General features: G+C 38.9%; 6 protein-coding genes, 1 long non-coding RNA gene and 1 pseudogene across 7 annotated transcripts; 6 read left to right on the top strand and 2 right to left on the bottom strand.

The window, feature by feature from the left end:
* The first annotated feature begins 25,507 nt into the window (after window positions 1-25,507).
* Window positions 25,508-26,901, top strand: LOC122662663 (transcription factor bHLH18-like). The gene is made up of 4 exons (XM_043858365.1): window positions 25,508-25,543; window positions 25,648-26,157; window positions 26,286-26,654; window positions 26,764-26,901. Exons 1-4 carry the CDS (start codon window positions 25,508-25,510, stop codon window positions 26,842-26,844), a joined length of 996 nt encoding a protein of 331 aa, XP_043714300.1. The 3' UTR covers window positions 26,845-26,901.
* A 16,246-nt stretch (window positions 26,902-43,147) lies between these two features.
* LOC122662632 lies at window positions 43,148-44,903 on the top strand. Its single transcript, XM_043858319.1, has 3 exons — window positions 43,148-43,261; window positions 43,351-43,707; window positions 43,802-44,903. The coding sequence occupies exons 1-3, from the start codon at window positions 43,148-43,150 to the stop codon at window positions 44,624-44,626; spliced, it is 1,296 nt and encodes a 431-aa protein (XP_043714254.1). The 3' UTR covers window positions 44,627-44,903.
* A 9,835-nt stretch (window positions 44,904-54,738) lies between these two features.
* On the top strand, window positions 54,739-58,397 carry LOC122661718 (leucine-rich repeat receptor-like serine/threonine-protein kinase BAM1). The gene is made up of 2 exons (XM_043857213.1): window positions 54,739-57,362; window positions 57,732-58,397. The coding sequence occupies exons 1-2, from the start codon at window positions 54,776-54,778 to the stop codon at window positions 58,205-58,207; spliced, it is 3,063 nt and encodes a 1,020-aa protein (XP_043713148.1). The 5' UTR covers window positions 54,739-54,775; the 3' UTR covers window positions 58,208-58,397.
* Window positions 58,398-69,986: 11,589 nt separating this feature from the next.
* On the bottom strand, window positions 69,987-77,559 carry LOC122662027 (malate dehydrogenase, glyoxysomal-like). The gene is made up of 9 exons (XM_043857573.1): window positions 77,260-77,559; window positions 76,721-76,936; window positions 76,126-76,440; window positions 75,510-75,599; window positions 75,296-75,379; window positions 70,720-70,755; window positions 70,492-70,581; window positions 70,302-70,396; window positions 69,987-70,200 (listed from the first exon to the last, which is right to left on the bottom strand). The coding sequence occupies exons 1-9, from the start codon at window positions 77,332-77,334 to the stop codon at window positions 70,128-70,130; spliced, it is 1,074 nt and encodes a 357-aa protein (XP_043713508.1). The 5' UTR covers window positions 77,335-77,559; the 3' UTR covers window positions 69,987-70,127.
* Window positions 72,980-91,325, top strand: LOC122662028. The gene is made up of 3 exons (XR_006332962.1): window positions 72,980-73,408; window positions 86,220-86,225; window positions 91,314-91,325. It is a non-coding gene; the product is annotated as an uncharacterized LOC122662028 (long non-coding RNA).
* Window positions 91,326-96,804: 5,479 nt separating this feature from the next.
* LOC122662821 lies at window positions 96,805-97,717 on the bottom strand (annotated as a pseudogene).
* A 482-nt stretch (window positions 97,718-98,199) lies between these two features.
* LOC122662038 (receptor-like protein kinase 7) lies at window positions 98,200-101,429 on the top strand. The gene is made up of 2 exons (XM_043857590.1): window positions 98,200-100,893; window positions 100,978-101,429. Exons 1-2 carry the CDS (start codon window positions 98,286-98,288, stop codon window positions 101,376-101,378), a joined length of 3,009 nt encoding a protein of 1,002 aa, XP_043713525.1. The 5' UTR covers window positions 98,200-98,285; the 3' UTR covers window positions 101,379-101,429.
* Window positions 101,430-112,022: 10,593 nt separating this feature from the next.
* Window positions 112,023-115,549, top strand: LOC122662668 (receptor protein-tyrosine kinase CEPR1-like). Its single transcript, XM_043858369.1, has 2 exons — window positions 112,023-114,545; window positions 114,833-115,549. The coding sequence occupies exons 1-2, from the start codon at window positions 112,061-112,063 to the stop codon at window positions 115,225-115,227; spliced, it is 2,880 nt and encodes a 959-aa protein (XP_043714304.1). The 5' UTR covers window positions 112,023-112,060; the 3' UTR covers window positions 115,228-115,549.
* The last annotated feature ends 23,473 nt before the right edge of the window (window positions 115,550-139,022 follow it).

Genomic DNA, 139,022 nt, shown 5'->3' on the forward strand with positions numbered 1-139,022 from the left:
ATTTGTCAAAAATAGAATGAAATTTGTATATATTAAAGAAGAAAGAAAGAACATTGATGATTAAAGGGACAACTCAATTCAATTATGATTTAAAGCAATGCTCCTCAACTACCTCCAAGAGGATCATTTGAGTACAACTAAGCCAATTGACCGGGTTTTTTTTGTTTCGGTGGGGGGGGGGGGGGAGGAGAGGGGAGGGGATTAGGTATACACAAGTCCGTCATTGAGATAAACAAATCATGGCTAATCTATTGTTCTTATTCAGGATCAGGTTTTAGATTTTAGGTCTGATATTCCACAAAAATTCATGTTAAAAAACAGTCCAACTGCCCTATGAAGCTGGTTAGTTGTTGATATGTTCAAAGCCAAATCATCATGAATTGCAAATTTTTGTTTATAAATACATCCTCTTCACTCATATGGCAAAAAAGAAATACAAGACAATTCCAACGTGGAGCATTTCTTGGATATTTGCTCGCGCGTTGGGATCGCAGATAAAAGTATGCTTTTTATTTTATTCAACTGAAAACATATCTAGGAATGTATCATGTTAGTTTAGCAGATATTATTAGATTCTATGCATTTTCTATGAGATTTAAGTTTTGGGAATCCATTCTCATCTACAACATGAGAAGAAACAGAGAATCCAGAGCTATTTAAAAAGGAGAGAGAGAGAGAGAGAGAGAGAGAGATTTTGGCACCTAAAAAATACATCTTTAAGCCAAATTGAACAGTGCAAAAGAGGATCAAAGTAATTATAAGTTTTTTACTTTCAAGCCTTAAAAGTTCCTATTGTTTATTAGAGGTGCCAGGTTGATTTAGAGACATGTTAGTGCCTCGTTCATGGGGGGAATTAATAAGCAAATAAATCCCTCCAAGAAGCTTGGATTGTGATTAGTGCTAATCTTAGAAATAAATGTGACCCATCAATTGATTACATCTTTTAGTTAAGATGATAGATACTACATTGCTTGGTAAATGAAAATTTTGATATATTTCGTCGCTTGGGCATGTGAATCTATCATTATTAACTACTGAACTAAACTAAACTAAACTGCATTTTAATGAGATAATTCATTCATAGATTGGTAGATAGTTATTAATCTTCATAAAAAGTTTTATTAGTACTAAATTGGATTATTCCACACCATACCCACTTCGTGATTTCCACCTGCAATGTAGTGTTCACATGAACGAAGAGTAGTGGTAGTTACAGGTCAGTGTGACTCGATATTCTTCTCTGGTTGGGAGATGAAAAGACTCTTTAGTCCTTGACCAGCTTGGACTTCATAGATCGATCGAATTCTACACAAGGAAGGAAAATTCAGAAAAAAAAGGCGAAGAGATCCTTCTAGTGGAAATAGTCGGTGCTAATTAATAAATTCATAATCTATAATCTCTTCTTAAATCTTCGAGAATTAAAATAAATAATAAAAATACCGAAGATCAAGGTGGATCTTAGTTCTTGGTCAAGGTAAGAACATGACAAAGACTTGTCAATAAAACATTGGGGAAACCCAAAACCACTACATCATTAGGCATTTTAACAGTTTTGATTCTTCAATAATAGTGATCATTTAAAGGGTTTAAAAGTAACTTTGTTTATAACGAAAGAATCCATAAGTTAAACCATGGTTTATATATAACATGAAACATGTGTTTTTGGTTTGTTTGGAGGGATGTTAGTAATAATTTGAGCTTGTAGTTCAATGGGCGCTGTCAGCTATGGTCTGATGATTTGGTGTTAGACTCTCCGTCGTCTTTCCCACCTGACAAATTTTTTTTGGACTGAAACTTGACACATGCTATTTTTTCCTCATCTAATTTACCACATGACATAAACTTGGGTCATCCTGACTAACTTATTAGGACAACCCAACTTAAGTAACTTTCCCTTTTATATACTTATATAATAAAAGGATGTATATGCAGCGACGTGTATCCGTGTACATCACACACTTTCTCTCTTTCTTGACCATTTAGGCTCCTTGTATATAAATCGTGAGACACCCCATCCTATACACCCATTGGCTTAGCTTGGAAGATACCATTACATACCAAATGGTATATAGATAATAAATCCCCTTCCTACTTCATAATCTATTGATAGCACAATCTTGGCTTAGCTTGGAAGATCCCATTACAAGCCAATGGTATATAGATATTAGATTCCGTGCCTTATATATATACCAACTTTATAATCTATTGATAGCACAATCTCTTAAAGATCTCTATTAAACAATAATAACCAATGTACTTCCCAAACCTCATTGACTAATAATCTGAGTAACTTAGCCTTATTTATATAAATACTTCATAATCTATTGATAGTACAATCTCTTATGTTGTCTGTTAAACAACAATAACCAATGTACTTCTCTAACCTCATTGACTAATTATATATGTGCCCCCATGTGAAGGGACAGGCAAAGGACACCATAGGAACAAAATATTGAGCAAAAAAAAAAAAACTTCTCTCTCTCTCTCAATTACCCATTTGTGTTTACCAAATTGGTCTCTATAGTAGGATGCAAGCATTGAGAAGGTGGGTTCTGATCTGATTTTTGGTTTTATTTAATCAAACCAAATGAAACATGCACACGTGTTTAGATCTCCATTTAGAATGGAGGGAAGATCTTTCCATTACCATTCACAGCACATTAATGCTAGCAGTGCGTGCAAGTATTAATTTCCTCTGATGGAGAATCTTGATCTTGAACTCATAATTAAATTTTTTTTTTATTTTTTTTTGTATGGGTAGATTGCGTGTTCATTCACGGTAAATTATAACCCCTTAATTCTCTGCACACCTCACAACCCAGGTTGTCCTTTGGGCAATGTGAGAATCTGTTTCCATCTTGTAACGATCCAGCTCTTCTCTTGGCTGTAGAATCTAAATAGGGGTTTTAACATAATCCCTAATGGTGTCCCATTCAAGAACTCGAATACGATTCAAAACAATTAACGGTGAATGGAAGCGTACCTTGCACCGTGGTATATTGAAGAAGATTCGATGCAATTGCCAACGGATTTCTGCTCCCTGATCCTGGATCTTCCACAGCACTTCAAGCCTCTTTGTTTGCTCTCTAACTTTAGTGGTAAGTGGAGAAGAACGAATGAGTGCAGTGGGGACCCAGAATTAAGTATATATAATAATACTGTCCTGACCCTAAACCCTAAACCACCATGGGTTGGGCCAGCATATCCCTAAACTTGAGAGTGAACCGAACCGGTCTGTGTAACTTAATTCCCACCAACTGATCAACCCAAATAATTAATTTAGCCCATATCTTACAATCTCCCACTTGGGCTACATTAATTATGAGGATGTCTTTCAATTGGTGTGGCCATGGAACCTCATTACTAAAACCACTCTTACTTTGATCCTGTTGAAAAACCCACTCATGTCGAACAACAGCAGAAAATACGCCTCAATATACGGCATACAACTTTCTGTCATTACAAACATAAATGAATTTATCAACGTGAATCCTGTGAGATATTAACATGGAAATAGTGACATGCACTGTATTTTGACAAATGTCATTCCATGCAGGTCCTTAACTTTGATATTAACCTATACTTTGGCAACCGCCTATAATCTGGGGTTAATATCTAACTGTGACAAAATCGTCTATAAACTGTGGCAAATACTGCCTATGAACTGTGGCAAATACTGCCTATAAACTGTGGCAAATTAAACCATAAGCACCAACAAACAAATATATGATGGAATTACTTTGCATAAAATAAATGCAGATGTCAAATAATGAATACAACCAACATCCATCAAACAATGCTCAAATAAACGAGCTAACATATCAACCATAAAAGAATATCCAACAAGAAGTAAAACTCCCACTAACCAAGTATATCGAATGACTCAAGAATACCCATGTTCGAGACATGGCCTTTGAACACTCCCACGGCAAGGCCTTAGTAAGAGGATCGCCAACATGCCGATCTTCAAGTGCTCAATCGAAATTTGTTTTTCACTAATTTTCTCCCTCACCAGAAGATACTTGATCTCAATATGCTTGGAACTCGCTAGACTTCTTGTTATTCTTTGAGTAGAAAGGCAGCTGTTATCACAATATATCATCAAAGGTCTTGATATGGAATCCATAATCTTCAACTCGGAGATGAAACTCCTCAACCACACGCTTGTTTGGTAGCCTCATAAAGCGCTACAAACTCCGCCGCATAGTGGATGAAGCCAAAATAGTTTGCTTTGCGCTCCTCCAAGAAATGGCACCCCCGCCAACATAAAAATGTAACTCGAAGTAGACTTTAGATCATCAAGACACCCACCGTAGTCCGAATCAATACCCCACTACCTCAAGCGATCACACTGTGGTATACAAGCATAGAGTCTTTGGTCCTTTGCAAATACCGCATGACCTTCTTTGTTATACCCGCACCCCGGGAGTATAATTAATTATTAATTCTTCCCCGTGACGTGTAGTTATCACGCCACGTGTCTTGGTGAGTTGTTCTCACCGTGGTCAAACCCACTATATTGACCATAGTACGAGGTTGCCTGTGGAAACTAGTCGGGACCACGGAGGTTGCACCTTGACGTGTCGAGGGTAAGTAGTTGACCAAATTTTGTTGTGTGCTTCCGCCCTCTCAAAGCCCTCGAAGTGTGGTCCAAAGGCCCCGACCTCTTATGGTGGGAACCACCTTCCTACTCGCATCGGAGGCAAGGTTCGGTCGCCTCCGACCGCATCCAATGCCGCTAACAAGGACCCTTGTGGGTGAGACCCGTGGCTAAGGTGCTATTGGTGCCCCGCCATGTTTGACCCTACCCAAATAGACCCTAGGTTACACTTATGAGGCCTTATCCAAATAGGCAAATAAATGTGAAGTCTATATGAGAGAGAGGGGTAAGACTATTCCTTAGTCTTTCTTTTTCTTTCTCTTTCCTAACCAAATCGTGAAAGGAGAGGAGAGCTTTGAAGAGAGGAGGAGAAGGAGGAGAAGGAAGGAAGAAGAAGAAGGAAACGCTTGGGTTTGGAGCTTTAAAGAGGGCACCTCGTGTGTACCTCAAACCAGGTAAGCCAAGTGCGCTTTTCCCCATTTTTCTCTCTTCCCCTTGCTCGCTTGAGCTTGGGTGGTTCGTTGGTTGCAGCCCCAAGATGGGGATTTCTTTTGGAAACCCAAAGGGTTAGCTCGAGCCATGTGTAGTTTCCCCTTGTAGGATGCTATCCCATTTTCATTACAATCTTATAAAGACCTCTATTTTGACCTCTTCTTGAATCTATTTGATTCTAAAGCTTCAACCACCAAAGAAAACCCCAAATCTGGATTTTTGAGCTTTTGATCCTTTAAACCCCCTTAAATCTTTGAATGTTGGGTGTTTCTAAGACCCAAATAGACTCCAAGACACCCCTCCCTAGTCCTTGAGGCTTAGAGAACCAAATGGGACAACCCGGGCTTTTAAAGACCTTGAAATCACACTTGGGTTGCATCGGAGGCAAGACTGCGTGAGTCCGATGTTTGCCTCCGATGTGTCCCGAGCCTCGCAGGGAAGGTCGGAGGCAAGGTCGGAGGCAGCCTGCCGAGTCCGACGTTGCCTCCGATGCGCTTTTAAGGCTTATAACTTATGTAAACGGTGGGGTTTCTCTATGAGGCCTCCCTACACTCTCTCACACTCTTATTCACTTCCATGGCGCCAACATATGTGCAATGGGGTGATTTTGAGCGGAATCGTTGCGCTTATACAAACTCCATTTGAAGTAATTGGTGAGTGGGTTTGGGTGACTGTTTGAGCTTGTTTACTATTGCTTATTCATGCATTTATGAATTATATTGTGACATTATCATTCAAGCATGATTGCATATTTGCATTTATTCTTATTCGATGATGATGATTTGGATGATATGGATTTGTGTTGGGTTACGGTCTTGGAATACGCACCGAACCCCGAATTACGTGGAATTGTATATTGCATCTCATTCTTGTCTGTACGCGCCGTGTTGTCTTGGTACCGGTGTTAGATGGAATGGGACGTTGACACACCGGATGTACCTCTCAACACGATAGGATTCATGTAGTATATCCGTGGTTAGGCTCGAGCCCTATGCTACGACCCTTACCAACAGGGGTTTAGGTGTTGGGTAGCCGAGCACTGTCCGCTGTGGAGAGTTAGAGAGGCCAGCCGGGGTAGTAATGGTTATCGGGTCCGCTCCGGGTGGTGATGACTACGACCGGCGCGGGCTCCATAGTAATAATTGAGGTTGCATTGTGGTGAGAATGGAAGGATCCACAATGTCTTCCCGAGTTATTGCAGTAGCATATACCCATTGACTTAGCATTGTGTGTTAGGTGGTAAATGAATTAATAATAGCATGCACCATGGACTATTTGTGATTGTGTGATTGTGCATCCCCTTTTCTCTCTCACTAGCTCGGTGGAGCTAACCCCGTGTACACATTCTTTTTAGATTTTGATGCGGATGATTCTTGTGGAGCCAGAGATCGTGGATCGAGGATCATGGCGATGGTTGCCCATGATGATTGTGCCTACGGGCGTATTGATACTTGGGACTTATTCCCTTCTTTTGTTTTTTTTGGGGCCACGTGCCTTATATAAATATTTATTGTTATATTTGTTTTGGGATAGTTATGCTATGGTCATTCGGGATGTCCATCCAAACTATTTACGTATCACTTAGCCGTATGAACATGAGGTAACTCATCAGAACGCTTCCGCTTATTTTATGATCGTTGGAAATGTAATATACCTTTGTCTTTCGCACTCGATATTATTGTATTATAATATTGGTTTATGACGTGAGTTGGCCATCGCATCGAGATCCTGGCGGTGAGGTGGGATGACGCGTGTCACCCCAATCATACCCTGATATTGTATTTTATCCCTTGTCGGGATAGGGGTGTGACATTCTTAGCAGCCGTCCAATGAGCCAAGCCGGCATTGGATTGGAATCTACCCAACACACCTACAGCAAATGCTATATCGGGACGAGTACAAACCTGTGCATACATCAAACTCCCTACTGCTGAAGCATAGGGTATGTTTGTCATGGAACCTTTTTCAACTTCATTTTTGGGACATTGCTCCTTGTTCAATTTGTCACCTTTGCTAATAGGCACATCTCCAGCTGAACACTTGGACATATTGAACCTGTTGAGAACTCGATCAACATATGCTCTCTGAGATAATCCCAAAAGTCCTCGCTTTCTGTCACGAACAATATCAATGCCAAGGACAAATTTACTTTCACCCATGTCCTTCATCTCAAATTTCTCAGACAGAAAACACTTCGTTTCGAGAAGCAAAGCCATGTCACTGCTGGCTAGAAGAATATCATCAACATAGAGCACCAGAAATATGAATCTACTCCCACTAACCTTCTGATAGATACAGTGATCCATGGCATTCTCAGCAAAGCCCAAGGATGTAACAACATCATCGAACTTTAAGTACCACTGCCTTGAAGCCTGCTTCAAACCATATATCGACTTCTTGAGCTTGCAAACCATGCTCTCTTTCCCCTTACATTCAAAACCTTCTGGTTGAAGCATATAGACATCCTCATCCAAATTTCCATTTAGGAAAGCTGTTTTAACGTCCATCTGATGTAGCTCCAAGTTATAATATGCCACAAGTGCCATGATAATCCTAAAGGAATCTTTTGATGACACCGGTGAGAAGGTCTCCTTGAAGTCAACTCCTTCCTTTTGTGTAAACCCTTTTGCCACCAGTCTTGCCTTGTAGCGATCAACATTGCCCTTGGAATCTTTCTTGGTTTTGTAAACCCATTTGCAGCCTATGGCTTTATAGCCCTTTGGTATTTCAACCAACTCCCAGACACCATTGTTATTCATGGATAACAATTCATCCTCCATTGCTTCTATCCACTTAGAAGAATTCTTGCTGCTAATGGCTTGCTCAAAACTAACTGGATCTTCTTCTTCTCCTATGTCAAAATCACATTCATTCAAATAAACAATATAGTCTGAAGAAATGGCTGGCCTTCGAGCCCTGACCGGTCTTGTAGGTCTTTCTGGTGGTAATGCTGGCTCAACCTCAACTGCAGGTACATCTGGCAAAACTGTGTCAACAATCACATCATCACCATTTGCCTCAACAACAGGCTTTGGTAAATTATCTCTAGTCATCAAGGGTAGCTCAATAGAACGAACTGTCTCAACTGGAATCTCAATCCTCTCTTCCTCAAACACAAGATTGCGTGCCTCAGAAATTTCAACATCATCTTCAATGAATTTAGCAACATTAGTCTCAACTAGTCTGGTGCCTGAGTGAGGACAATAAAATCGAAGCCTTTTGACCTCTCGGGTATCCCACAAAATAACAAGCGACGAGTTTTGGGATCAAACACCTTTTCGTTTGGGTTGTACAATTTTGCTTCCGCCCTACAACCCCAAACATGTAAGTGTCTAAGGTCGGGCTTCCCGCACCCAAAGCTCATAAGGGGTTTTGGAAACCGATTTGCTTGGTACCGGTTAAGAATATAAGTGGCGATCTTAAGTGCCTCACCCCATAAAGATTCGATAGACCACTATTATCGATCATACTCCGCACCATGTCTTTCAAGGTACGATTTCTCCTTTCTGCAACACCATTTTGTTGTGGTGTCCCAGGCATAGAATATTGACGAGATATTCCATGCTCCTGTAGATATTTGGCAAATGGTCCTAGGTATTGATCTGTATCACCATGCTTCCCATAGTACTCACCACCTCTATCAGACCTGACAACTTTGATTTTCTTAGAAAGAAAATTCTCCACTTCAGCTTTAAAGATTATGAAAACATCTAGGGCATTAGATTTTTTAGAAATAATATACACATAACCATAACGAGAAAAGTCATCAATAAAGGTAATAAAGTATCGATGACCTCCAAGGATAGGTGTAGGGAAAGGCCCACAAATGTCTGTGTGAATGAGCTCCAACAATTTCTTACTTCGAACTGCCTTCTTTTTCCTAGACATAACCATTTTCCCCTTTATGCAATCCACACATACACGCATGTCATGTGAATCAAGTTCAGTCAAGATGCCATCCTTCACAAGTCTATCTATCCTCTCCTTGGAGATATGCCCCAACCGTTTGTGCCACAAGGTGTAAGATTTTTCATTAATAATAGGGCGTTTGGTGCCGACATTCATCACCCACGAAGACTCATGATTCAATTTATAAAGCCCATCAACTAAGCATCCATTACCAATAATACTAGAGCCATGAGATAATGTAAAGCCATCTTTATTGAAATTAAAAGAATAACCATCTCTAGTAAGAGTAGAAACCGAAATCAAATTTCTCCTCATGGAGGGAACATAAACAGTATTGTTCAAATCAATAAAAAGGGCTGAACTCAAATAAATCCTAACTACTCCAATGGCTTCAACTTCTACTCGCTCTCCATTGCCAACGAACACGTGCACCTCATCCTTGCTTGGCACCCTCTTGCTTATTAGCCCCTGCAAGGAATGAGTGACATGTATTGAGGATGCAGAATCAATCCACCAAGAATTCATAGGAGCATCAATAGCAAAAGATTCAAAACAAACAAGTGACAGATCAATACCCGAATTCTTCTTCTTCTGTAACCATCCCTTGTAAATGAAACAGTCCTTCTTGTAATGTCCCTTCTTGTGGCACCAAAAACACTCTATATTGCCTGTGTCCTTTTTATCTGTGGAACCCTGAGCATTCTGAGATGCCTTGGACTGTTGAGTACCCCTTGTCTTGCCATAAGGATTGAATCTCCCTCTCTTGGTAAACTTCTTGTCCCTCCTAATTGGTCCACCACTAGATCCCCTATGAAAAGTTGCATTTGCACTCTCAACTTTGTTCTGTTTTAACTTTCTCTCCTCTTGGGTGCAAATGGAGATAAGCTCATCCAAGCTCCACTTATCCCTCAGTGCAGTATAAGTAGATTGGAGAACCTTGTATGGACCAGGAAGGGTATGCAATGCAATATGCACAACAAGATCATCACTTATTTTGATGTCAAGATCCCCCAGCTTGGCAGCAATAGTAGCTAAGCCCAAGATGTATTCCCTAACACTGCCTCCATCATAATGAGGATTCATAAGTTTACTCATCAAGTCACTTGATTCAGCTTTTGTGTTAAGTTCAAACCTAGCCTTTATAGCATTCAGGAACTCTACAGCAGTATCTTTGACTTCTACATTCCCACGTATAGTCTCAGGAACTGCCTTTTTCACAACTAAAATGCACTTTCTGTTTGCATTATCCCATTTCTCAAACTTGGCCTTTTCCTCAGTGGTACTACTATCAGTGAGAGGGCTAGGTTTAGGCTCCCTTAGTGCCAAGTCTAAGTCTAGAAGACCCAAATGCAGTTCCAAATCTTCCACCCATTTATGATAGTTATCCCCAGTGAGAATTGGGATAGAGGACAAATAACTGGAAGGAATAGCCATCCTACAAGGACAATAATCAACACAGTGCATGCTAGTTTAAAACATGAATCAAAATTCAAAACAAGCAACAACAGCAATGTGTTTTTTTTTTTTTTTTTTTTTAATTGACTGTGAAGATAACACCAACTTTTGGAAATTCAATTACCTTTGGGCAAAAGAACCCCTAAGTCATGTCCCTTCTTTTACAGGTCTTAAACACTACAAATTTGATGACATCACCTTTGAAAAAATGCCATCTTTACTGTGAAAAGAACACTAACTTTTGAAAATTCAATCACCTTTGGGCAAAAGAATCCCTAAGCCAGTGTCTCTTCTTATACATGTGCATATGCCTATACTTGATGACATTACCTTTGGGAAAATGCCATCTTTACTGTTAGGGAAAGACACAATTGAATTAAATGTACCACTTTGGTGGATTCCACTCAATCCTATCATGTTGTTCCCTATTAGAGATTTGTGTATACATGTACATGTATGAGAACATACAATCCAATGGGTTTCTTAGATATTAGAAACCAAATGCGGCATAATATGCACATTTACAAGATTAGAACATTTAACAATTTTTCCGGAATAGGTCGGAGCAAAAACAGAAACAAAAAACCATACTAGAATAGTCTCAAAACAATTCTGGAACATATATTCTGTTCTAAAACAGAAATCTGTCTCGAAACAGGAAAAACAGGAACAGTAATATGTTTCATTAGAGAAACAGAACCAGAGACAGAAACAGAAACAGAAATATGTTTCAAAACAGAAACAGTTCTAAAAGTTTCATAACAGAAACAGAAATAGCAGAATCTGAAATAATAAATAAATCAAACCAAACCAAATCCCTCTTTGGGTTTTTTTTTTTTTTTTTTTTTTTTAAAACAACGGTCAATACCGGAGTTCCTCCCGCCGGAAACAAGATTCCGGCGGATCTCCGACCGGGTAACCGATGACCCGATGTGTCGCTTTTCCGGATCAGTTAGCGGGTTCTCGGGTCGAACCGAGTACCGAACCGGGTCGGGTATGGTTTGAACCGGTTTGGCCACCCGTTTTGGTTTCCTTTGGGTTTGGTTTGACCCGATTCAAACTAAACCCTTTATATAACCGTTTGACCCATTTTAATGTATTTACTTTAAGCATTTACATTTTACCTTTTTTTTTTTTTTTTTTTTTAAAGATGTTAGTGGATTAGGGAATATGAGGGAATATTCCTCATCTTCCCAAAACCACGCAAAGCATTTCCCCAATTCACGCAAACACAACAGAACCGTTGTCTTGAAATTCAAAATCTTCTAGGTTTTGTCTGGAAGAAGAATGCCTGAATCGGCCATAGTAACGTGATGGCGGCCGAAAATCCCACCAAGAGAGGTGATTCACGGCGACCAACCACAAGGTTGAGTCCGGATAAAATCCGGCAAAACCCTTGCAAGAACCATCTCTGGTTTTGGGTTTTTATTTTTATTTTTTTATTAAAACAACATACAGCAGAGGCAACGGCAGCGGCAATGGTGCCTGGACAGCAAGCACCAACACAGCGGAAAGCTTCACGTGGGTGTGCACTTGCACCCGATTGCCCAGAATTATTATTATTATTTTTTTAATAATAAAAAAAAAACAAATCAATTTAATAAACATATTTTAATCGATTCTAGCCCTGAATGGGTTGCTCTGATACCAAATGTAGAATCTAAATAGGGGTTTTAACATAATCCCTAATGGTGTCCCATTCAAGAACTCGAATACGATTCAAAACAATTAACGGTGAATGGAAGCGTACCTTGCACCGTGGTATATTGAAGAAGATTCGATGCAATTGCCAACGGATTTCTGCTCCCTGATCCTGGATCTTCCACAGCACTTCAAGCCTCTTTGTTTGCTCTCTAACTTTAGTGGTAAGTGGAGAAGAACGAATGAGTGCAGTGGGGACCCAGAATTAAGTATATATAATAATACTGTCCTGACCCTAAACCCTAAACCACCATGGGTTGGGCCAGCATATCCCTAAACTTGAGAGTGAACCGAACCGGTCTGTGTAACTTAATTCCCACCAACTGATCAACCCAAATAATTAATTTAGCCCATATCTTACAATGGCATGATATTGTCTGCTTTGATCCAATGAACTTTATTGTTTTAAAATGTGTCGTAACAAGTTAGAGGAGACTACTCTTTATCAATAGGCCAGGAACTCCTTCTATAGTCAATGTAGGACTAAGTTTACATTTCTTCACCGATCTTCCAAACCTCCTGGTACTAAATTGTCTCTTTATGAGAACTCTTCAATAATCTCCCTAACAGGCTGATATTATGCCGTCTTCTTGGATGTCACATTAAAGAATTATCAGTTGATGATTTTGAAAATTTTATATCTTGATCACATGGGAGAATGAGATTGGATTTAAATTAAGCAACATGTCCACAAAATTAAAGGCAGAATATACTTGGGGCTTCAAGAGTTCCATAAATAAATAGAAGTTCTATCATTTCAAGGAAGCTTAATTCGGATTCATTAATACTGGTTGTCATGAATCATGAGCTTTCTACCATGTGGAGAGCTAGCTGATGTGGAGGATCGAGATGGTCCATATTAATTAAGAAGAAAGCTTTTCTCTCTCTCCCTATCTTCAGGGTTTCTTTGTTCATGCAGAGTAGAAAGCTCACTTGAGCTGTATACATTTGCTATAACATGACAAATTTGATGGATTGGAGTATTTTTAGGTAGATAGATCTCAAGGTCTTCTACTCACGTGTCAAATTTCACATCTTAAAATTTAGGAATACAGAAAATGCACATGGACTACTGAGATAGTGCTTGAACAACGTGAGAGTGTATGTGATTGAATTTGAGACTAAAATTTGATATGTAGCCAATCTAGATCATTTTCTAGATATCCAATTGTTAAAAGTATCATATCGATCATCCTTCTACATGACACAATTAAGTGCATAGAAAATAAAATTTTGATTCTAGTAATATTGTTATACAATACAAAGCATCTCAATATGAAAGAAAAAGGGAGCATATATCATGTAAGACACAAGAGAAAGTGGGAAGGCATATATTATGCAAGGTGAAGGCCAGACTACATCAAAGTATTGGCAACAATAGGTCAAAGAATTTATCAAATACCCAATTAACTAGCACCTTCATTCATTCTTAGGTTTTGTTTGTTAGTTTTCTTGGAAGAATCACATGGAGGAAAACAATATTTTACCTAAAAGTTCCTTTGCAAGCACATGGTTTATACCTCGAAACTGTTAACGGATAATATCAAATCTGCTTCGTATATATAGTTGGTGTTATATTATCCATTAACACCCCCCCTCAAATTGGTGCTGAGAGGGTCATACAGCATCAATTTGCCCACAAGAAAGTCATGACATGCTTGGGTCATGGCTTTGGTAAAAAAATTTGCTAAGACGAAATGTGCGGAAGACTAATGGTGCCACGTTGAACTTCGTTGTGAATGGCATGACAAGCAACCTCGATGTGCTTTGTACGTTCATGAAATATCGGGTTGGTCGCAATCAGAACGGCACTCGTATTGTTGGGATATAATACAACAGGAGTTGTGGGAGCAAAGCCAAGTTCCGAAAGTAAACCACGTAACCACTAGATTTCAGAACAAGCAGAAGATATGGCATGATACTCTTCGCCTTAGTAGAAGACTTGGCGACACGATCTTGTTTCTTACATCGCCAGGAAATCAGAGAGGGACCAAAAAACACACATCAGCCTGTGGTTGAGCGACGAGTATTGGGGCAACCAGCCCAATCCGCATCCATGTACGCCCGGAGGTCGAGTGAAGAATTTGCAGGATAAAAAAGACCACGATCAGCAGTACCCTGGAGATATCGGAGAATCCTGAAAACGGCGGTCAAATGTGGCTGTCGAGGGTCGGTCATGAATTGACTAACAATATTGACGACGGGCCATCGTGAGGTAAATTAGGCTGCCCCACAAGGCGCCGATATAGAGTTGGATCAGAAACATGATCCCCATCATCTTTCCGATACTTAACATTCACCTCAAGAGGAGTGGAGACGGTCTGGGCAGAATCCAAACGACCAAGAACAATCAGATTGCGGGCATATTTTTGTTGGTATAAGAATAGCCCCTGTGACGACTTATGAACCTCAAGACCAAGAAAGTAAGTCATTTCCCCCAAATCCTTCATATGAAAAGCATTGTGCAGGGTCTGTTGGAGGGCAGAAATGCCCGTTGTATCATCACCTGATATGAGAATATCATCAACATATACAAGGAGGAAAGTTAGCCCAGCAGGAGATTGCCGAATAAAAAGAGAGTGATCATACTGACTCTGAGAATACCCAGTCTGAAGAAGAGTATGGCGAAACTTTTCAAACTATGCTCGTGGTGCTTGCTTGAGACCATAGAGCGAGTGATTAAGACGACAAACCGAAGCTGGGTCACCATTAAAGCCTTAGGGAGGACGCATGTACACCGTTTCTTTAAGATCCCCGTGTAAGAAAGCATTTTTTACATCCATTTGAAATATCTTCCACTGACGAGAAGACGACAAAGCCAATAAGGTACGAACAGTAGTCATCTTAGCAACCGGGGCAAACGTCTCGTCATAATCGATGCCGTATTCCTGACGATTGCCCAAAGCCACGAGGCGTGCTTTATATCGCTCTAGAGAACCATCAGAATTCAACTTAACCGAAAAAACCCACTTACACCCAATGGGTTTAATACTCGGAGGACAGGGGACCATAGTCTAGGTGTTGTTCTCAGTTAAAGCCTGAAGTTCATCATCCATAGCCTTCCGTCAATACTCATGCTTAATGGCCTGTGAAAAAGAGTTAGGCACAGTAACAATATCCAAGGTGGTAGAAAAAAAAATTAAACGAAAATGGCAACTTGCCTGTCACTACTCACTATTTGAGAAATGACCTGATAGACCAATCATCTGTCAAGAAATTATATATAATTCATCGTTTGGGGTGCCTCAACTCGTGTTCAAGAGTCATTTCCCTAACAGTGACAGTTTAAGCAAAATTCAAAATTAAATTGATATTTTATATAAAAAATTGGTAGGAGAAAACTTTCTGCACCCAAAGAGGAGTTTCAATCACCATCCTAGGCCCTAAATGTCTCCCCCTATTTACGAATGGTCGATACTACTCCTTGTTGCGTGATACTCTCTTATGTGTATCTTAGTCACTTGGTCAAGGAAATCCTTTGACCGTCGGTATAGAAAAACTCCGTCCAAAAATAAATTTATATGAGGAATGATCCCCCCAACAGTACAACTTTTATCGGCGGATCGTATCATTCGGACTTGAAAGCGATTCTATTTGACTCTACGTGGCCCTGAAATATCATTAGTCAAACATAAATTCTTGGCCTCGTGGATCCATCAGGGTTTAAAAGGAGTCCTCCCTACTTTTATTTTTATTTGATTACATTTTAATTTTATTTGTTCTTCGCCTGAGTTGTTGACTATAAATTGTGGCTCTCTTTGTAAAGATATGCATTTTGCTAACAGAGAATAAATTAAAATCCCACCAAATTTTTTTTTTAAAATACAAAAGAGGAAGAAATTAAATTAGGTTAGATTTGATTTTTTTTTTTCCTTTTTTGGGATAATCCTATATATATCTATTGAAATGGTCTAAAGGAAAAGGGTGAGGAGAAGAGAAAAATCTCCTAGGTTTAGCTCTAGTGAAATGTTGGGTTGGTAGGAATTAAGATTTAGGAATCAGATCTGATCTGCATATATATATAATCTATGAAAAATTAAAGAGTGAATTAAAAATTTGGCTCTCCTTCAGCTGTGGTGGAAGCTAGAGGGTCGAACCTAACAAAACAAAGGGAATTTTGGTCATTTCACAAGGGGGGCAGATCCATAAATTAAAGGGTAGGAAGAATGATCTTATTTGGATCTTAATTAATGTACTTTGAAAGGATTGGAAGAGCTGGCCAATCTTCCATGCATCAAGAATAATGTAAATAATGTGAAGAAAGTGCACGTGAAGAGAATGAAAAAAATAAATAAATTATCAGTGATAGCTATCGATCAAGTTACGTACCAGTTTTGTGTTTTTTAATCTTAATTTAATTTTTAAAACCTTTCTTCAATACTTCGATCTTTCCTCCTCCATTAATGAATCCAAACAATTTCTCCTCTTCCATTAATTTCAGTTTTCTATTGAGATTCTTCTCCCCTATTTTATTTCGTTTCTTGTATAAATTAATAATTTATTTTTCTTGTCATTGAAGAAAGACCATTTCATAGGAGGATAAGGATTTGTGAAGAATTCATGGGTAAGCCGTTAAAAAAGGTATCCTTCATGCAAGAATTCACAACAGAGATACTCTCTCTCTCTCTCTACAACTATAGTTCCATACACAATTTTTCTATCACCCTAAAAAATGCATGAGGCATGAAGCAAAGCAGCTTAAGCTTCAATCTTGTTTTGGCCATTTTGAAAATGAGGTCAATGGGTGAAAGATTTGTCATTGTTTTGGAATAATTCTATATTGAAAAAATTTTGGGATCTTCGATTCCTTCATATACCAATAGACATTCTTCACCTGATAGCTTAAGCTTTTGGATTGAAAATTTTAACACAGTAAGAACAACTTAAATGGTCATTTTTCAATAATTTTTATTTATGTTGCTAAGAAAAAAGAGTAAAACAAAAGGGAGGTGGACATTTTTGTATTAATTAGTGCTTCGATGAAACAGGTTTAAAGTTATATTATTGATTTGAGAAATAGCAGAATATGTTTGGCAATGATCCTCTTCAACAATGAAAGCTAAGGCTTTTAACAAAAAAAAAAAGATGTCACTTTTTTTTAAGCAATCCTAGTAGGGCTACATTTGATTGCCCTTTTTCTATGAAATGAAGAATAAGAAATGATTGAAAAAAAAAAGATTGAAATATCACCAGTCAAGCTGACTAAACAAAACAAAAATATTTGGATGTAGACATTTCCTATGAGAATCGACATCCTCTACTTGTGTAGGGCGCACACAGAAGTAGGGGCAGACGGAAGTAGAGGATCTGGACTCTTCTTATGAACCATACAAAACTGTTCATCAACGCTATAAGGAGTGACTGAAGTGGGCATTTTTTAACAATGTTCACTTATGTTGCTAAATGAAAAAAATAAGAAGAAAGATGGGCATTTTTGTATTAATTTTGTGCAAACAATTTAAAGTTGTATTGATTTGAGAAATGACAAATATGTTTGGCAATGAGTAATTGTCCTCTATTCTGCTTGCTCTTAGCCTTTTTTTAATCTTCTTCAATAATGAAGCTAAGGGTTTTAACAAATCCAAAAAAGAGAAGAAAAAAAAAAGAGAATAAGAATAAGAAAAGATTACAATTTTTTTCCGTCAATCCCAATAAGGCTACATTTGGTTGCCCTACTTCTATAAAATGAAGAATTAAATTTAATTAAAACAAATACTGAAATATTATCAGTCAATCTAACCAAACAAAACCAAAACATGGAAGTATCAGTTTCCTTAGAACTATACAAAACCTTCCATCACCATAAAAATAAGCCGGGCACCTCACAAACAACTCAAAAGGAAAAGGGGAGGAACCACTGAATTATAGTGAAGTAGACATTTTCCAATTATATTCCCTTATGTTGCTTAAAAAAAAAAAAACGAAAGGTGGGCATTTTTGTATTAATTTTGTGCTTCAATGAAACACTTTTAAGTCACATTGTCTAGAAAAATGGAAAAATATATCAAGTATTAATTTTGTGCTTCAATGAAACAATTTTAAGTCACATTGACTCGAGAAATGGAAAAATATGTTCGATAATAAGTCCTTGTCATTGGTAATGTTATGGTCCTTGACCTCTTTTCTACTCTTCTCGGCCTCTTTTTATCCCTTTAACAATGAAGCTAAGACTTTATAAAATGTAAAAACGAAAAAAGGAAAATATTATCAAAATTTTTTTGTATCAATCCTAGTACAACTACATTTCGTTGTCTTTTCTATAAAATGAAGAATTAAATTTCATTAAGTCTATGTTTAGATGCTAAGAAAAGGCCAAAAAAAATCATAATGAGACAAGAATTAAATCATGATGCTGCAATGCTTGATTTATTTGTCTCTCTCCTTAAATTCAAATTTTTTTTTTAATTTTTTTTTTCTTTTCTTGGCACCCAAACATAGCTTAAAGGAAAATATGAAAATATCATTAGTCAAGCTAATCAAACAAAATCAAAACATAACCAAGTTTGTATACATTTCCTTAGAACTATACAAAGCTGTCCATCACTGCAAAAATAGTCTGATAGCTCATGACTGGTCCAAAAAGAAAAGGGGACAGAGGGGGAGGCTACCATCTGGCTGCATTTACAAAATTTGCTAGCATATCCAAGTTTGTATAGTTAATTATTAATACCAAAAAAAAAAGTCATTTGTTAGAACATAATTTTTTTTTTTGGAAAGATTTGTTAGAAACGTAATGAGAAAAACAACTATTTAAGGGTGCAACTTATTATCACCAAAGTGGTGAAGTAAGAAGTTATAACATTCTTTTGAATGCCCTTAGATTCCCAAAAATTATTTATGCAGTATTTAATGAAAGGGTAAAAAAGAATTTTAAAAAAGTTGAAAGTAATTTAATATGATATTCAATGCACTAGTATTTAAGTGAAATGACAGGTTTACCCTCATTGAAATAAAATTGTGTTGTTTTCAAACGGCCAAAAAAAAAAAAAAAAAAGGGAAAACTACTTGATTAGTTACTATTAGGTTTATGTTGTAAACTAACCACTCATTGTTTTAGTTAATAAAATTACACAGTTTTAGTTTTAAGTTTGGGTTTACAAAACTAACCAAAAGAGTGATTTTCCCTCAAGCATGTATTCTTTTTTACCATTTTACCCTTAATTCTTTCAACCACCCACCACCACCACCACTACCGCCACCACCACTCCCTCTCCCGCTCCCTCTCCCCCTCCCCAAACCCCGGCCTCGCCCTCGCCCTTGCCCTACCATGTTGAATGCTTGCACTGCACCGCACCTCACCACCCCACCTCCTCCGCCTGACTTCCGGAACTGCAAACCTTCTCTGCAACCTGAGACCCCACCTAAGCCCTTCCTCCTCCTGACCGTCTTCCTCACTAAAAACTACCCCAGCTGCACCCCTTGTGAACCCTCCTACGAGCATCATCCCCTGCCAGTGGTCACTTCTCTTGCAACCACTGGAAAATGCCTTGAAAACATCAAAAATCCGTTGCCACTTTCACTAGTGGAGTTATAAAATCTGAAATTATTTTCACTCTATCTTCGTTCCTCTTTTCTTCTTTGTCCACCACCGTCTCAGAGAGAGAGAGAGAGATATGATCAACGTATATTGGAGGTGACCGATTTCTTGGATACATCATCTCTGCACCTCCCCCAAACCCTCCCTTTCTTTTTCTGTTTTTGTTGAAGAAGATTATATTAAATCAAATGTTTTTTCTTTTGTGGTTTTCCTTTGCCGCCCTTCTGTTGGGTTGCTATAGACGTGCAGAGAGAGGTGCTTGATACGAGGGAATTTTTTCTGCTTTGAGACGAACCTTGTGGGATAATGGGCCCGGCTCTCTGCAAATCCGCATCGAGTGTCAAATTCAACAAGAAATACCTCCCAAAAAAATCCCCCTTAAATAGAAATTGTATGACGGATGCTGGAGTACTGGACACAGGCTGTTTCTACATATCTAGAATTTAGAATCGGATTCAACAAGAAATCTCAAGAAAAAAAAAAAAAACAAAATCAGTTGAAAGAGAATTGGGTTTGGAGAAGCTGTAAAGTAATTTTGGGAATGATTTGCATCCTAACACCTCGCCCAACACTCCCCCCCTGCGCATAAGATTTGCAACAGTTGGTAACGATTTGCAAGATGGATTTTGAGTAATCTGGAAAAGGGAAAATCATTAGGAGGAGCCACGAGGCAATTGCAAGACTGGTGGCTGAAGGGTTTCAGATGGAGTTTCAAGGAAGGGTAGGGCTGTGCGCGTAATGGGGAGGGTCGGTTGGGCGGGGTTGTAGGGGTAGGGACGATTGGAACAGAGAGGGTACCGGGGCTGGGGTCGCTCACAGGGGTGGGGGTTGGGGGTTGCAGGGATTGCAGGGATTGCAGGGATTGTGGACATGGATGATCGGACGTGGTGATCGGAAAAGGTCGGGTGGATAAAGTAAGGGGTAAAATGGTCAAACAATATGCATTGTTGAAGGATAATCACTATTTTAGCCATTTTTGTAAACTCAAACCCAAAAATTGTGTGTTTTTGTTAACGGAAATATAGAGTGGTTAGTTTTGTAAATGAAAACTCAAAAGGGTTGAATCTTATAATTTCCCTCATAAAAAAAAAACCTATAAATTTTTTGATAAATAAAATAAAATTACAATTTCTTAATTCACCACTTTGGTTACAATATATAAGATTTTCTCACTATTAAATGTAATTTCTCTATTGCATTTTGACATCATTAACAATATTGATGATCCGTGCTTTAGGGTTTGTTCTCAGGTGTTTTGCTAGTAGGATAAGAGCACTGAACTTTAAACCAATCAAAAGGCGGAGATCCAGCCTTCACCATTATTTTTTTTGGAAGAAAGAGAATTTATATTAAAATAAAAGAACATAGGTATTTATTCTATAGAATTTTTTCTCTTTGGTATACTCCCGTATCATATCGGTGAGGGCCTCGGGGAGACTGTCTCTACAAAAATGAACCTCTTGACACGAATGTAGATCCAACCTTCACCATTATTTTTGTACCATAATTAACTTAACAGTATTAATTAATTAAAGAAATGTTAGCCAATTAACATTAAAGTAACTTAAGATCTAAAATATTGTAAATTCAAATTTCATTTTACTTTCTAAACATAGTTGGTAAACCAAGTTTTCTGATTCCACTCGTCTTTCAAATAAACCTGGTGACTCGGCCTTGTCAAACCCGGTCAAGGCGAGTCATGCTTTTTAATTTTTACTACAATAAATTAGTAAGAAATAGAACAATACAGAAAAATATGAAAAAATCAGATAAAATAAGGAATCATATATCAATACATTTTGAGTTTGTACCATTTAACACGAGAAGGGAATCAAATAGTTGAGGGTTTTTTACTATTTAAAAATATAGATTTAGTATTTTACTCAACTCAGTTTCTAAGTGAATTGGTTTTATGGTTTTTTTTTTTTTTTAATGATAAAACTCGTCGAATTTGTCATGATTCACGTAAAAATACCGAGTCTCATTTGACTCGGATAATTTATGACCCAGTCTCATCATTTTTTATCCTAACCTAGTCTACACGACTCTTGACCAGGTTTTTCAAAATTTGGACTCGACTCGGATGACTCGCCCCAGTCAAAACCCACTTTTCCAACTATGCTTCTAAGTTCTTACCCACCAACTTGCAAATGCCAAAAAAATAAAAATAAAAATAAAATAAAGAATTATCATTAATCAATTTCGAGATTCATCAAAGAGTACTAAATAAGCGACCCTCAAGTCTACATGTCTCCATCTAACATAAGCCATTATTGATAGTATAATAGTGATATCTAGTAGGGTTGCAACAGGGTCGGGTTGAGCCGGGCTTTATAGAACCCTAGACAAACCCTGAGTCCCCTTAGCTGGGCCCAGGCCCGGCCCGACCAGACCCTGACTCAGGGTTTGAAAAATCCAACGATGTCCCGTCCTCAGGGTCGAACCAGGTTGACCCTGATTAGCCCTGATCATGGGGAGGGGGAAGGAAATGCATGGGCTGGAATGGGTCGGGGAAAAAATTTATCAATTTTACGTAAAATAACACTATAATAAAATGTATTATGTCACTTATTATCTTCATATATAATATATTATATAACAAAATGCAGATGACATTTAAAGTTTATAATATATATATATATTTTTTTGGTCGAATATAATATATATATATTATATCAATATATATTTTATAGTATAACTTAAAACAGGGTCGGGTCGGGCTAGGCCAGGCTTAGCGCGAGGCCTCAATCCTAGCCAGACCCGATCCTGACTTAGAGCTAGAAATTTTCAACCTTGACCCGCCCTTAGGGCCAAATATCTCAGCCCAGACCCTGTTCCGACTTAGGGCGGGTTCGGGCCGACAGAGCCAAATTTGCACCCCTAAGTGATAGTGTGACTGATCGATCATTGGCAATTGTTTCCTTAAATTAGTTTCCATGATGAGGCAAAAAAATTTAAAACTCCATACTTGCCTACCCAAAAATTAAAAAATAAAAATAAAAATAAAAAAGGTAAATTATAGATCACCCATTGATTTTAAAAAAAACTCAGATCACCCCCTGGTTTAGACTCCAAAATAACAAATTAGTCCTTAACGTTAGTTATATGCTGTTAAGTGATGATATCACCCAGTTAAATAAATTTAAATCCCTAAACTACCCTTAACTAGTGTAGAATTACTTTTTTACCCTTGGATTTAAAAACCTCACATGAAAGGGGAAAGGGCCGGCCTGGCCCCCCCCCCCCAAACCCCCCCCCACCCCAAAAACCCACAACCCCCCACCCCCCCCCCCCCCCCCCCCCAAAACCCACAAACCCCACCCCAAACCACCCCCCCCCCCCCCCCCCCCCCCCACCCCGGCCTCCACATACACCCCCACCCCCCCCCCCCCCCCCCCCCCCCCCCCCACCACCCCACCCCCAAAAAAAAAACCAAAAAAAAAAAAAAAAAAAAAAAAAAAAAAAAAAAAAAAAACCCCCAAAACCCCCCCCCCCCCCCCCCCACAACCAAAAACCCCCCAACCCCACAACACCCCAAAACCACCACAAAAAAAAACAACACCCAAAACCAAAATAATCCAAACCAAAAAAAAAAAAAAAAACACCCCCCCCCCCCAAACACAAAAAACACACAAACAAAACCACAAAACCCCCCCACTCTTTAAAAAAAAAAAAAAAAAAAAAAAAAAAAAAAAAAAAAAAAAAAAAAAAAAAAAAAAAAAAAAAAAAAACACAAAACCACAACCCCACCCCCCCCCCCCCCCCCCCCCCCCCCCCCCCCACCCCCCCCACCCCCCCCCCCCCCCCCCCCCCCCCCAAAAACCCACCCCCCCCCCCCCCACCTGCAACTCTATCTCCACCAGTCCAGTCCATCCATGCATTGGAGAAGATCCTAGAATTGACGATACTCTGTTCTTCTGGGCAGAATTGAGATCCCTTTGTCAAAACGCTTCAAGTTCTAGGGACCAAAGAGGGGGATTTAGGGTATATATTTTCGACCATAAAATGAAATAAAAAAAAAAAAAAAAACGATGGAATGAAGCTGCAGCAACGGAATTTCCCCAGCAACTTGTCGATCTCAAGGCTGGAAATATGAAGACCAGTAGTAGGGAATACAAACCCCACAAACGTTCAATGATATAGAGAGAACTGATATAAACCACAGCCCAAAAACTGCAAATCTGAAGTAAATAAACCTAGAATTTGGTGATTTTGCAATAAAATAAGATCTGGGGTTTAGATGGACACCAAACTAGGATCGAGTGGCCTTCAAGAAAGGGGTAATAATCCCCTAAAAACTGAGATAGATCTTCTGGTCAGATCATAAATGATAGAGGATATCAATCTGGGAAAAAAAACCTTGAAAACAGAGTATTGCAAACCTTGTTTGGAGATTTCTAATAGTACATAATCAGGTGCTCAGACTAGCTTCAAATCTTGATCGAGTAGCCTTACCAAGTAGATGAATAAGTCCCTGAAAGATAGAAAGAGATCTGCTGGCTGGATTGAAATTAATTTAAAAAATCGATGATGCTAGAATACAGTTTCAGAACTTCATAACACTAGCCATAAAACTTGATTCCTGTAGATAAAATCTCCATAGAAGGCACAATAGATGTAAGAGCATAGGGTGTAGATGGAAGTTAGGCAGCGGTGCTACAACACTCGAGCAAGAACTTCGTAGACTTTCAAAATCAATGTTCATCAAAGCAGCAAGAGCTGTAAAAGGGCCAAACCAAAGAACAAATCAAAACCCATCAAGGTTGTGTACATCTCAAACCCTATAAAGGTAAAGACCACTCCCTCTGAGTTCAGGGCTAAAGTGTAAGAGCTCACCGGCAGAGATTCTTGTGGGCGGCGGCGGCGGCGGCGGCAATACTAGAAGGTTCTCGGTCGACGGTGGTCTTTGAAGGGTTTGGGTATCTAAAATGTATTTTCTACAAACATTGGGTACCTCAATTGTTATTGTTTATTTTATTTTGATTGAGGGTAAAATTGTCTTTTCAGTTTTTGAATTGTTTTAAGTTAACACCACTACTGTAGAGGTACTGTAGAGGGGGACATTTGAGTTTTTTCAAAAAATGAAGGGATGATCTGAGTTTCGAATGAAAATCAAGAGGTGATCTGTAATTTACCTAAATAAAAATACTTCCAGATTAAGACTGATTTCAAAACGATTTTATTTGTTTTTTTCTAATGACCATACATGCCGCAAAAAGCCTTCCAGCTCGTCAGCATTACGTGTTAGTTTGTTTCAGATACTCTGTGAGACAGAGAGAGAGAGAGAGAGAGAGAGAGTTCACACGTGCTTTCCATCTCCAATCTATGAGGCTATGAGTTACTACTATAAAAGGGTGATGAAGGTCTCTTGTTGGAGACAGAGAAACAAAAAAACAGAAATCTCCTGCCTCCAAGCCTTTCTTGAACTCTGCAACTCTCTAAAGGTGGGCTTTCTTCTTCTCCTCCTCCTTCTACTTCTTGGTGAAGTGGGCTTCTGGGTCTCTTTTCTTCTCCTCCCCCACCCCTCTCTTTTTCTTTCTTGATTCATCCTCTCTTTTTTTTTCCTTTTTATAGTAAAACTGATACTTCATAGGAAAGTTTCTTTGATGCAATAATAATGAATTTCATCTTTATCTAAAATCCAAACAAAGTAATTAAAGGGTTCCTGGGTAACTTCACCTCTAAGATTAATAAGATTCTCTTTCTATCAATTCCATTGACCAGCTGAACACCTCTCATTAAATCTTGTGGATACATGTTCTTTCAGGATCATTCACTAGTCTTCTTGATCAAGAAACAAAGAAACTGAATTAATGGAGATGTCATCTTTCACATGGGTATCTGAGCTGGTAATTAGAATTGTGGGTTTCTGTAATTATTACATTTATTTGATTATATATTTGTTCTTTAAAGAAACCATTAAGTTATCTTGTTATCTAAATTACTTAAACAGGGAATGGATGATCCAGCCTTCATTTATCAATGCCAAATGAACTCCTTTGATGAATTCACCTCTCAAAACCCACCAACCTTGAACCAAACAAGTAGCACAACTACCTTCAGTGGATCATCCATGGAGGCGGCTCGGACCAGCGGCATAGGGAGATCAGTAGATAGACCCACGAAGTTGCTCAAGACCAACAGCTGGAACTCTTGCACCACAACCTCCAACCCGGAACCCTCTTCTTCTCCTCCTAATAAAATTCTCTCTTTTGGTGGTTCGACTTCACTAATGGATCAATCTCAGCAGTTGTACTCTTCTCCTGATGTCTTGATTTCTCAAGGTTCTTATTATATGAACCAAAATCATGGATCCAAAGCTTGCCAAGGGATTAAGAGGTCACTCCCTACGAGCAGACCAACTTCTCATACACATGAACATGTTATCGCTGAAAGGAAGCGAAGAGAGAAGCTCAGCCAGCGTTTCATAGCCCTCTCAGCCATTGTTCCAGGTCTCAAGAAGGTATTTATTTTACTTTTCATTCTGATACCACTTGTTAAGGACTTGGATAGAACTTTTTCTTAAAAACTAGCCGAAAAAAGATGATAAAGACTATTGAACTTTTTTACTTTTTATGACGTTTGTCACAGATGGACAAGGTTTCTGTTTTAGGAGATTCTGTCAGATACTTGAAACATATGCAAGAGCGAGTAAAGGTATTGGAGGAACAGGCCAAGAAGAAAACTATGGAATCAGTGGTGGTAGTCAAGAGAACTCAGATTTCAGCAGACTACGATAGCTCTTCTTCCTCCGGAGAGAACTTCAGCTCCGACGAACCTCTCCCCGAAATCGAGGCAAGGGTTTCGGACAAGAATGTCTTGATAAGAATCCACTGTGAGAAAAGGAAAGGAGTGTTAATGAAAACCCTAGCGGAGATAGAGAAGCTCCACCTCTGTGTTGTCAATAGTAGCACTATTCCTTTTGGAGAAACAGCACTCGATATCACCATAGTGGCTCAGGTAAAAATCTCAATTCCTTTATAATGAAAGGAGTGTTAATGAAAACCCTAGCTTGTTTTTTTGTTGAGAAAGTCACTGAACTAAAAGAACCCATTTCGTTTCTTGGCAGATGGAAGAGGATTTCTCCATGAAAGTGAAGGATCTAGTGAGGCATTTAAGCTCAGCATTTCGACAGTTCATGTTACAATAATAATAATAAGAAGAAAGAGAGAATTCAGTTCCTTTAGTTGTTTGTGCATAGAAGATGAAGAGAGAGAGAGAGAGAGAGAGAATTCAGTTACATACGTTTGTTCAGTTATTTTGGGATCCAGTCCTCTACGGTGTGCTGCCCGTAGCGGTATGAGCGATGCAGATTGAGTCATGCACGCAAAGACCATCTTACTCCTGTTCAAACGTCTTGCCCAAGCAAAAATAAGGCAGTCAATGCGCATGCGGTTCAGTCTACACCACACAGGCTGCTATGGGCAACTGTGCCATAGACAATTGATTGTTTTGTGCATAGAAGATAAAGAGTTTTTTTTTTTTTTTGTTGTCGTTTTTTGCTACTATAAGGTGCATGGAAGCTTTAGAAGGACTAGGAACTGTTTGGTGGATGGAATTGATCAGCTTTTTAAGTCCTTCTTTGTTGGAAAGAAAGAAAGGAAGAGATTATGGGGAAAAAAAGGCCTTCCTTCTAACTTCTCCTAAGTTTTTTGCCAATGTTTTTTTACTTATTTTGTATAACAATATATTGATGTATTCGATAGGGTTGACAAATGCAATACAAACATAAAGCTTGTTGTTTAATTGGTCTACATAATGAATGTATAATAATAACTTGGATGGGGAACACTTTCCTATACATATTTTACATGGAATCCAAATTTTTCTATGGAATATTTTATTTAAATTCTTCGGGAAAAAAAAAACTTTCACTTCTCTTTCTCACCTCGATTGTTAAAATGTATAAATTATTATGAACGTCTCATTTTCACTACTTTTACTTTAGGTCTGAATCTACCTCGTAAGAACCCAAGATTCACTAGATATGTAGCCTACCCTTTTTTTATTTTCATTTTTGAAAATATCACCTTTTCAATGGATTAGGTTAATTAACTCTTGATACATATATACTACAAGGAAAGTGGTCTTCAAATGATAGACAAGCATGGAAAAATTCTTAGGGTGAAGTTTGATTTCACCTTCCCTCCCCTATTGCCTCTTTTGATGTTGGAGATAAGTTCGATGGCTCCTGAAGTTGGGTGGATCAAACTTAATACTGACGGATGTGCGTTAGGTAATCCTGGATTGGCAGGTGCAGGAAGAATTCTTCATAATTTTAAAGGGGTGACTATGGGATGTTACTCTCAGTTTTTAGGTAAGGATTCTAATTTTTTTGCAAAATTTTCTGCTCTATTTCATGGCATATTTATGGCTCAAGAGTTTCGAAATTGGACAATTGTGGATTGAGTGTGATTCGATGGCTATTGTACAGTGCGTGTGACATCAATAAATTCCTATGGTTTTTTATTGCAGCAATGCATTCATTGCAGAGCTTCCTTTCATCTATCTCTTGGATTATTTCCCATTGCTTTGGGAAGTAAACCAACTTGCGGATTTTCCTGCAAAAAAAAAAAAACTACTACTATGAGATCGAATGATTCTTGGAATAATTGCTCTGATAATTTCATCATTCAAAGAGAATGTTCTTAGGACGGATAGGGTAGTCCTAGATTTAAATTTGTCTACTATTGATTGATTTTTTCCCTTGCTGATGGCAATGCTGAAGATGAGATAAAAAATCAATTGTGGAGTGGAAGTCCTCCATTGATGGTTGAATTGTCGTAAGTAGAGCCTCTTTTGAGTGTCTTCCTTGTGTTGTAGTAGGGTAAAAGAGGTATATTTTGGAAATGAGATTTTCTTATTGACACCCCTCAATGTGTTAAATAATTTGGGACAGATGTTTTCGTCGCAAAATGTAGATCATAAAAATTTGTACTCTAGTAGACTATGTGCGATACATATTATAAAAATGTACCATTGAAAAGTTCACAAAAAAAATTAGGTAAAACAATACAAATTTAATACTTACATCATCCAAAATGGGCAAAATATTATGGTCGACATATCCAAAATTTTATCTAAATCCCACAATTAAAGATCTAAAAGAACCATAATTAATAATCTTCTAGAAGAAGACAAAAATATGAGGGGGACAAAAAAAGTCTTCCATGAGTTAAATATACTTAACATATACTTAATGCTTGACTTAGTGAATGATGACTTAAAAAAATTATTATTATATTGCCATTTACCTCGAGCTTTGGAGCAACATGATCACACGATATGTGATGACTGATCCTCACTTTTTCCATACTCCTATATTTGCACTTAAACCTATACTAAAAAAACAAGAAAATTTGTAGTAAACTTTGAGATATATCATGTTTAGACAAATAGTGTATTTTTTAAGAATTTTATTTTTAATCTTGAAAGAAACAATTTTCAAGATCTGTTCAATAGTATGTGAACAGGATGTCAATCTTCTTTTGTTTCTTTTTCATCAGATATGATAGATTACTGCATTGAAAGTTAATATACTTACCAATAATTTCATAGGGAGTTTTACCATTAAATTTATCTGAGATCCACTAGAACGAAGAATAAAAATGGTCAACACTTTCAGTAGAGTTCCAACAGATACAACAATTTGATATTGACAAATTTCTTTGGAAAAAGAATTCTTGAGACGTGGGAAGAGAATTAATCATAGCTCTATTCCAAATAGTGAAGTAACTAATTAAAGACCGTACATGGGTTTGGGTTAATATCGATCAAATCACTAAAAAAAATGCATGTGTGGTTAGAATAACTATAATTTGCTTAAGTTAAACATAGCTTAATTTTCACTTCATTAATTTCTTGCCAGTGATCGAGCCGCAGATACCTGTCCTCTTCCTCTTCTTGTTAATGACAGATCTATTGACATATATAAATTACTATTTCTGTGTTACATTTCAGAGGCTAACATGTAGTATTGAATGCTAATATTGAAAATTAAACACACCAAAAGGGTTTAGTGTTAGAAGCTTGGAGTGATTGTTACAACATTAATACAGGTGATATGGAGGACCTATATATCAAAGTAGTTAATTAGCTTTATAAAGTTGATTAATTTAAGTTTTAATTAAGGTGACTTGTTAGTTAGGGATGATCAGATAGGCATGCAGGACCCAGATCCTCTACTGCCGAGCTACTCGGTAGGACCGTGCTGCTCAGACACGGTGCTGCGTGCAAAGACCGCCTTACCCCCACTCGGACAAGGCGTTTGGGCAGAGGTAAGGAAGACATTGCGCACAGCACCGTGTCTGGGCAGCACGGTCCTGCCAGGCAGCTCGGCAGTAGAGGATCCAAATTGTGATCGGAATCATTATCCCCTTCAATTAGCTGCCCACTCCAATTCTTGAGAACGAAAATGGCCACCTTACCAAAGAATTTTATGATTAATTGTCATTTCCCATCTCTCGTAGTTTTACTTTGTCTTGTTTGTCGCCGATTACATTGTCGCCTGATTAGTAATACAAGTCTTTGGATTTGTTTCTTAAATAATTAACCCAAGCTATATATGATTAATCTACTAATTAAGCTGGCCAACTCCCAACACATGCTTGCATCTCTGTCCGATATTAATGACTCTCTCTCTCTGATAATGTAGAAAAACGTGACCTTAAAACGAAGTAGAAAAGAATGAAAATCGTAAAGAAATAATCACACAATACACACTTGGATTTACTTGGTTCGACAAAACTACCTACGTCCATGATGAGATAAGATCTGCTTCATTATCAATGGAGAATAAGATTACAACTGCTCGTCCTCACATCTCTCTCAAATTGATTACTGTTAACTTAGGAATCAAGCTTGCCTCTCCATAGAGAGAGAGCCTTTGCATATATAGAATCAATGAGTGCTACAAGAGATTATTCTATAGTGTTGGAAATCCTAGAATTACACACACAAGGTAACCGAATATGAAAATGAGGTTGTACAAGGTAATAGTATAATACACATTGTCATGCAATATTCCTTGTGCTGAGAAAGGAATGTGAGATCGTTTGCGGATAGGTGAGATTGTTTACGGCGGATATTCTGTCGATAGTTACAGAGAAATAACCCTCGCTACAAATTTATGTGAAACCTTAATCAGATAGTTTAACGAAATAACCAATCCGTGCCTTGAGGTATCGGGACTTTCGGCCCCCATGGCTTATTAATGGTCCTTTGGAATCAGCCCACTAATGCAAGCGACAAAATACTAAGCATCGTACCCCCCCAATAGAGATGGTAGCAAAATTGAAGAGAGAAAGTGAGATGCAAAATTAATAAAAAGGAGATCCATGAGTTGCTGCTTGAAGATTGTGAAAGACTGAGTTTTTTAAACGGAGAATGACCGTCGCTATTGATTTGATCTGAGGTTTAGTTATTGTTGTTGATTTGGTGCAAAATAGAGAGTAAGAGAAAAGAAAGAATTCCTGGTTTAACAAGATGAAATAGTAAGCCAGATTCGATTTCAAGTCTAGGTCTAATATTTTATGTAAAATTGAATGGGGTTCTCTGATTTATAGTTGTTTCTTAAGTTATTTGAGTTCTACTACTGCTCTGTAAATTAAAGATAAAGCACTCTCTTTGAGTGTTGATATTGTTGTTGTCATATTGTTTTGGGAACTGTCACACCTTGTTTGAGAAAATAGTGATAGATTGAAGAACTCTAATTAAATACATAGTTATTGTCATTGTGAACATTTTTTTGACTGGGATGATTGCATTGATGGACATTGATTACTTGGTTGACCCCATATTCACCGAAAAAAAAAAAAAAACTTAACCCCATTGTGGGTCTTGCAACAAAAAACATAAAAAAGGAGAGAGAATGTTACTAGCTAGGTTGTGTAGTATACATTAGCCCCTCGTGTGTCTCTCTCTCATGGGTGTAGGTACATCAAGCACATTGGAGGATGTACACGGAAACACTATATCATATAGTGAATAGGGTTTTCTATGGAATTTTTTAATTAATAATGACATATTTATCATTTTGTTAAAAAAAATATGGGAGAAAGAACACCACCCGGTCGTGCCAAACACGCCGCCCATGTGCCCTGACATAGGGGCGTGTGAAATGATCGTTGCATCCTTGGTCATTTCTGAGATTCCAGGGGGTGCAGCGGTCATTTTTCACGTCCTATGTTAGGGTGCAGGGGCAGCGTGCACTGCGCGACCAGTGGCGCTCTCTTTCCCAAAAAAAATTATATATATAAAAAAAACTTAATTTTTATTCACAACCGTGTATGTACATGATCGTACCTTCAACTGTTGGATGAGAGTAGAGGGACAGGTGTGTAATAATACTTGTGCCCCTACTCTCATTAATTGTTGAAGACACGGTGTATGCACACCACAGTGCACAAAACCTCTTAACAAAAGAAAATAAGGAAAAAGAACTCTATACGAGAGTGTGGCCTATGCTAGCACTCTCATGAGTCTATCTCTCTCCTCCCCAAATGAAAAGACACCTCTACCTGCTTGTTTTGAGGAGGAAAGAGATAGACACATAGGAGTGCTGGTGTAGGCCACACTCCTAGAGAGAAAACTAACTCTCAAGAAAATATCACCATTGGAATAAAGATTTTTTTTGTACAGATCGACCATTGGAATGGAGATTACCTCTTCCCCAACGGGTGAAGGAAAACTTAATCCAAATTTTTTTTTTTTTTGAAAACAATGAATGACTGAAAAATACAAGGAGAAATAACCAACATAAAGTGTGTGCAAAATTAAATTTGATTTGAAATGCTGGCACATGGTCAATCCAGATCATTCGTAAGATGTCCAATGGTTAAAATTACTACATCACCCTTCCATATGGCACTAGTTGATAGTATTGTCTATAGATTCAATAAGAAACTAGACAAATGCATGCACCAGGTGGTTAGGGCAAATTCTACTGGAGTTGAAAGGGCTGAACCAGCCCATTAGATCAAGGACCTATCAGTAACCGCAACCCATACAATAATGGGGCTAAGGGACCAAACCCTGGTCTGGTTTGGGCATCCTACATGGGTTGGCAGGAGAATCACCTTCCCTCCCTAAGAGCAGTGACCACAACTTGAGGTCCAATTTAGGCTAGGCTAGGCTGGGCTGGGCTGGGCTGGGCTGGGACTTTGAAAACTCAGTCCCAGCTTCTGGTCACTATACCCACTCATTAGCATGACCCAGCCCATCCTCAGGCTGGAAAATCCAAATCTTAACCCTAGCCCATCTGGCCTCAGCCCTGCCTAAGCCTGGCTCAAAAATCCAACTTTAAATCCTAATATAAATGGATATAATGTAATTCCTAATGTCTTAACTGTTATCTTAATTTGAGGAAAATGGTATTTAGGATAATTTATTGATGATCTTAGTGATCTAAGAGATGGAAATGCTTCATTTATGTTTGATCAGACCAGTCCAAACAGGGTTTAAAATTTTGGAATCGAAATCAGATCATTCGAATCGCTAAGTTCGATCTCTATTCCTGCCGATCCAGATCGGCCATCCGAGAAGGGTTTCTTGGACTCAAAGTTAATTCCGGCCGATACTGACCAATTTTCAACTGAAACGAATCCCCTGTTCTTGAACCTTAAGTCCATATCAATAATTAGGATTTGTGTTTTTTTTGGGGGTAGTAATCAATAATTAGGAATGGAAAAGCTTAAAGCTAGGGGGTGCAAGGGGCCCAGGCCCATCGGAGAATGACAAATTTGAACCAAATTACGTACGAGCCTGGCCCAACCCATCTCATTTTGATTCAAAGTCGAGCTGATGGGCTCGCTACAAAAATAAGTGTGCCTCCCCCGCCCCCCCTTAGGCCCTAAGGATCAAGGGTGTCAATTTGGATTCAAAACTAAACCCGACAGTTTAAAAGTGTATCGAATCGAACCGAAGAAAGATCGGTACAGTTTTGGTATCTAGAAAAGGAATCTTTCTTGATACAATATGGTACGATTTTTGTATCTAAGGTAAAATCATTTGGTATGAATCGAATCAGACCAAATTACCTATTCTCGAGCAAAACTAAGAATACACGTGTAATAATTATATATTATATATCTTGGTATACATTATATATCTATCTTAGTAACTAGATTCGGATGGTTAATTTAATAAGCAATAGTGGGAGACAATTGCGTTAGTAATGGTTAACTTGATAAAAATATAAATGTGTAATAATTATATATGATGTATCTCGTATGTTATATATGTATCTCAGTATCTGAATTTTCAAAACGAATAGAAACCATACCGTCTACTGCTTATTAAAACCGAATAAGGAACTGTCTATCAAACCTAATAAAAATCGTATTGAAACCAAACCGACTTGGTACGGTTTTTGTATTGAAATGCATTCATGCTCTTGGTATGGCAAAGTTTTGGTTTCTCTATCCTGTCTCCTGCACTGAGACAAATAACCAAAACTGTGTCGATTGACACCCTTATTGGGCCCCATATTGGTCTTGCCTGGCCTTGATGTGGGCCTTGCAATGAAAAAAAAAGGGGTAGAGAGAATGTTACTAGGTTGTGTAGTGTACATTAGAGCTTCCTGCGTCTTTGTCTCTGTCTCTGTCTCAAAACAAGGTGCAGTTTCATAGGAGGGGAGGAGAGAGATAGACACAGGGAGATATTCCACCTCTTTTTCATTCACAAGATATAAGATATAATTGCCTAAATTTTTTTTTAATAGAAAACACATCAAGTACATGGAAAAACTATATCATATGGTGGATAGGGTTTTCTATGGAAATTTTTAATTAATAATGACATATTTATGTATCGTTTTTATAAATTAAAAAAAAAAAAAAAAAAAGGTATGAGAGAAAGATTGCCACTCGGTCATGCCAAACACCCCGCTCCTATGCCCTGACACAAGGGTGTGAGAAATGACTATTGCATCCTTGATCATTTTCAGGTTTTCGGGGGGTGCACCGGTCATTTTGCGTACCCCTATGTCAGGGCGTAGGAGCTACGTATGCTGCACAATTGGGTTGCGTTCTTTTTCCCCAAAAATATTTATATATATTTGGAAAAACTTAATTTTTATTCACAACCATGAATGTACATGATCGTACCTAGCTTCAACTGTTGGATGAGAGTGGACTAGTGGAGGGACAAACGTGTAATAATACCTGTGCCCCTACCGTCATTCAACTGTTGAAGACATGACGGTGTATGTACACCACACTGCACAAAACCTTAGGATGAAGAAAGAGGGTTTTCCAACTTCTTTTTTTTTTAACCCTAACATCTCTGGGACCCGGGCCGGCCCCGATGAATTTTATTAATTAGAACAAAATAACCACGAATACAAGAGGTGGGGACATGCCCGCCTTACCCCTGACCCTTACAGAGAAAACACTCTTTAACACTCTTGCTCACACCCACCCAGGTTTACAAGGCCTTTCCTGAAATCTATCTCATGCCCTAATCATCAGGAGCCCCACCGAGTCTTCACGAACTATCTTTCGCAGAGCGTGAGGTAATTGAGATTCTCCGTGGAAAACTTCATCTATTTTCCTCTCACAAGCAAAGTTTGCATGGTAGTCCGCAGCCCTGTTCCCTTCGCGAAAGGTAAAGGAGATTTTCGGTTTAAGATTTTTTAACAAACCCAAAACTTCCTTGAACCAATACCATCCCCTCCAATTTCCATGGCTTTCTTTCTCAACACAACAGATTGTAGTTATTGAATCTGAATTAGCATAGAACTCCCTGAATCCAAGGCTCTCACATAGCCTTAGGCCATCTCTCAACGCCCTTAGTTCCGCAATGGTATTGGTGCTGTCTCCATAAAAATTGGAAAAGGCAGCAATTACTGCTCCTTCTCCGTTTCTAATTACTCCTCCACCCCCGCCTAGCCCCGGGTTGCCTTTGCACGCCCCGTCCACATTTAGTTTGACCGAGGAGATTGGAGGGTTCCAGTACACCATAGTAGGCGCTTTAAACCCTTTAGGCTGGTGAAAAATTCCAAAAAATTGAAGCGTTAATTTTTCTTTGAAGGAGGGCGTGCTTCCTATCGACAGCGTAACTCAACAACCCACCTCCTTATTACCTGTATTATATTGTTGGCCGGGCGTTCCTTCTCCCCATGCTTTCTATTATTTCTTTCTTTCCATAATTCCCATTTTATAAAAGATGGGAGCATACCAATGATTTGGCCATGTAGGCTAGAGGGCTACGCATTGTTGTGCCAGAGAGAAATTCGTCCACGCACCTCTTGTAATAGGATGAGCTCCATCTCACACAACCTCGAAAAAAAATTCCACACTTTCCAAGCTGTTCCTCCTGCTACCAACACATGCGTAGCAGTCTCCACTCTTGAATTACTGCAGCAAGAGCATTTAGATGCTAATGGAACCCCCATTTTCTGGATTGCATCATCGGTGGGTATCCTCCCTCTTAGTACCTGCCATGTGAAGAAGCCCACCTTGGGTGGCATGGCCTTGTTCCAACACCATTTTGCAAAAGCTTTTTCAGATTCAGCTTGCCTTAATTCGTTCCATAGTGAAGTCATGGTGAGTCTACCATCACTTGTTGGCTTCCAAATTAAACAATCTTCACTATCAGAGAGCATAAAATGACCATTCAAGATGCTGTTACGTACCTGGGTTGAGTCGATTCTATTCAATATATCCATGTTCCATGACCCTTCATTGGTAATCACTTCATTAACTCTAACCGCCAAATCCAGATTTAACGCACCATCCACAAAATCCATGAGTGCACCCCACCCCAACCAGTTATCCAACCAAAACCGAATTTCACCCTTACCTAGAAGCCATTGCGAGTTTCTGAGAAGAAATTCTTTGTACTGCAGCGCCCTCCTCCACGACACCGTCCCTGTCTTTTTCACAACTGCTAGTGCCATGTGCTCGTTCTTAAGATACTTCCCTTGAAATAAAGAGCACCAAAGAGACTCACTGGACATAATTCTCCACAGCCCTTTCAACCTCAGTGCCTTTCCCACCTCACAAAAATTACGGACCGCTAGGCCGCCCTCTGAGAGAGGCTTACACACCCTATCCCAACTGACCCAGTGGTGTTGTTTCCCCATTCCGAAGAACCCCATAAAAAATCAGCACATATTCCATTCACTTTTCTCACCATCGATTTTGGCAGTTCCAAGGTGGACATGATGTGTATCGGCATGGACGCCAATACGTGTCTTAGTAACACCACCCTTCCCCCTGAAGAGAGAATCTTACCTTGCCAACCAGCCACTCTAGATCGCAGTTTGGCCAAAAAACCATCGAAGTAACTCACCCGCATAGAGGGGTGCTCCCAGGTAGGTGATAGGCAGCCTTTTCCTAGGAAATCCTGTAACCATCTCCACCACTCGACTTCTGTGTGCCGAAACTTTCTCACTCAACACAAAGCAGCTTTTAGCTTTATTCACAAGTTGTCCTGAAACCCCTTCATACCTGTTTATGAAACCACATATTTGCTTCAGGGACGATTTCAGGGCTTTTGAAAAAATAATTGTGTCATCATCAAAAAGGCTGTGTGAGACACCTGGGCAACCCCTAGGCAGCCGATAGAACTCAGCTCTCCCTTCCAAGAACAAAGCCCTTAAGCCACGACTCAGCACCTTCTCCACCAGAATAAACAGCGCTGGCGATAGTGGATCCCCCTGTCGCACCCCCCTTGAGGATTTGAAGAAACCCGTGGGAGCCCCCCCCCATCACAATAGAAACCAGCAATTCTCCACCAGTTTCTTGACCAGTCGGACCCACTCTGCTGCAAAGCCAAACTTAGACAACACTTTGAATAAAAAGTCCCACTCAAGCCTATCATACGCCTTTGCCATGTCCAACTTTAGAATCACATTCCCTCCATGGGTCCTCTTGTTAATATCTAAGGCAACCTCTTGCACTAATGCTATGTTGTCATGAATGTTTCGGCCTTGAACAAATGCTCCTTACTCCTCCGAAATGATGCCTGGGAGGATGCCAACCAGCCTGGACATGATGACCTTAGCAATTATCTTGTATGAGAAGTTGCATAAACTGATGGGCCGGAAATCTGCCATAGTCTCAGGGCTTTCTTTTTTTGGGATCATCACCAAGTTAGCTGAGGTGTAATACCGTGGTAACACGGCCTCTGCAAAAAATTCCTTAACAGCAGCCCACACATCATTCTCAATGATATCCCAGCATGCCATGAAAAAATAACCTGTGAAGCCATCTGGACCTGGGGCACTATCCGCAGACAATTCAAACACCGCCGCTTTAACCTCCTCCAATAGCGGTGGAACCCAAAGAAGGGTGTTCTCCGCTTCCGACACAAGAGAGGGAATGTTCTGAAAAAGTTCCTCATCCAAAAGGCAGCCCTAAGTGGAAAAAGCCTTTGTAAAAAACCTTACCACCTCCACTGTGATGTCCTCCTCTTCAGTTACCCACTCTCCATTCCCAGCCTATAATTTTGTTCACTCCAACCCTTAATCTGCGCATCCTAGCTGTGGTATGAAAGAACTTTGTGTTCCTATCCCTTCTTTCAACCAACGAACTCTAGATTTCTGATGCCAGAATATTTCCTCCTGTAACAAAACACCATTGAGCGCTTTGGAAGCCTCCTCCAATTCTTCTCTAGTTCTTGCCGAAGGATTCTGCTCAAAATCAATCTCAACCCTACAAATCCTGTCCTCCGCTCTTCTGACATTCTGATGAATATCGCCAAAAACCATTTTATTCCAAACCTGAAGGTGCCCCCGCAGTGCTTTCAGCTTTAAGAACAAGATTTGAAGGGGCGAGCCATGAACTGGGGCTTCCCAACTCTCCCTGACACACTCCACAAATCCTGGATGAGAGATCCACATTTGTTGAAATTTGAAAGACCTGATATGATGTGTCACCTGCGTTGCACACTGTAGGAGCAGTGGCGAATGGTCCAAGCATACCCTACTCATGTGTAAAACCTTGCAGCTAGAAAAAAGATTTGCCCACTGCCCATTAAACAGGAACCGATCAAGACGAGTCACCACTTTACCCCCACCAGATTGGTTGTTCGACCAAGTAAAGGAGTTATCGTGGAAGCCCCCATCAACTAGCCTTGCCCCGTTCACAAAATTGCCAAAATCCTCAATAGAAATAGAACAAGCTTCTCTTCCCCTGCCTTTTCAAGAGGGTCCAACACCGCATTAAAATCCCCTCCCACTGCCCAGGGGAGACTAAACTCGTGCACACTGTCCAAGAGATCGTCCCAGAGAAGTCGCCGATCCGCACATAACCTATGCACAAAAGTCAATAAGAACCTATTGGAGCCCCAATCCGTGCATTCCAGAGAAACAAACTGCACGTGCTCCGTTACCACTTTGACTTGAAGAAGATGCTTCCAAAAAACCTAGATTCTCTCTCTTATTCACTCCATTAGAGCAAACTGCTTCCATCCCTAATCTCCTCATTATTCGAGCCGCCTTCGCAAATTGGATTTTAGGTTCTGCGAGAGCCACCATATCTACCTTTTCAGTCGTAACCAGGGCCTTCAAGAGCCGCAAAGTCGGCTTATTCCCCACCCCCCTAACGTTCCAGAACAACACGTTCATTATACACATGACGTGGGGGAGGGTTCGGTCTCATGGACCGCGTCAGCATTCTTTGACTCGTACTAGGACCCTGACAAGTCCTATTCTCTTCCTTGGTTGTCGCCTCCACATCAGGCTGAGAACCCCTCTCTTCTTGTAATCGCACCAAAAAAGCCCTGTAAGAATCATCAATCCTTTTCCGGCATTCGCGAAGGTCCTCCAGTGATGCAAACCCATTTTGATGCTTTGTACTGTCAACTATTCTTGAATCATCCTTCGTGAAACGACCCTTCATTCTAGCTAACCACTCTGCTCTATGCCCTTCAAAACTGCTAGGGCATTGCCGTACACTGACCCTAGCCGTCATATCCAAAATCTCCTCCGTAGCCTTCTCACCCCCACCCACCTTGTCAACATCTGTAAGGGCATCATGTGGCGATAAACTTGCATCACTGCTACATACCTCTCGGCCTACTCCCCAAGGCACCAACTACATACGAGTTGTATCACGGACCTCTTCACCCCCCTCCTTCTGCAGATCACCCAACGCATTAAAGCCTCCCTCTACCATATCTCCCCCTTCCTCAGTATCTATCCCAGCCTCACAAGCAGGGACGTTAACCATCTGCACCAAGCTATCCGCAACCCCAACCTCCTTCGAACCATGCCCAGCAACAAGCACCTCTCCCGTATTCTCACAAACAGGGCCGATAACCAACTGCACCAAGTTATCCGCATCCACTACCTCATTCGAACCATGGCCAGCATCATTCACCTCTCCTGGACGCTGCGCAGCAGCCATCCTTCCCCCTGGCAGAGACTCCCTTGCACATTTACGACAAAACTCCATCGCATGCCCCAATTTTCCACACTCCATGTAGTAAGACAGCAAGTGCTCAAACTTCACTCTTTGGAAGATACCTGAAGCCCCACACCCAATCCAAATGTGCTCTAACAGCTTGGCATGAAGGTCTATCTCCACGCACGCCCTTGCCTCAACCATTCTCGTGCACCCCGACGTAGCCCCATCCACCTTCAACACCTTCCCCACAGCCCCTGCCACCGAAAGAAAGAAATTCCCATGATATAGATTGACAGGCAAGTTTGGGAACGAAACCCACACCGGCACCACCGGAGACTCCAACCCAGCCTTGAACGAACGTGTCCACTTGAAAAACCGAATTGGGAACCCTTTGATCACCATCAAGTCTTTTAGCCATACCCTCACATAATCCGCATGACCTACAAACCGTAGTAGAACATGCCTTGCATCAAGAGATGAAACCACCACATCCACCAACAGATGCAAACCTGATTGAATTGAGCGGTTCAAGTTGAACAACAACGGCCTGCCGTATGAGCACTTCGCCACCAAAGCTAAGGCGAATGGCTCCTCAGATCTTGCAATGTCTTCTTCAGAAAAAAATACAGCCAGAGTTCCCTTGTGCATGGATGGCTTGCGAACTGCAATAGATGGAGGATTAGACAAACCACTACACACCACTGAAGCAAAAGACCTTGCCTGAGATACCTTCGGCACCGCGCCGTCCGAAGGGTGAGCCCCCCAGGCAGTGGGAGGCTCAGCCATGAAACCATAGCCAAGATGGTGCTAACGTGCTCCTGCAGAGCGATCGAAAATCTTACGTGCTAACGTGCACCGTAACTGACAATGATGTGATTTTAACTTAAAAACCATTTATTGAATTGGGTTTTCCAACTTTTTTTCCAACTTTTCCTATGCTGTAATCGTGAGAAGGAATTTGCATGCTACCACTAATTATTAGTCTAAAAAAGTATCAATTTATGTGGGTTTCATATTTTTAAAATATATTCTACCAAAAAATATATCTTTAAAATAGATAATAAAAAAAAACGTTGATTGGTCGTAGGGGTCCCATACGAATCGTTATCCCCTCCAATTCCTCCAATTCCTCACATGGGGGGTGAAAATGACCACCCTACCCCCTGCCCGAAAACACTACCCAAGGTGGGGTCCACTCCCCCCTATTAGAGGAATTGGAGGGGATAATTATTTGGTCCCATACATTGCCTCCTAAAAATGATTGCCTCATTCCTTACAAAATGAAAAATCCTCTTGGTCGATGTTCTTACTATTTTTATTTAGGGAAAAAGATCTCTGTCCGGGAGTGCTGGCATAGGGAGTGTGGCGTATGCCAGCATTCCCATGAGTCTATCTCTCTCTTCCCCATGTGAAAAGACACCTCTACCCCCTTGTTTTAAGGAGGAGAGAGACAGACACATGGGAGTGCTGGCGTAGGCCACACTCCCGTACAGAAAACTGCTTCCCTTTTATTTATTAAAATAAGATAAATGTTTTCTTTCACCCGTAGGGGAGGAAGAATTCCTTCATCCTCTTTTTTAGGATTAAATCAGATTCATTAAATCTATCGAAAAACTTATCTAAATATACATACAAAAATAATATAGATATGATTTATTTTTATCATACCTTTATCTAAACATACAGTACAACTCAATTATACAAATTCAAATCTAAATACCAATCGTATTTGAGCAGGATTATATTGAAATACATGGAAACTTGAAATGAGATTGAGCTTGTTGTGAGAGGGATGATTTGTTTCCGGAAAAGAAATCAAAATTGTAGTCAAAGAGGGAGGTTGTTGTTGGAGGGGAATATTGTCGGAGTAGGTGTTGTTCTTCTTCTTCTCTCTCTTACATATCGTTCATTCTGTCTGTTTTTCTTCTTCTCTGCAAGTCTCATCATCTCTCTCTCTCTCTCTCTCTCTCTCTCTCTTGCTGGAGAGGTAGAGATCATTGTTGGGAAGGATATTGAAGAAGTTGTTATTACCCTCTCTCTCCCCCCACCCTCTCCATCTTTGCAACTTTAGATCTTAACTTTTGTTACCAACATCCACATAATCTACCCATTAGATTTGGATTAGATATGCTTCTACTTAATACCACCAAACAGATCCCTGTTTTGTTTCCATGTTCTCCCTAATCTATCGAGTTGCCCATCATATATATACCAGAAAAAAGAGAAATTCTATTTATTTATTGCTGCCAAAATTTTCTTAAATTAGAGCCTTAATTATTCTTTGATCTCTTAAATGTTTGCAATCCAAGTGCTATGAATGCATCTATATTCTATGGTGTAGGTGTGTCTCTTGGATCAATGGATTAGATTAAAAGATTTCAATCCAAGTGTTATGAATGAGCCTATATTAAATGGATATGTCTCTTTGAAGATACATGTCCCTTGAATATGTCTCTTTGAAGATACACGTTCCTTAACCAAAAAATTAAGTTAACATTGAACCAAAGAATGATCCAAAACCACCAAAAAATCAGGCCAACATTGAACCAAAGAATGATGCAAAACCGTCCACACAATTATTGAAAAAATTCCAACACAAACTGCAAGATGAAGGAATTAAAGAGCATTTTAATCCTAACCTCTTGCTTTTTGTGGCAGGGTTGGCATAGGAAATAGGAATGAAAATAAATCTCAAACCGTAAAACCGAACGTGACATTCAATCTGGCACGAGGAATGTCCCAGAAGAAGTAAAGATCACGACAACCACGTCAGCGGAAGACACAACCGAACGAACAACGAAGGACATCCAATGACGTCGAAGCTTCGTATCACTACCTCGCTTCCCATTGGTTAGTATTCGTCAATTGTCCATGTCAGCATGCCTTATTGGTTAGTTTTCGTCAATTGTCCATGTCAGCATGCCTTATTGGTTAGTTTTCGTCAATTGTCCATGTCAGCATGCCTTTTTATATAGCTTGTTTCCCATCATTCCTACCGACCCACGTTCTCATCTTCAACCCTAAAAACAATTCATTTGTGGGTTCTCCTTTCTTCCTTTGATTATTTCTTCGAATTCGATTCAACAATCCATCCAGTCTTTCATGGCTATTCGATCCCCATTTTTAGCAGAAACCGCAATTCTCATCGTACTACTCTCAACACTCGGATCAACCGATGCTCTCAGAAGTTTCGCAGGAAGTCCGAAGGCGATTTCTGTAAGAAATTTCACACCATATCTTCTTATCTTGACCATAAGATCAATTTCTTCTTCTTGTTGTAAAAATATCGATTTTTGTGTGTGCAGGATCTACGGGATGCGACCGTTAAGGCATTAGGACTTCAAGCCAACGACTTGAAGATTTCTGGTTTCGATCTCAGCGATGCGTTGGTTGGGCATTCTGTAGCTTACGAGTTTGATATTGAGATAGACAAGAAGGTTCTTCCTTTTAAGCTTCTCGAGGACGTCAATCGATGGGAGTACGTGGATTTGCCCATCTTTCGTACCGAAGAAGGATCTACGGTATCTGGTGACCGTAGCAGCTTGGTCGAGAGTCGGCGGAAATCGGACGATCCTGTGTCGCCGGTTCTCGCTCCCTTTCAGCTTTCCGGACCCATGGAAATCTGGATTCAGGACGCCAAAGATATGAGGCTTTCCTTGCCGGTTTGTTCTCAATCTCTTCTTGCCCTGAATTTCAAATCCTTTGACGTTCTCGTTCTTGATTTCTAATTTTCGTCTTTTTCCTTTTTTCCTGCAGCATGATGTCGATGCCGGCGTGTTGAAGAAGGTGGTCTTAGCAGATGGCGCAGTGGTGTCAGTTAAGGGCGCCAGGTCCGTAAGCTTGCGCCACCCTCTCGACCTCCCACTTCCACTGAACCAATCTCAGGGGAATTTCGCGTCTGGTCTGCTAACCCTTGCCGATCATCTCCGCCACACCTCGCGCACGCAGGAGGCACAGCCTCTGTCACTCCGCATAGTGGGGCCGACATCCCTCACCTCATCGCCCTTTTCTTCTGATAGCAAGCTGAAGCTCAAGCGTCTGGCCCCGGGCCTGGTGGAGCTGTCCTCACCGTCGAGAACCAAAGGGATCGAAGCCATCTCCACCGTCGACGGAGGAGAAGCAGGCGAGCCAACAACACTCCTCACACCCGATCGATTCACCACAATGTGGCCTCTGGCGTCCATCAATGGGTCGAATCCCAACCTGCAAGGATTTGAGGCGCTGCTTCTCTCTGTACTGGGTGAGAAAGCTAACGAGAAAGGATCGTTCAGGTTGTTGAAGGCGGAGGTTTCTGCCCAGACTTTTGTAAAGTTTGGCTTTGGGGTAGAGAAGGGTCTGAAGGAAGGCGGAGAAGAAGTTAACTGGGAAGCTTTCCCTGAATGGCGAACGAGGCCAGAGTCAGTGAAGATGCACTTTGAGGTGTTGGCTAAGGTGGATGGGGAGAAGGTTGTGCCTGAGAGGGTGGTGCCAGTTAAACCCGTTGAATTCGAAGATTCCATTGCTACTCACGTGCTTGGAGGGAACGTCACCATGTCCAGGGTTCCTGTCGCTCATCTTCCTCCTGATCCCTTCACATTATGAATGCGTATCTATTGAGGTTCAGAGAAGTGTAAAGATAAGTCAAACATTCTTCCTTAAATCTTTTGGTGGTTGGTGCAATTGCCAACTTCTAATCGCTAATTTATGGATGTATAGCAAGACAGAAAGAAGTTCTATCCAATACAATTGTAGAATAGAAAGGTCACTGAGTTGTAATGTGGGAAATTTATTGAAATCCTACCCTAATTTCACTTGCAAGTTGCAATGTGTATTTACCCCTGTGCAAACTACCCTTCATTTTGTATGTATGGTTATTACCCTTGATTCTTGTACCAACAAAGCCTTCCAGATGTTTGTCAATGACGAGTTTCAAACAAATTTCCTTTGCTAACAAGTTACAGTTTTGTTTGCTTTGCTTTTGATGAGAATGTTCTTGTTGAGGTCCAAGTCTATGTGATGTTGAAAACTTGCTTGGAGGCTCGAGCTTGATTGGTAAGAACTTTAACTGTTTTCTGGTAGACACTTTATATCGGTCTTCATTTACCAATTGAATCGTGCCAAAGCAGACTTATAACCAGTTGATAAGATCATTAGTTTTGAGAAACTTGCATATTTTGATTTGATTATGCATGCTTGTTTTAACATGTAAGGAAGGACTCTTTATGAGGGTCACATATAAATTTCAATTTCAAGAACATTATGGGGATTGGTTCTGATGGCGTCTTTTAGCTTTCTGGACGAAGTAGAAGCTTTGATGGTTGTACCAGCCTGATCTTTTGGTCTAACATTTTTGCTATGGAGAATGTGGATGTAGTTATGTGAAACCACAACGGGCAGTTTTGGCACTGAGGATGATCTCTAGGCCAGTAAATATAAGGCCCATGTGATTCGAAGTGAATTGAATTGACTGAAAGAGGAAAATGGAACTTTTCAATGAGATCTTTGTTTAGAAGTACCGTGGGAAATTTTTTTATTTTACTTTGTGTTTGGTTACTCATTGCACTTCTACTCAACCAAACCCTCAGGAAATGAACTTTAAAAGAGGAGTTCCTTCGATGCCTGTTTATTATTATACCTGTGCATTATTGCCTCAAAAAGGCCATTAAGCTACTCTATGTTACATGAATTTAATGTTAAGTACTAGTTTGTTTGGGAATGTGTATCAATACATGGATGGTTGAACCTCTAATTTGGTTCTGTCCAAAAACAAGTTGTAGTTCCTGTAAAATAATTGAAAACAATTAGAAATGGAAAGAAATTAAGGACCAATAGGAAAGGCATTATTATTATTAAAAAAAAAAAAGAACGAAGCTTTGGAGAAGAAGCATAATGAGCCAATAGATGAGTATGAATGAGCTCCAGCCTATCAGCATGAATGAAAAATAAAAGATTAGCCGAGTCTGATGTCTGATATCTGGCATTACGAGGAGAATACTCCAAGAGTTCTGTCCATGTTTACTTAGTATTCTGATGGCTTCTTGCAATCATTAATGCAGCAGACCACTTGAATGGCAAAACTCAAAGCCAAAAGTACGCCATATCTCACTGCCTCTGATTCAGCCTGAAGTCTGATGACAAAATGAAGCATCACATGTAATGCATATACTTGAGGTATTCTAGTTATGGTCTTGAAGTAATTTCAGCATATATTTTAATATGTAACATTCTCATATATATTATGTTGAATTATATATAGAATTCCATGTAGTGCAATGACAAAGACTTAATATATGGTGTATCCCTTTCCTGCAACAAATATATCCGTTAACTTGCCTCAAGTTTTAGGCTTCAAGTGTAGTTCACATATGATATGAAAATATTGTTACAAGTAAATGTCCATAAACTTCAATGATGTCATTTTCTTTTCTTGTAATTTTCATCTTCTTCTTCTTCTTTTCATTCTGATATATTAGATGGCATCAGTTGAATTTCAATTTGGTGGATGAGTTTAATCATGCATGAGGAATGTGACATGGACATCTCTTTCTGCCTCTGTAGAACAGTCTGGCATTGCATCCCAGCAGATGTTTCTGGTTTTTCTTCTCCATTCAGCAGCTCTCTGGTCAAATCTAATTCTTTCTTCTGGAGTTCATTTAACTGGTGCCTTAAGCAGGTTGCTGATCCTGTTGGAGATTTCAATGGAGAGATATTACAGATGTAACATTGATCCTTCATAGTCAGGGTTGGTTACTCATATATCTAGTGTTCTGGAGTTCATTTAACTGGTGCCTTAAGCAGGTACTGATCCTGTTGGAGATTTCAATGGAGACAGATATTACAGATGTAACATTGATCCTGCATAGTCAGGGTTGGTAACTCATTTATCTAGTGTTCTGGATTTCTGTCATGGACGCCAATCATTCTGTATTCCTGCTGAGTCTCCTTTTAATTTTTGAGGTTGCAAAGCTCATATCAGGAATGAATGGTGGAGACACAATGAAAAAAAAAAAAATTCCCCAAAAAAATGCACAGAGCAAGTAAAGCAATTTGAACTTATTTTTAGGCTTCCAAAGGACCTGAGCTACCCTGAAGCTGAAGCAACTGATACTGACAACCACTGGATATTCTGTCGAGACAATTCAACAGTGTTACTCTGTTATAGTCTGCAATTGAGATTCATGGAATACTTACTTCAATCTGGATTCTTGAAGGAACCTCTGAATCTTATGAGGAGTGTGGACGACGTGTATACTCACTTCCCTTTCTGTACTCCTAGTGAGTAGATTTAAGGGAACACAAAAGGTATCGTTGCAGGCATTACAGATTTAAATTCCAAAACCTGAAGAAAGATTGTTAACCTCACTGCCATTGGCTGAAATAGAAGTTGATTTTGTTTCTTGATTCAATGGAATGTGAATTAAAATTGGAATCATCCCTCTTTCCGCTGCCGCTGTTGTTGTTTCCTCTTCCTGGGGGGCATTATGATGGCTTTTGTCTCTCCAATATGGTTCATGGCAGAACTTCAAACCAGAACTCAAGGATTGGAATACATTGAAAATTGATTGCATATTTATAGATATAAAAATCTAAATTTTTGGGCTTTGTTTTGGAGTTTTTTAATTGCATGTATCATCTGAAAAGAATGATTGAGTTAAAAGATAATGCAATCAAATAGTTTGAAGTTGTAAGCCAATAATCATCAGAGATATCCAGAAGTTACTGATAATGGATCTTACCTTGTTGAAGATTATTTTATGGACATGCTACCATGATGTGGCCTCAAAAAGAAAAAAAAAGAAACTTCCTTAAATCTCTCAACAGGCAGTAGAATTTCAGATAAAGGAGGTGGTTTTTGATCAGTTGGCCTGAAGATACGATGTGCTGTGGCCCAAGATTGCATCAACTACAAATTTACACATGAAATTGACCAAAAGGTCTCATTTCGTCTGTGTTGGCTGCTACTGGATCCAAGGTGTCTCCCCTCTCTAGTTCAGCATTATATTGTATATTTTAAGTTTCCTTCGGTTAAATTTGTGAGCTATACCTGCCTAAGTAGTGTGCTGTCTATTTTTGTTGCAGCCATAGCTTCAGCCCAAGTACTTGGGAAAGCGAGAGAGCAATCCTCTATTGAGCTTCATCTTTTCATCCATTTGAAAGTTGCTCTGCCTGTTTGTCCCCTGAAAGGAAGGGGAGATTAAATGGATTGCAGACTTTCAACCAGAGGGGTTTGAATCAATTTCAGTTGGATGCGTATATGGTGCTAATGCAGATCATAGAGGGACACAACCCAAATGACCAGACTCAGGATTCGTGGATCTGTGGACCATGTAGGAGAGGGGTTTCAGTGAAATTCTTCTACATGGAACTTGCAAGTCGGGGGAACCAGGTGCCCTTCAGGTAGACTCCTTTGCTTGGATGCTTGCCTTGAGACAAACTTCTAACAACGGACAATTTGCAAAAGAGGAGTGCATCTAGCTGGCAAATGTGTGGTGTGAAAGGGAGGTCGAGATGGAGATACGCTTGTTTGTGCATTGTGAAGTGGCAAAAGACTTTTCACTTCACCATCCACTGCATGAGGCTCCCGCCACTGAGGGGTTAGGGAATGATGATCATAATGTATGCAGCCTTCCCCTGCTTTCGCAGAAAGGCTGTTTCCAGACTCTGAACCTGTGACAGTGGAGTAACCTTACCGTTGCACCAAGGCCCACCCTCATTTAACTAAATATCATACATTTTTATGATATACATTTAAGATGGAACTCAACGTATTGTCACAGATGACTATATTCAAAAGGCTCCGCCATGGGACTGATCATTCCAGAAGTTACAATAGCCAAAAATGAAAATCGAACATGGTTCACCACCGATTCAATAAAAGAGTTAAGAACTCGGTTAGAATTGATCAGTTGCTGCCGATTCTGATTCAAAATGAGCGATTCACCCAATCCGATTCTTATTCGTCAAACCTTGTTGGTCACCCTCGTAAGTATCCTACAGTATATCTACTTGTTTTTTATTTCTCCTTTTTGGGTAAGAACTAAGAACTTATTCTTAATTTTGATGAAGCAAGAGGAAACAAAAAGCAGAAAAACAGAAGCTAGGCACATAAAGCTTCAAAGCCCAAAGCCCATCGATTTCCCAGATGGGCATGATAAAGGTTGGGATGTGAGGGAGCCCATATTTCATCTCCTCCTAATTACTGGGCTGAACTTGAGAAGATATCGCTCATGCATGAGTGCATGAGTCAGGTAAGAACAAATTTCGTGTTTGACATGACAGAGCAATGTGTTTTCTTGCTTCAATTGCTTTGTCCCCGACAAAGGAAATAGGAATAAGCGGCCAATGTCTCTCATGTCTGAGACTTGCTTACACTTATTGTGCTCTCTGGGTCTTCTGGGTTTTCAATCTAGTCGAGTAAAGGACAGTGTGGATCTCATACAAAGCTCCAATAAAAGAGGACATAAGAACCCAGAAATGCTGATGCTGAGTGGTCTTGCATTGAAAGAGACACAGCGTGACTGTTCCTTTGCTGCACTTGCTCCCATAAGGGAGGTTTCACTTTCTATGTCGTCCTTGCAGAGACTCCCCTGACTTTCTCATTGAAGGGTGAGTTCTCTCTGTGTGCGTGCTATCAATCTATTTGAGAAACGGACTAAAATGGTGTGTGTTGCGGCAGAAAACTGTCAAGGTGGCACTCCGATCTAGGGTCATCGGATGACCTGCAAAACGTGAGAGAAAGAAGACACCAAAGGTGGTTGGAGTGGACTATGGTGAGGACTCTCCGATGCCTAAGTCTGTTCTGTGACAAAATTCAATAATAATAGAGCGAGTTCACATATTGTAGTACCTTGTAATGTAAGGTGGTGATTAGAGTCCTCTTTTTAGGAGATGGGATAAGCATGGAGAATCCTGCTATGGAAAATTTCTATTTCCAATGACTTTAAGGAGATTTCCTTGCCTTTATTGCAGTTCCTAGGGAGATTACCCTACTATTCTGGGGTTCCAACTTGCTATTGTAGATCTTCTTGAGGTGTTGAGGCAGGGTGATACTTGTTTCCTATTCCGAGTAGGACGATAATATAGTAGGTGCTTGATTTGGAGTTGATTCTTGTTTGGAAAGTTATGACCTAGCATGGGTCTATCTCATCAATTCTCTTTTCGATATGCTCTGTCCATGTGTCACCTTACAAGTGGCAAGTTTATTTTACTCTGTATCAGCATGTTTACACCTCGATCCCAAAGTTGGCTCTCCTACAGCCGTGGCTGGAGCTGGAGGATCCAGCCCAACAAAAACAAGGGTGTTTGGGTCATTTTATAGGGGGTCGCCTGTGAAATGGCCCAAACACCCATGTTTTTGCTGGGCTGGATCCTCCAATTCCCGCCACGACTGCAGGAGAGCCGATCGAATACCTCGATCCCTCCCTTTCACCTTCACTTTCAAGTCTCCACTGAGGACGAGCCATATGAGTTGGGTTGATTCAGTCCCTAGCTACTCCCTACATCTACTTTTTTTTTTTGTGGTAAAGCCCTACTTCTCCACTTTAAAGTTCTACCAAACGGAACTACAAATTGGAAAATGGAAATGCTTGGCATGTGTTGCTCTTTTTGTTTTCTGGTTTAATTTCTATTACTTAATTTCTAATCGGCGCTGGCACTACTATATCGCACTTGGGGAAAACTTGGATAGATATTGCATGGCATGTGAACTCTTTCCTCATGCGCCGAGCCAACCTACACTACCTATTGTCCTACTTAATGGGGGCTTAATTACTATAAAAAGGTAACTAAGCATATCTTTGGGAAGAAGATTCCACGATGCTAAAGTGGGAATTCCGTTCCATGCCCTCTTCCACCATGAGTCAAGAAACCCACAATAATACACTCTCGATCTCCTCACACAAGGTGTGAGCTTCTTTCTTGAACGAATCCGTCTCTCACCCTCTCATTGATGTGATTTTTCACTCTAACAACGTGGCAAGCTCTTTTCCATAACCATTTTAATTAAATTGTGTGAGTAAATTAAGCGAGCCATTGGAGCTTCTAGAATGTGTGGGAGGTAAGACTAGAAAGAGAGGAGATGATACAAGGAATTTGATTGATTTTACCAAGGTTTGAGTACTGTTACACATTAGTAAATTGAGAAAGTTGGGGTAAGGGACAAAAGGGGTAACTATTCTTCGAGACCCATGAAGAAATTAATGTTTAAAATAATTAAAAGAGTTTTGTGTGGGATTTTAATTAGAGAGGACCCATATCAAATGCAAAGGCTCTCTCCCCTAGTATATTGCACTTTCCACAAGATGATATGTTAGGTTCTATTAGATTAGATTAGATTAGTTTTAGATTAGATAAACATAAATACTAAAATATTTTTTCCACGAGTCCACTTACTCCCACTCCTCCAATCAAGCCATTAATTTTTTTTTTTCCTAATCTATGTGATGGTTTATTTGGGCTTATAGATTGAAATCTCCCACATCAAACCAATGGGAGCACGAAAACCACATCTCAAAGAGAAGAGCGAAAGTGTAGGATGGACAAAGAGTGTGAGAAGACACATGATACCAGAAGCTTGGTTGTTATTTTCCCAAATCAAAATGATGTCGTACACTGTCATTATAATTGTTTGTTGAGTTGTTTAGTCATTAGGGAGAAAGATTAAGTGGAGGAAGTAGCTAAAAAGGTGTGAGCTCTTCGACTCTTCATCACTCCTACTTTCAGTTGTTCGTCAGGTCTATATACATCAGGAGTTTAGGAGTAAGTCATGTTTAGTAGTAAACACTAATAATGATGATGATGATGATGTCCTAGTTTTTAGTTCCTCGACCTACACGTATGTGCAGCCGCACATACATGTGAGAGTTAACCACTTGTTCCATTTTTACCATTAACAGGAGGAGGAAGGGTAATTATGAAAAGAAAGATGACAAGTGGTTGCCTTGCCTCTCACATGTATGTTCACCCGCACATACGGTCCATTCTCCATGTACTAAGGAGTGCATGCCGTTTACCAAAAAAAAACTAAGTGGTGCATGCCATGCAATGTAGGAAATGTGTGTAGGGTTGGTGGGGTTTGCATTCTCATCATTACGTGGCTTTCATCATCATATAACCCCTATTTGTTATTTTTGATGAAAGTGTAGTCACACAAACCACACACCAATCCCAAAAGGTTAATCGGACTTTTAGGACCATGGAATGACAGATATACACAACATACAACACACTCACACACCCGATGTGGGACTAAACCCACACCCCCCTCCCCTATTTGTTATTTGATTAGTACCTTTGATTCATTTTATCCCATCTTCATCATCATCATCATCCACATTTTTACTAGTCCCTACGCTACACCATCACCCTCAGATATATGGAGACAAAGAAAGGGGGTACACAATGGGTGTCTTCGGATTTACCATGTACATAGGGATGGGTGCTGACAGATCTGAACCCTCTAATGGAGTGTTGTATCCACCTCTAGAATATGAGACCCACACCCCATAGAGAGGTCAGATCTGTCCCCACCTGTCCCCATGTAAGTAACTGATCCAGATTGATCCATCATAAGGACCTTCCTCATACGCCGTGTTTGAGAGAGTATCCCGTGCCTGCTTCCATGTTCCTCATCCCAAACCCGATGCTCTACTCCATCTGAAAAGACATAAATAGGCCAGATGGCCAATCAACTAGACTCCAAGAAGGAAATAGGCACATGCCGTTTTACTCCCATTATTTGGGGGTAATTGGGTCACATCACTACATAGGGTCTCGGGGTGCAAACCGAACACCCCTGGGCGCGACTTTTCCTGGCGTGTTCCGGACTAAGCCACTAAGGTGGGGGGGGGATTGGAGGATCGTTTGGTCATTTTCTGACCAGAAACCAATGCAGTTCCAGGGACCATGCATCATCATCATCATCATCATCCCATGCAATTTAAGAAAACAAAAAAAATGGTGTTTGGGTCTTTGGGATGTGGGATCCGCTGGACCTATGTACCTCTCTCTCCCACTTTGTTTTGTTTTTAGTTTTCACCATATACACAACACACAAGTAGTAGAGAATGGAACACCACTTTACTACTATTGATAAGTGATACCTCTCTAACCCAATATCTACCACCCTACTCTCATCTTCTAATGTTTTGTTTCTTGTAACCTCGCATCCAAGGGTGTGAATTAGTATCTTTATGATGGAAATGGGTGTAAATCAGTTTGGTTTTGGTTTGTTGGTTCAATTTGAGATGTACCAAAGATAAATCAAAACTGAACCGATTATTAATCGGTTTTAAGTTTTTAAATTGAAATAATCGATTTTGATTAATAATTAGTTTCAATTAATCGGTTTCAAGTTTCCAAACCAAAGCCAATTATTAATCAATTTCATTAAGAAACAAAGTTTCTCTCTCTTTGATCGAGATCGAAACAAAGTCTCTCTCTCTTGCTCCCTATGGAACAATAGAACTACTTCGATCTCTCTCAAACCCTATTCTTCACATAGACCCTCTTGAATGCAAGTCCAATTTTTGTTGCTCTTGTAATCTTTCATTTAACAACATTGATGAGCTCCAAATGATAGCGAGAAAGCCCAATGTAGCTAGGTGGTCCGGCACCAGGCAGCCCTTTACTCATTGTTTTGGTCTCTCTCTCTAGTCTCCCTCTTTGGCTGTCTCAATTTTCAGAACAAAAATGAAAATCTTGAGGCTTTTTATTTATTTATTTATTATTATTTTTTTTTGGAGGGCGGGGGAAAATATCGAATCTAATAAGTTCTTATCGATTTAAAATTAAAACAGTTAACTTTTTTTAATAATGAAAACTAAAATCGAACTGATTAATTTCAATTTAGTTTGACTCAAGATCAAGGTAAAGGGTGTTCAACAAAAATCTTACTGATGATGCAATGATTGATTTATGTATTTATATCTCTCTCAAATTCAAATTTTTTTGAATTTTTTCTCTTCTTTTTTTTCACATACAAACATAGCCTTGAGATTACCATAGTAAAATAAACAGGGCGGATCGGGTTAAAGGGTGTTCTTGAACCGGTTCACAGAATGACAGCGGCATGAGGGTAGAATTGAAAAGGAAAGGGGAGGGGAGGGGAGGGGACTCAGGGGAGGGACTCCGATTGGCGGGCATTGTGTAATAATGCAATTAGGAGGGGTAACCGGTTAAGGGGGACAACAGGAGGGAATCCATGAAAACACGAATCTCGTGTCTCACTCCATTGTCAGTCAAAACTTCTTTGACCGCTTTTAGTAATTCCCAGCCCCTCCTTGTTTTTTAACCTCTCACTTCTCCCAATCTCATACCATCTCGTACTAATGGGGCATCACTCATTGCCGTTGGATACGATCTCATTTCCCTGATCATACTTGTAAGTTCCATTTCAACGGTGATCCATTGATAATAAAATCGCTAAAAATTACACAGACACATATGATATAATTGGAAATTAGATAATATCTTATCCACTCATAAAATTAAATAATATGATTTTCTGGTAAGAAAATTCAAAGATTTTTTTTCTCAAAATTTTATTTAAAAGTAATATAAAATCCACACTTTCTTCCTCAAACCCAACAGCTCTGCAGCAGCCTCTTCTGAGTCTGCTCACTCACTCTACTGACTCTCACTTACCCTTTCTTTCTCTCCTTCGTCTCTCCCAACCTAAACCTAATAAGTCTCCTGCAGGCTCCTTTCCATAGCTTCTCTTTCTGCTCAGTTTGCAGAAATCAAGAAGAAAAAATGCGATTTCTAATTCTACTTCTGCTCTACCTGCTCAACAACCCATTTGTTGCCGGGAAACAATCTCATATCCCGGAATATCGAGTTCTGCTCTCCTTGAAATCCGCCATTACAGACGACCCAGGAGCATCACTCCAGAACTGGAATGTCTCCACAAGCCATTGCACATGGACTGGAGTTTCTTGTGATGGGTACCGCCGAGTCGTCTCCCTTGACCTCTCCAATATGAACCTCTCTGGCACTTTATCCTCTGATATAGGTCACCTTCGCAACCTCGTTAACCTCACCGTCGCTGCCAACGTTCTCTCTGGTCCCGTCCCTTCCGAACTCTCTCACATTAGCGGTCTCCGACAGTTGAACCTTTCTAACAACATCTTCAATGGTAGCTTCCCTTCCCAGCTCTCTCTTCTCAAGTACCTTGAAGTTCTTGATTTCTATAACAACAATATGACTGGGGATTTACCCGTTGAGGCGTCGGAGATGCCGAATCTCCGCCATCTCCACCTTGGTGGCAACTTCTTCTCCGGGAGAATCCCTCCTGAATACGGCCGATGGGAGTTTCTTGAGTATCTGGCGGTTTCAGGCAACGAGCTTGGCGGTATTATACCACCGGAGATCGGGAACTTGACGAATCTTCAGCAACTCTATGTTGGATACTTCAACAACTATGAAGGAGGTATTCCGCCTGAGATGGGGAATCTCTCCAATTTGATTCGATTGGATATGGCTAACTGTATGTTGTCCGGTGAGATTCCACCAGAGCTCGCAAAGCTTCAGAAACTGGATACCTTGTTTCTGCAGGTGAACGGGCTCACTGGAGGGCTTACCCCGGAGCTTGGCAATCTGAAGAGCTTGAAATCAATGGATCTCTCCAACAATATGTTCTCCGGTGAGATTCCGGAAGCTTTTGCGGAGCTGAAGAATCTAACGCTGTTGAATTTGTTCAGGAACAAGTTGCACGGCGCGATTCCAGATTTCATTGGTGATTTGCCCGAGTTGGAAGTGTTGCAGCTTTGGGAGAATAATTTTACTGGAAGTATTCCTCAGGGACTTGGAAGGAATGGCAAGCTTCAGCTCCTCGATTTGTCGTCGAACAAGCTGACGGGGATTCTCCCTCCGGATCTCTGTTCTGGAAATCGGCTTGAGACGCTGATCTTATTAGGGAACTTTCTGTTCGGTAACATTCCTGAATCGCTGGGGAGATGCGAATCATTAAATCGGATTCGAATGGGGGAGAACTTTCTAAATGGAACCATACCGAAGGGACTCTTCGGCCTGCCCCAGCTTGCTCAGGTTGAGTTTCAAAATAACTTACTTGCAGGTAGCTTTCCAGAGATTGATTCAGTGGCTGTGAACCTGGGGCAGATCAGCCTTTCCAACAACCAGCTCACGGGATCTCTGCCCCCATCCATAGGTAACTTCTCTGGTGTTCAGAAGCTCCTTCTCGATGGTAATATGTTCTCTGGGCGCATTCCGCCGGAGATTGGAAAGTTGCAGCAGCTCTCGAAGATGGATTTCAGCAACAATAAGTTCGCCGGCCCAATAGCACCGGAGATCAACCAATGCAAGCTACTGACATTTGTCGATCTCAGTCGCAACGAGTTATCTGGAGAGATCCCACCTGAGATCACGAGTATGCGGATCTTAAATTACCTTAATCTTTCCAGAAATCATCTTATTGGGAGCATTCCATCGTCAATCTCTACAATGCAGAGCTTGACTTCTGTGGATTTCTCCTACAACAATCTCTCTGGTTTGGTTCCAGGCACCGGTCAGTTCAGTTACTTCAACTCAACTTCCTTCGTTGGCAACCCCGGACTTTGTGGCCCGTACTTGGTGCCTTGCAAATCTGGGGTTGGCAATGGCGACCAACAAAACCATGTGAAAGGCCCATTCTCTGCTTCGATAAAGCTCATCCTTGTCATCGGCCTTCTTGTCTGCTCCATAGCATTTGCCGTGGCTGCCATTATCAAAGCTCGATCGCTTAAGAAAGCTAACGAGTCCAGGGCTTGGAAGCTAACTGCTTTCCAGCGGTTGGATTTCACCTGTGACGATGTTTTGGAATCCTTGAAGGAGGATAACATCATAGGAAAGGGTGGTGCTGGGATTGTCTACAAGGGCATCATGCCTAATGGTGACCAGGTTGCCGTGAAAAGACTTCCGGTGATGAGCCGAGGATCGTCTCATGATCATGGATTCAATGCAGAGATACAGACTTTGGGAAGAATTCGACACCGCCACATTGTTAGATTATTGGGTTTCTGTTCGAACCATGAAACGAATCTTTTGGTCTATGAATATATGCCTAATGGGAGCTTGGGTGAACTTTTGCATGGCAAGAAGGGAGGTCACTTGCAATGGGACACGAGGTATAAGATTGCCGTGGAGGCTGCCAAAGGGCTCTGTTACCTACACCATGACTGTTCTCCATTGATCCTTCACCGTGATGTCAAATCAAACAATATCCTCCTTGATTCCAACTTCGAAGCTCATGTTGCGGATTTTGGCCTTGCCAAGTTTCTACAGGATTCAGGCACGTCAGAGTGCATGTCTGCTATTGCCGGTTCCTATGGTTACATCGCTCCAGGTATGAAGCAATTCTCCAAGTTTCAAAATTTTTTTTTACTGTTGAGGTACTATTAAAAGAATCTTTCAAACTTTCCAACAATAAGAAATCTTTTTCTTTCACTGTGGACTTTTTATTACTCTGTTTCTCATAATACCATGATTTAAGCTGCATGGTTTCTTACAATGAGATTGGGCTTTTTAGCTAACTTCTTGTACATTAGCTTTTGTTCTGCAAATTCTCTTTAGAGGAGATGGGACTGTTGGGCTCTCTTGATTTTGTCAATTTTGATCAGTTTTGTAATGGTGTTATAATATGTTTCTGTTTCTTTATATGGGTTTTTTAGATTTTTAGGTTTGATCATTAATTAGAAACTAATGTGGCCTGCAGAGTATGCTTACACACTGAAGGTCGATGAGAAGAGTGATGTGTACAGCTTTGGAGTGGTTCTGTTGGAACTGGTGAGCGGTAGAAAACCAGTGGGTGAATTTGGGGATGGGGTAGACATTGTCCAGTGGGTGAGAAAGATGACTGATTCAAACAAGGAAGGAGTTCTAAAGATCCTGGATGCTAGACTCTCCTCAGTTCCTCTTCATGAGGTGATGCATGTCTTCTATGTTGCGATGCTGTGCGTAGAGGAACAGGCTGTGGAGCGCCCCACAATGCGAGAAGTGGTTCAAATCCTAACAGAACTGCCGAAGCTGTCCAACTCAAAGCGGGGAGACTCAAATGTGAATGAATTATCCCCCCCAACCGCTGTTGCCTCCGCCACAGAGACTCCAAGAACAGCCATTAAAGAGGCAAAAGAAGTGCAGCAGCAGACAGCAGCACTTCAGTCGCCATCAACTGATCTGCTTAGCATCTGATATGGTACAAAAAAGGTTGGATGGCAGTGGGGGGAATTGGGAAAGATCCAGCATATTCAAATTTCTGAGAATTGGGTTGGGTTTGTCTGTATGTGTTGTGGGGTCATGGGGTGGCGTTTTCTCTAACTTTGGTAGTGTTTTCAAGCTTCTTCTTCTTCTTTGCTTGTACAGTGGATCGATAATTAGTGGTTGTGGTGGTGGTGGGGTCGGTGGTTTTCCTTTGTATTATTGATAATGCGCGTTTAAGTACTGTCGCTGCTTACTGCTTACTGGGTTACTGCTTACTACTGAATACTGATCATCACTGATTCACTGCGCCACACACTCAGACCGAGACTGAGACTGAGACTACTAAAGCGAGGCTTTAAACCCTGGAACTGCGATGTAATCATGGTTGAGGGAGTCTGTGATTTTCAATGAAAGGGTCAGTGATTCTGAGGAGTCGTATCATCTGAATGCAAAGAGCAATAGACATTTTGAATTGCGTATTGAAATTAAGTAGTATAAAATTTAGGAAAGAAAAAGAACGCTAAATATCGTATGTAGTTGAGTCATGAGTTCATGACTCATGAGTGGGCTTTGGGGTTTTTAACTTTGGGTTTGTAAGTGGGGCAGGGGCAGGGGCAGGGACAGGGTCAGGGGAGGCCAGGGAAAGAGCGGAGTTGCAGAATATAGATCAAGCTTCATGGGTAGTGTGACCCACGAATGGGGGTCCCACAAAGGCTTGGGACACTTAAACGTACGGTGTCATCTGGACCATTGGTTGTATTGCATTAGGGAATGATCTAGATTAAAATGGAAAAAAAAGGAGCAAGTTTGTAAACGGATCCAATTCGGTTGGATATTGGTATTATCATATTTCTATCCAATTATATTTGGAAGAATTTGGATAATATCTTATTAGTTTTTAGATAGATTTGGATAGTTTTTGGATAGTGAATTTTTTAATATGAATTCTCCTAAATGGATATGAACGCACATCGAATATAAATTTTTGATTATTTGTTGATATTTGTATCATTTTGTTGATGAGGGTTAGGTTTGACACATGAGAGTTCAACAACTATCCTTGCTTCTACTCTTCTTTGTCTTTGATTTTCTTACGTTTTTTAGTTTTGATTTTATCTTGTATTTATTTTAAGGGTTGATGTTCTCTGTGCCGTAGTGCAGCCTGTACCCACACATGGGCCTGCTATTCAGGGAGCAGGGTGGTCATTTTGCCCACCCTCGTATCTATTTGGCCTTGTTTTAATGGATATGTGATTCCATGTATCACAATGCATAAAACAATATATTTTTTTGGGTGCAACATAAAACAATATATATATATATATATATATATATATATATATATATATATATATATATATATATATATATATATATATATATATATAAATTAATAGAAAATCTAGAAAAACAATCACATTATCTTAATTTATAAAATTATAAAAATAAGAAAACAAAATCCAATATGGTAATTTAATCGGATAGACGGATACAGATATATTTTAGACATTTTATTACCGTCGGATTGCTAAACGAATCGGATAATAATCGGTCGGATAGGGGGTTATCATATTTGTATCCGATTAGTTTTCGGACGAATTCGGATTCTCCTAAACGGATACAAACACAGATCAAATACAAATTTTCGAATATCCGTTGTCATCCTCAAAAAAGAGGGATTTGGGTCCTACAAGGGTTGGACCTTTATTAGATTACTTCGACAGAGCCGTGAGGCATAGATCACAGATAAGGGTATCAAACGGGATGGTTTGGTAATTGGAATGGTTCTTTATTGGTTCCTGCCAGTTCCAGTCCAAGGGGTTAATCCCAGAACCATCCTATTTATTTAATGGTCCAAAAACTAGAATCCGGCTCTGGTCCTAAGGGGGTTAATCCCAGAATTGTCATGTTTACTAAATGATCTAAAAATTAGAATCTGATCCTATTTAATAATGGGTAAGTCCGGTTTCATTACGGTTCCAAACACTCAAAGTCTCTCACAGTCAAATATGTACACAGTTCCTAAATATACAAAGTGAGAAAGAATGCACCCGGTTGTACCAGACTCGCCGCCCCTGCGCCCTAACACAGGGGCGGTGTGCACTGGGCGACCAGGTGGCGTTCTCTTTTCCATATACAAATGAATTTCTTAATCATAATGAATTAGTGAATATATTTTTAAGTATAAAATAATCAAACATCAATTCTTAAGAATAAAAACACTCAACCCAATAATTTAAGATGTTTTTTTTTTTTGGGGGTGTGTTTTACATGCAGGAATTCCACTTAAAGCGACTCTTCCGAAATGGGTTTCGATCGATTCTTGTTGTGTGCTTTGTGGATCTTGTGTTGAATCCATTTGGTATAGCTTCCTTTCATGTGATTGATATAAGCATATTTGGGTGGCAAGGCCTTTTGGATTGAGATCTGAATTTCTCTCCCATTCTTCTTTGGAATAGATATGCATTTCCATATTCTCTGATAAACAATTTGATAAGGTCTCTCTTAATTGGCTATTTTCGGTGTTTCTCATTATTTGTTATTTTATTTGGCAACTTAGAAATAAGGTGATCCATGAACATGTTAAACCCAACCCTTATTGGGTACTCTCCAACACTCAAAGATGGTTGAATGACTTGACCATTTCTCCCCCCCTCCCCCGACTCATGTTGGTGCTTCCTTGTTATCTGCTTGTGAAACTTCTAAATTATCCCTAATAAGTTTTTTTTTTGGGTTAAAATCTTTGAACAAGTTAAAGACACTCAAATCACTACAATACAAGATAACTATGTTCTTAATTTTGTGAAAGAGTTATCTTATTATGCTAGCCGTGTTGGACATAATTTTGTACTCTTTGAGAATATTGTAGACAATCTTTCTTCTTTTATTTAATGGTATTTTCTATTAATTAATAAAAAATTGATAACTCTTAGTTTTTCTTTGTAATTACAATATATGCATGCATGTGATTATATATATTGTATAATCACATGCATATCCACTCTGTGGCTGAGGGAACTTTGTATTTCTCCGGCAACGTGCCTAATACATATTAATAAATAGATCTCAATTTACCAAAAAGATTATATATGTTGTATAGGCATTATCTGTTACTTTTATTGAAAACATTATATTTCATCAGGAGGGAGAGTGGAAGAAAAATGTAATTATATTACCAAAACATTCTATGTACATAGATATTAACTGATTTTGTTAGGAATGAATGTCTATTATTATTTTTTTTTTGGGTAAAAGAATGTCTATTATTTTGTTAGTTGTTATTTGCACATATAATCTTGGATGGACCATTTTATAGAAAAGAAATATTTTATATGAACACAATAAAAGAGATGATAATCAAAGGGTTAATCTTAATTTCACACTCTATTGAGGAAAATGTTACTTAGATAGTCATAATTAAATTTAGTGGACAGAGACTACCCACATCATCAACATCATCATCTATTCATTAATTTTATATGTTTCAACTTGAATTGTGATTTCATGCGTGGCAATATAAGCTATGTAAATAATACTGGAGAAAAGTTTCCAATGAAAAAGCTTACCAGCCACGCCCACATTGTGGGAGCGAAATAACCACCTCACCCCCATGAAAGGTGAAAATTTCGTCCCCATGATGCTTCCACATGCACTCTCATTCGCCCCCATGCATGTGCAAGGGCCACACTCCTGGCCCATAATATTATTTCTTAATCATACTGAGATTTTCTTGATTATATAGTCCCCTACATTGGGGTCAATGAGAGCATACACATGAGTATCAACATGGATGAAAAAAAAATTTAAGAGGGACTGAACAGTAATTTTGTACCACATGACGCACCATCATTCTTTTTAAAATAAAAAATAAAAAAAAAACTGTGATCTCACGTCATTTTGTTTTATAGTTAAAAGTAGCTTTATATGAATCAGAACCTACTGCTAATAAAGAATTCAAAGAGGTATGGCGACTGGCGACCCTGGCAATGGCTGACGAAGCACTTTGGCTCACGCTTTTGTAGTTGTCTCTGTTCCGGATCCTCTACTGCGTGGTGTCTCAACTGCGCCGTGCTACGCAAACACAGGCCGAATGCAATGACCATCTTATCTCCCATTCGGGCAAGGCCCTCGAGCAGGGGTAAGATGGTCATTACATGCGACCTTGTGTCCGCGTAGTAGGACCATTGGAGCAGCCCATACTGTAGAGGGATCCGAATATCTGATCCCTCAGTGTTACTGTTTCCTAGCTTACGTCCATTACGTGTACGAGGAGTTGCAATATCGGGTTGGGTAAATCGTGTATTTGGGTTTGATCACGGATGTGTAACTGTGTAATATGACAAAATATAAGACTCGCAGTCTGAACAGTACCAGTAGTATCAAACACTCTAATAGACTAGTAGTAGTAGTTTACCAAAAAATAAAAAGACTAGTAGTAGATAGTGCTAAACAGATACGGATCAGATATTTTATCCGTTTACATGTAAATATAGTTTTTCGGATAGCTATAGCCTATCCGTATCCGTATCCGTTTAGCTTTAGGACGGATTCGGATAGTGCTAAACGGATACGGAAACGGATTTCGATTATTCATTTACATCCCTAGTACTAGTTGTAGTGGTAGGTAGTGCCCTGTGTTACGGGAATCTATGGTCTTGGATGTATAATTGGGTGCGTTGGGGTTTGAAATATTATGTATTGATGCCATAGTGCAGCCTGCGCCCAAACACATGGGTCTGTCATTAAGGGGTTAAGGTGATCATTTCACCCACCCCATGTGTCTAGACACAGCCTGCACCCCCAACACAAAGAACATTTGACCTATCTCCATATGCATCCAGGCCATATCATATCATTTCATATATGAAGATATGGTAGGAGGTAATTAAATTTTTTTCAGTTCAATTAGAGGAATTTTTTTTTTCTTCCATATATTCATTCCCCTCTCTAAGTTTCTGACAGTAATGGATATATCTCAGATCCTAAAAGTACAAATGAATCCAATATTTTTCTTCAAAATGCCATCATTGGAGTTTGAATGTACGAAAGAGACCCAAGACTCAATAATTGAGAAGTGAGAATCTTTTGTATGACAAAACTATTCTCACTAATTGCATTGTTTTTTTGTTGAGAAAATCTTTTGTCCCTTCTCATCAAAAATTAAAAAAAAAAAATCTTTGTCCCTTTAAATGGGTCCACCCAGTTTTGTGGATTAGTAAATCTCAAGATCCCTAATCTATGTGTTGATTTTCTATACAAATATTTGGTTAAATGACAAAATATAGTTTTAAAAATCTAAGGACTACGAGAGAGAGAGAGAGAGAGAGTCACTGATAATATAAAGATGAGTAAGAAAATCAAAGATGTATATCAACACATAAGAAGGTATTTGTTGAATTAGGTCTTCAAAATTTATGTGGCCAATCCAATCTAAGACGTATCTATATAATAGTTATAATTATCACATCATTCAATCCCATGGTTAAAAATACATCCATTAATGGTTATAAATATTGGACCAGACCCTATAGTACAAGGTCAATAATACCCTTGTATTGTTCTATGATATCCTCTACACACCATCCAAAGGCGCCTCGGTGACCATACCTGGAGGAAAACCTGTTCCCACATTATTTTACCCCTAACTTGAAGAATTTTTGGAAAATATGACTCCGAGACCGAGGCCATTAAAAGAAGGTTACAACTTCTCCCTTACCTAAGTCACACAAGTACGTAAATCTCCTAAAACCTTAATCATGTAAGAGATGCAAACAAGAGTTGTAAAAGTAGAAGAGGTATCCTGACAAATGGGTTGAAACTCGAATTACTAGTTCCATCCTCTTCTCCTTGTTAACTCCAACTCTTTCATTTTTTTCCAAATCCCAACCATTCACAGATTCTTACTTCTACAATTCTTACTCTTCTTCACACCGGCCTGCAGGTTTCAGAACCCACTGGCCACTTTTATAGTCACCATAAACTGCTCTCTCTTTCTCTCTCTCTCTCTCTCTATGGTCTCTTCTTCTCTACAGTGGTTCTACTTCTACTATTGGTGAGTGGTGAGTGCTTCTTCAGTCCCATGTGTTGTTATGTCTATAATAATCAGTTGGGAGTTGTGTGTGGCACAGCATTTTATCAAGTAAAAAAACCACTTTCACCACCTGAGATCACTTCATTTGACATGATTACTCTATCTGTTCTTCCCAGGGAATATATTCCTTCACCAATTATATATTTTCCTTTATTACTTGCTAACTTTTTCTGTCTTTTTCTTCTTCTTCTTCTTCTGATTGGCTCTCTATCATCCTCTATGGTTTACGGATCCTCCTCTAAGTTGTTCTTTCAGGAGTACAGTGAGTGGGTGGTAACTTTTACGTTTCATTTTCCTTTCTTTCTTTCAGTGATTTCTATTTTTGTAATTAAACTTATGTTTTATTATTTCTAGAATACCTCTGTATACCCCACACTTTCTCCTTTCCTTTCTTTTATAATCTCTCTGTTTCCCCGTAGATCACGATATAAGAATGATGCAATGGATTCGGATTCTACAAGATTTTCAGTTGTGGAGCCAAGAAGGCAAGACCTATATATCCATAGCTAGTCTGATTGCTTTTAGACCTCTCTCTCTCTCTCTCTCTCTCTGTCTCTGCAAATGTACAAAAAACAGAGAGAGATGAGACAGAGAGAGAAAGAAAGAAAGAGAGAGGGACAAGAATTAAAGTAACAAAACCTAACACAATACAACAATGGGGTCCAATTGATTTAAAGCAAAACTGTTTGATACTATTGGTGTAGAGTGGTCAGTAGTCAGCACCACCGATATCTATCCCTATTAGTTGTCCAACTCCAGTACCACAAAAAAATGAGTTTTTTTTTGCCACATGTCAGTGATTGATTCATCCACTATAATTGATGTGAATCTAGCTAGGGTAGGGTAATCTTTGTGTTTAAAAAAACTTCCAAATTTGAAGACCCCACTCACTTAATTACTGTATATATTGGTCCCAAAGTCTTAACAGAGATGGGTCAGTCAAACCCAGAGACTCCATAGTCCATAGCGGTGGTGGTAGTTCTACTGTTTAATTGCACCACCCCACCCCAGGTGGTGGTGGTGGTAGGGGCGGAGAGAGAGAGAGAGAGAGAGAGAGGAATCCTAATTAATTAGGTTAGGTCAATATGACAAATCCACTTTTTACAAAGAGACATGAGAGAGGTCTAATCCACAACTAAAGTTGGCAAGACAATAGAAAATCAGATTTCTTCCCCATTTTATTCAGCTTTGGAAGGAATATAGCAATCTTCGCCTACTAAATGTGTGGATGATTGGATTCCAATTATATTTCAAAACTAACTCAACTTCACTCATTCCTCATTCATCCATGCTTCATTTCATTTGGTCCATCAGTTATCCCCTCCAGTTCCTGCCTGACCCAGTTTCCCACTGCCTCTAAACCAAACTAAACCCAAATCGATAACAACCCAATACGAAACCGAAACAAAACCCAACTCAAACTGAAACCAAACCAAAATCGATACACGTTTATTGGATTGATTTTGCACTCCCTCATTCTCACATAGAAACTAGTAAAACCAAACCAAACCGGTCCAAACAGATCGACACACCCCGACTGTGTCTCTCTCTCTCTCTCTCTCTCTCTCTCTCTCTCTCTCTATTAATTCTACTGCTTCTGTGATGTGCATATACAGATAGATATCTCTGGACCATAAAATAAATAAATGGGGTTGGGAGGAGGAGAGTAAATGAGTCAAGGGAGTTAGTTAATGGACTCAAAACAGGGAGAGCAACAAAGGGAGATAGAGACAGGTCCCACCTATTGAGTACTTAATTTCTCTCATGTAGCCCCCCACCTCACATGCAAGAAAGTAATTTATGTCCCTAGCTGTTTAATATACTTTAAATACTTCATTGATTAAAGATGAAATTCCTCCATTGTCAACTTCTTTAATTACTTGGAAGTCTTGGGTCATCAATTTCAAGCTCTGTAGAAGAAATGTTAAAAGAGTAATGCAAAGGATCCAAGGACAGATAGTGTACCTTTATTGCTTCAATTAAGCATGTTATACCATTCATTACTTCTCCATTCCCTTCTTTAATTACCTTTTTCTTCTTCTTCTTCTCCTCTTTTTCTAAGTTCAGATAATATAGTTTTGGATATTATATACATTTAGGTCAAGCTCAGTGACTCTTTGGGGGGTACCATATTATTGTACCACATTAATTATCCGTTTGCATGAAACAGGTTCTTAATTAGATACTCCCCTCCCCCTCCCCAACAGATAGAAGCACCAGCATCATCATTCATGAACTCTCTCTCTCTCTCTCACCCTTTATGTCTGAGCTCGTGTGTGCTTTGACCTGAGGATGGAATAGTTATCATAGTGTCTTCCCTTACTTGCCTTTAAGAACTAAAACAAAATACTGTGACATTTGGAAAAGGGTTTTCTATTAAAAGGTTACTATTTTTTCCATGAAAAGAGTTCTCTTTTTCACAATCTGACATAAAAGGAAGGTATTTTAGAACATACTAAAACCCGAGTTTCTCTCCACCCATGGAATGGGATTTCATTCACCGAGGGGCGGGAGAGGGTGGGAATGAGTATCCAGAGGGTATTTTAGAACATACTAAAACCCGAGTTTGTCTCCACTCATGAAATGAGATCTCATTCACGGAGGGCCGGGAGAGGGCGGGAATGAGTATCGGGAGGTTATTTTAGAACATACTAAAACCTGAGTTTCACTCCACCCACGACATCGGATTTCATTCACCGAGGGCTGGGAGAGGGCGGGAATGAGTATCGAGAGGATATTTTAGAACATACTAAAACCCGAGTTTCTCTCCACCCACAAAATGGGATCTCATTCACCGAGGGCCGGGAGAGGGCGGTAATGAGTATTGGGAGGATATTTTAGAACATACTAAAACCCGAGTTTCACTCCACCCACGAAATAGAATCACATTCACCGAGGACCGGGAGAGGACGATAATGAGTATCGAGAGGATATTTTAGAATATACTAAAACCCTAGGAGGGTGGGTGAACCATCATCCTCTATGGGTGATAAAAACAATCAAGAAACAGTGGATTAGGGGAGATTTTTCTGAACCATATAATTCCCATCTTCCTACCTTCCACCTCTTGCACCGAAATGAATAGATAAAAGTTAGTGAAAAGTAACATAGTTTGAGAATAAATTTGTCTTAATTTGGGTGACAAAACCTCTGTCCTAACCTTATCTGTAAAGAGTGGAGGGGGGAGGGGGGAGGGGGCGGGGGACTGACAGGAACATGCAATTATGTAAAGAAGTGATTAAGAAAAGCAAAAGGTGAAAGTGACTCAACCTTTCATGTCCATAACACCTTTTTTAAATTCTTTTGCTAGGTCATGCTCTTTCTTTAAAAATCAATTAACTTTACAATAGCCCACCTTAATAGGATTTTAATGTCTTCTCTTTTTCAGTAATAATAAAAAACAAAAAAAGATAAACCCACGTGATGCATGAAAAAATTAAAATATAATCCTGAAATGAAGAAAAACATTATACAAATTAAATATTCTGATAATTAAATGTGAAAAGTTACACCATTTGATTTGTTATGTGCCCAATAATACCACTAACATTGCCTAGTAAAGTATATCACTTCATTATTTAATTGTCATTTGACAATACATGGGTTAGTTCATATGATAGAGGACCTGATATAGTGAATGCGCTCCATGGTTAGGAATGAGAGGAGATTTTAATCTCACATCAGTCGTGTATTGTGCGGTAATTTGACTTATGATCTTGGAAGGGTCTTTTCATCATAAAGCTCATGCTTTTAGGTTGGACGCCATTAGAACCCCACGTACATGACCAAATTTTAGTCCAAAGTAAGCAAAGAAAATTGCTGAAATTCTGATTCAAATTTTTAATAAAATTATCAAAATATAATCGAATGGAGATGAAAATAAAGTACAAAATGACATCTTTTGTAATTTTAATTACTTCCTCTATCACATGGACTAACCCATTTACTATCACGTGGCAAATAGTGAAACACTAGAAATGTAACTGCGAAAAAAAATCCTATGTCAAATTTCATGGGTATATCAATGGTATGGCCTTCCAATCCAGTTTTTTTTTTTTTTTTTTCCTCCTAATTATATTCTCAGCTATCAAATCCTTTGAAGATTAACATGGTAATTATGTCTATTGGATGGTGGATAATGGTCCATATGGATTGACCATCATCCAAAGTTTGTGGACGACATTTTGACAAAATGGACCAACTAAGCTGCAGTGTGGTATACATCTCTCTATTCATGCATGCCTAAAGAGGGCCCCTCTCTCTTGGAAAGATGACAAGAAAAATTGTCCACTAGTTCTCTAATAATTTTGTCATTGAAAAGGTATAAATGATCCAGCCACAGCCCATGGGCCATTCACATTGAAAAAGCCCTTCAAATTGAAAGCTGACAAATCTGAGCCCAGGCCCTCTATTCCAGCACTCTATTTCATAGTTTTACATAGTACAGCAAATGGAATCAATAGTTAACACAGTGAGCTATCATCCCTACCTTTGTGTATCACTAAACAGAGAGATGAGAGAGATGAGAAAGATGAGAAAGATGAGAGAGATGAGAGAGAAACACGACGTTGGAACCGACGATGGCGTCTAAGAAGAGGCAGAGGGAGGTGAGAGAGGGATGCCATTTGTTGGCGGCAGTGATGCCAAATCAAAATTTTACAAACATTAACTGTTCCTCGCAGGCATTAGGGTATTCAAACAAAAACACAAAACTATGGTTTCAGTGTTCCTCTAACAATTGTATGAGAAGAACAGCAACAAATGATCCATCTACATGGAGGTTTGTGAATCCAACGCACCTACCCACTTTCCCAATGGCATCAATCTTTGATAAACCGATATATCACAATTGAACATTGTGAATCCAATGCATCGATATATCAAAAGTGTAGACATCAATCTTTGATACACCAAAACGCACAAAGTAAAAAATCTCTCAAGTAGGAAGACCAAACTAACTATAGAAGAGAATATTATTGCTTAAGCAATTGATGAAAGTCAAGGCAAGCTCAAGATGGTCCAATTCGATGCATATACTCACATATATTTTAGAATCACATTCCGAAAATATATAATGTGACAATCTTACGAACAGAATGCGCAATTTTGCCCCTAGTTGCGAACACTTTTAAGGTATAACCTTAGGATAACCAATCACACATAAGATGATAACGCAAATTAATTTAAATTAAACACTTTAAATTGGGTTTGATGGACACGTATCCAACACCATAATCGTACCTTACTTCTTTGTGAGAGGGAGGACGAGGGCTCACGTTTGGACTTGAGGGCCAATTTTTGAGTTTTTGTAAATATGTTCCGGAATGTACAAAACAACTTTTTTTTTTTTGGCTCTTGGAATGTTGTTCTAGTATAGTATTTGGGCGAGTTCGTTCTACGGGAGCATAGAATCAACCCGGAATTGTCAAATGCAATTCCACTCCCAAATCGGTCCCAAAGAACACAAGATCACCAGAATCACTCCCACGGAGTACAACCAAACAGAGCCAATATGACTTGTGTCCTTAGCATTTTCTCAAAGAAATTAGAAACTTCACCTCAAGCGCAATAGACAGGATCCCAAATGCAAAAACCCATGAGCAGTAATTATTTTCATTCCCACCTCTCTGTGGTCAGTTGATCTGAAACATTAACATATGAATATTGATACAAGTTCTATTTTGATTTGAGAACAGGAGACATCGTATTTATAAGGAACTGTAGTTTACAAAAGGCAATTGAAAAACTTACAGGACTTGCATATCTATCCTATCAGAGGTGAGAGCATCTCCGAGACAATGATATTATTTGGCAATTGATCTATTTCCTAACAAAAGAAATCCCCTTTTCAATGCTTTCTACCAACTCTTTCTTCGCCTTCTGTAAACCAACCCTGATGAGAATGGTAAGGCAGACAAAATCAACCAAAACAAAACATTATTATTTCAAGTTTATCATCAGTATCAAAACCACAGACTGTTTGTCATAGCATACCTCTCGTATTCATTTAGGGGCCCGAGAGGTAAGATCTCCTCAGCTCCGGTACGACCAAGTCGTACCTTGGATGCAAAGAAAGGGAGTTCCGTCACCTATTACCAAAAATAAGTAATTTAATATTTCTCTTCATGTTATTTCTTCACAAACAGCTTTTGACTTACTTGGGAGATTAGATTTGGGAAATTACCTGAGAAGCTACAAAAGAGCATTCCACAATGTTTGCGTCTCCTCTCAAGCCATGTAGGCATGCGTCTGCAAACTTAGCAGCAGCATATGCCTGTATTTTATTTCAGTTTTTTTTTTTATTTTTTTTTTTTCCCAAATTGAATTAAGTCAGTTAGAAGCTTCCAAGTTCATGTGGAAATGAAGGGCACAAAATGTAAAATAAAGATTGAAATAATAGAAATTTCCTAACCATTGACAATGTTGCAGAGCCAGCCCCAGCTTTTGCCTGCAAGGGACATGAATAATTCTGATTGAGTTCTGGTTCAATAAGGAAAATGATTAAATGGAACACAGTTTTAATTAATTAGAGTCAAATTAGAAAAAAAAAAAAAAAAAAAAAAACCGTTCACTACTAGAGGTCTACCCTGCAAAGTTCACAGAAATTGGTACCAATCAGTTTTGTAAGATCTCCATCTTGGAGAAGAAGCACTATGTCGTTATTGTTCAGCCATAGTATCAGAATCACCCAGACATAACAATTTCACTTTCAAATCACATAGGGTATGATGAATATTAGAAACAAGTCAAGGATTTAACAGTTCTTTGTCATCAGTCTCAAAATGGATGACAAAGCAAACAGTACCTACCAATAAATTGGTATTCTAGAAATCTTTTTCCAAAGCAGGAAGCAACTAAACCACCCCCAGGGGTGGGAAGGAGGAAGAAACGCAGGAATCAAATCCATCTCAATCATTTGTGACTGATGCATTAGTTTTAGACCTCTTGTTATATCTTCCTCCTCTAGATTATGCCCTACTTGAGTAGTTGTAGGAAACGGAGGCAAAAACTTGGCTAACAGGGTATTCTCACCCTCCTGTAAACCCCAGATTAGCTCTATTTTGGACTGAAATTCCAAGAGTACAGTACCAAGTCTTACATCACTCGTGCGAGGAGATAGGAATTAGTCATCTCAATGTGAGGAAGGAGTTTGTTGCAACCATGCGATACACAAGTGATAAAACTATAAGCAGGATCATAATGGACTGAATCATCTGGGGAAATCCCCTATCGTAAAGGTGCACATTATTGGCAAACCAGATAGACCAAGGACTTCAATTTGTCATCCAAATATTTTATATATAAACACCAAATTGTCCCAACAAGGCTCAAATAAACAATAGAATTTCAAACATCACTCAGAGAGAGAGAGCAACTAGTGTATCTGAGAAAGCAGATGACTAAAACAAAATTTAAGAGGAAAAGAAAATGTAAAGATGGGAGTTATCAAGGTTGAACATAAACTGAGCTCACCATGGCCCGACAGAGCCCAAGCTATGGCCAGGCTAATGGGATAGAGATAAAGTTGAACACTGTGGGTTGGGTATAAACTTCAGTGCCCCCCCCCCCTCCCGGCCCAGATGTAGAAATAATTCATTAATATTTATGGAAACATTTGTTGAAGTTACACAAACAATGGAAAGACTATGAAATCGAGAAATAAATGTAAATTTCTTGAAATGAAAAAGAAAGCATCAATGCACAGAGATAACACAAATCAATCATTCAAAATTGCATACTTAAGAGAAATAGTACCATAATATATTTTTGTTTTCGTCTTTTCTTTTTCTTTTTTTTTAATTTGAAAAAGTACCATACGATTTTGTAGCATGCATCTCCATAGGTTTGAAAATGATCAAAGAGTGGGGTTTGACTTGGTATAGAATTTGGGATTGTATCGGAAGCTACACCTCGCTCCCCCTCCAAGAAGGTAAATGTGAGTTTGAGTATTATTTTGAACACTTCTTTAAAGACAATATTTCTGTTGTCAAAACTTGTCCTTTTTGCATTGTTTGGGCAGCATTTTAAAGGCTATTCAGTTAGCTTTTCAATAAAGCAAAATCCTGAAACCCGATATTTATTGGGGAGTTTTTCTGGGAGAGTTAACCAATGATCATCATGTAGCAAATCTATGATTCAATTTCTATTTGTAAAGTCATAATTCAATTGTGTCTGGCATGGTTTTATTGCGCGAAAAACAGCAAGGTATGGTAATCTCCATATGGTCTTTATTGACCCAGAAAAAGCCAACGACAAATTCCCTAGAGAGCTAATCTGGCATATACTAGAGAAGAGAATAGTTCCATGTAAATATGTTAACTTAATCAAAGATATGTATGATGGTGGGGTGACTAGCGTGAGAACTATGGGGGACCAAGGTAGTGAATTTACAATTACCATTGGGCTACATCAAGGTTCAGCTTTAAGCCCTTATCTATTTGCACTGATCATGGATGACTTAACCAGAGGCATACAAGACGAGGTTCCTTGGTGTACGATTTTTTATGATGATATTGTGTTGGTAGAAGACTAAAGAAGGAATTAACGCCAAGTTGGAGTTATGGAGATCAACCTCGGAATCAAAAGCTCTTAGGTTAAGTAGAAGAAAGACCGAGTATATGGTGTGTAGCTTTAGTCACACGATAGCGGTAAAGGAGGTGGTCAATATTGAAGAGAGGGAGATTCTTCAAAGTGACTATTTTAGATATCTTGGCTCTATCTTTAATAAAGAAGGCGATATAGAAGATGATGTTGCTCAGAGAATTAAAATAGAATGGTTGAGGTGGAGAGGTGCAACCAGAGTGTTGTGTGATCAGTGAATTCTTTTAAAGCTTAAAGGAATATTCTACAAGATGGTCATTCGGCCAGCTATGATGTATTGGGTGGAATGCTGGACAGTTAAGAAGCGTCATATAGATAAACTAAGTGTAGTAGAGATGAGGATGCTGAGATGGATGTGCGGCAGAACTAGGAAGGATAAAGGAATGACCAGATTAGAGCCGACTTGGAAGTTGCCCCGATTCATGATAAGCTCCGTAAAAGTCGTTTGAGCTGGCATGGCCATGTTCAACGGAGGCTTTGGGATGCACTAATATGGAAGGGTGAATTGGTTCTAATTGAAGGAGCTAAAAGAGCTCGGGGCAGGCCTAAAATGACCCTAGGAGAAGTAGTTAAGAAAGATATGTATAGTTTAGGCCTTATCCCTACTCCCTAGTATAACTTTGAATAGAGCTGATTGGAGGCCTAAGATCCATATAACCGATTCCATTTAGGTGGGGTTCATTGAGTCGTTGTTGATGCTGTTGTGCTCTTTTCTTTTTCCTTTTTCTATTATTCTTATTATCTTGTCTTTGCAAGGATCCCTGTAGCCTATCCCATTTAGTTGGGATAAGGCTCAGTTGTTGTTGTTGTGATAGTAATCCTCATCCCTAATAAATATGTATTTAAGAGGTCAGAATTCTTGATTTGAGAATGGACTTCTTTCTGGTGGATTTCCAAATTTGAAGTCAGATTCCTTCCATTACCACTCATAGTCGACCCTTGAGACCTTTTCATGAAATTCAGGAACTCCAAAGGTGGAATCTTGTGGAAAGTGGAAACCTAACTTACTTTCTTCTTTTATCCCATCTCCTTCCTTTTCTTGTAATATTTTTTTCTCTTATTCTCAATTCAGATTTATCCATTTTATATTCACAATATCAAATTGACACCATATTCACAATATCAAATTCAGAGTCTCATAATTTCACCTGTAAATCAAAAATTTTCTTTATGTGTTCCAAGGTCCAAATCCAATGTAGGTTTAACCCCTGGTTGTCTAAAATCAGTCATTAAGGTAAAAATAATCAGTGGCGAGATGATTTAAACAAACAGCATGTCGCCTCAGGAGGAACCTATTTAGATTTAACCCATATTGCTTATAAAGATCATGAGCATACAATAGACGACTGGGCTCAATCATCAGCCATTGTCATAACAAATTACAAAACTTCATGGGATAAGAAAAAATTTGTAGCCTATTTTACTGGAACACTCCAAGGGGATGCCTTGCAGTACATCCGCAAATGGGAAGCCTCAGAAACTGGCAAAGTTGAATATGCAGCTTTGACAGGTGACTTATTGTCACATGAAGCTATACTCTGTAAACTCACAGATATTATTAAAAGAGAATTTTGTGGAATATCTTCACAAAATGCCTTTTTAGAAGATATTAACTACATACTTTTCAAACTAAAACTATGTAGTATGACTGTTTGATTCTTTTGCTAAAACTTATCAAAAAAATTATCATCTTCTCGACGCAAAGCAATCTGCGTTTTGGCTCACCCAATCTGCGTTGTACAGGCCTGAGGTTAACACGACCCAGTTGATCCACAAGGCCAAGACTTAACATTGTTACATCGTTTTGTGGTCTTAGTGATACATAAGTAAATCATAGAGGGAAAATGGGATTCAGTGCCTAATGTAAGGCCATATATTAATTAGGAGGCTATTTAGGCATGCAACCCCTGATTAAGTAGTTCCTAAACTAGGACTTGACTTCATTGGAAATGTGAAAGCAGAGTCAAAAAAATGAAGGCAGAGAGAACACCACACAACTAATAAAAGCTTTCAGCATAACTAATGATTAAAATCCCAATATAACACTGACATAGATAATATCGTAGCCTGAGTCTCATCCCACATCATTTCGCTCAATATTAAATGAATACAGGCTCTGAATTTACCTCAAACCATTAACTGGACATTCACAGGGTGATATGGTAGCCAAATGAATCATGCAGTTCTAAAGTACTATCAACCAATCCATTCAAATGAGACTGAGCCAATGTGGAGTTCAATTGATTTTTAGTTTAGTGCGACTTGCCAAATACTGTACTGTTATCAAATTTCACTGGCTCAGCCGACCTCCCATTCCTCATTAAATTCAATGACCAGAAATTTCTATGAACTCTATACATTTCAAGAGTAAACTTGAATTTTGATACCTCAACAACTTCTGTCCCACCATTCTGAATCCGGTCTGTTAAATAGCTAATTTCCTCTTGGGTGAAGGAGCATGGAGGCTTAACCTGCACAAATTGATACAAAATCGAGAACATGTTTCAGAGGGAGAAGAAGAAATTTGCATCAAAGAACAACTATACCCCAAAGAAGAAACCCCAAAAAAGATAAGTGAACACATCACAGATCAGATATAACCTGTGACAGAAGGGGTAAAATTGTAACTCCAGCATGGCCCCCAACGACTGGAACATCAACATCCCTGGGATCAATTCCCAAAACTTCTGCCTGTAAGAGAAACCAATATAAATGAAGCCATACAAGTTAACAGTCAAAGACAACAAACTCTCATATGCTAGCAAGCCCCCATATAGGCTTCCAAACTACTATTGCATGTGCTTTTGCAAGTCCCAACACTGTGTAACTAGCAATCCATGGCATAGAATCTGTGAGATGAAATCAATACAATTTCTTAGTTACTCATGTCATCATGGTTAAAACAATATGAATTGCGGGATCAATGGCAGTACAAAACCAGCATGACGACATAGTTTTGACTTTGGCAGTAAAAAGACAATTTGATATTTCGTTTTCAATATTAATCAGGAAATGATGTTACGGGAGAGAAACTTAAATATAAAATGGAAGACCATTACATTTCCTTTTCACCATCAACCATTTTAACTCATATTATGGGAGAGTTCTATAAATAAAACGATAAACCATGCTTTGTAATCTTATAAAACCTAAATCAAAGAATGACTTAAAAATAAAAAAGAGAAAGAAACGATGGCATAAGATTGATAGTACATACCACAAAAGTATTGGCTCTCACAACATCAAGCATTGTGACTCCCAGAAGTCGCTTTGGATCATAGGTACCAGCTCTCTTAAACACCTCTGCTGCAATCGGAACGGTAGAGTTGACAGGATTACTGATCAAGTTGACAATGGCCTGAGGGCAGCACTTGGATATCCCTTCACAGAGGGTCTTAACAATGCCAGCATTGATCTTGAAAAGGTCATCTCGAGTCATCCCAGGCTTCCTGGGAATACCGGCCGGAATTATTACAAGGTCCATCCCAGTAAGAGCACTCTCCAGTTGCGGCTGCCCCAGAAAACCACGTACCTGAAAGCTCTCAATAATATTAGGTTCTGTGGACAAAACTAGATAGTTGCATTAAAAGTCCAAACAAAATTTCCCAAAATTCAAATTAGGCTCCAAAATCCAATCCAAGAGCGGAACAATAACATCTATTGATCTATGAACTATCGTTTCCACATTGTCGAGTTAGAAAGAGATAGAATTTGAACATTAAGAAGTGAAAATTAAGGTAATTACCCAAGGCACAAAGGTTTTCAAATTTCAGGCGAAATGAAAAGCAAGTGAACTAGAAGAAGAATATTACCACAGCACCAGAGTCCATGTGACTGATATCTGCCGTGACACCGGGAGAATTGACAACATCGTAGAGATGAAGAACTGAAACCAGTGGATTCATCTTCATCAGCAATGCAAGAGGCTGTCCGATACCTCCGGCAGCACCCAAAATTGCGACTTTGAATCCGGGTGCACCACCTTTTGCTCGGCAATTCGCACGCCTCAAAATGGAACTCGCCTCCATCTTCCGACCAGGAATCCACCCAACGTTCGGAACCATTAAGAAAATCCAATCCAAGATTTCAAAATATTGTTAGAAAAGAAATGATATGTGAGAAAATCCCTTTAACAAGAAAGAACCCAGAAACGAAAAGTAAGGTCTTAATCCAAAAATTGAAGTACAGATAATAGGTAGGTGGAGAGACTGAACCCAAATCATAGAAAAAGCCCCTAACTCAAATAGTAACCACTAGAATCGGAATCTGAAGAACACCCATACAGAAACAACACAATTGTTAACAGAAACCAGACATAGAAAGAAGGGAAGGAGGAAGGAACCGGAAAAACCTGAAGATTCGAGGGGCGGAGATGAGCAGAGATCCTTGCAATACGTTGGTTAGCTTCTGCACTAGGCTGCATCATCGTGGACTGGCGAAGAACCAACAACTCAGTAGACAGAGAGTTTCCAGAGGCACCGACGAAAATTGCTTCCCTTTGTTTAATTTTATAGGAGAAGCACAAATAGAAGCAAGAAGTGACGGTGACGTGATGATCTGAAGATGTGTGGAAACTGAAACTTGTTTATTATCCTTATCCTTGTGCTTGTGGGCTGTGGCTCTCACAATTTTTGTGCCCTTCAAGGTTTTCTTTCGTTACTTAAAAACCCAAACCAGACCTTTATCCGAAATTCATTCGTATTCTTACCGCGAGAGACCTTGTCAATTCGTTGTTACTGACATCTCTCTCTCACACACACACACTCACAGTATGAGTCATGACAAACCCCCTCGATGTCCTCCAGTTGGCTTAGCCTTCTTGCGAACTTAGCTCGTGTCCAGGGAGCCCAGCACTCCTAGGGTGCATCCAGCTCCGTTGGAGTGTGTCGCACACATCACTAGGCTTGCGCCAAGAAAAGGATGTGTACAACACAGCTCAACTCCTGGATGCCCCCTGGATGCGCCCTGACGCTGGGTTCCCTGGACTCCTGGAGACCATCCTGATCTGCGTCTGATCTTATCCAACCGTTCTATCGGGTAGCCGCAGCAGGCTGACCTGTAAGCTCAATCAACGGTAGATCATACCATTTTCTATATGGGAAACAAATGCAAATTCAATGATCATACCATTTTCTATATGGGAAACAAATGCAAATTCAATGAAACATGAGGTAGCCTAAATTATTTTGCACTAAGCAGCCCTATTGAATATATATATATATATATGGACAGTTGGGAACAGAAAAGCTATTTCTTGGAGAAAGCATTGATCGACTCATTTCAAATTCTCACTCAGACATATTGACAAATGGGTTAGGGAGCTAAATGGGTTCTTCATCAAATTATCCACCTGAGATCACAAACCCAATGACATTGTACATTGATATCTATATAATGAATCATCCTTTAATCATAATATCAGATGGGAAGTGTTTACAGCTAGCCATACTAACTAGGACAGATGGGCATCAATTTTTTTGGTGTAAAAGAATTTTTGTTACAGCCTAACATACAATTCGGATACTCAGGTTCAGCACAGGAGTCATGGATGGACTCTTTGATAATTTTCAGCTTTCTGTTTGATATTACAAGAATGCTTCAGGAACCATGAAGTACAAGGAGGCTTGACCTATGGGGAAGTTTTGGTGATTCATTGAACACTACGTTGGCAATTAGCTGAGCTGTTTCAGATTTTAAGTTTGAGGAAAAGGATGTGGCATGTACATTTCTCTCTCTGGCCCTCCTTCATCATCATGTGGGTCTTTTATATACTTGAATTGTATAACATTTTTTCTTGTGCATCCATTTGCTTGGCGTGGGAGATGTCATTACATGGGATTGGCGTGTAGATCCCTTTCCTTTAAATTTGTTCTATACATCTTATGCTTGCTGCTTGAGAATTGAGACAAATAATATTTGCACCTAGGGTGCAAGTTTGGCCTGGCGAGTCCAAGCCCGCTAGAAGCCCGACTTGAGCCTAGTAGGACAAGGCTTGGGTTGAGATATCCCAGCATGATCTTGGGCCGGGTCAGGCCTGGTCTGAGCCTTAAGACCCCGAGCTGGGCCTGTATTTTAAAAAATCTGGCGCAGCCTACCCCTGTTGCATCCCTATGTGCACCTATATGGCTATGTGATATGTGTCTAGAACTCTGGCTTGCTTTGCCAAAATCTCAGGCTAGTTTATAGATACTGTGTTTGTATATTCTAAACCATCTATCATGTTTTAGGATTTTTAACCTCTCAAGTGCAGCCCAGTGCCCCTCACCTGAGATTCCAATCGTGAAAATATGGGCAGTGTTGGGTTTATGGTTGGATTCTCAAGTGTGGTGCACTAAGCAGCGTACCACACTTGAGAGAATAAAAATCTGATGTTTTATAAATAAAACTACTAATTAAAAGGGAAAGAGAACGCTACTGGGGCGTGTGCGGTGCGTTGCTCCTGCACCCAGACACAAGGGTATGCAAAATGACTGCCATGCCCTTGAGAAATTCCGTCTTTCTATGGAGGTGTGGCGGTTATTTCACGCATCCCTGTGTCTGGACGCAGGGACAGCACACCGCACACTCGTTCTTTTCTCCCTTAAAAGATTATCATGAGCTTCAGGTTGTGGGCTTCGATCAATTGTCCTAATGGGTTTTGGGCCTGAATCAATACATAGAGGTCAGAAACATTGCATCATGATGGCCTAAATCAGCCCAATGGATATGCTCAATTTCAGTGGCCCAAACTTGGTTAATCGAGATCTTAATGAAATGGATCACCCTAATGTTTGGCAACCTCAGGTTTGTATCATGAACTGGCCCCAGCCTCTTCCCAGAATAACAAGCTTAAGCTGAGCTTGTACTCTTTTCGGCTAACAGCGCTGCCAAACCAATCGCAATTTACTTGGTCTTACCTCAACCGAGCCCAAGCCCATATTGGATAGAGGCATGGATGGAAAACTTGTTAGGATTCAGAATCAATTCAATAACTTTTGTGGGGGCGAATCGTGTCTCACCAAACCCCAAGTCAACTAACTGGAATGATCAAACGGTGCTCACGCTTTCCGGTCTACCGTGACTCTCCGCCCACAAGAAGCGGATAACATAATCTCGTTCCATTGTTGGTGGTCCTTGATCTTCCCTCCTGGTTCCGCAATGTCGATTACTAAAGCTATCTCTAGTGCATGCATTTGAATCGCGAATTATTTCATGATACCCATTGTCAACATAGTGTGTATTAGATGTATGGGCCCTTTCAACCAGCATATGTAAAGTTGTCTAAGTTGCTTTGGTCACTGGATACGATTTCTGTTTGGTGAGCCAAGAAAGAGTTCGACGAACTTGAACCCAAGAATAGTCGCTTTTTCGTATCCGATGAAGCAATTGAACCTTTGGAGTGAGAAGGATCTTCTCGGATCGGAACACCACCCAATGGAGCAGCTCCTCAGCACTCCCCAATGGAGTAGTTTTTGTGCCCTTTCTTGTGTTGTAGGTACGTAGGGTAGTGCAAGAGCCATACTTGGACTTGAATCAATCAGTGTATATATCATCTATCTTTATATATATCTACGCCCTTCCTCGTCTATGGTATCTCCATTTTTTTTTGCAGGACCAGACCTACACTCTAAACCGATCCAAGACCAAACTTCAACCTTAGTTCAGAAACGCCACATCATCAATGATGTTTCAGCCCATGTATGTGACTATCATATGAAGACATCAGAGGGAGCACCAAAATGGAAGATTATTCCTCCAGCCGTTGCACTATTAGGAGGTCTTGCATATTGTCCAAACCATCCCACCCTCGCACGTGATCATCTATGGCGCGATGTGTCTAGGCCGCTACGAGCTGAGCGCCGTAGAGGATCTGAATTGTCCAACCCTATCCCTTTGTTATTGGAAAGTCTACCTAAAAGTTAGGAATTTGTGGGGTGTCCAAAAGATGATTTTAATAATCATACTAACTACTGTCCTAACATTTTGGAAAGTACATATTGACACTACGAATTTTGGAGAGTTTCTCAACAAAGGATTTTGTATTTTTGAATACAACACCTAGCACACTTTGAAGAGTCCTCAACCATCTGTCTCATTTTTGCCATTGATAAGGGGGAGGAGGGGTATTAATGGAAACAAAAAGGACAAGTGGTTATCTCTCACATGTACATTCACTTGCACGTACATGCAGATGATCCATTCTCATTTTTTGGAGCTTGACGCCTAAGCTGGCCGGATTTCTACAAACCTCTTTCCATTTTTATCACTTCACCATTTGGGTGATTTTTGGGTGAATGCACATGCAAGCCGAGTTTGGGTTTTTTTTAACTTATATTTGAGTTTTGTTAATTTTAGTATTTCTTAATTGTCAAGAAGTCTAGCTTAAAATTAGTATTTACTTTGATATTTAATTTTATAATGTAGTTTATAACTAATCTTAATAGTAGGGTTTAGTATGTTTAGATATTAGAATTAGATTTTTGGTTTCTTATAAATGTAAGAGTTCTGCTTTTTGAGAATTGATGAATGAATGAATGAATTGGAATTTGCTCCTAGTGTAGCTTGTATTTTTCTTTTCTTTTTTGTGTTCGTTTTGCACGATTGCACGCCTAGAAGAGTGTGTTCGACTTTCCTAAAATGTAGCTTCCAACGAGGCTACTTCAATTTTAGTGGAAGGACATGCTATTTGCTTACATTTATTAGTTCATAAAGGATTCAATGCAGACTTTATTGGAGATCAAATGGCTGTTCATGTACTCTTATATTTGGTGGCACAAGCGGAGCCTCGTTTTATTTTTTTATTTTGATGATAGTGTAATCACACAAAACACACACCAATCCCAAAAGGTTAGGTGGAGCCTCATTACTTACGTTCTCTCATATGAATCTCTTGTCTCCAGCTATTGGAGATCCCATTTCCGTACCAAACTCATCCCCGCCTATGGATCAATCGACGTTTTTCCCAAATTTTACAAATAGAATCCCTTATTTTCATATTTTCGCTACATAGCACCTTTTATACAGTTAGACACAGTAGTGCTTCCCTTCCACTAGGCTAGGGTCTCCTATTGGACTGGGTAGACATTAGTCAAACCTGGGCTGGCCCAAAAATTATTTGGGCCTAAATTGTCTGGATGGGCTGATCATTTCAAGATCTGGCTCGCTCTAAATCCCTAACCACTCTACGAATTGAATTGGTCTGTACACGATAGTGCTGATCCAGTTTTGCAGATTAAGAACCCAACATGTGATACATGAAAGAAGAAGGATTCAACAATTCACCGTGTACAGTTTTGGCTAGTGATTGATTTAAGACTGTTTTTCTTTTTCTTTTTTTCTCTTACTTTTCATTACAAAGTTGTAAGGGAAAGAGTTTTCTATTCAGGAGTGTGGTCCTTGTGCAAGTGCGGGCAATGGGAGTGCACGTGTAAGCTTCAACAGCTCAACATGGGTGGAATTTCTGCCTTTCATGGGGAGCTGGGCAGGGGGCGATCATTTTACCCCCTCATGCATCTTTATCTGATCCTCATGAATATCGTCAATTGATTGGGGCCCTGCAATATCTCACCATGACTCGCCCTGACATTTCATATGCGGTCCATCAGGTCTGTCAACACATGCATGCTCCTACCTTTGATCACCTACAAGCAGCCAAGCATATTTTACGCTATATCAAAGGTACACTTGGAGCTAGGATTACATTACAGCCAGACTCATTAAACTTGATTATGGCTCACTCGGACGCTGATTGGGCTGGTTGCCCTGACACACGGCGATCTACTACTGACTTTTGTACTTTTCTTGGCCCCAATCTTCTATCTTGGGGTTCCAAGAAACAACCAACAGTGTCTCGCTCTAGTTCGGAGGCCGAATACAAGGCGTTGGCTATCACAGTTTTTGAAATGCAGTGGCTCTCTTACTTACTGGCTGATTTGGATATTCCCATTGCCCGACCGATGGTCATTTCATGTGACAATATCTCTGCTACATATATGGTCGCTAATTCAGTGCTGCATGCTCATACTAAGCACATTGAAGTGGATTATCATTTTGTTCATGACTTAGTGATCAACAAAAAGCTTCATGTCAACTTCGTTCGATCACATGACCAAATCGTGGATATCTTCACCAAGGCTCTTTCTCATTCACAGTTCAGCTATCTAAGAGACAAACTGTTGTGAATTCCCGACATCAGTTTGAGGGGGGATGATAAGATAACTACGTTACCTGATAAGATGACTACGGTTACCCAAGATAAAATCCCACCACCTGTACTTACCAAGTCCATCACAACCACTTAGCTCTTAGGATAACTCACAACTGTAACTGTGTACAACTATCACTCAAACTCTTATCTTGTAACTTGTTTCATGATGCTTGGGCTCTTGCCCTACTAATCACTATAAATACAAATCACTTCTCACTGTATTATTCACGGTGAATATTACTTGAATACAATCTCTTTCAGTATGGGTGCAGGAGCCATGCTCCCAGACACAGTTCTTTTTCCCAAATTGTAATAGTGACTATTCTTTAAACAAAATATCCAATATAATGGTTTGAGTTAACTCCCAAATCTGTTATTGATTGCTTTATCCAAAATTCTCAACTTTGTATTAAGATAGAGCATTAGAACTCTTAGAAGAAACTTACAGGCAAGGGGGGTAAAAGAAAATTTGATGAAGAGGTTCATATGTATTAACAAACCTCTACTTGATTGAGATTTAAGAAAAACATAAAAAGAAGAACGAAGAAGTTTTCATTCACCACACGGAGAAGGGTCCCCCCCCCCCCCCCCCAAATCAATGGCCATAAAATTCTGCCTGGCCACACACCTATTTACGACTGGCAAACATACCTCCTATTGTGTGTGAACCTCTACGTACATCATTCGAAGGCCTTTGTCAATGGATACACCATTGACCTATTTACCATGGTTAAAGGAAAACTTATTCTAAAAGAAAATGTGGCATTATAAACACAAGAGAAATTAGATATAGGTCATTGAATTGCTAAAATTATTTTATTAAATCATCTTCTATTAATTAATTATATATAGTGAAGAAAAATGCTGCCTGGTCACGTGACCCCTACGCCATCGTATGGGTCAATGAGGAGACCAAGAGGGGCATCGACCAAGAGGGATTTTTCAATTTGTAGGAAATGGGGCGGTCATTTCAAGGGGGGGTTGTGTCTGGGTGCAAGGGCCAAGTGACGAGCAACGTTCTTTTTCCCTTACATATATTTAGGGCAAAATGGTATGCTAGCCCTTTTGTCTATCTCTCTCCTCTTTTTATATATATATATATATATATATATATATATATATATATAGAGAGAGAGAGAGAGAGAGAGAGAGAGAGATCTGAATTGAATTGGTCAAATCATATTTACCAAAATTGGGTAGTTGAAATGAAGTTTTCTTAATTTTAAACATATAAAACTCACTAAATACTTAGAAGGCCTTTATTATTTTTGCATAATTAAATTAATTATATTGTTTTTTTTTTTTTAGTAAAAATATTTAATTGTATTGTTCAATGTCGATTGTCCAGGAGTGTTCCCATCATTGTGATGGCGTCAAACATAAATTTGTATTTTCATAATCCCCACCCCTAAAAAAAATACATAAAAACTTAAAAAAAGGTTTAAAAGATACCATAATGCATCTAAACCATGGTATACATAATATTATCTACAAAGAAATATCTAAATTATTTAAATTAGACTTCTAAAATACAAAAAACTAAATAATTTATACAAATAATTACTATGCAAGTTACAAAAAATAAATAAATCCTATTAAAAACACGTGATACATTGTAAGTCCACTTGTTTAAGAAGAAAAAAAGATAGTCAAATACAGATAGTATTATTTTTCGGATTAGATTGTGATGTACTATATATGATGATATAAGATTCTTCTATAAGACTTAAATAATGTTTTCATAAAAAATTAAATGAAAAATAAATAACTTAATATGATAGTAAGGAAATGTTAAGAACTAACAAAGGATATTCTATTACTTTGACTTTGACTATATAAAATAGTGACGCGATAATGCATTTTGTGCCTGCATGATAATACTTCTTGTTTCTTTATTTCTCTGTTTATTTTTTTTTTTGAACAAAAAAAAAAAGAAATTTTTTGTTTACACTAGTTCATTTTTGTGTTCCTATGCATGAAAAAAAAGGACCCACATGATAAAACACTTCAGTTTCCCAATTTCTTGGTTTGTTCCTGGAAACAAAAAATAATAATAGAAATCTGTTTGTTAACATCGGTTCAATTTTTTGTTCCTAGGAATGAACCGGAATGGCAAAGTTGCAGAGAAATAGAAGAAAAAGAAGAAGAAGCTACAATTTGAAGAGTCTCTGTCTCATAAATAAAAGGAAGAAATCAAGGGGGGAGTTGCTCTTTAATGAACAAATGGTCAATTTGATGGGCAAATCAGTAATTTCTTATTCAAAACAAAACACCACATCCAATGCAACTTCAACCACCACCATCGTCGCCGTTGCCACCACCACCTCCACCAAATTTTTTGGTATTTAATGGCATTTTTTAAATTTTATAGAAGTTCCAGAAACAAATATTATTGTGTATAACAAACGTGTTTCTATTTCTTTCCTGGCCTAGAAATAGGAATTACTATGCGTTACCAAACGTGCTTTTTTGTCCAGAAATTCTGCCAGTAAAAGAAATACAACAAGTCATTTCTGGAATAGAAACATGGCCCAGCAACAGAAGTGTTATCATGCAGGCCCAAAGAAATTCTGAGCCTGCGTGAGTGCTTGATAACCTTACTGTTGTTTCTCTGTTGTTTATGTGTTGAGATACAACAAAATAGTTTTTTCCGTTTCTATGCTGAGAAACCGATTTTGATCCGCTTGATAAACCTGTTCTAGAAACGTTTCCAAATGAACAGGGAAAAGTGTGTGTGGAAAATTCATACACATAGATCACAGAGATCAACCAATAGGCATCTAAAGCATGATATCCACCTCTAAAAATCATACACAAATATCACAAAGTTAAAAACAATTTACTCATTCTAGGGTTCAACGATGATAGAAGAACACAGGTGAAAATGGGGGGTTTTGTAAGATTTTCGAGCCAATAATGGCTTACAAAGATCGTTGAACCCTAGAATGAGGAAAACAGGGCTATTCAAAGCTTCTATGTTCAAGCTTCACACACACAAAGAACAAATCAGAGAGAGCGAATACCTGGTGAGGCTTCTTCCGTTTTTCTTGACAGCATCCACTCAAATCGCAGTAGGGTTTTTCTTTAGAACTCGTGAAGAGGACGAAGGCTTGTGTCAAAGTGAGAGGAGTGTGTATCGTGAGGCTGCCTCCATTTTTCTTGATAGCATCCACTCGAATCGTAGTAGGGTTTTTCTTCAAAGCTCGTGAAGAAGACGAAGACTTGTGTCAAAGTGAGAGGTGTGTGTATCGTGAAGTGCGTCCAACGATTAAGAGTTTTTATTGGGCACAGTTTTGTAATTTTCAGTCCAAAAACGACTGAATATGTTCAACATGTTCTCTCAAAAGTCTTCCATGCCACATCAATTTTGATTTATGCTCCCCAAAACACGTTCTACGAAATACTATTTACCAAGCGCTTTTTAAGGTGTTTTCCCGTTTCTCAGAATAGGAAAACACCCGAAACTATTTCTCGTAAAGTTATCAAGCGGGCACTCCAATTTAAAACTTCTTTAACCGAGAAATAGAAAGAAGAAAATGGGGGACTTGCTCTTTAATGAGCACATGGTTAATTTGATGTGTAAAGCAGTAATTTCATATTTAAAATAAAACACCACTATCACCGTCTCCTCCACCTCCTCTACCTCCATTATTGTCACTTCTACTATCGATGCCTCCACTATTGCCACCATCACCACCACCGCCACCACCTCCACCACCACTGCCACCGCCAACTTCATCAAATTTTTGAGTATTCAATACCATTTTTTTAAATTATAGAAATTATAAAAATAAAAATGTTTTTGCATAACAAATGTGTTTTTGTTTTGTTTTTTTAAACCTATAAATAAAAATTACTATGCATTATCAAATACGTTTTTTTGTCTAAATTTTTAGCCGTATAAAAGAAATACAAAAATTCATTTCTCAATTAGAAACACTTGGACCAAAAACAGAAGTGTTATTGAACGACCCGATCCGGTGTGGTGGCGGGTGGGTTGGCACATCAGGGAGTTGCCAACAAGGAATCAGCATATGCTTGCTGTTGCCGGTACGACTATCACGATCACAAAAACACGTTAAAACCAATTTTATTTGGGCCAGGTGGGCCCCTATTTTAGGAAAAAACCATATCACCGGTCATGTCACAGCTCATTCACATGATCATCGATATTCCTCGTCCATTCCCTAGTGTGAAACCTGCATCAGCTAACGGAGATGAAGATTCTGCTGCTGTCACCAATGATCTCTTTACATGGCCCCACTTAGTTATGGGGGGTCCATAGACAATAATCCAAGTTGAGGATAGGATAGGTTAAATGAATCTAATAATAAAGTTCTTGCGCACTGGGCCATTCAGACTATGATGGCCCACAAATCATTTCAATATTGTGGATTATTGAAGTCTGTCTTTATTTAGTGCGGTTTCCACTATCACATTACAATGGGCTTAAACTTTCTAAGTCTCTCATGATAGTCTATTTATTTAGGGCAAGAGATACCTGCCTTGTTTCATCAAACAAAAAAACAAAGAGATATATGCCTTGTAGCGTAGTCTTTGCATAGACTAAATGAGAGGGCATGCAGGGGCATCAATATAGATGCGATTTTTTATTTTTTAGGGGTGTGAAGATAATTATGTGTATTTTTGTATTTAAGAATAAAAATTAATTTATTTATTAGGAAAAAGAAGATTGTCAAGCCCCACTCGTATGAAATAAAAGAAGTTTCACCCATGTCGGATGCCTTCACAAGTATTTTCACTGGTCTTTGTACTAGTGCAAGAGCCATGCAACCTAGCAGCAATCCTTTTTCCTTTATTTATTTAAAGTTTTTTGACTCCTCTTTTTCTTGGAAATAAGAAATCTTAATCATAGAGATCAAACCCAATGTTTTTTTACCCACCCAAAAGATTTAATGAAATATTCCCTATAAATAATTCTCTTTTCTTATAAATAAAAAAAAAAAATTCTCTCTCTGGATCAATTGACTTCTTTTCTAGAAGACAAACTTTAAACCATTAACCTCTAAGGGTGTAGCTTCCCAAAAAGCACCATTTAGCGGGATCTCAATATGGATGAGATTTTTTATTTCATATGAATGGGATGGTAATTTAGCATGTTTTTTTTGTGTTTGGGTTTAAGGGTCACGTGATCAGGCAGTGTTCTTTTCTCTATTTATTTATTAAAAGAAAAAAGGCTGTCCAACCCTGCCCTATGAAATAAATACAAAAAAATCTCATCTCTGTTGGATGCCCCTACACGTGTTCATTGGTCTGTGTGCTAGACTACTAGTGCAAGAGCCATACAGCCTGGGAAAAGGAAAGAAAAGAAATGAGAAATCTCCAATCATAGCTATCGAACCCAATGTTTTCCTACCCACTCAAAAAATGAAATCTTAACTAAAAGAAAGAAAAAAGATTTAATGAGATGTTCCCTAAATCTCTTTGGATCCATTGACTTTGACTGCCTTTTTTTTTTTCTTCTAGAAGACAAACTTCAAATCATTAACCACTAAGGGTGAAGCTTCCCAGAAAGCACCATATAAAGGCATCAACAAGGATGAAATTTTTTATTTCATATGGATGGGGTGGTAATTTCACATGCTTTTGTGTTTGAGCACAAGGGCTACGTAATTAGACAGCGTTCTTTTTCCCATTTAATTATTTGAAAAAAAAAAGATTGTCAACCTTGCCCCTATGAAATTTTTTTAAAAAATTCTCATCCATGTTGGATGCCCCCACACGTGTTCTCATTGGTTTCTGCACTAGTGCAGGAGCCATGCAACCCGGAAACGATTCCTTTTCCCTTATTTATTTTAATTTTTTTGACTCCTCTTTGTCCTACAAATGAGAAATCTCCAATCATAGACATCATATCCAATGTTTTCTTATCCACCCAAAAGATTTAATGAAATTAATGTTTCCTAAATAATTCTCTCTACTGTAATTGGTTTGACTGCATTTTTTTTTTAATTCGAAGACAAACTTTGAACCATTAACCATTAAAGGTGTAGTTTCCTAGTAAGCACTATGCAAGGACATCAACATAGATGAGATTTTTATTTCATAGGAATAGGGTGGTAATTTCATGTACTTCTGTATTTGGGCACAGGGGTCATGTGACCATACAATGTTTCCATTTATTTATTGGGAAAAAAAAGGTTATTAGGCCCCGCCCCTATGAAATAAAAAAAAATCTCACCTCTATTGGATGCTCTCATGCATGTTTTCATTGGTCTCTGTGCTAGTGTAGGAGCCACATAGCCCTGACAACAATCCTCTCCCTTATTGATTTAAAATATTTAATTCCTCTTTTTTCTTGGAAATTAGAAATCTCCAATCATAGATACCAAACCAAATATTTTCCTACCTACCCAAAAGATTTAATGAAATGTTCCCTAAATAATTCTCTCTTTGGATCCGTCGACTCTGCTCTAATTGGTTTGAATACCTTTTTTTGTTCTCGAAGAGAAACTTTAAACCATTAACTACTAAGCAGAGGTCTTGAGTTCAACTCTCCTTGGGTCCACACCCATTATATACGCTCTCTTAGATGTGCAAGCCCCCCTAAATACTAATTGATTACATTGTGAAAAAAAAATCACTTTAACCATGATATTATATCACTAATAATTTAGATTATCTATGAATAAATTAGTGGTGATTCCCTTAAAATTTATATGGTTAGTAGGGACCAATCTATATATATAAACACAAAAAAAGAAATTTGCAGCATGAGAGAGGCCATAGACCATAGTTAGTGGGATTAATACTTGGTGGGTTAGTAGAATAGTGTGAGCATTTTCCTCCCATGACTCATTTTGGTCAATGATTATATAATTTTGTAGATATAATCTCAAAACAAAAAGTTTGATTGAATACCCTTTTCTTCCATAGTTGCAATCGTGTGTTAACTTTTATTTACTTTTTCATTCAAAGGGAAAAAGGAGTCATGGTGTCAAAAAAGTTGGACAGAGTTGGTGTATTGCCGGACACTTTGTAGTGTAATTTTGACTGTGTTTTCTTGGATTAGTTTTCTATGTCTGAAGACCTTTACGACTATTAAATGTTTGGATGGATTTTTCCTTCAGTCATAGTCCATGGATTCTCATTCACTGCAGATTGAAAGATGAATTTAGAAACTTACCCAAAAAAAGATAGATTTGAAAAGACATCAAGAGGGTATTTTGGACTTATACAACAATTCGATGGGTGGGGGGGATTGTGAACCCTAGGATAGGTTGGTGAATGGTGAAGAAAATATTTTGGGTCAATGATATTAGCAATTGTGTGGTTTGACGAGTTATATGTGATCTAAATTTTGTGGACGGATAGATCGTAAGAATGTCTACTCGTATGTTAAATTGCAGCTCAAATGGAATTAGTTATTACCAAGAAGATGTGCCCTGATGTACGGATTAAATGTCAAAAGAGTTAAGAGGTTGTGTTCATATGTGGGATGCTATAAAGATCGAATTAGGCTTTGAAATTTGACACATGGCAAAACCAGATCATGTTCTATTTATACAACAATTGATATTATTTATACTTTTCTTTCTTTCAATAATAATTCTTGTTTTTTTATTGACCAAAAAAATTTAAAATTACCACATTATTTTTCCACATGATGGCATGGCTCAACTAGTGGGAGCCATTCTTTTAGACCGAGAGACTAAAGTTTTCCATGCTGATAGCATGGGGAGGAATCTACGCGCCACACTAAGTAGGTGTTCATAAAAAGGTCTCATTCATGTGGAGCCCATATTTTGAGTAGGTGAGATAAAATAATTAAAAAATTCATGTGAGAGGAAAATTGCACGAGGGCAGTGTAGAAATCTTTTTCCCAAAAATAAAATAAAGCCAAATATTTCTTATTCTTTACTTTTTAAATTTTTTGGGACACAGAACATTGCTTGGTCGTATGCTCCCATTGGCCCCCACGCTGGCGCAGGGGCCACACAACCAAGCAGCGTCTCTCTACCTTTTTTGAAAAAAGAATGTTAACCGGTCGTATGGTTAGTGTGGTTCCTATTCCTAAACACAAACCAATGCTTTTATGTGCAAAAAGACCATTAAGTCCCTAGTGAAATGGAAAATCGCATCCAAACCACTACCTTGGTGTGCACTTTCATTGGCTACCGCATTGGTGCAGAGGCTACATGATCGGTTAGCATTCTCTTGCCCTTTTTTTTTAATTATTCTATTAACCGATTCTTAAGCTGATTCAGATTTTTGGATCAATTAGCCAGAATTAGGAGATCCCCAATCAATTCTATTCAATCTGGATCCGAATCACGTAAGACCGATTCGACACTAATTCTATTTCTTAAAACCTTGTGTTGTTGTTATAAGCCGACCTTGCTGGTGTAGATGTTCATGGATGTCCTGCAAAAGATGAATAGATACTGGACTGACAAACCCAAGGTGAACTCGAGGGAAATTCAGTAAGAGTAATAAATGTGAGAGTGATTATCTCTGGCTATTACTATTCTTTTTATAAGGGGTCGGTAGAATAGTTACAATCCACCTGAGTGGATAGTCACACATGGCTTCTACTGTGCCGCAAAATGTGCACTGCACACCCTGCACTATGACAGAGGATTTCTATACGAATCGGTTCCCATGACTCACCTAGATAGAAATGTGTAGGTCTAAAACCCAAGGCATCTTTAATGGTGGTGGGCCACCAGGTTATTAGGGTTTATACCCTTTTATTATACGTCATTTATAAAAGTATTTTTTGTGTATATCACCTTGGCAACACTTTCTACTCATTTGATTAAGTTATAGATTTCAGACAAAATGCAACATCATCCGGTTACCAACCATTAATCTTTATTAGATCGAAGATTAATAAACACCCTCTACCAGTTCGACCGATGAGACGCAACAAAATTAAGATTCTTGTGTGTGTCAAGGTCATGATGAGACGTTTATAGATAGTGGTGGGGCTCATATATTGCTTAAGAAGATTTAGAAGACAAGCTTGCTAAACACTTTCTACACGTTTCCTCACATCTTGATCTATACCTCTAAATTAATCCCATTATAGGAGTCCTTGTCCCTTAATATTGCGGTTAATTTTGATATTGATTAATTTTAATTGTAACATGGAATTAGAGGACATAATTTAATGAAAAACTTGTACTTCGACATTTGATGATCAGTCTATTTTTTATGTCCCACCATTTGATAACATTTATCATCGATAATGAATAACCTAATCAGGAAGTCAACTCCCCAGACTTTGAGAACAATTTGGATCCTCTACCCCTGAGCTGCCTGGCAAGACCGTGCTGCCCAGACATGGTGTTGTGCACAATGTCCACCTTATCCCTGCCCAAACACCTTGCCCGAATGCGGGTAAGGCGGTCTTTGCGGGTAGCACCGTGTTTGGACAGCACAGTCCTGCCAAGTAGCTCGGCAGTAGATGATCTGAATCCGAGAACAATTTGGATTAAGAAAATTAATTTCAAGAACTTACGAACGTGATTTATTAATAGATGAACATTGTTTGGGTAAGATATCTTGTATTTCATCGTTTTAGGGCCTCGACGAACTAGCGGGTCCTTGGAGGGATTCAGGGGTAATAGCCTCAAGAAGAATTTTAAGGACTATAAATTTGTAGTAAGGGTTCTGTTCTTTTTCTGTAATGCAATCTAAGTGTAATATTGTTGTTTGTGATTTTCATTCTTTTCTGCATTGTTATAGACTTTGTTTTTTACAAAATATGTCATTATTAATCTATATATCAAAGCGAGCTCTGATTCATACTTAGATTTGTGCAACCATGCAATTGCATCTCGAGATCAAAAACAACATTCTTATAATCTTCAATTATTAGATGTATAAAATCTAATCAAGTAACCAATATTCAAGAATAGAACCAAGAGGGGTTCCCACACTCACAGTGTAGGGAGGAATCTGCACATCAATAGGTGGTTTGAAATAGGTATTAATATGTGAAGCCCATATTTTTAGAGTTACTGAGAAAAAATAATTAAACAAAATTCATGTGAGAGAGACTGCAAAAGGGTGTTGTGAAAATCTTTTTCCCCAATTAAATAACTTTGTGTCTACATTTTACTGTTTAATCAAATTACAACAAAGTTTTGCTTTTTCTTTTTTCTCTTGATGTCCAATTGTCCTTCCCATCAAGTCCTCAATTATGACCGGAAAAAAAAAATCTATCCATATTGGTAAACACACAAACCACCCGCCATACCTAAAAAGTTAATCGATTTTGAGGATCGCAAAATGGCGAATATACATAACACATATCACACTCACACACCTAATATGCAACTAAACCCACACACCCAATGCACACAGAGCAACTTTTTATGATATTGATACACATACAAACCACACGATAGACCCAAAAAGTTAGTCGACTTTTAAAACCACAGAATGACGAATAGACACAACATACACATCATTTTTCTTCTTTGTCATGCATGCATGTTACTTTTTTGAATGAAGAAAAATCTTAAATTTTGGAATCTTTTTTCAAAGTTAAAAAAATAATGCCAAACTAATTAAACAACAAAGTAAAACCTTTAACATACAGTGTGTGTCTATTGGTATGTTCAAAGCATAAGAATTAAGAACTAAAGCCTTTATGAAGACAACCGATTTCTTTATAGTATGATTATATAATTTTTACAAATTGATTAAGGCTCCAGGACTTGTTTCTGACATGTTCTTTAAGTCATCATTTTATATCTGCTTAAAGAAGCATGAACGTTAAAAACACTACAGAATGATGGTAGCATTGTTTATACTCCAACTTTCTTATAAGTGTCATAAAAAAGATACTAAACACCAAAAAAAAAAAAAAAAAAAAAAAAACTTTCTTATTAAAAGACAAGAAAAAACAGTTGTTCGAAATGAAAAGTTTAGCAACAGATAATTTAAAGGTTGCTATATCTATCCAATAGGCAAAACTGATCATGTTAATTGATTAAAAAAATAATTATTTTTGTAAATAGGCAATGATGCAGTGAATGCGTTTCATGGCTAGGAATAAAAGAGTATTTTGTTTCGTATGAATTGGGTAGTATATGACAGATTGGCTTATATACTTAAAAGAGTCTTTCCTCCTTAGAGCTTATACTTTTGGGTTGAACTTCATGAAATGGTATCAAGGCAAATTATTAGTGCATCGATCATGTGGGGGCCCATGATCCAAAGTTGATCAGAGTTGATGCAGTGAGTATATGTGTGCCATTTTCGTCAAATAATTATGAAACTTATGTATAAATAAAAATAAAAAAAACAAATTAATGCAAGTAATGTCTCAAACAAGTATGATTAACTTTATACTGAGATTGTCCAAATGATAAAGTGACCAATTATTATGCCATTATCATAAGATGTCATTGTCTTGCATAATTTTCAAGTACCCTTGTGAAATTATAGTATTTACCCTAATTTTTTTTATAAAAAAAATAGTTACACTAAAAGGATAAAAAGGTAATTTAATAATTTATATGAAACCTTAATGGGTTGTTTACATGAAAATCTCATGTAAAAAAAGTATGCCAAATGAAAGTATTGTAACAAAGGGTTTAAAAACTCGGTTCATAACTGGTGGAATCGAATCTATTCTGATTTAACCCTCATCCTATGCACATTAAGTGTGATTGAGTTTATACTGAGTCCAACTGATTCACGGCTTATTTGAGGATGATTCAAATAGAAATTGATGGAGACATATTCATATATATATATATATATATATATATATCTTGGTCAAGGTTACACACCAGCGCAAAACGGTTAACCAACGTTTCAAGCCGCGAAGAGCAAACAAACACAACAAATTCATACTTAATTCTAAGTTTTTAAACCTTTAGTAAATTGGATCAAACTTTGAAACACGATTGTTCATTAATCTTTTAATTAATTTATTTATATATTCATGGAGCGGTCTTTCCACCATTCAAGGGGTGGGGTGGTCATTTCACCCACCCCAATGTGTCTAGGGGCAATGACACCTGAACATTTGTCCATAATATTGTTATACTCTTGAAAAGGACATAACCATGTCATACATAAGGGTCGTGTAAAAGAGATTGCCACAATAATTATTCTTTTTATTATTATTATTATTTTCTTTGTAGAAGCCCCAATAATTATTCAATACAAACAAAAAAAAAATCATTATTTTATTTTTTTATAACTGAAACAAAAAGAAAAAATTATTACACCCATCAACTCAAAAATGAAATTACACACTCTTAACATATCATTATTCATACAAGAGGGCGATATCCACCCTCTTGTATCCAAACGCATGTATCTTGCCATGTTTGTAAGGAAAAACTTACCAAAAAAATTGTTCATAATGGGGCCCACAACTATTGTGAGGTCCACAACTCTCAGTCCAGTGAGATTATAGTGCCTCTGGAATGATCACTTAATGCTTAGCCACATCCCACCTCAAAAAGTCAATGGTCAATAGATTCACCTTCTAATAGAAATGGCGATAATGAAGTTGGTCCCCCTTACTCCCAAATGAAACCCCAAAAGAGAGAGAGAAAAAACGTTACGGACGAGTCAAATGGTCAACCATATAGTGACTCAGCTTATAAAATACACGTGCGAAAACACGGTTGCTAGAATGCTAGTGGAGTTTCCTTCTTCGAACACGTAAGAAGGCAGGCTTATCTGGCAACCTCACATCCTCCAAATCATTGAGGTTCTCTTTGATTGATAATTCAGATTCACGGATATGCTAAAGTGCGGTCACAGTCTAATAAAATAAAATGATCCTGCACATCTGACCGTCCAACCATGTTGCCCCTTCTAGATTAAGAAAAGCTACTTTATGTTTAAAGCCCCCAAAAAAAAAAAAGTACATATTGGTTAATTACGTAATCAAGAAAAAGTTATTTTAACGATTAATGACGTAAGCATCACGGGAGTGAGAGCAAGTCCTTTTCCTTTTCTAGAGAAAGTACTTGCCTTAACCGTGAAAAAAAAAAATCTAAACAATTTCTGAAAAATTATATTTATTTATTTGATATATTTACAAATCTACCCTTAGATACTCTTCTAAGAAATGCGATTTGGTTAGTGAGCTTGATAACCACAATGATATTATTTTACTAATAAGTCAATGAGGGCGGGCGGCCCGAAGCTTCCATTCCATACAGCTAATACCCATGTGAGGTTGAGCTCATATGTGCCCTTCCGTTCCTCTTCGAGACATTTTTATTTTCTCTATCATCAATCATTTATTTGGTTCGGTCTGATTTATTTCCGGTTAGATTCGATCTGGTTCCCTGAAACGAGATCGAATCTTAGATCACCCTCTCCTATCTAAAAATACTCAGAACACCCCCTGTTTCAAAGTCCTATATTATAGATTAGTCCTTACCACTAGTTTTACGTTGCTAACTTATGAAGTCAGCTAGTTAAAATTTTTTAAAATCTTAACTACCCTTGACCAATGTATAGTTACCATTTTACCCATTTTACCCTTTAATCTAAAAACCCCCAAATTGATCTTCTTCCTCACACTACTTTCTTCCATGTGACCTGCAACTCAATCTTTGATGAGGAAGAAACACCCATCCAAATCTGCTCTCCTTTTGATTAAAAATTTGAGACCAATATCTATCCAGTTAGCTTCAAAGTTGAAGAGATTAAGAACACCAATGGACTATGACTTAGAGGTAGAGATGCGCCTAAGCGCCTAAGCGCCTACCAATTAGATATGGCAGCAAGGCCGACGTTGCTTAGATCTGTCCTCACTTCGACCTCAACCAGACCAATGACTTGTTCCGCTATGGCTTCGAGGAGGAGCTTATTCCAATCCACACCATGGCAGCCCAAGATCTTCAAGGTCCTGAGATTCTTGGAGCTTATGATCAGGGGTCCAAAGTACTGGCTGTTGTAGAGATCCTCAATGCAGATGGTTTTAAAGGAGTACGCGGCGACACCTGGTCCGATAGGCATGGCAGTGGAGCCGGTAAGATGCTTGACCGAAAGCTCTTTGAGAGAGGAAGAGTGATCGAAGACAGCATTCCTGCCCTTGGCACCAAAGTTGCAGGCATCACAATAGAGCTTCTTCAATCCCTTGCAATTGACGGCAACATAGACCATGCCTACATCGGTCAAGTCAAGGCAACAACAGAACTTAAAGCAAATGAGGTTACGACAGCAGAGAGAGATGAGAACAAGAGCATCGTCGCCTATGCTGACGGATCGGGAATCACATTTGAGGGCAAGGTGGGTAACAAAATCGAAAGCGAGTGAAGAGAGAGGGTATGATAGGGACGAGATCGGATTTGGCATTGAGAGAGAGGCGATGCTCTGACCCTCGCAGCGAAACCAACGGCGGCAAATGAGAGAGCAACTTTTGCAATCGAGGGAGCATAGGAACTTCAAGATGTAGGAGAAGATGATGGAGAAGAATGAAGAAGAAGGGGAGAACCACTCGCCACTAGCAGAAGAACAAGAGGAAGAAGAGATGGAGAAGAATCAAGAAGAAGTGAAGAACCAGTCACCGACTCACCGCCAGCAAAAGAAGAAGACGAAGAAGAGATGGAGAAGAAGTGAGGACCAGGCTTTTCACTTCTCGAAGATAGGGATGGGTTAAGGTTAAATATGACATTTCATTTTTTTGTTTGACTTAAGAGAACACCGTTAATGTAAAGGGGGACAGATGAATATTTTAGAATAGGAGGGGGTGATCTGAGATTCGATCCGATTTGAGAGAGTGTTTCGTAATTTACCCTAAATACAAATATAAATTGTAAAAATCCTTTTGATTTGTTTTTTTATTTCTAATTTTGGTTGGTCCAATTCGATTAATTTTCTAATATGAAATTCCTCATATACGTCAATCCCATCTTTTAAATACACTTAACCTTTATATTTTATCTCATTCTTCGAATATTCATCGAAGTTTATAGTAATTAAAAGTGATTAATAATAAGCGCATGTTTAAATTAATTAAGAACTGGAAATGGTGAGAAGGTGAGAACTGAGAAGATAAGGTCTGTGGTAGTGTGGTGACTGGTGAGTGTGAGGTCCTTAAAATGGGAATCACAAGAAACGATTTTCGACAGATGTGAACAAAAATCTCTCTACACCATTAAAACGCCGCCGACTCTTCTCTTGTCTCACTCGCAAATAATTTCTACTCATTTTGAGTCATCGTCGTTCTGGAGGAGACCCAGATGGGAAAATTCTCATCTCTACCTTCTCCGCACTACTCCATGTCGGTAATTGATGTTCCCCGGCGAGCCAATCGCCTGAAATTTCTTCCACATCTCTTCATCTTACTCTCTGTTTTCTCTGTAGTCCAATCAAATGATCTTGACATCTTAATGAAATTCAAAGCTGCGTTTCCGAAATCCAATACCGTTGTTTTCGATTCATGGACGACTACTAATAACCCTTGTAATTTCACCGGAGTTTCCTGCAATTCGCAGGGTTCGGTAACAGGTATTGAACTTGGTAACAAAAGTTTGGTCGGTGTTATTCCTGTAGATTCTCTCTGCCAGCTTCCATTCCTGCAGAAATTGGGTCTCGGATCGAATTTCGTGTACGGTACCATCACTGACGCTTTGAGGAATTGCAGTAGCTTGCGATACTTAGATCTTGGGTTTAATTCCTTCTCTGGTTCGGTCCCTGATTTATCCAGTCTAACTCAATTAGAGCTATTGAGTTTGAATGCCAGTGGGTTCTCCGGTCCTTTTCCATGGAGTTCTCTGGCGAACATGACAAATCTCGCCTTCTTGAGTCTTGGCGATAATGTCTTCGATAGGGCTCCATTCCCTGTGAAGGTTTTGAAGCTCGAGAAGTTGTATTGGCTGTACCTCTCTAATTGCAGCCTTGAAGGAACGATTCCTGTGGGCATCGGAAATCTCACTCGGCTCATCGACCTAGAACTCTCTGACAACTTTCTCACCGGCGAGATTCCGGTGGATATCGGGAAGCTTTCGAATCTCTGGCAGCTTGAGCTCTATGACAATCAATTGACAGGGAAATTCCCACCTGGGTTTGGAAACCTTACTGCTCTCAATTACTTCGACGCTTCCAATAATCTTCTTGAAGGAGACCTATCGGAGCTGAGATTCTTGACAAACCTCATGTCTCTACAACTCTACGAGAATCAATTCTCAGGTGGGGTCCCCGAGGAATTTGGTAATTTCAAGGAACTTGTGAATCTCTCGCTCTACACAAATCAGCTCACGGGTCCTCTTCCTCAGAAGCTTGGTTCATGGGCAGACTTCATTTTCATCGACGTTTCGGAGAACTATTTAACAGGTCCGATTCCACCGGAAATGTGTAAGAATGGCCAGATGACGAAATTGTTGATTTTGCAGAACAATTTCACCGGTGGAATCCCAACGAATTATGTGAATTGTACATCAATGGTTCGTTTCCGAGTGAACAACAATTCTCTTTCCGGCAGCGTTCCCCCCGGACTGTGGGCTTTGCCGAACGTCTACATGATCGATCTCACTATGAACCAATTCGAAGGTTCCGTCACGGCAGACATTGCAAAAGCCAATTCCCTCGGGCAGTTACTCCTCGGAAGCAATAGATTTTCTGGTGAATTACCGCCGGAGATCACAAAAGCATCTTCTCTGGGTTTGATCGACTTGAGCCTTAACAAGTTTTCCGGCCAGATACCGTCGAGTATCGGAGAACTAAAGAATCTGAATAACTTTTATTTGCAGAATAACCAAATCTCTGGTTCCATACCGGCTTCGCTAAGCTCCTGCGTGTCTCTGAACGTGATAAACTTTGCCGGGAACTCACTCTCTGGTTCGATTCCTTCGACTCTTGGATCGCTACCTTCTCTCAATTCGTTAAATCTATCAGACAACGAGCTTTCGGGATCAATCCCTTCGAGTTTATCTTCTTTGAAGCTAAGCCTTCTGGATCTTTCCTACAACCAATTAAGCGGTCCAATACCACAATCACTCTCTATACAGGCTTATAACGGTAGTTTCGCAGGGAACCCCGGCCTCTGTAGTTCGAACATCAATTCCTTCCGGCCATGTTCGGATTCCGGAACTGTTGTGACCAGAACTGTTATTTCTTGTTTGGTTGTGGGAGCAGCCGTATTGATTCTGTCAGTTGGTTGCTTCCTTTTCTTAAAGAAGAGGCAGAAAGCAAATCAGGACCGTGCGATGTCCAGGGATTCTTGGGATATGAAATCATTCCATGTGATGAGTTTCACCGAACACGAGATACTGGATTCCATCAAACAGGAGAATTTGATCGGAAAAGGTGGCTCCGGTAATGTCTATCGGGTGGTGGTTGCCGACGGTAAACAACTGGCGGTGAAGCACATATGGAATAACCCACCGGAATCCAAAAACAACCGGAGCAGCGCCCCCATGCTGAAGCGGCGGAACGGATACCAAGAAGAGTTGGAAGCGGAGGTGGCGACGCTGAGTTCTATCCGACACGTGAACGTGGTTAAGTTGTACTGCAGCATCACAAGCGAAGATTCCAGTCTATTGGTGTACGAGTACATGCCAAATGGGAGTCTGTGGGACCGGTTGCACACGAGTGGAAAGATGGAGTTAGATTGGGAGAATCGGTACGAAATCGGAGTTGGAGCGGCGAAGGGGTTGGAATATCTTCATCACGGGTGCGAGAGACCGGTGATACACCGTGACGTGAAGTCTAGCAACATATTACTGGACGAGTTCTTGAAGCCTCGAATCGCCGATTTCGGACTCGCTAAGATCGTTCGGGCGAGTGGAACCACCAAAGACTCGTCCTCCACACATGTCATCGCTGGCACTCATGGTTACATCGCCCCTGGTAAAAAGTTTTTAACTTTTCCGTTTCTGTTTGTCTTTTTACTTACTTTTGTCTTATTGGGGGTTTGTTTATGGTGTTATATAGAGTACGCGTACACCTGCAAAGTGAACGAGAAGAGTGACGTGTACAGCTTCGGAGTGGTGCTGATGGAGCTTGTGACGGGAAAGAGGCCAATGGAACCGGAATTCGGGGAGAATAAGGATATAGTGTATTGGGTGAATCGGAGGGTTGGAACAAGGAGAGAGAGTGTGATGGGATTGGTGGACCCCAGAATACCGGAGATGTTGAAGGAAGATGCGGTGAAGGTGTTGAGGATTGCAACAATGTGCACAGCGAATGTGCCGGCGCTTAGACCGTCGATGAGAACGGTGGTTCAGATGCTGGAGGACGCTGAGCCTTGTAAGCTCATCACCATTTCCATTTCAAAAGAAGATAAAGTATTAATGGAAGTGGAGGGTGAGGAGAAGATCAGTCAGAGCCCCTGAAAACTGATTAATTGTGGAATGTAAATAATCAAATAATAGTCCACAATTAGATAGTAAGGAAATAGGGAGTTATTTCCCAATTCGATTCCTCTACTTCCGCCTGCCCCTATTGTCATCTGTGCTCCACACACAAGTAAGGCGGAATGTACCGCCTTACCTCTGCCCGAACGAGGGTAAAGCGATACTTTTTGTCACGTTTGTGTGTGGGGGCACACGGCAATACCAGGTAGGCGGGAGTAGAGGAGTCGGATCCGTTATTTCCTCTCTTTTGAACTCGATCTCACACCATCCATGGGGTGTGATCCTAGAGGTGGTTCCCACATCTCATGGATGGTGTGATATTGATCCCAGTAGTTAACGACATTGGAGAGGAACTATGTTCGATGATTTAAGCTCCTCAGTACTTTCAGTTGCAGTTTTTGTTGTACGTTATGTAATTTTTGTAATATCTACTTCTCTTTTGCCTTTTTTCTAAAGAATTTGTTTTTAATTAAATATTATGAATCTGTTCAAGCTGTGTAAGCTCATGCCGAAAATGTTAGATAGTTGATCAATATATCAAAAACTCTAAAGTTGATGGAACGCGTTAAATTAATCTCTTTAATTTATTTTATACTAGACTGGTCAAATCATACATTAGATAGAGCCCTATTAAGCACATATAATCTTTGCTTCGGGACGTCCACAAAAACTATTTATGACGAAGATTCAAGGTAAAAAATTAAAAACTATCTCGATTAGATCGGAGATATTGGGTTTTTTTTTTTTTTTATTTATGGAAATCATTACTACTGTTCATGAGAATGTGGACTGATCAATCATTGGTCTGTGACTTCTTTTGGGAGCTCACATAGTTACCATTGGGAACTACTGATTCCCTATTCTTTGTGACTTTTAAGGGAGGTTTAGAATAGCATTAATGTTGAACATCCAACAACTTTTAACCTCTTATACAGAGATGCCTAATTGGTATATATATGCTTGAAAATTTATGAGTGGGATGGGATCATAGTTGGAAAATCAGGTTTTTTGACTCAGTTTGTGTTTTAGAAAATCTGGTGATTCGACCTAGTCAAGCTGAATCATTTTTTTATTATTATTAAAAAATACGAATAAATGCTACATTGTTATGGATTGGATAATGAAGACTTCAATGTGGAGAGAGAGAGATGGCTTCTTTTAATTTATATATAGAATCATAAATGCTACATGGCAATTTCCAAGAAGAGAGAGAGATCCAAAACGTTAATTAATTGTGAATTATGACAAGCATTTTTAGTCTTTATTGTTTTAGGCATTTAAATTTACATTTATTACTTGTTACTAATTATATTTATTGATATATTCACTCATAATCAAGTAGTATTTATATTATTCAAAAAAAAAGTCAAGTAGCATTTATGTATTTAAAAATTGACAAGACTCGTCTAGTTAAAAGTGACTCGGGTTAAAAAATCGAGTCGTGTTTGATTCGGGCGAGTCAATACCAAGTCGCGTCATTTTTTCACCTTGATCGAATCTACATGACTCTTGACTAGGTTTTCCAAAATTTTGACTCGACTTGAGTGACTCGGTCGAGTCAAAACCCGATTTTCCAACTGTGGATGGGATAGAAAAAGATGGAGTGTGTGTATTCTGGAACTGTTTATTAGGAGAAAAGGTAGGATTACGGATCAGGATCGTCTCCAAGGAGCCCAGTGCCCAGGGCGCATCCACCGGTTGAGGTGTGTCGTACATATCTCGACGTACGTATGGGAATGTGAACAGCACACCCTAACGGTTGGCAACACCTTGAGCGTGCTGTGCTCCCCGAAGATGAGCTAGATTCTAGGATTACATGCCATCCTTTTCTTCTGGAGTGAATAAGTGAGATCGGTGGGTTTTGCTTTGGACCTTTGGAATTCACCGTGAGCGTACATGGAGTCTATTAAAATAAATCAAATGAAGATCAATTATTCTTCCCTTCTTAATAAGGCCTTTTTCCTTGAGCATAAAAAGGGAAACACAGAATGATTGGATCTTAGAAAGCCGTTCAGGGGTGGAACTCGAGAGGAGAGGGGTGAGAGCATGGCTGGAGCAGTTGACTGGATCAGATACGCTATGCTGGGCTCGAAAGATTTGATGATTGGAGTAGAGCATTATCATTACAAACTACTTTTATTATTGTTGTGCTGGGTAAAGTAGATCAGCCATGGTCATGGGCCTATAAGACCATTACCCAAAGGTAATGAGACACTATAAAGTATAAACTACCTTTTTTATTTGATTTTGGTTGTGTTTGTGCGGGCAAAAGTGATCAGCCATGGCCATTAAATTTACTCATTCTCCAAAGGTTTAGAGACAAGAGAAGACGCTACAAACTACTTTATTTTGGTGCTTGTGCTGGGCAAAGGTAATCTGCGGAAAGTTAATCAGCCATTGGCCCAATGGCTTATTACACAAAGGTTGAGAATCTCTCTCTTTCTCTCTCTCCATTCGTGGGTTTTGTTTTAATGATTATGATTCTGTTTTTGTTTTGAAAAAGAAAATAATTATTAGGGTGTGAAGACGAATCATTATCCCTTCCAATTCCTCACATGAGGGTGGAAATGATCACCCTACTCTCTATCCGAAAACACTGTCCAAGGTGGGATCCACTCCTGCTTATTAGAGAAATTGGAGGTGATAATTATTCGTGTGAAGACGCACAGTTATTTGGTAACATGCATGACTACTCTAACCATAGAGTGGAATTCGGTAATGTTATTTTACATATTATTGACAAGACATTCCTTGTCCAGGTGTGGTAATTTTGTTGATCTCCCTAGGAATATAAAGAAAAGAAACAAGCATAAAAAACAATGACAAATGTAAATTATTGTCCACAACAAATGAACCACCAAAGGAATGTTTGTTAATGTTGTCGACAAATATAAGACTAGCTCACGACAATCTGATTCCACCAGCAAGTTCTCAAAGCAATCTGAGAATGCCTCCAACAATTCGATCACTTCTGATAGACATTGCTTCATTGATTAGAATGAAGTTGAATGTCGTCTTCTCAAACATTGCTCTATCGACTACAAGAAAACCATGCAACCAATGGAAACAAATTTAGGAGATTTTAGTCGCGGTAATTTTTATCCCCACTAAAAATATGTTTTTACGGACTTTATAGTCACTAAATAGTCAAAACTTAGATATTACGCAGTGATTATAGAATTTTTGCTTTTAAATCACTACCTTTCAAGTTTCAACAGTGCTAATTATTTATTACATTAATAATATAGTTTTTTAGACAAGTGAAAAAAACATTCAACATCATGAAAAGTGCTCTTTTAGAGTCGGTAATATTAAATCACCTTAATTTTTTATGCTAATGAGGAAACCTTTGAACCTGCCTGGGGGGGGGTTTAGTTATTATTGATTTAAATTATAATAATTAAACCAAATCCATACAACTTTGAGCTCTCTTGAGTCATTGGATCTCTGAAAGGGCAGCAATGGAGGTCTTAATTACCTGGTTTTGGTGGGGGGAGGGGAGGCGGGGAGATATGCTTGATCTTTCTCGGCAATTGTTAACTACTGCTCGGAACTGATCTCCTCAGAAAGGATCACCTTGAACTAGCGAGCTAGAAACAATGTTAACGCGGCATATTCTTCACCTCGAGAAGGTGATGATCATCCAGAGGAGACTGCAAATATGCAAGTTCAGTTCACTCCATGGAGAGCTATGCCTTGAAGGAAGCTTTGACAAGCTAAGGGACTTCATACATTCCTGGTCAGTCCTAATCCTCTTGGGCCGGGCCCCAACCTAGACTCTTAGATATATTTTCAATTTACGAGTTGGGCTGGGATGGGCTTTTTGTTCGGCAGATTACAGGACAAAATGTGCTTCTTTTGGGTTGTGAGCCCAACCCATGAATAGGTTCTGTTCCTGTGGTGTTTGGGCTCTGGACCAAAATGGTCGTAATGGGTTTCAGTGACTGCCCCATTCATTCAATTACTTGTGAGATAAATTATAATGGGTTAAAATCGGAAGAAAAAAAAATATTGTCCTGGAAAAAAAGTGCAGTTTGGGGCTTAGAGCTCGATTCATGGAAGATGTTAAATCCAACGGTGCCAAGCTTGAGAAGAAAGAAAAAGCAAAAGAGAAAAATAAAAAAACTGGGGCAATCGAACTCTTAGCCCCAAACTGCACCGCACTGCACTTTTAGGGAATTGGAGAGGATTTTAATGCGTTAAAATCTGTGTTCTCCCGATTGTCAAACTAAGGTTAAATAGTACAGAAGGTGATTCTTACTTTTTAATTTTTTCCAACTATCTTACTGAAATAAAATTCCAAAAGTAGCTCATTAAGGGTGAAGGATCTACCATGTTGATCAAAACCAAGAAAGTAGGGGTGTCAAAAAAAACCCAGCCAGCACAAGCCCGGACAGGGCTAGGCCGGGCCTGGGGATAACCAAGGGTTGGGCTGGGTTTGATATTTGCATGGCCCTGACAAGGCTGGGTGGGCCTAGGTTGAGGCCTCGACCAGGGCAGGGCCAGCCCGACCCTGTATTATATAATACATATTATTTGGCATGCTTTGTTGCAACGGTCAAGGTTGCTCTATTGTGACCAATTGGTCACGAGTTTGAGCCTCGAAACAGCCTCTTCGCAAAAAACTCCTTTTTTTTTATAGTCTGGGCTTAGTTAAGTGGGTTGTGATTGGGCTTTGTTAGTAACACAATTCAATGGGCCAAGATATTCAGGGACAATCAGGGCCGGTTTGGGCTTGGGTTTAGGAAGGCTCCTACCAGGATTCGAGCTGGGTTTAGAGTATACTTGGCCTGCAAGCCTGGGCAGGCTTGTTTGTTAAGGCCCATTGACTAGGTTACAAGAAAAGAAACCTGAAGAACTTCTACCTACAGAAAAAACACTGAAGAACTTTAGATTAAATATTTTTAATTAAAAATTTTTTTGATGGGTTATGAGTCTAAAGGTGGCCCCTTTCTTTCTTTTAATGCAAAGAACATTTCAATGTCTTTAGGGTGGTGGCTACTTTATATGGGGAAAATGGTTTAATTGATCAAGTAAACTAGGCACAAAAAAAGAATGAAAAAGTGAGACGAAAAGAATGAAAAAGAGAGAAAAAAAAAAAAATTCTTCAAAAGGAGCCCTCCATGCATGCATTAAGATAAGCCTATCTTAATGACACACTACTTTGAGTTTGGGCCACACGAGGATTGATCTCAGCAATTTGGATTTAAGTCATGCCGTCATATATGGAACCCTATCTCAAGCATGGCCCTTTATTGTATTAATCTTTAACCAATATTTTGCCAATTTTTTTTATGACTTAATTCTTAAGGATATACATTTCATGGTTGAAAGTTGCTAAACGGTAAAGGTTGCTCCATTTGTAGCCAAATGGTCACAGATTCGAGTTTGGAAATAGCCTCTTTGTGAAAGCAAAGGTAAGACTACGTACATTATGACTCTTCTTAGACCCCGTACTGGCGGGAGCCTTGTGCACTGGGTACGTCTTTTTACTGAAATTTGCTAAACGTATAAATGACAAAGTTGTGGAAAATAATTCTCTCCAATTCCCTAAAAGTGTGTAGCGTGGCAGTTTAGGGTGGAGATGTCGACACTTGGAAGCTCGGACATCCAATAGTGCCAAGCTCGAGAAAAAAGAAGAAAAAAAAAAACAAAGTCAATGAACTCGGATCGTTGGATGTCCGAGCTGCTAGGTGTCAACATCTCCACCCCGAACTGCCGCACTGCACATTTTAGGGAATTGGAGAGGATTAAATCCCAAAGTTATGAACTTTCTCAAAATTTATATCATCGTACTGCTACGTGTCAAATATTTAAGGTTATGTAGAGTATGCTGCCCTTTATTATTAATTTCTTTTTTTTGGTGGGGGGATTTATTGTTCTTATATACATGTTTAGGAACTTTCACATTGTCATTAAAACTGTTGCATTAAGGTTAAAATTATGTTTAGATACAATGGAGAAACGTAAGATTCTTTGAAAAATAAACCATTGAAAAATCAAGAGAAAACATCTATGCATAATGAACCATGCATATCTCTCTCTCTCTTCATCAATGTTAGGTCTTTTTTTCTGTTTTTTAAGTCATCCTTGGTATGTTTAATATGGACATGAGACTGGTGCCTAGTTGGTAGCCCCAAGAATAGTACGGGGGGTCAATGAGAGCACATGTAGGGGCACATACATGGATGGGAATTTTTATTTCACAAAGACGGGGTGATAATTTAGTGTTCTCATGTGTGTTAGTGCAGGGGCTACACCATCAAGCAGTGTTCCGTTCTTTATTCACGAGGTATTCTATGTGACAGATTATGAAACCCTAATTCTGCTATTCAATTATTGAGTCAAATCTATCAAAGCATTACCTAAAAAAAAAAATTCAAAATACTTTTTCCCTTTTTAAAAAAAAAATTCATTTTCTTCTTATTTTAGGTCTCTTTAGATATAGTAAGACAAAATGTTTCATGTATAAAAAACCCTTTCCCATATGGTAAAGTGCAAACCCTGTTACCTATAATTAGAATTTAAGAAATTTTTAAGACTAAAAAAAATATTTGAAAGCACTATCATGCATTGCTAGGTAAAGTTATTGGTCGTTGATAGTGTGATCACTATTTCATGTACTATAGCCCTCTTCCTCTAGTTTGTGGCTAAGATCAAACACTATAATCCAAAAGTTTCCTCCAATGAACATAATGGTTTTTATTACCCTTTCTAGTACTATAGTCAAGATATAAAATATAGGGAAAAAGGTCACCAGCAAAGACACAAATGGAATGGATAATCTCTTGGATAGCCCACAAGTCAAATTTACTAGTTTTCATTGTATCCCTCATGTAATGTTTGAAACTTTATAAATTTGAATTTCTAACATGTTGTTTTGTAAGTTTATGTACATTGAATTGTATTATATATTTTGTTAAATATTTAAAAAATAATAATAATAAATATTGAATTTAATCACAATAAAAATAAAAATATTAAGTTGATTCACTTTTTGTGTTTTTTTTTTCATGCCGCTCGTATTAAGGGGACCTCTCGCATCATACTAAATACAACATGGAAAACGATTTTTTCAATAGAAAACCCACATAGTTATAAGAAAAAGAATATCTTTGTAAAGGACCTGGCTCTCCACCAGCCATGACTCCAATTCCTGCCACGGCTGGAGGAGAGTCAAATACCTTTGTAAAACCCACATGATTAGAATATGAGAAAGCATAAGAAACCTCTTAGATATGGAAAAAAATTTTCCAATTATTTGTATATCAAAAAAAAATTAACGACAAGGGTCCTATTGTAGGGGTGTCAAAAAAACCCGGTCAGCTTGAGCCCGAATAGGATTGGGCCAAGCCTGTGTTCCTGCCAGGGTCGGGCTGGATTGAGAGTCTGCGTCACTCTAGCAGGGTCGGGCTGGACTTGGATTTAAATTATGGTTCCTAGGGTTGGGCTAGGGTTAAGGCCCAGACCAGGATGTTGACACCCCTAGCTTATTCACTAATTTAAGTATCTTGGGACCATAAAAAGGAGTTCACTTGAAATCTATGGTCCATGGGGGTAGCTGATCCGGATTCACTATGAGTCTCTCCACTTAGAAGGAATAATGGGACATGTCCTATCAGTCCTTGTGAACCACTTCTTCAATTCTAAACAAAAGGTTCAACGATATCTTTTCCTTTTCAGCACACGTAAACTTGACACCGAAGGACCAGTTTGTATTTGAAACTAACTTTGACAATCGTTGGATCAGAATAACTTTAAACAGCATTAAATCGACAAACTTATTCCAATCCAATGGTTGTTAGATATGGTCTCCCCATAAGGCATATCTCGCATTTCTATAACCATTTCAATAAAAGAGATACAAAAAAGGGTGAGGGGGGGGGGGGGGAGAATGTTGGAATGCCTATGATATTAAAATGCATGATTATGATAATTGACTCATAGCATATTTTACCATGTCGGTATTGAGGAGAGTGTTCCCCACGACGTCATTGTGTTGGGGAATCTCCAATGCCACACCTAGGGCTGCAACAGGGTCAGATTGGGCCAAACTTTTTAAAACCCCAACCAAACCCTGAGTCCCCTTACTTGGACCCAGGCCCAATCCAAACTTGACTCAGGACCTAAAAAATTCAACCCTGACCTGCCCTTAGGGTCAGGCCGGGCTAACCTTGATTTGCCCTGACCATGGGAAGGGGTAAGGGAGATGCAGGGATTGGGCTAAGCTTGGGGAGAAGAAGAACAGAAAGAAGAAATAACACGAGGAAGAAGAAGAAGATAGGATCGGGTTGGGTTGTGTTGAGGCCTTGGGCTGTGTTCAGCCTGACCTGCTCTCAGGGTCAAGGTATCTCAACCCAAACCTTGTTCGGATTCAGGTTGGGTTAAGGTGGGTTCAGACCTCTTGGGCCAAACTTGCACCCCTAGCCACATGACTGGTAATGTGGATAACAGTATCAACTTCATGAGACTCACATGGTCATAGTAGGGCAGAAAAAATAAAAATAAAAATTTCATAGGAAAAGACAATTTAGTACACACTAATATCGTGGGAAAAATTTTCCCATCAAACAATTTATGTATTACTTTGTTGTGATGCACTGAAGCAGCAAAAGGATGAGGGGGAGACTGGAAGAAGTGGGAGTCAAAAGTCTCCAAGCACCCCATGCATCTTTTTTGTTTTGGCTTTTCACTGCCTATCATGGCCTAGGCTCATTAGCAAAAGAAAAATGAAGGCTAAGGAAAGGTGGGAAAGAACAACCAATAGGGAATTGCCACATCTCAAAATGCAATTCCCCAGCATCTAAATGGGGCCCCAGAGCTTTAACTGATGAGTCTAGATAAAGTGGGCATCTTGGTTGCTTTTCCACCTTCATCATTGAGTTAGGGTTCCCTTACCCTTATGCTTATCCCACATAGATTCTCCATTCATGGGCTTTTTTATAGCCCACCACCTTCTTCAATCTTCTCCCTATAAGCCCAACATAAACCCTATCTTGGCCAATCACTGGAGTTGATGCCCAGATCAGTATTAACAACTAAAAGTGAATTAAATTTGATATGATCTGGTAATTATAGCTATGGACCCTATAGGTTCTTCTATATGACTATAGATGGATTCACATACAAAGTGTTGATGTCACTTGTGGGTGCTAAACTTTAATTAGTTGAGCAATTAATGGTTTTAAGACTTTATAAGTGTTAGAGCAATCACTCTTTCTTTTTTTGTTTCTGTAAAGGTTATTTCTGCTTTATTTTCTTTTAGCCCATTCGTCCCCACCATCCAAACATATTCATACCCCATCCAATCAAAAGATATAGCCTAGTTTCTAGTTAGTTCTCCCTTTCGAGTTTGAACCTCAAACCTGACCCAACTTTAATGGCCTGTTTATTGAGTTGACCGAAGGGCCCACGGCGGGTGGAGGGAGCTTCCCTTACTGAGAGGAATGAATTCAAGTAGTAGCCAAGGGAGGAGTTCTTTGGAAAAAAAATTGAAATAGAGCTCAAATGCACGAGTAAGAGCTAGAAAGATGCCCTAACCCGTTAACTGTAGCAAGAGCTCAGTAACTAATAGCCAAGGACGGTAGATCTAGCAAGGAGAAGGCCATTGATCCGAGGAGGAAGAGTGAACATAATGATCTAAACCAATCAGTAACCAACCAATAGTGAGAGCTATCTGATCAATAACAAAAAAAAAAAAAAATTTGGAAGAAAGAGAGAATTGTTCTATTCCTGAGTCATGGTCGAAATAGTCAGTTTGATTCAGTTTCGAGTCTGAATCGGTTTTATACATGTATCAGTTCAAATTGAAGCCGAACCATTAAGGTGGGTTTTGATTTTGACCACTCAGTTTCAGGTTTCTTATAGGGATCTTATCAGTCCTTTACCCGTTCAAACTCAGTTTTCCATGTATATAAAAAGAAACTATTATGTTAATGCAAAAAACTAACACCAATTCGATGTGCTACATCCACGGGTGAATCTGAATATGATTCACTTTGTGATGGAAGATAAAAAAAAATACAATGGGGATCTCTCACGAACACTCAAAGCTTGCAGCAAGAACTCCTCCTAGAAAACCCTAACACAAAAGTGCCTAAATCCCACTTCTTTTTCTTGTTTGCACAAGAAGACAATAAAACAAAGAAATACTCCTCCAAGTCAAATCGATCTCACAAAATTTATCCTTTCGATCACCACCAAAAAGTTGTCGGAGCAGGGCAAACTTTGAAACGGGTGCAAGTATTCAATACACACACACATAACATATTATTAAAAAAAAATTTGTTATCAATAGGTTGGGCCGATCGGTTCGAGTCTTGAAAACTCCAAACCAAACATGATTAATAAGAAAATCGATTCGGTTCAAGTTAGGGTGCACGAGGCCTTTACAGAACCGGCCTAAATTGAACTGAGAAGTATCCTTTTACAGGATAATGTTGGCCCATTTCAATTTTGTCGTCTTCCACCTCTTCCTCTTTCGCTTACTATTTTACTATTTTCCTGCATGCATAGCTCCTTGCCTCCTTTTCGATCAACACTGCTTAATATTGCTGCAACCAATAAGCCAATAATACCTCAACTCTGCCATTCTCCATTACATCTTTCAATTCTCCCCATTTTTTTTTTAAATCCCTTGGACCAACCTTACCTGCAACAAGATGGGTTTCCAATCTCTTATCTTCCTCTTCATGTTGGTACTTCTTTCTCAATTCAATCTCTCCTCCCAAGCCAGAGATGGTAATAATCAGTCTCATTTCTTCACTCTCATGAAGCAATCACTCTCTGGTAAATCTTTGTCTCGTTGGGCCCTCCAAGCTCCTTTCTGCAACTATGCTGGAGTCAATTGCAATGATCATGGAGATGTTGTGTCTATTGATGTGTCTGGGTGGTCACTAACTGGTCATTTTCCTCCCAACATCTGCTCTTATCTTCCACATCTTCGTGTTCTCCGGCTTGGTCCAAACAAGTTCCATGGCTACTTTCCATCTACCATCATCAATTGCTCTGTTTTAGAAGAGCTTAATATTACTGGCTCATCTCTCACTGGATCACTACCAGATTTCTCACCTCTGTCTTCTCTCCGAGTTCTTGATCTTTCATACAACTCTTTCACTGGGCAATTCCCCATCTCTTTTACCAACCTCACCAATCTAGAAATTCTGAATTTCAACGAGAATGGCGATTTTGCCCCGTGGCAATTACCTGAGGAGATATCTCAGCTGACAAAGCTCAAATCAATGATCTTGACAACAGCTATGGTGCATGGAAAGATTCCAGCAACAATTGGGAATATGACTTCACTTGTTGACCTTGAATTGAGTGGTAATTTCCTTGTGGGTCAGATTCCTTTGGAGATTGGAAAGCTCAGGAACTTGCAGCAGCTCGAGCTCTACTATAATCAGCTCGTCGGCGAAATACCATATGAGCTTGGAAATCTTACACAGCTCATTGATTTAGACATGTCTGTCAATCAATTGAGTGGAAGGATTCCAGAGTCTCTCTTTAAGCTTCCGAATCTTCAAGTACTGCAACTATACAACAACACCCTCACCGGAGAAATTCCAAGCATGATTGGGAATTCCACCACATTGAGGATATTATCTCTCTATGATAATCACTTGACCGGGACAGTGCCCTTGAATCTTGGGGCTTCATCTGATTTAGTAGGTTTGGACTTGTCAGAGAACAGCTTATCAGGGGAGTTGCCACCAGAGGTTTGCAAGGGAGGTAAATTGGTGTACTTTCTTGTATTGCAAAATCAGTTTTCTGGTCAGTTGCCTGAGACTTATCAGAATTGTAAGTCTCTTCTTCGGTTTCGGGTTAGTTTAAACAGTCTGCAAGGATCAATTCCTGAGGGGCTTCTGGGTCTTCCTCATGTATCAATCATTGATTTAGCTTTCAATAAATTTGAAGGTCCAATTTCAAGAACAATTGGAAATGCTAAGAACTTATCAGAGCTGTTCATACAGCAGAACAGGATTTCAGGTCTCATACCACCAGAAATCTCTCAAGCTGTTAATCTGGTGAAGATTGATCTCAGCAAAAATCTCTTATCTGGACCTATTCCTCCTGAAATTGGAAACCTCAGGAAGCTGAACCTATTACTTATGCAAGGTAACAGGATAAATTCATCAATTCCTGCATCACTTTCTTACTTGAAATCTCTAAATGTTCTTGATCTCTCCAACAATCAACTGACAGGGGTTATCCCAGATAGCCTTTGTGAATTGCTTCCTAATTCCATCGATTTTTCGAACAATCACCTCTCAGGTCCAGTTCCTCCCTCACTGATCAAGGGAGGTTTAGTAGAAAGCCTTTCAGGCAATCCAGGTCTCTGTGTTTCTGTCTATCCTAATTTATCTGATACAAAGTTCCCTGCTTGTCCACAAATTTACATCAGAAAGAAGATGAATTGTATCTGGGAAATTGGGATTTCAATAGTAGTTGTAACCATTGGAGGTATCCTGCTTCTTAAACGTTGGTGTAGCAGAGAGAGAGTAGTGATGGAACAGGAAGATGAAATGGTGTCTTTGTCCTCCTTCTCACACGTCCAAAACTTCCATAAGGTCAGCTTCGACCAGCGTGAGATCATTGAGGCCCTGGTAGACAAGAACATTGTCGGAAATGGAGGATCTGGGACTGTTTATAGGATCCAGTTGAACAATGGAGAAGCTGTTGCAGTGAAGAAATTGTGGAGTCAAAAGACAAAGGACCTTTCAACAGAGGATGATCAATTGGTACTAGATAGAGGGCTAAAGACAGAGGTAGAGACACTGGGGAGCATCAGGCACAAGAACATTGTCAAGCTTTACTGTTACTTTTCCAGTTCAGATTTGAATCTTCTGGTTTATGAATACATGCCAAATGGGAACCTATGGGATGCACTTCACAGAGGAAGAATTCTACTGGACTGGCCAACCCGACATCGGATTGCACTTGGGATTGCACAAGGTTTAGCTTATCTTCACCATGATCTGATGCCGCCGATCATTCACAGAGACATCAAATCAACCAATATCCTTCTCAGTGCAGATTACCAGGCCAAAGTTGCAGATTTCGGGATAGCCAAGGTCTTGCAAGCAAGAGGTTCAAAGGATTCCACTACTACTGTTATTGCTGGAACTTATGGGTACCTAGCTCCAGGTAATCAAGTTACAATTCAATTCAAAACCACTGTTACTATGGGCTTAATTCATATAGACTTTTCACTCTCCCCCCCCCCCCCCCCCCAACCCTGGAACTTGGCTTTTTTTACTTGTTTGGGTTGCTGTTTCTGCATCATTTGAAATTTCTCTTTTCCTTGTCAAGCTCTTCTACTTTCCAATTGATCAAGTTACATATCAAGTACTTTGAGTTTTCTTATGTTAATCATTCTCTGTTCAACACTGCTTGTTTTACAATATTGATGCTTGCTGACATTTTAATGACAGAGTATGCGTACTCGCCAAGAGCCACAGTCAAGTGTGATGTCTATAGCTTTGGGGTAGTGCTCATGGAACTGATAACTGGGAAGAAGCCAGTGGAGCCAGAGTTTGGAGAGAACAAGAACCTCATCTACTGGGTCTCATGCAAGGTGGAGACCAAGGAAGGAGCAATGGAGGTCTTAGATAAGAGATTATCAGGTTTATTCAAGGATGAGATGATGCAAGTGCTCCGAATTGCCATTCGTTGTACCTGTAGCGGCCCTGCTCTTCGCCCAACCATGAATGAGGTTGTTCAGTCACTGATTGAAGCAGACCCTTGCAGGTTAGATTCTTGCAAGTCATCAGGAAAGATCAAAGAATCATCAAATGCCAACAAGATTAAGAACCCATCTGAGTTCTAACTAATAGAAGGAACTTGATGAGGAGTAAGTAATCAGTAGAAGTAATATTGGACTACAGATGAGTGTGTTCTTCAAATTATTGAGATACTATTCTTGAAGAACAGCTTTTTACCCTCTCACTGTATAAACTAAATAGTACAGCTTACTAAAAGAAAGAAAGCAGCAAAGAGATTCTGTCTTTCTGCCCTTATGAATTTATTTTTGGTTCTTGTAATTATGTGAGAATTTGGGCCTTATAACTGCTTCATAGTAACGCATAGTATCTATATATTTCATAGATCCAAAAAACAAAATTCGTATCTCTTGCTTTTTATTTGATGGATAGTTCTTTTTCAACTTTTCTTGTTCTCCTTTTTATTTGATGAGAGTGACAAAGAAAGAACTCAGAAAAGCAGAGAAGGGTGGAAGTTGTGATTTTTGCAAGGTCGTCTCCTTTTGTATGTAAGTGGGTGGATTCCTGATCCATTTTTTTGAATTTAAAAGTTTAGATTCGTTGGGAGGGCCCAGTTCATATGAAGTATCCGTTGTAATAAAGATGGGAGGACTATCATGGAGTGATAAGCATCTTTGTCTTTGTCTTTGTGAACCTGATTATTTTGTTGAAAGATTGGTGAGAGGGAAGAAGAGCCAAAAGGAAGAAAAAGCACTTTGCTTTCTTGATCACCATAGACAGTATCCAATGAACTCCACTCACAAACACTGTCTTACAATTTTTGGGGACAGTGTGGGGATGCTTTTCCATGCCCTCTCACATCTGGCTATGTGGGTTCTGCATGACATACTCTCTCCTTCTTGATCATGTGGGTCAACCCTATTGACGAAACTGTTTCTTATGCCCCAATTGGTCGGACGTAGGAGATTCCCCTCACACTCTTGGAATGGAAAACCTCTGCCCTTAATTCTATATTCATTGTTAAAAAACTTGGTTGGACTTTACCAGCAGATTGATCAAATTATGAGTTGTTTCTAATTTGGTGGGTTGGTGACGCAATTGGAAGTATGGGGCTAGATCTCGTTCTAAACTTCTAGCGCTCATGACCCCTTGAATCCTTAGGTAAAGAAAACTATAATTCCAATGAGGAAAAAGAGCAAACAAATCGATTTAATTCATAAACTTAAAGATGATCTTATTTCATTCAAAAAGACTTTAATATAATAAGGTCAGATTACAATGGAAAGGGAAACCTAAATAATACAAGAAACGAAATAATATAGGAAAATAAAATAGGACACTAATATTCTTAACGCACAAAACTTTAGAGGCTGCATACACCCCTTAAACTCTGAAATTGTCATCCAGCCTGTAGAGCATTGGTTGTCGTTTCCAAAAAGATATTATGGCTCCTCCACTTTAATGAAAAGTTATGACCTTCGAAAGTTGAACTGGCAAATTAATACTTTTGATCTGGTCGGGTGGACTTCTGCTGGTCCAACCGATCAAGGAATTTTTTGAAAATCTTCTCTACATCAGTAAGAATATAAACGGAAAGTTGAAAATCCAAATTCGATTCGCATATTTGTTCGTTTAGGGGTATCTATATCTAAACAGAGAATATCTATATCTAAATACAGATAATCCACAAAAAAATCTATCCAATTCGAATAGATATCAACAAACTTTAAAAAACTAAGGGCAAGAGAATGCTAACCGATCATGTAGCCCCTACACTAGCACGGTAGCCAATGAAAGTGCGCACAAAGGCATTGCTGTGTACCTAGGTGCAGGAACCACGTTAACCACGTGATTAGTTAGCTTTCTTTTTCTAAAAAAGTAAATAACTAATTATCATGAGGGTTCTTAAAGATTCGACAGGCTTTAGAGAAGGAGTAAAAGATCTAAGACAAGTGAGAGACGTGGATTGAGAGCGAATCATATCCCTCGGAGGATGAAGATCCGGTTACACAAATCAGGTTTACATCTCTATTGGTGGGTCTACTGGGGGTGGCGTGAGTTCTTGGGTCCACTAAGGAAGAATAATATTCAAGTATGATTGAGTTATACCTGGAAAGAGGACATTGCTTTTGGCACTGTGGAATGAGCCATGGAAAGCAGAGAAGCTTTGATATCAGACGGAAGCCTTCGTTACAGGCTTAGAGGCACTTGCACGATGGCTAGTGAAGCAAACACAAATCATTTGAAGCCCATTCCAGGCCCAATTATGTCATAGCCCATGGGCTACAACAACAAAGTCTTAGTTCCCACGGCTCCTGGCAAGAAAATTTAACCCATGAGCCCAAAACCGTGCCTTTCCCTATGAATAGGATTATAGGAACGAGGGACTAAAATGGCTTCCATCAGCCCTTGAACTTTTTTTAGCCACGTGGGCTTCCCCTTGATCTGCCAGTTGTTGAAGTCTGAGTTCATTTTAATTTTTGTTTGGCATTTCCTATATTCTGAGTTCCTATTCCGTATTTTGCCTTGATTTTTCATAGTCATTTTAAACTTTTATAATAGGGATTTTCTTATGACACCTTTTAAAGTCTCAAATAATTTTGAACTTTACTTTTTTATCTTTTTTATATAACACACCTTTTTGTTTTCAATGAGGGTAAACCTTGTTATTTTACATGTATAATTGAAAAATGCACAAACAATGACATTTTTTTTTACCGAGTTTCCCTTTCACCCACGGTGAATGGGATCCCACTCACCGAGGGGCGGGAGAGGGCGGGATAGGGTATCGGAAGGGTATTTTGAAACATACTAAAACCCTAGGAGGGGTTTGTGAACCCTGGGATGGTAAACCGTAGAAGGGGTTTGTGAACCCTAGGATGGTGGGTGAACTGTCCTCTATGGGTGGAGGAAAACTTTCTTCTTTTTTTATAATGACATAAAATTCACTTTCAAATTATTTTTAAAAATTTTTATTTTATCTTGACTTATAAACTTTTAGAAATAAAATAAGAAATAATCAAAAGAAGGTGTCAAATTCTAAATACACCTATAGAGGTTTCATTGAGACAGTGCCTTTATAAACATACTTTGGGATGTTAGATTCGTTTCCTCATTTCATCATGGACACCAAACTTAGGCACTACTGGAGTTGCCACATGTTAGTTTTTTGAGGACTAATGGAATATGTTTTGGACTTCTGGTTCCCAACATGACAAAGCTCAACTTCCTTTCAATGGGAGGTGATAAGTATGATATGTATCCAACATGACAAATTGGACCCATGCATGTTTAATCAAATGATGAGAGGACCAACAACCTCACACCCATGTCAGGCTCATGCTAGTAAAACGGGCAAAGGAAATGCCTTAAAAGTGAGTTCAAAGTTTAAATTAAGTTGAATATGTAAACTCATTTTTAACCACTTTGTATTTCTTTTTTGATACTTGTGCCCATCTAAATCTACCATGTGACTAATTATGAGTAAAACAGGTCCTTGCATCATATCTCCAAGTAAAATTATGTAAGAGTAATTCTGCAGTTGTCCGTATAAAATTTAAGATTGTGTGGATTTTATTTGTAAATAAAATAAAAGAATAATGCTTGTTGTTCATCGGGAGAAAATGTTCTTTGTATAGATATGCATTACCATTATTCGTTGAGTTGGAATTTTCATCTCAAATGTAAGGTACTTCATAAATATTAAGTTCAATATGACCATATATTAAATAATAGAATTTTATCGTTTACATGGTATATGACAATATAGGCCAAGTGAGAAAACATGTTGAGGTAGCCTTAGTTGTTACATCAACTTAACTGTTTGCATAACAAATGGTTGGCTCACATAGGGCTGGGTAGGTGATTAGATTCAGATATGAAAGCACACATTAAGGAAAGCCATCATATGGGTTAAGAAAAGGCTTGAAATAAAATGAAAATTTGACTTATTCAAATAATTCTACACTTAAAAATCTCAAATTAGAGCACATATACTTGTACATCCTTGTACACACATAAACACACTCTTAAGCTACTCTCTAAGTCACAAACTCTAATTTATCGGAGAAAAAAAAAAGTTTCAATTTTAGATCAAATTACTCAGACCTCTCATAGACTTTGCCTTAATTCGTATCACTTTCCCTGTATTTTTAATAATTACAATTATTTCATTCTATGAAGATTAAGGTTGCGTTTGGTATGTATTCTGGGTTGATTTCAAATTCTTAGATGATAAATAGTTGTTTTTATTGTCTGAGAATATGAAATTGACCTAAAATACATTCTAAGAATACATACCAAACACAACCTAATTTACTTGAATCTTTCCCTAGACTTTGTCCTAATTCCAATCACCTTTCTTATATTTTCAACAATTATAGGGGAGCTGATTGAGAATTAAAGGAGGGAAGAGTAATTGTTGAAAATACAGAAAAGGTGATTGAAATTAGGACAAAGTTCAGGGAGATCTAAGCAATTTACTCTTAATTTTAATGTTGTTGCCTGCTTTTACCTCCTACACCTGATCTCCTCCTAACTAACCATTTTTGGGCACTTGGGATATAAATACTGTTGAGAGACACAACCCTTAATGAACCCCACCAACTCAATATAAACATGGCCTGCTAAATCAGTGTCCGGATTGGGTGGCTTTTGGCAGTGTATCAGTTTCGGTCAGAGGAAAGCTTAATTTAAAGGGGGTTTGAGGAGAGAAATTCATTTTCATATTAAATCCCATCAATCTGAAAACACCCGCATTACAGTAGATTTCTTTTTAATGCGTCTCTTGTCCCCTAAATGTATATGATACAAGTATACAACAGCGCTACGGTGGGAATGGAATAGATGAGTCCAGATACTCTATTGTCGCCTGTCTGGTATTGTCGTGCGCCTCACACATAAGTAAGATGGATAATATCGTGTTACCCTCGCTCGAACAGGGTTAAGACAGTATTTTCCACCTTACTTGTGTGTGGGATGCACACGGCAGTACTGGGCAGGTGGAAGTAGAGAATTTTGATTCGGAATTAGAGAGGGTTAAGGATTGAAGGAAAATTTTCTAATCTTGGTGGTGGGAGGAAAGGAAATTTGAGAATTTTGTTCCCCACAAAAAGCGTTCAATATGGTATGCGTATCCGTCAATTTAAAAAATGGGCAGTATCGAGGTATTAGGTGATCCATACCAATACCTCAAACTGTGGGTTTGGGTAGGAGGATTTTGGAGATCGACTAAAACCAACCGTTTGGATTGGAACCCGACAAATTGATAAAAATAAAAAACAAAAATTATGGTCTAAGTCTAACTATGATTTTAAGAATTAGTATCCGCTGATCTCTATCGATATCGACAGAAACCAATTCTAACTCCTCGTCAATCTCGTATTGGTGTAACGCTATGGCCAAGGGTAAAAATTTTGTTTTAAAAAAACTGATTCTTAAGAAAATAGGGGTAAAATTGTCTGATCCAAGCCGATATGGGCCATTCCATACCAGTTACGACTGAAACATATACTGTCACCGATAGTTATTATTGAAACAATAGGTCTAATTGAAAATAGATCGAAGATTCCAATCTAAGCCATCATATAAATAAAGGGGAAAAATAATTTTGTTGGAGAGTGTGCACCCTGTGCCTAGACACATTAGGGGGCGAAATGATTGCCCTGCCTTCATGAAATGTGCCAATGACGCCCCACTTGATCATGTGCACTCTCCCATTGCCCTTCCCCCATGCACAGGAGCTATGCTCTCCAACAAAGGGACCTGGCTCCTGGGCTGCATGTGCAGCACCAGGCAGAGTGAGGCGTGAAAAGACCGCCTCACCCCTGCCCGAGCGCCTTGCCCGAGTAGGGGTGAGGCGGTCTTTTCATGCCTCACTCTATCTGATGCTGCACATGCAGCCCGGGCAGAGTACTGGACAGGATCTTTTTCCCCGACAAAGACCACTTCCTTGATCGAGTAGCCTTGCACCAGCGCGGGCCAATGAGAGGGCCCATAAAGACCATTTGTGTGAATGGAATTTTTTTATTTCACTGGACATTAGTCATTTCTTCTTTTCTTTTGGTACGAGGGATTAGTCATTTCACGTGCTCCTAATAGCTTTCTTCTTCGCGTAAAACAAAACCTATCTGAAAAAATTATTTGATTCTGATCTAACCCAACATATAAATAAAACAAAACCTAATTCAAACTAAACGGTCGTTTCACACTCCTACAATTAGATATTGTAGCTCGTTAATGTGAGGCTGCCAAACTCCAGAAACCGAAGAGATTCTAGAAGATTCTAGGAGGGGCATGGTTTTAGTAATTGGTATCCGCATCGGTCTCCGCAAATATTGATCTAATACCGATTTGGATTGGACAAGTTTATCCTTGTTTTTTTTTTTTAAATTAGAGTTTTTTATAGTTTTACCCTTGTTTGAACTGATCCACCTATATGGGATCAGCCAAGAATTGATATCGATCTCTACTGATACCAATACGAATTGACCGATATGACCGAATTGATACCAATTCCTCAAACCATTGGAGGGGGAGGAGAGACTGTTGTTGGTGAGTCACGAGCTTTACCAGTTGGTTGATTAGGCACATCAGTGTTGCGGATTTTATTCACTCCCCTAAAGTCCCCTCCAACTTATTATTTGTATATGTAGAGGAAATGCTTTTTGAGCTACAGGGAGAGTGTATGCTAGCATTTTTGTGTTTAACTCTGTCCTTTCATTCTCACATGAAATGACATTGCTGTCCTCTAATATAAGATATTATTTTGCCACATCTTATTGGCAAGAGACATAGAGGAACACGCCAACCCCCATGTTCCTGAAAAGCAATGTGGTATCTACGCTAATGCAAGGGCCAATGGGAATACATGTAAAAGCATCACTAGGGGTGGGATTTCCACTTTTCATGGAGGGCAGGACAATCATTTTGCGACCCTCTGTGTTTGAGTGTAGAAGTCACATTGCCTTTTAAGGTTCTTTTTATGTTTCTACATGATTGTAGAATAAATGAACTCAACTAAGTGCAGAGTGATAAACCAAAGCTTTCACTATTCTGATAAAGAAAACTATAAACCCTCATACATCCCTCCTTGTGAGATCACATCCTATATGTAGCGTTGTGAGATGCATTACAATATACAGATCCTGAACACCCCGAAAGTACAAAATGCATCCACTAAAAACATTTTGGAAAAAAATTCAGTCCAACACTGGAGAAAAAGTGAACAATACTTCTTGTATTAAATTGAGACCAAGCTTTCACTAATAACATATATATCCCTTATTTTTCTAATGTTCAAAATGCCAAATAAAAGGGGCGTTGTTCTCTGTGCCGCAACACAGGCTGCGTCCAGGCACATGGGGGTTGGCGTAATAACCACCTTGCCCCCTGTATAGGCTGCCCATGTACCTGGACGTAGCCTACGTGGCAGCACTGAGAACATTCTCCCTAAATAATAATCCACTTGGAAGAAGAGTCTACACATGATATAATTATTTAGGCATAATGGAAACATTTGTTATTCGCGTTGTGTTCTTTGTTCTTTTCTTTTTCTTCATGGTGCCAAGGTGGATCCACTACAACGGTGTTCCCACAGGGGGGATGGGGCGTCCCGGAGGAGAGGGGATAGAGAAAGTGGGTGGCATACTGGCATGTCTCCCTTAGGCCTAAATGGACAAATGCTAATTACGTACAAGTGGGAGGATAAAGTAAAATTGGCTCGTGTGATTCATTCTCTCTCACTCTTGTTGGGAGCACCTCACATGAGAATTTCATGATTAAATCATTTTTAATATTAAATAGATTGTTTTGTTTTGTCTAATTTTGGTTGGTTACATTGAAATTTTTTATTTTTATTTTTTTGTTTTTTTTGGTTATATTGAGATTGTCATTGTACTAATTTTGTACTCTTTATACATGTGGGATCGTCTTCTTTGTATTGTGGGAGAAAATGATGTAATATATCTTAATAAAAAATATTTTTTTTTATATTATAATACAGTCAAATTACATAATTATCCTTTGCCTTGTATGTCCCAATATTAAGGGTGTCAATCAATAAGGTGTCTATACTCTGTACTGTACACTACACATATACCTTATACCGATACCGTATTGAATACCAATCAATACAAGTATCTCATATCGATATCGTATGGAATCTATTCGGTATTGTTTTGTACATGTATTCAGTACTATATGGTGCATTATCATTGTTTTGTCCATATCGATACAATATCAACTACTGACTCGCTATATGTATCTCATATTAATACCACATTGAATTTATTGGTATACGGTATCAGTACCGATATATAATATGCGGTACACATTGACACCCCTATATCCCATGTCAGGCCATCAGGGCCCCATAAGGAGGCAAGAAGAGACCCACAAGGGATCAAATATGGTACCCAGAGGGTTCCACTTTTGGAAAGCAAGTAAATGTGGACTAGGTGCTACTAAGGAGACTTGAACCACGATCAAGTTCCACGACATTATTCTCCCAAGGGGGCAACAAACCACAAGGACAAGCCCTGGATCGGAAGATGGTTACAACTCTGTGTATGGTTATATAAAGAATGTCTCGAAAAAGGGTCAAAGTATCTCCAGAAGAGCATGTTGAGAAACTTTCCTAGAATGGCATGGTTTGCCATATGTCCTGTTGGATATATGGGGAATTTTTGAATTAACCAATTATAAAATTTCAGATCTAAATTCAATTATTAATCCTCCTTTGTAATGTGATGCCTTTCTACATGTCCATCAATCCATGCATCCCTTTAGTGAACCACACATCCTTTTGGTGGTATTTGATTTTCCTTTGTTTTATTTGCTACTTAGCAAACTCTATTTAGACTTAAATTTTAAATGTGAGCTTGGGACACAAGTATTTCTTTATTTCATACGAATTTCTCATATAGTGAAAAGTCAATTCTAAAACAAAAAAGTTTAGAATTTTTTAGCATTATGGAAATCTTGAGATGTTTTATCTCAAACGATGGTATAATTAACTCCAGAACATTTTTATGAAATAAGACATCAAATTTGGTTATTAAAATTTTCTTTATCATTGCAATCAACTTCCTTTGATTTAAAAATAAATAATTTTTATATTATAAAAAAAAATCTATTTATTAAATATAATAAGAGTTTTAGGTAAATTACAGAATCATGATTATAAAAACTTTTATTTTTTTTGAAAGTATTTCTATTATCCTTTACTTCCTTTTACTTTCAATCACATAGAATCGTCATGTCTCCTTCATTGTTCATATTGTATAAGAACAGTTATAAGATATATAATGAATGAAAATATAATTATTTTGTATTTTACGAGTGTAGACTCCCGAAAAATCATGAATTAAATATTTCTTCTGCCTTTCTCTCGTGCCATAAGGTACCCTTTTCTTCTTGTAAATTTGTTTTTTGGGAGGAGGGGGGGGGGTGTCCTTATGTAATTATACAATTAAAACTTAAAAGTCTCATTAGGCCGCTAAATAGGTTAGACTTTTTCTTGCATTGTGAACGATGAGAACGTGAAGGAATTAAAAAGGTGGAATAAATGATGTTAATTCATATATATTAATTTGGTTGTCAGCTCAAAGCTGCGGGTGTCACAAATTCTCTGCTATTTTTGTCTTTTACTTGGGGTTAAAAGTCTACTCTTCACCATGTGCTAAAATACACCGTTAAATGTAACAGAAATCAAGCCCGGTTGTTCAATTCGGATTAGTATCGGCCGATATCGATATTTAATATTGAACTAGAAACGGTACAGATCAAGGTAAAAAATGGTAAAATATAATATAATATCAGTATTTTTTAGGGCAAAAGCGTTTGATACAAACTGATATTGGTATGATAGTATCAATCTGATTCCAAAATCCATTACCCCCCCCCCCCCAAAAAAAAGATTCCAACACTTAAAAATTATGGAATTATTTTTTATTTTCTAACAATGACTTAGGAAAAAGATTCTCACGATGCTAGATTATGGAATTTTTCTATACTCGTCGTAGCCTTGTGGGGTTCACATTGACACACTCCTTTTATAAATTTGTCTCATTCATCTTGTTAATGTGATTTGCCATCATGGAAAACCTTTGCTTAGACACAATCCATCACGAAATAGTCCATCCGGATTCGGCTCCTCTCCAATGAGCAAGCCAGCTCAATGAGCATCGGACTACTGGGTTGATTGGCACACATCCCTAAACAGGCATCGAGATGTGTGTCAAGCAACCTAGTTGTTGGATGCATCCAAGGAGAGGAGCCTAACGTATGTTGATGCTTTTGTGCACACTCTCATTGGCCCATGAAATGACAAACCTCTCCCCCCCCCACCCCCAATGAAAGGTAGAAATCCTATCCAAGTTGATGATTTTGTGTACACTCCTAACGTAGGACCCACACTCCTAAACAGAAAACTCTCCCTCATAAGGATATTTTAGTCACTCTAATCACTTAATATGTGAAGAGACACGTAAATCAATTTTTGTGGCATATCTCAATTCCAGAGCTCCAACTATTAGTTTTCCCTGGTTTCTTCACTCTATAATTTCTTAGATCTACAATATAAAATTAAAGGGAAAAAAAACACTAATCGAACATGTGGTTTTTACGACAAATATGGGACTACCCAAAATTACCACTTAGCCCCTATGAACTGAAAAATTCAATTCAATCAAATGTTCTTGCATGCACTCTTACAAACCCCAGGCATTACTTGACCTGACAATGATCTCTTATCTGTAGATCCCTTGAATAATTTTGACAAATGGCTAAAAAGAGAGATATGTGTGCATTCCCAGCGGATTCCTAAGAGAAAATTCTTAAAATTAGAATCAATTGGAATCAAAATCAGTTGATTCCAATTTGTTAAACCATGCAACAAGAGAGAAAACAATAAAACAGAATTTGGAGAGTTGTGATTGTTGTGAAAGGAATATGTAATAACCAACAAAGTACATCACTAAAACCCTAATTTACAAAGCTAATGGGAAACATGATTAAGATGGTTGAATGAAAAAGCCAGCCAAAAATGTGTGCGGTCACTCGTTTTGGTGTTTTCAAGAGAGAGAGAGAGAGAGACATAGAGAGAGTCGTTAGTTCTTTACCAGAAAACGGAACAAATGAGATGGGATGAAAAAGGCCTTCCACCAGTCGTAGTAAACACCAAAGCGTGTTAAATCAGCCGCCCATTAGGATAAAAAAAAAAAACAAACAGAGAGACATGACAAAAAAAAAAAAATTAAGTAGTAAACACCAAAGCGTGTTAAATCAGCCGCGCATTAGAGAAGGAAAAAAAAAAAAAACCAGGAAAGAAAAGAAAAAGAGACATGACAAAAAAAAAAAAGTTTAATAGAATAATTTATACAAATATAAATAAAAATTACTTTTTATATTTTACACCATTTGAAAAAAAAAAACCGCTTCTTTCTCATTCTATTTCTCTTTCCCACTCCCACTAGGCTACAATGCTACATTACATCAACCCTCCTGGTCTCGCTGGTCCTGTCCTGCCGTCCTGGGCCTTTCTTCCCCTGGCTCGTCCTTTAAAATCAAGGAAACTGGAACCATTCCTTCTTAAACTATCTTTCTGTATCTCTCGAATTCCCATTAAAGCCAAACAACAAAGATGGAAGCGAGAAGGACACAGAAAATAGTGTGTGCGACAGTGAGAGTCAGTCATTTCCCTACAACCCAAAAGCGAAAAAAAAGAGAAAAGGGTCTCTCCTCTCTGCCTCTGCCTCTTCTCCTTCTCTCTGTTTTCTGCCATTCCCTTGTTGTTGGGTCTTCACCTATCCTGCAATGGCTCCACAAGACATGTCTTCTTCCTCCATCTCTTCGTCTTCTTCTTCTTCCTCTGCATCTTCCTCCTTCATTTTCAGGAATGACCCAACTGCCCTTTCTCAGGTGGAGGACTCCCTTGTGAGCAGAAGGTCATTTTGGTGCGTTTTCAGATGAGGTGTACGATGTAACTCTGTACAATCCCATCAATATAGAGTAGAGAAGGCACACAGGATGGAGCCAGGCAGTAAAGCTTTCTTAGATTTTCCCTTTATTTTTATACACACAACCCCCAACCCCACCTCACCTACAGCTTCCCTTTTGTTTTTTACCATTTTGCAGTGCTTTTTTTCCCCCACTTTATTTTCAGAAGGAAAAAAGAAAGAAGAAGCAGCAGCAGAAGAAGGAGAAGGATCATCATCGAGCATTGATCTTGTTGGCCTTGGTCATCATCATCGTCGGAGGAAATAATGCAGCGTATATGGCGTAATTGGTCTACCCAATGTGTACGTATTTGTGTACGGAATGATGGATATATGGTCGTATGATATTGGTTGCATTGATTGATGATGATGATGTATTTTCCATATTTCCTTCTCAATTTTTTCCACAGATTTGGTTCTTCGTAAATATATGTGTCGATTGGTCTATATAATGTTCTTTTCTCACTTCGTTTGAATATGTTTGATGTTAAATGAAATGGGAGGTGGGTAGGAAATCACTGGGTTGTGTTATTCTACCTAACCCCTTCCCTTTTCCCTCTTTTCTCTTGTTACTTTTGGGAAAGGTAAAGGCAAAAAATGATTAACATCTGAACAAATCTATATCTCAAGCATCATGGGTTCACCCCCTCAAGAAAAAGGAAGAGAGAAAAAAAAAAGGGGTTGAGTTTTACATTTTATGGTTTTGGTGTTTTTGTGTGTGTGCCTGCAATGAATAGAATGGGTTTCGATTTACTGATACAGTTTTAGGTTGAGAAGGCACACAGAGCAGTTGAAGTGCTGCCTTGTGAGTAGTAAGCTGTGTCTACTGCGATTGTTTGATGATCTAATTTGGTCACTATTGTTCTACATCATTTTTTTTTCCTTTTCATATTTTGAGTTTAATTTGGTACGTTAGGATCACTTGTGGAGAATTGCGATTATGTCTCTTATTATTGACAGATAATGGGTGATAGTTGTTATTGAAAAAGAGTATTGGACTGGTGTTCCTTGTACACCCAATCTTCATTGCCTGTTCTTTTTCACTTTTCCCGAAATTTCTTTGTAGCTTATTGAAATAAAAAAGTGTCTTTACAATCAATTATCTAGGCTCTAGCTATTATAAAATGCGGAGTCGGAGTAATCAGATGGGAATCTGGTTTGAAGTCCAGTTGTTTCAGTGACCACAATTCCTTTCAATATCTCCAACTTTGTTTTTCAATGGCACTCTTTTCTGTTAATCCATTATTATCATGATCCTCATATCTCCGCCTACACCACTATGCGAATGATATATATAAAATATAATGTTGTGAGCAACACAGAGATGCCTCATGGTTGTTTCCAAATCATCTTTTGCATTTCAAGTTGTGGTATCCTTTAGGGAAGTATTATTTTTAAGGGGGAGGGGGGCATTTAGTACTTTGTTTCAGACTTGATTTGATCTTTGTCGAGTTACAGCCTAGAGCCAGCATGTATTTTTAAGGGGGCATTTAGTTCTTTGTGCCTTTCAGGCTTGATTCGATCTTTGTTGAGTCACAGTATAAACCCAGCATTTTGTAATATGGCACTCTGTAATCATCACTTCTAGACATTGTCAAGTGGGTAGAATTGGTCGTTGATTGTGAAAGACCTTCTGCAGTGATTCTTGAGAACCAGGTTAAGCCAATTAGAATGTTTGAGAAGTGGAGAAGGAAAGCACATTGGCCTTTTGGTGTTCTTTTAATTGAACTGTTGGTTCTTGAAGTTTGGATTGGTGACCCACCTTGAGATACTGAAACCTTTCTACTGTAATTGGTTATTGCTGAACAGTCCCACCATTTAGTCATGACGGTTACCTTTTGGTTTGTGGAGGAAACATGTTAGAGCACTGTTGTGCTATTGATTGAAACTAATGACTGGACTGGTGTCCATTATTTCATCTAAGCATGCTATTGTTTTGGGATATTTGATTTGGAAATAAAAGAAATCCTGCCATCTTATTTATTGCAGAGGTAATTGGTCAAGAATATTTATCCATAGTTGGTCCACTTTGGCAGAGTTGGGCTGGTTGCATGTGATCATCCCGCTGAAGTAAGGTAGTGGACAAACATCTTAGAAAGCTTGAGGCTGATTTCGTTTGTTTGTCTGAATGTATACAGCACATGTTTCAGTTTCTTATAGGTATATCGGGATTGCACATCCTATAACCCAGGATATTAGATGAAGGATGTGAAACTTTCAAGTCAAGAATTATCATACTTCTCCTAGCGGTCGTGAGTTCCTATTTGTAACCCCCCCCCCCCCCCCAAAGTAACTAACAGCTGCGCACTGCCAATACACCTGAGAATCAGATTTTTTTTTTTTGGTTATACTAATGCAAATACTCATTCCATTTGACTGGTTTTCTGTTAAGGATTTACAAATAGATTTTATACAATGGGCTTACAATGTGGTTTTTAAAGAAGAAATCTACAATCTGTTTATCATATTTGAACTGATTCCCCAAGTTAATTGTTTTATTAAAAGGTTAGAGGAAAAGAAACCCTGACAAATTCCAGGAATTCTTAGTTGATTGGAGAGGTTAAGGCTTTGTTGAAGGATGTTAGGGATGCTTGAGAAGACCAATGAGCAATGAGTACACTTATATTGGATTCCTGGATTGGCGCAATTGTGCATGACTGGATCCATTAGGTTCTCATTACAAAATTGATATCAGTTGTCAGAAACATAGGTAGAATAGAAGATACAATTTGACGGAAATTACGTTAAGAGCCCTAGTTAAGGAGTTAACAATCATCTCAGGCATGTCATGCTGTCTCACTGGCAGGTGGTTATTAAATTGCCGATAGAGTGCGTTATAGAATGCCTTAGAGTAAGGTAAGATTGTGGTGAATACCTGGTTGAAATCTCAAGTGAATGTCCATCCTGAATTATGCATGTGTTGAAGCTGTGGGAATGCTTCAAAATGTGAAGTATGGTTCAGGAAGGACCCCAATAATAGTTATACTTTCAGTTAAGGCAATAGAGGGATTGATTTTAATACCCCAGTTGAGCACTGGTGACATAGGTTTTGTTTGTGGGGGGGGGGGGGGGGAAGACACAACATCACAGTGGCAAATTACAAAATTTTACTGATGCCAAATGTAGTGTACATGTCTCTCTCATTACAATCTATGAAATGGAGTTTTAACATCTAATCAATGACCATAAAGATAATTGACAAAGATGAGTGTGGAATCCATAGTTGTCAAGGCGTCCAAACTCTTTCTTGGGTCCAAGGCGACAGGCCTTGTTGACACTTCCCAAGTTTACGTTGATTTATGTATATTGCTTTGTTTTTTGATGAATATGCTTATATCTTATACTTTGTTTATTATATATTAATTTTCCCATATTAGGCCATTACTAGTATAATTATATCATATTGCATTGATATGGCTTCTATATTGCATATAAGCATAATTATCATACTATATATCACATATAGTCATATACTGCATGCCTAGAGCACCCCTCCAAAGCTTTGGGTCACCTAGTTGCCTTGACAACTATGGTTGAATCTGATGTGTTTCCCCTTCTTTGGTGTTGTAGGGTGGCACACCTCTTTGTACTTTATGGTTACTTAGTTGTGAAGAATTACTTTCTCTAGTAAGCCTTTAGGTGTTGACATTGTCTTCCCTGGGATATGAACAAAAGTATTTGAAGGTCTAAAGAGCCCCGGAATAGTTAAATTGTTAAACTAAAAGTGCTTCTCATTACGTGAATTGTCTTATAGGTTCTTTGAGGGGCTACCCTTGTAACTAAATTGCACCCCCCCTTAGTAGCCTTTGGAGCACTTGTAAACAGCCTACAGGCTCATCTCACAGGCATTCTCTGGTGATTCTCAGGGATGGGAGATCCACTTCATGGGTGTATCTCCTTTTTGTGGACAGTGGACCCTTTCTGTATTGTCCCACTTGTGACGTGGAGGCCATTTCGGTCATTTTACAGCATTATGGGAGATCCACTTAGTAGCTTTAGGAGCACTTGTAAACATTCTACAGGCTCATGTCACATGCACTCTCTGGTGATTCTCAGGGATGGGAGATCCACTTCATGGGTGTATCTCCTTTTTGTGGACATTGGACCCTTTCTATATTGTCCCATTTATGACATGGAGGCCATTTCGGTCATTTTACAGCATTATGGGCATGGGATCCAGCAGTGTTACAGGTGTTTGTAGTGTTGTCCATTTAGGGTTTATTTTGTACGCTTGGGACCAGTTGAAGGTTGGATGTATAGTGAGCATTTCGTTGTGGATTCTTTTGTGTCCATGGGAACCATAGGGTCTAGTAGACCAATGTGTAGGGTGTGGAAAAACCTACTTGGATGCTATATTTGTTTGACTTTTGCACTTGGCAACAACGCTATACTTCTGGAATTTTGGCTCTAAATTTTTTCGCTTGGAGTTGGATGAGCCTAGCCAGTTACCACTCTTGTTCATTTTAGGTTATGAGTTTTTTTTTTTTTATATTTTACTTTATCTGTCTTTCTGGTGGAGTCTTAACTTGAGTGCAGATCTTGTCCTGTTTCCTTTCGTAGGTTTTATGTGAGAGGTCAGAAACTTGTGCCTTTACAATTTTACTTGATGATTTGATGTTGGTTTCATTAAAGAGGTTTCCAGTTACGGTTTAACCAGTCCAGTATCTTGTGAATTTGATGTGTTTTGGGAGTGCATGGCTGATCTGTTGGTCCGGATCAATGATCAATCTGTGGCAGGAATTATCTAATGCCTACTAGTTTGGTCATGACCAGTATATCTAATGCCTACAGTATTTTTGTTTTGGGGGAGGTAAGAGTGATTGTATTTATATAAACAAAAAGAGAGCACCCTGATCACTAGAGACCTTTATATAAAGGCCTACTGTACCTTTTTTTTTTATCTTTTGCAAAAAATAATGAAATATGGTTGCTACAATGTCATAGCTTTGGTGTCTACTTAGATCTCTTGATGGTGTGATTCTTTCAAAGCTCTCTCTGTGTCTGTTCAGATCTCCATGTAAAGGCTGTGCACCAATTATTTGAAATAGCCATTGGTGATTCTGGTCATAGTTTTGGAAACCATAAGCAAAGCAGTCAACCATTTTATGGGTGGTTCCAGTCTGATTTGTTTTGATGCTAAGCCACAATTTTGGGAAAAAATTAATTAAAATTACCAAGAAAGAGGAAATATCATTGAAGACAAACAATTTATCCCCCCATATCATTGAAGACAGACAATTTATACCCCCCCCCCCCCCAAATGTATATATATATATATATATATATCAAACCCCCCGGGGGGGGGGGGGAGAAAAGGAAAACAGAGAATTCCTATTGGAGAGATTCCAATGAATAGAATTCTGCAAAATAGAATTGTAGTATGATGCAGAGTACTGTTAGGTCCATTGGGATGTTTCAAGATGGAAGGAAAGGTGGAGCTGTGTCCACTCAAAGGAGAACTTGTCAGAATCTTAGATGGATGAAGAATGGAGAAAGAACAATTTCCTGAATCTCCCCCTCCCCCACTAAGGGGCTTTGCAGTTTGCCGATCAGGTTCCGAGCATGTGAGAGAGAGCTGCTTACCTGGGTTGCTGTTATGCATTCTCTGCTGTTAAAAGTTCATTATTGTTGTGGTTATGTTTCTTCTTTTTCCTCTTGTACTTTTTCTTTTTTTCATGGCTTCGTAATACATAGTTAACTCATTGATTCCGTGATGTTTGAAAACAATTTTATGAGAAATAGGCTGGTTAGGTTATTCGAGTTACTCTGGGGCCTTTGTTTAGACCGACCTGGGCCTAGTTCTGATTTAACCTCCTTACCATGCAGGCTATTCTGATTTCCAATGGTAGGATGCCAAAGGAACATATCCTCTCTTTTTATTTTTCCCTCAAAATTTTCCCTTATGCACTCTTTTAAAATTTTCAATGAATTTCCAGTACATCTCTATTCATCAGGAGCACTTTTATATCTGATCTGATCTATCTATTCCACTTTTCGATTTACCAGTCCTAAATCTTTTTCTGATTCCATTTGCATAAAACACTATTTCTTTGTTATATTTTTGTGTCTCTTGGGTGGCAGGACCTTGACCGTCCTATGTTCAATGCCAAGATCCTGACAGGTCATGGACTGAAGACATCATGACAAGAGTACATTGGTTTAATTTAGCTCTAAAAGGTGCTGAACTAGTCATGAGTGCTCTAAGTACAACAATAATCTGCACATGGGTATGGAAGATGTCATCAAAAGAACTGTATCAATCCTGTGAAAAATGTTAGGATGAGAATAGACCTTAGCCTATAATTATCAAGCAGGAAGATGCTGGTCATTATTGAGTTCTTCTCATCATTGGCCATAAGCCCAGTCTTCAAGGGGCAACTCTGCCAAACACAAAAAAGGGAATAACAGTATGGGACAGATTTAATATTGGCTGTCAGGATTTGAGTTTTTAAGTGCCTGAGTATGTGTCTTTAATCAAGTCAGTGGGTTATATTCCCAGGATCTTGAAAAGTTGTATTTAAACTGGAGCCCATGAGTTAATTGGCCCAATCCATGGTGTCCCCAAACTTCTCTTGATTCTATGCTGTCATGTGTGATCTCACATATCTCATAGTTGTGTATCTCTTTGCTAGTTAGTAGTCTAATTGCCATTGGCAATTATAATGTTCTATGTCAGACATATGGGAATTATTCCCACAATCTCAGGATTTGTCCTTGGTTTACTGTTACTGACATTCTCGTTTGTCCTCTGTGGTACCACCTGTCTACAGTGATTCTGCCAATGTGCGTCCTTAATGTCACCACGTCTGTTAAGTTTATATGCTTCCTAATACTTAATAGTAGTTACTTTTCTTATCAGAGTGAGATTCCAACCAATTGATGTCACAAAATATTTTGCTATCAGACCTCCTATGTCATAGCTGTTGGCTGCATATTGCTCCATCCAGGGGGGAAATTGCAAGTTGATAAAACCCTTAACAGAGTATGCTCCGGAAGCATCTGCTATGAACTTTAGATTCTTTACATTTGAATCAGAAAGGTATTTTGACTGGATATTAAGGACTTCATTTAGTCTATGCCTTAGCTGTCAACCTATTTCCACTTTGTAGCCTCCTAGAAGGTAGATTTTCTTGTATGTCAAACATTTTGTGCAATGAACCATTTGGATGTGCCCGATGTTCTTAGTTCTTGTCATGATTGTGTGGTCGTTTTATGCTAGATAATATTTAGCTAACCTCTGTTCTGTGGTGGCATTTTGGGTTCCAAGTTTTATCATTCAAAAGCTTGATTCATGCCTGAGAGATATCGCAGGTGTGGGAATTTAATTTCTGGCTAAACCGTGAGCTAGTTACAAAGGTGACTGCTATCTGTATTTTTATTGCTGGTGTAATGGTATGCTTTACCTGTTTGAAATTCAAAGTATTTTAATCTCACCATTGACCATGCTAATTTTCACGGCAGCTACATTCAATCGGTTTGGGTTTTTGACATTGTTGATGTGGCAATGTTCTACAGCCAGCACACTTTTTTCCCCTTCTTGTCCTTTGCTATGATCCAGATTTTTCTTGCCAAGTATTTTGTGAGGAGTGAACTAGACCACCAGGCAACAGTTGCGTTATGGCATTGATAGCTTGATTTTTATCTTAGATATGTCTTTACTAACTGGAGGACTTGATCACTGACCAAAGATGAAGCAAGTTCTTTCTACTGAAAATGTGAAAGCATAATACAAAGCTTCGAGTGTTAATCTACTAATGCACAAGACTATTGGGTGGTCCACTGTTTTCTATCCCAGGAAAAAAAAATGAAAAGACTATTGGATGGTCAGTGATGAAACTCCCTGCTGTTTAGGATGAGTGATTAAGGATTTAGGAGAAAGCTCTAACCCTTACAAGTGATTCCTGTGTCCAGTATGGTTGAAACTTCAAAAGTTAGAAGACTGGACTTTTATTTATTAGCTGTGGCTTGCAGGAGTTAAAAATGGAGATAAAATATCCATTCTATTCATTAATTAGTCTTGAAATTTTGTAATTTGTTGTTGTCTTAAGTCTTACTGATTATGAATTGCAAATACAAATGTCATGACTTTGTTCTCATAGAAGTTTTTCTGTTTATGTTGTTGTGGCACTAAGCTCTGCTTCTACCCTTTCTTTCATGTCACTAAAACTGGAATTAAGTGATGATCAATCATACTGTTACAATAAGATGGTTGGAAATGAAATGGATGTGGGAGTCAGGTGGTGGTACTCTAAGACATCCCATCCCATGTAGTGGGATTAAGGTTCAACAAATTACTGAATGATTTGTAATTAAACCCAGGAATAATCACCAAATGGGAGTGTTACTAGTGGAGGGAGACCACCAGTTGCACAGATTTGGGGTAAGAGTGGCAGCAATGAATGATTTGTTCTGTAAAAAACAAAGTTGAGTTGAAAAATGGAATATTGAATAAGGATTGTTTTTATTTTTGGGAAATTATCAACGCTACCCCCTCGTATGCCTATATTTTAAAGCACACCCACTAACTACCATAATATCAAGCACCCACTAATTACCATAACATCAATCGGTACCTATTTTTGAACGGCGGTACCTAATTTTGAACGGTGTTAACATTTGAAGTTCTTTTGATCAAAATAACCTTTACACTAAAACATAATGGTGAATGGCACCCAGGGACCAGGGTACCTAATGTCTTAACAAATTGTAATCTAGGTACATGATGTTTTATATATTGTGTTTGAGGTATCTAAACCAGATTAGAACTAACCTAAGTATTCAATATTTTTTCTTTTTCAATTTTATCCTTAAAATAAACTTAATGGGACCCACCCACCCCATCACTGCCCCTCCTTCCTCCTCCCTCCTCTACAATCCTCAACATCACCATACATCCTTTTCATTTGTAAGAACTATCTTTGGGAATGTGGTCTATGTCAACGTTCTCGTTGGGAGCACGATTAGTGTTAGAGATCACTCTTTCTGTCAGGGCAGCAGATCATGTTCTTGTACAAGTATTGTTCAAGGTCCTCCAAGGGCAATCACATGGAATCCCCTGTGGAACCCATAGGTGGAGTGGATTCCATTTGACTGGCTCTTGAGGGCCTTGGACGGTACTTGTACAAGGACATTGCGTGGATCCTATGCTCAGACATAGGAGCGCATAAAATTATCATTTTAACCCTTGTGAAATAAAAATATCTCAAGATTCTCATCTAAGTTGATGTTCGCACGCTCTCTGCAAGGGTTACCCGACCAGGCAACGGTCTCTTGTTCAAAATTAATAAAATCAATAAAATTCAATATATATATTTGCCCTTTTTATATATGAAACACTAATTATATATGGTTAAAAGATATTGATAATGGATATTTTTTGGGTGCAGATATTGATAATGGATTGAAACCGATCAAATCGTTAACTATCAGTTTTAGTTTGGTTTATATAGATTGGACAGCTTATAGATCTGGTTTCAGTCTTATCCGATATTTATAAATAAAAAAAAATAAAAAAAACTGGAATCCAATCAAATTGACTGTTTGTCACCCCTAGTGATGTGAATCTTGGATTTTTATCTTGAATCCAACCGTCCACCCAAAACTTGAGAAGATAAAAAGATGTCACTGTCTATTTTTTTTTATGATTGGACTCAAGTGTGGTGCATTGCCCACTTGAGAGGATAAAAATCCATGAATCCCCCCCCCCCAAAGTAACCTATTGATTCTGGGATAGATTGCTTTGTATTTGTTCCCACCAAATTGACCGATTGGATGGATGCCAAGGAAAGAAAAAACATAATTATACCTCATAAAAGAAAAAAAATGAAGATAATGATTTATGTGTCTATCTCTTTTCTTAAATTCAATTTTTTATTTTGAGTTTTGTCACTTGATCAATTCTAACAACTTAGCTACATCAACCTGGGCGAGGATAGTTTTCCTTGATAAAGGATTCATATTTTCAAAGAGTAGAGAGTGTGAGGGATGTAAGAGGGTGCAGGAAAACAACGACAAAGTTTTCCTCCACCCATAGAGGACGGTAAATCCACCATTTTAGGGTTTTAGTATGTTCTAAAGTACCCTCCCGATAACCATTCCCGCCCCTCTCCCGCCCCTCGGTGAATGGGATCCCATTCACCATGGATGGAGGGAAACTTGGTCCAAGAAGTAAATATACAACAAACTTCTAAACTTGGAATGGATGAGGGAAATCAATGGTTTGGATTGAGTAAGAAATGTAAGGGACCCTCTTTATTCCCTTTTCACCAATTGGATCTTATAATTGTCTTATGGGAGAGAGTTCCCTATGTTGCGAGTATGGGGAGGAATATGCACATCGCATCAATGAGTGTCTTGAAAAAGATATCACCAAAAAAATAGAAGGTATAATCTATATGGAACCTAGCTACATGTTTTTTAAAACATGTGAGAAGGAAATTACATGGTTTTTCTCTAGAAAAAAAAAATAGAGGGAGGTGTGGGGGGGGGGGGGAGCGGAAAATTAACGCCCCAAGATCGGGCGGTCTCAGCGCATCGTGCGGCTGGGCACGCCAAGTGTGCATAGTGGGCCCCACTATGCACACATGGGTGGTGCCCAGCCGTACGATGCGCACAGGACCCCCCCAGTACCAGGGGGGAGCATGGTTGAAGAAATCATCTAGATCAAATCAATATCGGTCGGAGGGCAGTCTTGATTCTTGGCTGATCCGATATTGATCCAAGGTTACGACCTAAGGGTAAAAAGATAATAAATTTGATTTTTATTAAAAAGTAAAGGGAAATCCATCTGATGCAACCCGATTCAAGGTGATTCGATTCGGTATCGGCATTGGCAGATCCCGATCTGATTATTGGTTACTAAAACCTTAGTTAGTAAGTACGACAACGTCAATAAAATGGGTACATATACATACGACAATTAAACAGATCAAACACCAATAATACTTTTAAAAAATCCGATATGATAAAAGTGTACAACAATAATACGGTATGTGTTTAACACAACACCTTGTAAGCTAAAATATAGGTATATATTCGCTAAGACATGCCTCACCTAATAAACAAAAAAATATAATCTAGACAGTTATTTTATCAAAAAGAAACCTTACAAGTGAAATAAACACAATACAATATCCCCTATTCCCATCCAACGAACTTCTGGTATTCACTATGCAAGATGTAATATCCTTTAACCTCTTTAGATTTGAGCCTTAGATGTAGACTCATCGGCTATCATGAATTTAGACAGGAACGGAGATGAAGAAAAAGAAGAACGGGGCAACAGCTAAGAGTTTTGCGTTTTGTGAGTTGCGATCAGGAAGGGGCCAAGGGCGAGGGATTTGGGGTTTGTTTTGATTATTTTTTTTAATATAACAAACCTAAGTAAAATGTATAATGTGTTTAATGCATATAAAAACATGTATAATATGTGTATAATATGATACCCATCTAAAAATATGTTTCTTTATATAAATGCATTAATACATTAAAATATATATTTTTTCCATTAAACGTTTGGAAATACACGTATAATACGGTTATTATATTCATATTTATTAACCTTTTTTTTTTTTTTTTTTTGGTTGAAATATTCATATTTATTAACTAAGACTTAAACCTTGGGGCAGTGGCGGATGGCAGAAGGAGAGGGAGAGAGACAGAGAGACGGTGGTTACTGCATCACTTTCAAACGGTGGGAGTGGATAGATAGTCAGTTCGCCCATACGATGATGGGCCAACGGCCCAACATTCTTTCCTTCTCCACATAAAAAACAGAAAAAGAGTAAAAAATATTAAATAAATAAATATTTATTGGGAAAAAGTTCTCTGTCCGGGGGTGTGGTCTATGCCAGCATTTCCATGAGTCTATCTCTCTCCTCCCCATATGAAAAGATACCTCTGCCCCC

Source organism: Telopea speciosissima, chromosome 5, assembly GCF_018873765.1.
Source record: "Telopea speciosissima isolate NSW1024214 ecotype Mountain lineage chromosome 5, Tspe_v1, whole genome shotgun sequence".
Classification (NCBI taxonomy): domain Eukaryota; kingdom Viridiplantae; phylum Streptophyta; class Magnoliopsida; order Proteales; family Proteaceae; genus Telopea; species Telopea speciosissima.

Bases quoted from the DNA above. Each gene is read 5' to 3' on its own strand.
- LOC122661718 (XM_043857213.1), top strand. From the start codon at position 54,776: ATGCGATTTCTAATTCTACTTCTGCTCTACCTGCTCAACAACCCATTT. The intron at 57,363-57,731 runs GTATGAAGCAAT...TGTGGCCTGCAG, and splicing joins CTATGGTTACATCGCTCCAG to AGTATGCTTACACACTGAAG.
- LOC122662668 (XM_043858369.1), top strand. From the start codon at position 112,061: ATGGGTTTCCAATCTCTTATCTTCCTCTTCATGTTGGTACTTCTTTCT. The intron at 114,546-114,832 runs GTAATCAAGTTA...TTTTAATGACAG, and splicing joins TTATGGGTACCTAGCTCCAG to AGTATGCGTACTCGCCAAGA.
- LOC122662632 (XM_043858319.1), top strand. From the start codon at position 43,148: ATGGCTATTCGATCCCCATTTTTAGCAGAAACCGCAATTCTCATCGTA. The intron at 43,262-43,350 runs GTAAGAAATTTC...TTGTGTGTGCAG, and splicing joins GAAGTCCGAAGGCGATTTCT to GATCTACGGGATGCGACCGT. The intron at 43,708-43,801 runs GTTTGTTCTCAA...TTTTTCCTGCAG, and splicing joins ATATGAGGCTTTCCTTGCCG to CATGATGTCGATGCCGGCGT.
- LOC122662663 (XM_043858365.1), top strand. From the start codon at position 25,508: ATGGAGATGTCATCTTTCACATGGGTATCTGAGCTG. The intron at 26,158-26,285 runs GTATTTATTTTA...CGTTTGTCACAG, and splicing joins TTGTTCCAGGTCTCAAGAAG to ATGGACAAGGTTTCTGTTTT. The intron at 26,655-26,763 runs GTAAAAATCTCA...GTTTCTTGGCAG, and splicing joins ATATCACCATAGTGGCTCAG to ATGGAAGAGGATTTCTCCAT.
- LOC122662038 (XM_043857590.1), top strand. From the start codon at position 98,286: ATGGGAAAATTCTCATCTCTACCTTCTCCGCACTACTCCATGTCGGTA. The intron at 100,894-100,977 runs GTAAAAAGTTTT...GGTGTTATATAG, and splicing joins TCATGGTTACATCGCCCCTG to AGTACGCGTACACCTGCAAA.
- LOC122662027 (XM_043857573.1), bottom strand. From the start codon at position 77,334: ATGATGCAGCCTAGTGCAGAAGCTAACCAACGTATTGCAAGGATCTCT. The intron at 76,937-77,259 runs GTTTTTCCGGTT...CCTGGTCGGAAG, and splicing joins TCCGCCCCTCGAATCTTCAG to ATGGAGGCGAGTTCCATTTT. The intron at 70,756-75,295 runs GTATCAAAATTC...TGTCCCTTGCAG, and splicing joins GTGGGACAGAAGTTGTTGAG to GCAAAAGCTGGGGCTGGCTC.